Raw genomic sequence first — 124,564 nt, 5'->3', positions numbered from 1 at the left:
ACAGGAGAGAAAGAACAGCATGAGGAGGGGAAAAGAGAGCATTAGACATCTGATATCCCCTTCCCCAATACTTACAGGCGAGATCAGAATCATGATAGCCATTTATGTGGTGCTGCAGCCTCTGAAAGGTTGCATAGCTCTTTGCCTCCCTGATAGGCACGCTAGCTGTCCCCATAGAAGTACGACCATATGCCTTTGATACATGGTGCTTCCTACCTTTCATATCTACAAGTCTCTTCCTCCACATCAATACTTATCTCTTCAGGGAGCAGTGTCCTCCTTTCCTCAGCTCTCGTCCTTGATACGATCAGGAGGCAGCATCACTGCCGTGCTGCCACCTACTGGCCAAATTGCACCTACTACTAGACAATTAACGATCTAAGGCCCCATTCACACGTCCACAATTCTGTTCCGCATCCGGCACTTTCGGGTCCGCATTTCCGTTCCCGAAAAAATAGAACATGTCCTATTCTTGTCCGCAATTGCGGACAAGAATAGCCATATTCTATTAGTGCCGGCGATGTGCGCTCTGCAAAATGCATTGACGGTGTCCGTGTTTTGTGGATCAGCAAAACACTTACGGACGTGTGAATGGACCCTAACTCTGGAATGGTGTTGGATCGGTGTAGCAATTAGAACAAAGTAATAAACTTGTATACCAGAAAATGAAAAAAAAAGAAACTGTGATTGAGCTGAGATTGGGGGAGCTGCTGAATACCATGAAGAGCACATTGTAGAGCGGGCAGTGTATGTGTGGGGGTTATCTTGTTGGAACAGCTTATCTTGTGGGTAAAAAAAAAAGGCAGTAGGACTGGTTCCACAATGTCCTGGACATACTGAAGACTAGTCGATGTTCTCTCCGTGAATACCAGACAGGGACAGCCATGCTATAGGGCGCCCCACACCATGACACTGGGCGTTCGTCCTCATGGCAGTAGGTGCTCGACAGCCCTCCCGCAAACTCGGAAGCTGCCAAGCAAAAGTATTCAGTGATGAAAGCAGGTTCTGCCGTATCATTGTAGAAGGGTATGTGCACATGGTGCGTAATACGCATAGATTTTGTGCATAAAATCCACAGCATAATACATTACCAGCTAAGTAGTGAGATTTTGTAAATCTCATGTGCAGACATTGTCTCCATGGATATTGACCTGCAGCGCTGATTTTGAAATCTGCTGTATGTCAACTGTTGGCATGGATTTTCAATGTAAAGGGTGAGATCTGGGGCAAATCTGCATCAATATTTCTAAGTAAGGCCTGTTTCACATTTGTGGTAAACAGATCTGACAGGCAGCCCAAGCCAGGAACAGCCTGCCGGATCTGTGAATACCAGGCAATACCGTCCGGACCCATTTACAGTAATGGGGACCAGTGGAGATCCGACCACAACCCGGCAAATATGCAGCAGAATCGCTGCTGGTCCCCATTATAGTGAATAGGGCCAAACAGTAGCTAGGCAGCGCACGGTTTTGTTTACTGCAACTGTGAAACACCTAAATCATGTGGAAAAAAAAATGCACAAAAATCTGCATAAACGTCAGTGCTGTGTGCATATACCCTAATGGGCTCATAAGTCAGTATACCATTATAACTCCATTAGCTATTACTAAGAGAAGGCAATGACACACCACATCGACTGATTCCCATATGTCCAAACCCTCTGATTTACACAAGCACATGTAAGGCCTCATGCACACGGCCGTTGTGTTTTGCAGTCCACAAAACACAGACGGTGTCAGTGTGCGTCCCGCAATTTGCAGAACGGCATGTACTGCCTATTCTTTTGCGGCCCCATTGAAGTGAATGGGTCCGCAGCCGAGCCGCCAAAACTGCAGCTCTGATGCAGACCAAAACAACAGCCGCATGCATGAGGCCTAATACCAGTGAATTTCCTTCCTTCACAGAATTTGTGGACAAGCATGGAGTTCCACGCAATGCTTTCTTCCAGTATCTGCAACTCCGCCATGATGATTACAGTCCCCTTCATCCGTTCCTAAACTTCAGGACCCACTGGGAACTTAAGATCTTTCAAAACCAGGAGTTTGTAATGTGTTCTGATCCGAGGGCCATACTGTCCTAATGATACAGTCCAAAGCGCCACAATAAAACTTAAAAGGGTTGTCTCACCTGAAAGTAGTGCTATGCCACAAATGTCAGATAGGTGTGGATCCCACCACTGAGAGCCGCATTTAGCTCTAGAACGAAGCTCCCAAAGAGAACAAGACGTCCACGGCAGCTCGTCATTCATTTCTATGTAAGTGTCGAGAACAGTTGAGCGCTTGCTCGGCTATTTCCAGCAGTTCCATGCAGTGTGCTTTCCATTGATTTCTGAGACGTCTGAAAATAGGAGAGTGTGCCACTCTATTTTCAGTGCGCCTATAGAAATGAATGCAGCGTGGCTGCATATGTGCGGTCTGCTCTCCTGAACTTTGGGGATGGATAACAGTACCTCTGTTGGATATGGAGCACTAAGCTTTCTAGTTAGCTCAGTACTGATGCAACTTTGGCATAAGACAGCCGAGCTCCTGCTCCTCCTTGTACAAAGTCCTGCTCTAACCACTTGTATTGGCAAAAGTGCCAGTCCTGGCAGTTTAATCCCTTAGATGCCACAGTCAATAGCAACCATGGCATCTAAGTGGTTTGGGGGGTGGGCCTCCCTGTGTCAGCACCACCACAAATGAGATTGTGGGGTACCGATACCTTTACAGGGCACCCAGGGGGGTTAAAAAATAAAATAAAAAAACTCTACTAACAGTGATACTTAATGGATAAAGTTATTGATGCCGCAAAATGTAAAAAGACAAGCATTTCTTATATTTTTTTTCTTTTCTCATTGATCCACAGAAAGAGTAAGGCCTCTTTCACACGGGCAAGATTTCCACGCGGGTGCAATGCGTGAGGTGAACGCAACACGCACTGAATCCGGACCCATTCATTTCTATGGGGCTGTTCACATGAGCGGTGATTTTCACACATCACTTGTGCGTTGCGTGAAAATCGCAGCATGCTCCTTCTTTGTGCGTTTTTCACGTAACGCAGGCCCCATAGAAATGAATGGGCTTGCGTGAAAATCGCAAGCATCCGCAAGCAAGTGCGGATGCGGTGCAATTTTCACCCACGGTTGCTAGGCGACGATCGGGATGGGGACCCGATCATTATTATTTTCCATTATAACATGGTTATAAGGGAAAATAATAGCATTCTGAATACAGAATGCATAGTACAATAGGGCTGGAGGGGTTAAAAATAATAATAATTTAACTCACCTTAATCCACTTGTTCGCACAGCCGGCATCTCTTCTGTCTTCTTTTGTGAGGAATAGGACCTTTGATGACGTCACTACGTTTATCACATGGTCCGTCACATGATCCATCATCAAAGGTCCTTTTCCTCACAGATGAAGACAGAAGAGATGCCGGCTGCGCGAACAAGTGGATTAAGGTGAGTTAAATTATTATTTTTTTTAACCCCTCCAGCCCTATTGTACTATGCATTCTGTATTCAGAATGCTATTATTTTCCCTTATAACCATGTTATAAGGGAAAATAATACAATCTACACAACCTTGAACTTCTGTGAAGAAGTTCGGGTCTGGGTACCACAGTCTGTTTTTTATCACGCGCGTGCAAAACACATTGCACCCGCGCGATAAAAACTGAACATTGGAACGCAATCGCAGTCAAAGCTGACTGCAATTGCGTACCTACTTGCGCGGGTTTGCCGCAATGCACCGGGACGCATCCGGACATGCTAGTCTGCAAGGGGCCTAAATGTTAGTCAGTGATTATGTGTAACCCAAAATGGTGCCATTAAAAGCTACAACTTGACCGGCAAAAACAAGCCCTCTTACAGCTACATGGAAAGAGAAATAAAAAGGATATAGCTCTTAGAATGCAACAATGAAAAAGTGAAAAAAAAAAATCTTGGTCACTAAGGCCCAAAACGCGCACAGAGGGAGGGGTTAAAAAAGATTTCTCGTGCTTTTATCCATTGGGGGACACAGACCATGGGTATAGCTTAGAGGTATTAGTAGGAGGGACACTATGCAAATGAAAGAGCTCCTCCTCCTCGGGCTATACCCCCAGACTCCACCAGGAGGAACTCAGTCTTTGCTTAGTGTCTGGTGAAGGAGGTTGACACTCTCTGATTCTACTCCTTTTTGTTATTTTTATTCTAGATGGGGACACAGGTCGGCATGGCGCCTTCCTGGTCCCCCGTGGAGTGCCCGCCGCCGTCTTTGGGACGTTGCCTGGCTGCCTCCATTTCCCCCCAAGAAGATAAGTGGATCCGGGCTCGACCTGTTAGCTCCGGCATCCCACCAGCTGCTGGGACGCCTGCTGCCTACCCTCCTCCAGAGCACTGTTCTCCTGGATTGGAGTCAGAAGTCTGAAGAGGCGCATCCCTGCTGGTCTGGACATCGAGGGAGCATGCTGAGCAGATAAGTGTTGCCCAATCCCTCCCCCTCCCTCTGTGTCTATTTGTCTGTGGCTACCTGGGTGAACTTGAAGAAGGATCCTGATGGGGCACTTTCTTCATTTTGGCACTGGAGTACTGGCATCTCTTCCCCCTTAAACTGTGGGCTTCAGCGCTTCTCTCGTCGGGCCTTGGCTGCTGCGCTCCCTCAGCGCCCGCCGGCAGGCCGCTCCTCCACGTGGTGTTTGTTTAAATCACGCGCGTGCTTATTTCCGCGCGCGTGCGCTTATTTTCGCGCATATTTTCGCGCGTGCGCATATTTTCGCGCATATTTTCGCACGCGCGCATATTTTCGCGCGCGCGCTTATTTTTCGCGCAATAATGACGCGTTCGGGGAGGCGGAGCCTCGGCATGCTGCTCTGACTCTCCTTACACCGGAGACTCTGTTTGCTCATGGCCGTGCAGCTCCTCATCACTCTACTCCGTTTTGTGCCAGGCAAGCTGGTAGCTCAGTGGTACTGCTGCTGCTGCCCCATGTCCAGGCTTTCTGAGTTCAAAGCCCCTTTCAGCCTTCAAAAATTGTTTATATTATTCTAGATGGGGACACAGGTCGGCATGGCGCCTTCCTGGTCCCCCGTGGAATGCCCGCTGCCGTCCTTGGACGCTGCCTGGCTGCCTCCATTGCCCCCCAAAGAAGACAAGTGGATCCGGGCTCGACCTGCAGCTCCGGTATCCCACCAGCTACTGGGTCTCCTGCTGCCACCCTCCACCAGAACACTGCACTCCTGGACAAGGAGTCAGAAGCCTGATGAGGTGCATCCCTGCTGGTCCTGGAGTCGAGGGAGAAGTTCAGGAGAAGTTCTGCAGGAGAAGTTCTGCAGGAGCAGATAAGTATTACCTGCATCCCTGCCTTACCCCCCTCCTCCACGTCCCTGGGGGCCTGCGGTCCCCGCTTGGGCATCTGCCATGTCCAGCGCGGCCGCTAAATTGGTCTTAGTCGCCAAGGCAACCATGTCCTTTAATCCTGTGGCGCTAACGACTCCATCTCTCTCAGTGGTCCCCACAGTGGGTGACTGACTACGAAGAGGCAGCGTGAGCGGCAGCATCACACCTCTGATGTCTCCGTCTCTCCACCCCCCTCACCTCGCCGGTGGCGCTTGCGGACTGCTCTTCCCCCTCCCTAGGGAGAGTAATCCGAAGGAGAATTATCCGGCTCGGACGAGCCAGGTCCTTTTTGGACTATAGGGCATTTTCAAATCCTGTGACGCCAACCACCTCTCTAAGTGGTTTTCCACAGAAGACGCCCGACTACTAACAGGGAGCGTGAGCAGCAGCATCCCTCCTCGGATGGCTCTGGCTCTGGCTCTCCCCCCCCCCCCCCCCTCGTCTAGAGGCGCGTTCGGGCGACTCTCCCCTCCCTTAGGGAGCGCAAGTCTGAAGGAGAATTTCCGGCTCTGATTAGGTCATGGAGCGGGACCCCTCGCCTAAGCTCTCCACCAGGGTGGCTGACTTAGTGGTGACTGTCCGAGACACCTTTATTCTCCAAGGGGATTCTCCTCCTTCCACTGGTCAGGAGTTCCCCCTTTTAGTAGTCGGAGACTACCATGTTCCCGGTCCATGAGGGATTTTTCCGCGGTCATGTCCAGGGCCTGGGGTGGTCTTAATAAGGTTCTCGACCACCCAGCGCATGAATATACTTTCCTTTCCCTGCTGACGGCGAGGAGAGGTGTCTCCTCCCCCTAAGGTGGATCCTCCGGTGGCCGGATTAGCCAATTATGTGGCCCTTCCTGTCTTAGTCAGTTCCTCTTTCCAGGATGCTGTAGACAGACGCATAGACTCTCTTCCAGGTCCTTTTTTCGCTGGCAGCGCGTCCCTGTGACCTACCTTTCACTCAGCAGGGGTAGCCAGTGCTCTCTCGGTGTGGTTACAACACCACCACCAGGAACTGGCGGTACGAGATGCGGCTACTAACACACTGGAGTTGGTTCTCCAGATGTCTCAGGCTTCTAAGATTCTTTGCGAAGCTTCTAGGGACATTGTTTCCCTCTTTGCCCGCAGGTTGGCCATCTCTGTCACTCAGCGCGAAGAGATTTGATTGAAGGTGTGGGATGCTGACGCCTCCACCAAGCGTTCCCTTGCTAATCTCCCCTTTGGGGTTTCCAGACCTTATGGGGATCAGCTGGACGAGTTCATCTCTGCATGCCTTTTGCCGTTTCTCATCTGGTAGGCCGTCGCCTGCTTCCTCCGCCGGGGGTCTCAGGTCGCCCGCAAAGAGCCCTTCCTTTGCACCAGCCTTCCCGGCACTAGAGGGCCCAGTCAGCCCCCCCTGCTGCTCCTAGGCCTATCACATGTCCCGATTGCGGAATCCCACCATCGATTCCTGCGCTTCGCCATTATGGGTCGACACTGTCAGTTTGTCGCCCTTCCTTCGGGTTGGCGACCACCCCGCGGGTCCTTGCCACGGTCCTGGACCGCTCATGGCGCTTCTTCGTACCAGGGGCATTCCTTTGCTGCCCTGTCGGGACGATATCCGGATAGAGGCCCCCCTCTCTACCGCAGACCACGGACAGCGTCCGGATCACTGTTCAGACCCTGGAACGGTTCGGCTGGCTGGTAACTTTCCCAAACTCCTGCCTCTTCCCGTCCCAGAGGCTCTCCTTCCGGAGGGTGATTTTGGACACCTCGGCTGCCTAAGTATTCTACCAGCCTTCAAGTCCTCCCAGGTCCAGGGGGCAGTGTCGCATCTGCTGCGCTCCCCGTGCCTCTCCATTCGGGAATACTTGCAGGTCCTGGGTCTTATGGTAGCCTCTTTCGAGGCCTTCCATATGCCCAGTTTCACACTCGCCTGGCGCAACAGGAGATCCTTTACCTTTCAGCGGGTTCGGGCAGCTCTCCCTTGGTGGCTGTTCCCAAAGAACCTGAGGTCGGGGAGTTCCTTTCTCGCATTCTCCTGGACGATCGCTGCCACCGATGCCAGCATCCTGGGTTGGGGGGGGCGTTTTCCAGTCTCGCACGGTTCAAGGAATTTGGTCGGCGGCAGAGTCTCGCCTTCCAATCAACTTTCTGGAACTGAGGGCGATTTTTTCCGCTCTCTCTCTCCTATTGGACCTCTCTCCTTGCGGGCCTCCCAGTGCGGGTTCAAACGGGCAATGCCGCGGCCGTGGCCTATATCAACCATCAGGGCGGGACCCGCAGCCGGATGGTGATGCAGGAGGTGAAGAGAATTCTGACGTGGGCGGAGACGCACGTTCCGGTGTTGTCAGCAGTTTGCATTCCAGGAGTGGACAACTGGACAGCGGACTTTCTAAGCCACAACACGGTGGATCCAAGCGGGTGGTCTCTGCATCCAGAAGGGTTCGAGGAAATCTGCCACAGATGGGACCGTCCGGATGTGGACTTAATGGCGTCCGGGTTCAACAACAAGATCCCAGTGGTCCTGGCTCGCGCCCGAGATCCGGAGGCGTACGGATGGATGCGCAGGTGTCTCCGTGGCAGGACTTCAGCCTCCTCTGTTTTCCTCTCCTACCAAAGGGTCTACGCCAGTTCGAGGCGGAAGGGACTCCGACCGTTCTCATCACCCCAGAGTGGCCTCGCCGCGCGTGGTTTTTTCGGACGTGGCTCGGTTGCTGGCGGACGCCCCATGGCCTCTTCCCGACGGACAGGACCTACTGTCTCAGGGCCCGTTCTTCCACTGGAATTTGCGGTCTCTTCGTTTACCGGCATGACTGTTGAAACCGCCATCCTGATAAAGATGGGGTTCTCGGATTCAGTGGTTAGGACCATGATCAGTCCGGGGAAGTCTTCTTCCTCCCGGATTTACTATCGTACCTGGATGGCCTTCCTATCCTTTTTTGAGGGTTCGGGGTTCCCTCCCCTTCGGTTTTCCATCTTGATGGTACTGTCTTTTCTTCAGTCTGGGCTTGTGCGGGGACTGTCGCTTAGTTCCCTGTAAGGTCAGGTTTCGGCGCGGGCCGTCAGAGGTCCCTTGCTCTTAAGGGTCCGGTGGTGACCTTTCTTCGGCGGTGGCGCATTCGGTTCCCCGTATGTTCCCCCTTTGTCTCCTTGGGATCTCAATTTGGTTCTGCGCGCTCTGCAGTCGGCCCCCTTCGAGCCTTTGAGGAGGGTCTCTCTGACTGTTCTCATCTGGACTTCCTTGTGACCATAGCTTCTGATACAGCTACATAGCGTAGTGATTAAAGTTCTGGGCTATTATGCAGTGGCTGTGAGTTCACGTCCCATCACGAGCTTTTAAGTCAGACTGGTGTCGGAGCTGGCCGCTCTTTCCTGTCAGGAGCCTTTCTGGTTTTCCACCAGGATTAAGTTGTGCTCCGTCCAGTCCCCTTCTTTTTGCCCAGGGTGGTCTCTCCCTTCCGCCTTGATGAGGATCTTGTCCTGCCTTCCTTTTGTCCTTCTCCGGCTAACCCCAAGGAATGCACTCTGCATTCCCTGGATGTTGTACGGGTCCTGGAGGTGTGTCTCGCGGCTACTGCTTCCGTCCGCCGTTCTTGGCGCTCTGGATCTGCTTGGCTATTTCCGTGGCTTGTCACGCTTGTGGTGGAGTTCCCCCGGCTAGAATTGCCGTTCTCTCCATTGGGGCGGAGGGGGCTTCCTGGGCAAGACGCAGTCGTGCCTCTGCGTCTCAGCTGTGTACGGCGGCCACCTGGTCGTCCTTGCATACCTTTGCAAATTTTGGTCAGTTGCATTCACTGGCTTCGGCTGATGCGGCTTTGGCCGCAGGGTTTTGCAGGCTGTGGTTCCTGTTTGACCGTTGGGGCGTTCCTCCTGGCGGTGCTGGTATTTTTTCCCACCCCATGGACTGCTTTTGGACGTCCCATGGTCTGTGTCCCCCAATGGATAAAAGCACGAGAAAAGGAGATTTTTGTGAAACTCACCTGTAAAATCTTTTTCTCGTCTTTTCCATTGGGGGACACAGCTCCCACCCATTATTCCTGTTGCAGGAGGGGTCTTTAGTTCAGTTTTTCTGTTTCTGGTTGGACCTTATGGCTTGGTCCGATGGTTTCCATGATTTTTTCTTGCTCCTTCTCCTACTGCTTGTGCAACGCCTGAGTTCCTCCTGGTGGAGTCTGGGGGTATAGCCCGAGGAGGAGGAGCTCTTTCATTTGCATAGTGTCCCTCCTACTAATACCTCTAAGCTATACCCATGGTCTGTGTCCCCCAATGGAAAAGACGAGAAAAAGATTTTACAGGTGAGTTTCACAAAAATCTCCTTTTTCGGAGTGTAATATATTCTATGGATGTTGTGCAGAGCAGACCATGACGCCGTTTTCTGTCCTGGAAGAGTGACGTCAAGTTGTCAGGAAGGAGCATTGTTTCATTTAGTTTTTGGAAGAATTCCAGCGGCCGATGCCCTCCTGTTACCTCAGTGTTGCGTGGGTTTCCTCCCACACTCCAAATATATACTGATAGGGACCTTAGATCGTGAGCCCCACTGGGGGACAGGTTAATGCTAATGTCTAAAGTGCTGCAGAATATGGCACCGTTATATAAGTGAGTATAATAATAAATACCCAGTTGGAGAATGCAATAGTTTAAACGTAGAAACGCTTGACCAAGGTAGCTTCCCGCTGAACCACCAGGTTCAAGGTATAGAACTGTGAATGCTGAATATCCATTTACCCCTAGTGAGGGATACGAGACCTACTGTATGGTATGTATTAGTAGGGGCACCGCCTTGTTGCAGTTTCTTGTTCTGGAGTCTTTTGAATCTAGGGCAAAGTGCAAGTAACTTGTTTTTAAGCTTTGCACCGATGCGTTGGTATGTGGTAGCGGAATACTCGCTGCTGCACTGGCGAGTTCATAGAGTAAGAGCAGTGTTAAATACTGAAATATCTGGCAATTTAGTAGAATTGTCTGGAGAGTGGATTAACTGTGTAACACCGAAAATACAAGTATAACAATGAGAAACTGAATTTTTTTTTTTTTTTAACCATATCCTGTTGAAAAAAAAATCATAATCCCACTGCATTCCCGTTCCTGCTACACATAAGATCTCATACACACGACTGTATGCGCTGTGGTCCTCAAACCACAGAATATGGATACCGGCCCAGTAGTTATATATACACACCTATTCTTGTCCGCAAAATGGAAAAGGACAGGGCACGTTCTATAATTTGCATGAGACACATGGATGGCATCCCATAGAAATGAATGGGTCCATGTCCGAACCACAAAAAAATGTGGATTGGATGCAAATAAAAAAATACGGTCGTGTGCATGGGCCCTTAGCATACGGCCATGTGCCAGAAACACTGTAGATTATCTACATGCAATTCCATGGCAGAGAATCTGCAGTATTTTACATTAGCAGCAAGATGGGGGAGAATTACACAAATAAAAAATTGGTTTATGATTGTATTTTACCAATTTTGGGCTAAAAATTATTTTTCAGTAGGTCTTTATTAAGATAAAGATACAGGGTTAAAAACTAAAATTGGTCTATTTGCAGGCTGTCGGTTACCGTTTTCTTTGAATCCAGTCATCTGACGACCTATTGAAAAATAATTTTTTAACCCAAAATGAGTAAAATGCAATCATACAAAAATTGCCCCGAAGATGTCCATATGTCAATTTATGCACTGCAGATTTTGCAATTTGTTAAACTCTGCAGCAGAAATTCTGCTGTGGATTTTTTATTAATTTTTTTTAACTAAAATGCTAAAAAAAAATAAAAACATCAAACCAAACGAGGTTAAAAAAATTTATTCAACTTCTTTTTCAAGATTTGCATTGTACTTTCGATATTCATCCAAGACATTTTTGCAGTTTTTTTTTTAATATTTTTGTCTTGTACCTAAAAATCTTGCCGTGGCACTGCTCGCCACTTGTTCTCTTGCTTATCCGTAAGGGTGCGAATCACAACACATTGCGGAGCAACGAAACTGTGACCGCCCCCCCACCCCTCGTAATAAATGTTAAGATTCGTGATGAGACTAATTATGCGCGGCTCCACTCTCGGCCTTGGCTACTTTTGCTCCGTCAAAAAAAAAAAAAAATAATAAGATATTGGCTACCACACTGAAATAAATGAAAGGCAGAACTGTGCGTGTCCTGCCATCTTAGAAAGCCAGCAGCAGGTTTGTTTTTTCCTTGTACTCAAGAGTTCTTGTTTTAAAGTTTTTTCTTTCCTAATATTTTTGGCATTAGCTTTCAACAGCTTAGTTGGCAGCCATGCAATAGACACCCGTGGAAAAGATGTCAGCCGCTGTTTGCAGGTTTTATTGTACTGAATAAAGCAAGTCCAGGCCTCATCAAATGGCTGTGATGTCTTATGGACCTCGAACTCTATAAAACTAGAGCCCTCGGTACGTACACATAGATATAGAAATTTTAAAATAAAGTCTTCAGTCAGCATTTAAAATTAAACGTTATTTTTTTCTTCTATTCAGTCATTTTTTGGAGAAATCAAAATAAATAAAAATAGAAAAGGCTAAAGTGTTTTGCATATCTATGTGGAAGAACAGAAATCTCTACGCATTAGTATCAGAAAGGTCACTGTACAGACTACACAGCTTATGTACAAGTTAAGAGTGTGCAATTTTACTTGGCTGGGCAGAAAATAGATGTCCATAACCTCTCCTTGCTCCGTCCTGCTGCTGCTCATTCCTGGCCAAAGCCCTCCGTTTCTTCAATGGCAAAAAGCAGCTTCTCTTTTAACTGTTCGTAGCTTTTATACGGTGGTAAATCCAGGCGATTGAAGCTGCAAGGGAGTGCGAGATGGGTCAGGATCTAGGAGTTGCATTCATGTACTCTGAGCGGAAGCGGCAAACTTGCAGAAATGTCCGCTTTTTGGTTACGTTCATACAGGACACAGTACAACGAAAGTGAATGAGATTTTATGACGTCTCATCCATGCACTGCAGAAAAAGAATCCGATTTTAAATCTGTAGAGCTCCGCCGGGAAATGGCCCTTTGCAAAGCAGAAGGTGTAAAGCGATAGCCATTTCCGCAAAAGCCGCATTATTCATGTGGTGTTTGGGGAAAAATCCACAGCGGACTTTTTCCACTGTATTTTACGTTTGGACATACCCTTAGGCTAAATGCACACGATCAGGATTGCATGCAGATTTGTGTGTGGAAAATCCGTACCGCAGGTCATGTACATTGGATTCTATGAGAATTTGAAATTCTCATGCACACGATGCGGATTTTGACCTACGGTGCAGATTTTAAAATCCCCAGCATGTCAATTTTATTTTATTTTTCCTGTCCGGATTTTCTCATTGAAATGAGGACAGTAAAATGATCATCAAATCTGCACCAATTGAGGCAGATTGATTGCACGGATGTCCCTGCGAAGACCTGCAGATTTCAGTACGGATTGTCCGCGCATAAATCCTCCCCACTTGGACTTGTTCACGTTTTATCCAGAACAGCATTTAATGACACTAAATCAAAGGGGTTGTCCGTCCTAATTATATATACGGTATATGTTCTGGCAATGTGGCTCATGGTGATCCTCGCTTGACCGGAAGTGACAAGGGTCTGTTTTTGTTCACAAAACCGCTGCAGACAATCCATGGTTTCAGCAGTGATGTCTTGTTCTTGCATACATACATGACTGCTGAGACCTTTGATTGGCTGCAGCGGTCTCATGACAAAGAATGGGCCCCTTGCCACTTTCTGTCCGGTAGGGACCGGGTCAATAGAGGAGACTGAGTCTGGTGGCTAGACTTCGAAACGGCTGAAACAGTTTTGCCAAAGAGATAGAAGACACTGAATGGTTAGTAGATATATACAAAGCCATATTCACACATCCACATTTAGTTGATAAATTAAAGGTCAGAACACACTTTGCGGCTGAAGTCCAGCCCAAGGGATTGTTAAAGACTGCGCTGTTTTGTAGGTAAAAATCATGATATTAGCAAAATCATGCAGTCAGGGAATAAGCCTAGTTTCGCGGCAATGTGTGTATGGTGTAGGCCAGGATTGCTAAATGTCACTCAATGTTTTCTGTTAAAACAACGGACACCAAGCAGAACACAGTGGACCCCGTTATAAGTCAGTGAGGTCTGTCTGGGGTCGCCAGTGTCCATCGTGCGGCGGATACAGCACTGCGTCAGGGTTTCAGTTTAACGGAGACCATGACACAAGTGAGCACAACCTTACAGAATGAAACAGAGTCGATTGGGGAGTGAGTACATTGTACAGGCACTGTATACACAAAGCTTAGCTGCCAACTGCTCCCTGTCCTGGATAGGGCATCAACGTTTGAATGGTGAGGACTTGCCGGTCGGCAAAGCGCTCCATTGCTTGTAGCAGTTGGGCCTGGTACCGCAGCTCATCCTCAGTGTACCGATGTACAGGTCCTTCTCAAAAAATTAGCATATTGTGATAAAGTTCACTATTTTCTGTAATGTACTGATAAACATTAGACTTTCATATATTTTAGATTCATTACACACCAACTGAAGTAGTTCAAGCCTTTTATTGTTTTAATATTGATGATTTTGGCATACAGCTCATGAAAACCCAAATTTCCCATCTCAAAAAATTAGCATATTTCATCCGACCAATAAAAGAAAAGTGTTTTTAATACAAAAAAAGTCAACCTTCAAATAATGATGTTCAGTTATGCACTCAATACTTGGTCGGGAATCCTTTTGCAGAAATGGCTGCTTCAATGCGGCGTGGCATGGAGGCAATCAGCCTGTGGCACTGCTGAGGTGTTATGGAGGCCCAGGAGGCTTCGATAGCGGCCTTAAGCTCATCCAGAGTGTTGGGTCTTGCGTCTCTCAACTTTCTCTTCCCAATATCCCACAGATTCTCTATGGGGTTCAGGTCAGGAGAGTTGGCAGGCCAATTGAGCCCAGTAATACCATGGTCAGTAAACCATTTACCAGTGGTTTTGGCACTGTGAGCAGGTGCCAGGTTGTGCTGAAAAATGAAATCTTCATCTCCATAAAGCTTTTCAGCAGATGGAAGCATGAAGTGCTCCAAAATCTCCTGATAGCTAGCTGCATTGACCCTGCCCTTGATAAAACACAGTGGACCAACACCAGCAGCTGACATGGCACCCCAGACTGTGGGCACTTGACACTGGACTTCAGGCATTTTGGCATTTCCCTCTCCCCAGTCTTCCTCCCGACTCTGGCACCTTGATTTCCGAATGACATGCAACAGTCCAGTGCTGCTTCTCTGTAGCCCAGGCCAGGCGCTTCTGCCTCTGTTTCTGGTTCAAAAGTGGCTTGACCTGGGGAATGCGGCACCTGTAGCCCATTTCCTGCACACGCCTGTACACGGTGGCTCTGGATGTTTCTACTCCAGACTCAGTCCACTGCTTCCGCAGGTCCCCCAAGGTCTGGAATCGGTCCTTCTCCACAATCTTCCTCAGGGTCCGGTCACCTCTTCTCGTTGTGCAGCGTTTTCTGCCACACTTTTTCCTTCTCACAGACTTCCCACTGAGGTGCCTTGATACAGCACTCTGGGAACAGCCTATTCCTTCAGAAATTTCTTTCTGTGTCTTACCCTCTTGCTTGAGGGTGTCAATGATGACCTTCTGGACAGCAGTCAGGTCGGCAGTCTTACCCATTATTGCAGTTTTGAGTAATGAACCAGGCTGGGAGTTTTTAAAAGCCTCAGGAATCTTTTGCAGGTGTTTAGAGTTAATTAGTTGATTCAGATGATTAGGTTAATATCTCGTTTAGAGAACCTTTTCATGATATGCTAATTTTTTTAGATAGGAATTTTGGGTTTTCATGAGCTGTATGCCAAAATCATCAATATTAAAACAATAAAAGGCTTGAACTACTTCAGTTGGTGTGTAATGAATCTAAAATATATGAAAGTCTAATGTTTATCAGTACATTACAGAAAATAATGAACTTAATCACAATATGCTAATTTTTTGAGAAGGACCTGTAGACAATAAAGGAGACTTGACTCTCACATGAGCACGGTTGCCGCTTTACAGATTGTGGTCCTAGAGGTCAATCACCAGTCCATACATTGATGGTTTATCCTAAGGCTAGGCCATCAGTGTTAAAGGGAACCTGTCACCGGGATTTTGTGTATAGAGCTGAGCACATGGGTTGCTAGATGGCCGCTAGCACATCCGCAATACCCAGTCCCCATAGCTCTGTGTGCTTTTATTGTGTAAAAAAAAACTGATTTGATACATATGCAAATTAACCTGAGATGTGTCCTGTACATGAGATGAGTCAGGGACAGGACTCATCTCAGGTTAATTTGCATATGTATCAAATCGTTTTTTTTTTTACACAATAAAAGCACACAGAGCTATGGGGACTGGATATTGCAGATGTGCTAGTGGCCATCTAGCAACCCATGTCCTCAGCTCTCTACACAAAATCCCGGTGACAGGTTCCCTTTAAAGTCCTGGAGAACCCAGATTAAACCCTTTGTGCAAGATTCAACTTACCATGTATGACTTCTTGGCAGCCATGTTTCCTTCCCGACTTTTTCAATGCAGTATTTCTGAGGACCGTTGCTTCCTGCAGGGATGATGCAATTTTATGTTTTTCTTAGGAGCAATTGTAAAATACTTTACTGTGTTTTCCCCTGCTGATGATGTAATACCTACCCATCAACTCCGCAAATCCACCTAGTGGTAACCTACAGGTGCCTGTGACAAACTGCAGCAACCGCAAGCGGACCTCATTGTCCATCTCCTTCACAAACTGCAGGATAGAGAGAATCTCATTAACAGAACTCTGGTAAACGGACCAGAAACAAATCAAGGCTACAGGCCTTATATATACCGTATGCTAAATGAGTATGTTATACCCGACATTCACGCTGTATATTACCTGCCAGAACCAGATGATCTGCTTGCTGTTTCTTGTGTAATGGCGATAGACTGTGTTCCGCTGCCAGTCTGATAGATCCACTTCTTGCATGCCGCACAGCATTACCTAAGAAACAGATACCCGTCTTAGATTTCATTTATTGGACCAATCAACCTTAGGGCTTATGTACACAACTGTGTGCCAGCCTTGCCCGTGCTGTGGACCACAATTTGCATGGCACCGACCAGGTAGCCACCGTATGCAAACGCGGACCTATTCACTTGAATGGGGGCCGGGATCCGCATCCGACGGTCCGCACTACAAAAAAAGAAGTGCATGCACTACTTTTTAGCGATGCGGAGGCATGGACAGAAAACCCACTGAAACACTCCGTAGTGCTTCCTTGGGCTTCCGATCCGTGCCTCTGTTCTGCACCGCCCGGATTGCAGACCTATTCAAGTGAACGGCTCCATATCAGTGGTACGGTGTGCACACAACCGGTGCCTGTATATTGCAGACCCACAATACAGCTGTGTGCATGAGCCCTTAACAAGTGACTGGCGATTTCTATGAAATGAAATAGCAAAGGAGATTGAGTTCCCTGTAAGTATGAAATACAAAGAAACTATTCCTAGCACAGTGCCTTTATTGTGACATAAATGGGACCTGATAGACTGTGGATTACCATAGAAGAGCATATAAACAGATAGGCACACCAGCACTAATATCTCCCACACAAAGCCCCACATGTACATGAACCCCAAGATCAAAAGCCAAGAAGGGGGAGATTTATCTCAAGAGGGATTTTTAAAGTTAGTTTTGCAGAAGTCTACGTCTCAGTAATTTGTGCCAAACTTATCAACTTCTGCTAATTTTTGTCAAATTTGGTGCATCTTTAAGTGGAATGTGTCACCAAAAATTTACTTAAAAATATCTTTAACAAAAAAAAGTGACTAAGGGCTCATGCAAACGAACATATGTATTTTGTGGTCTGCAAAACACAGATGGCGTCCGAGTGACATCTGAATTGCATCCTTTTTTTTGCGGATCCATTGTAACAATGCCTATCCTTGTCCGCAAAACAGACAAGAATAGGACATGTTCTATCCCTTTTGTGGAACAGCCATGCGGAAACGGAATGCACACAAAGTCAATTCCATTTTTTTTTGCGGACCCGTTGAAGTGAATGGTTCTGCATACTGGCCGCAAAGAAATAACGATGAAAGACAAAAAATACGTTCTTGTGCATGAGCCCTTAGGCTCCATTCACACGTCCGCAAAATGGGTGCGCATCCTTTCCGCAATTTTGCGGAAAGGGTGCGGACCCATTCATTCTCTATGGGGACAGAATGTGCTGTCCGCATCCACATTTGCGGATCCGCACTTCCGCATCCGTGCTTCCGTTTCCGCAAAAAAATAGAACGTCCTATTCTTGTCCGCAATTGCGGACAAGAACAGGCATATTCTATTATGTCGGCAATGTGCGGTCCGCAAAATGCGGAAAGCAGATTGCCGCTTTCCGTGTTTTGCGGATCCGTGTATCCGCAAAACACATTGCGGACGTGTGAATACAGCCTTAGGCTGAGTTTATGCTTCAGTTATTTGGTAAATTATTTTCTCGCTTGTATCATTGGGGGGACACAGTCTTGACCTTGGGTATAGCTGCTGCCACTAGGAGGCGACACTAAGCAAATAAAGTGTTAGCTCCTCCTCAGCTATATCCCCCCTGCAGACACTGAGCGAATCAGTTTTAGCTTAGTGTCTGTAGGAGGCAGACCTCCCTGCTCTGCAAGTCTGCAGATTTTTTCTTTCCTTTAGCTGGGCTGATGTCAGTCTCCAAGCTGCCTGCGTTCCCACCCAAGAGACGGGAGACCAGGGGGTCCGCAGGCCCGCTGCTCGGTCACGGTCTCCAGAAGGCAAGGAGGACCAGAGGTTCCTAAAGCCTCTGTATCCCGCCAGCTTTTGGGTCACCAGGTCCGACCTCCGGAGTTGAGGGGAGACTTCATGTCAGGCCACCTTCTGCTTACTCCCAGAAATGCAGCATAAGTGGGTGAGCCCCTTCTGAGGGCTTGGTCCAACTTACCCCCTTGGTATGGAGAGGCAGGACTACAAAAAAACAATATATTTATATATTATTAACCCTTGGAGCTATCTGGTCCTTCTGAACCTAGTTCCCTCGCCATTCTGTAGGCAAAGTTTCTGGCACTACCGCTGGATACCGCACTCCCTGTAGCTTACCCTCCTTCCAGTGGAGGAGTAATTGCCCTTGCACTGGATACCATACGGCCTGTAACATTACCCTCCTTCCATAGGCGGTGTACTTGTTCTACCACTGGATACTGTATGTACAGCCCGTGCCATTACCCTCCTTCCATAGGAGGAGTAATTGCACCCCCGCTGGGTTCTGTACGGCCTGTAGCATTGCCGCCTTCCTTAGGCGGAGTAATTTCACTTCCACTGGGTACTGTACGGCCCGTAGCATTATCCTCTTTCCATGGGCAGAGTAATCCTCTATCAGCAGAGTGTTTACATCCCATTGGTTCCTATACATGCAGTACCATTGCCCTCTGTCCCTCTGAATATTTATACCACCACTGGATACCATACATCCGGTAGTATTACCCTCCTTCCGTAGTGGGAGTATTTTGCACTTACTCTGGGTACTGTACATTCTGTAGCATTACCCTCCTATAGAGTAATTGCACTACCACTGGATCCTGTACAGACTTTCACATTACCCTTCTTCCTTAGACGGAGTAATTGCACTTACGCCGGATACTATACGTCCTGTTGCATTGCTCCCTACGCAGGCGGAGTGATTTCACTAATGCTGGATGTCATCTGTCCTGTTGGTTTTCCCCCTTATATAGGTGATTTAGTTGCACCGCAGTCGCATACTGTAGATCCTGTAGCATTATCCTGCTTCTGTAGAGTAATCACTGGATCCTGGACAGACTGTCGCATTATCCGGTTGCATTAACCCCTCCGCAGGCGGAGTAATTACTCTCATACTGGATATCTTCTCTCCTGTCGGCTTTCCCCCTTCTATTGGGGGATTAGTTGCACCACAATTGCATGTTAGAGATCCCGTCATGGTCCCGCTGGAGTGTTCTTCTCTTCTGGCAGTCCGGTATGGTGTGTGTGGGGCCTTTGCCTTGGGGCATCCCTATTTCTTCCCCCATGGGGGGCAAGTTTTGTCACATCTGCAGTTCTTTGGCCCTTGATATCCAGGCGCCATTTTCAGTTCATCTTCTTCCTCTGGATCCAGGCTACATATTTCTCTCCTGTATCTTCCACAATCGCTCCGTTGCTTCTGGTGACTGTCTTGTCTTCATTTATTCTGTGTGCTCTCCACTTCTTCTGAAGTCTCCTAAGCCATGACTTATATTCCCTGGGCTGTTCTTTGCCTCTGCGTATTCAGCCGCTCTCTGGCTGGCCTTCCGGGGAATGGGCCTTCCTGTCCCTTTTCAGGGTTCCTGGTGTGTGGCATTTCTGTGCGGGGCCTTATGACCGGCCTTGGATTTGTTCTGTTTTTGTTTCCTCCCCATGGTACTGCTCTTTAACGTCCCATGGTCTTCCGTGTGTGTCTCTCTCCCCCCCCCCCCCAATGATACGAGTGAGAAAATAGGATTTTTTTGTGCTTACCTGTAAAATCCTTTTCTCGCTGAGTTCATTTTGGGACACAGCTCCCACCCTGTATGTACCTAGATGGGTCCTTCTGGTTCTTCAGGGTGACCCATCTCCGGTTTTCTTCCTTTTTATTATTTGCTGTTGGCATCTCCTGGCTGCTCCTACTGCTTTTCTACAAACTGATTAGCTCAGTGTCTGCAGGAGGGGTATAGCTGAGAGGAGGGGCTAACACTTTTTGAGCTTAGTGTCGCCTCCTAGTGGCAGCAGCTATACCCAAGGTCTTCTGTGTCCCCCAATGAACTCAGCGAGAAAAGGATTTTACAGGTAAGCACAAAAGATGCGGATAGCACACCGTGTGCTGTCCGCATCCAGAGTCCCTTTCTGTGGCCCCGCAAATAAGATAGGACATGTCTGTAATTGCAGACAAGAATAGGAATTTCTATCGCAGTACCGGCCATATGCAGACTGCAAAACACTATGGTCGTGTGAATGTGCCCTTATTGTGGGCCAAAACCAGTAGTGAAGCCTACTCAGAGATATAATGGAAAGATTTCTACCTGTGTGAAGCCAGACTTAAACAATAGGTCATTTTCTGATGACACATTACTTTTAAGTCTACTTTAACACTTGCGTTTTGGATTTCCGTTTGCGAGATCCGTTCAGGGTCCAAAACAGATCAGTTTGCATTCTAATGCATTCCGAATGGAAAAGTATCCGCTCAGAATGCATCAGTTTGCATCAGTTCAGTCTCCATTCCGCTTTGGAGACAGACACCAAAACGCTGCCTGCGGTGTCCGTCTGATGAAACTGAGCCAAACAGATCCGTTCTGACACACAATGTAAGTCAATGGGGAGGGATCCGTTTTCAATGACACAACCTGGCACAATAGAAAACGGATCCGTCCTCCATTGACTTTCAACGTCTTGGCTATGTTAAAAACTTAAAAGATAATACAAACGGATCCGTTCTGGAGAAAGACTGCAACCATTTTTACAGCTTTTTAAAAGGTCACAGTTGAGAAATCTTGCTTAAATCAGCCTGACTCGCTACCCACCAGCACATTCCCATCCACTTTTCTAAACTGTGAGTGATGTTAAATATGCAAGATGTCACAATTTTACTTGCAAATGCTAATAAGCTCATAAAGTTGCAAAGCCAAAATTTGTTGACTTCTTGAAGTCAGAAATCTAGAGCGCAGGGCTTTATAAATTCCACCCTAAATGCTTATGACCCCATATTACAGAAGGTGTAACTGTGGTGGTGGGCTTTGTGTCCTGCAGCAGTGACACAGACATATATGGACATTTGTAGAAGCCGAACCTCTAACTCCTTTTCATCAAAATACTGCAGCCACTGTAGTGGGACAACGGCATTAAAGCCATCGAGAAATGCTTTGGTTTGTTCTTCGACGCCTCGCGAAAATCTCCATTCAGCCATCAGACTAGAAAGAAAGAAGGAAACAGGTTCAAAACAGGATCAGAACTCATCAAATGCATATGTAGCAGCAATACACCGGGATATGCAAAGTACCTGCCTGAAGCGTTAGCCAAAAATTACAATGTACAAATATCACTTTGGGCTTAATATGTGCATGTCAATTTGAAGGGGGCAGGGAATTAGCTGTCCGCTGTGTTATCTGTAAGGTAAGCTTAAAGTGCCTGGAAGAAGGGGTTAAAAAATAAAAGAAGCAATGCTCAACATCACAGATTCCCTGGCCACTGCTGTCCCAACACTTGAAATGTCGCTCTTGAGATGAATACATCAAACTGATCTCAGATGCATTGCACTGTACTCGTGAGATCAGCGTAGACATAGTGCCAGGTCCCTGCTGCAACTGCCGGGATTGGAGATAGTGACTGCGGCATCCAAGCGGTTCCTTCCTGTGATCACAGTGAACCACTGGGTGTCATGTGTTGTCATGGCCTAATGAGGACCCCTAGGTCTGCCATCTTAGTACACCTATTAGGGCCTGCCAGAGGTACAGCCTAATACAACGCTTGTCAAATATAAAACGATGGGCAGAAAACATACCCATTGCCTTTTCCCCATCATACTTTGCTTTATTTTCAAAAAAATAAAAAACCTACACATAAATGGTAACAACGCCAAACTGCAAAATTATCACATAATTTAACCAGCCAGTGGATCACCATTAGACCCAAAAAATAATAATTTCCTGCATTATATGTACTACAAAAAGGTGCTGTTAAAAATATAACTGGCTCAAAAAAAAGAAGCCCGTGGCTACATTGATGGAAAACAAATGAGGGCTCTTTGAACGCAAGGATGTAAAACTGGAAACAACTGTACAGTCCTAACAGGACTGGTCGGTAAGCGTTTAAAGGGGTTGTCCGAGTTATATTTATTGATGACATTTCCTCAGGATAGGTTATCAATATCAGATTGGCAGGGGTCCGACACCCCCGCCAATTAGCTGTTTGAAGAGGAGGGCGTGCGCCATGCCAGCGCCGCCGCTTCTACACCGTTTACCTTCTCACCGTTGCATCCGCAGCGGTGACCAGGTGTAATTACATCTATACGTCCCATTCATTTCATCCGTCCCATTGAAATGAATGGGGCGGCTTGGGTGTAATTACACCTACTCACCGCTGCGGATGCTAAGGCGAGAAGGAAAACCGTGAAGAGGAGGCAGCACTGGTATGGCGCGCGCCTCCTCTTCAAACAGCTTATCGGCAGGGGTTCCGGGTGTCGGACCCCCGCTGATCTGATATTGATGACCTATCCTGAGGATAGTTCATCAATAAATATAACTGACAACCCCTTTAAAGGAGCTGGCCCATCTCAGACATCAGTGGCATATCGGTGTCAGCTAGAGGCACTTAGACTGCACCTCTGGGATCTGCGACTTTTTCCAGAAAGGGGCCCTCGAAGTAAAGGAGAGCACACTGCACAAGCTGGCTCGGCTATTTTCGGAAGTCCCATAGCGATGAATGGAGAGGTGGCTGTGCATGCGCTATGTGCTCGCTCTTCATTCACCGCTATACGAGTTCCAAAAATAGCCAAGCACGCTATCCCTAACAGCAGGGACCTTTTCTGAAGATCGGTGCGGGTCCCAGAGGTGGGGCAACCCCATTAACCTCTTAACAATGAGGCAAGATTGGACCAAAAAAAAAACACAGCTATATTGATGGAAAATGATGGCTCTTTGAATGCAAAGATCTAAAACTGAAAACAATTATTGTCAAAACAGGCCTGATCACGAGTAAGGGGTGGGCACATCTCAGGCGGTGGCATATTGCTAGGATATCCCATCGATGTCAGATAGGTGTGGGTCCCAGAGGTGGAACCTGCATCTATCTCTAGAAACGGGCCCCTGAAGAGAAGGACAGCGCGCAGCTATTTGCTATGACTGCAGACAAGTAATTTGATTATTATAGCATTTTTAACCACAGCATTAGCCTACTTTCACAATTCTGCGCTATTGAGATCAGTCATAGGATCTCTATAGAGGGGAAACGCTTCTGAACTGAAGGGAACAGAGTGCACCAGGATGCATTCCATTCCGTTTGGTTGCATCCCCATCGCGGACGGAATAACGCTGCAAGCAGATGTGGTGCGGAGCAAAACAGATCTGTCATGACTCACAATGTAAAACTATTGTTTTATTGATGCATCCGTCATGGCTATTTTAGAGATAATACAACTGGATCTGTTCATAACGGATGCAGCGGTTGTATTATCGTGATGGAAGCATTTTTGCTGATCCATGACAGATCCAACAAAAACGCTGGTGTGAAAGTAGCCTTGCCCGGTGGTCCATCGTCCTAGTATTCCAGATCCGCTTTCCATACAGCTCACTTACCCAATGTATTCTTCCTTGTTCTCCTCTGTAACAAGGATATTAGATCCCCCAGGCTTCAGGTCATGGGACGTGACTTTTCCTAATATCTCCATATCCACAGAAAAGTACATCTCCAGGTTACATTCTTCTATGTTATTGTCTCTGGAAATAAGAAGAACATTTGTACCGGGAGCATCAAAATACTATGGAAATGTGCAGAAACTCTGCAGATTTAGAATCGGAGACGTCTGCGCGGTGAGCGCATTTCAGGGTTTACTTACCTGATCCATATGAGAGAGTTATAGAACTCAGGATCAATGGACTCCAGGTCTTTGATGGTCAGCTTTTTGCTCAACATCCGTTTGTAGAATGGAAGAGAGAATCCTGTATCGATGAACTTGCCGTGGAACAAAGCCTGCAGGGAAATACAGCCGTCACCGGTTACCTTTTATCATTATGTTTTTAGGGTCATTATGCGGATTAGGGTCTTTGGAGTTTTTTTTTTCTTCGGATACAAAGCTCCAAATCGCCTGAATAGACAGATTTAAATGGTCTGTCAGCAGTTTTGACCATGGTAAACTGCTGACAGCACTCTGTAGGGGCTAGGGAGTGCAGGACAAACTCACCTACAGCTTTTATCAGGAGTGGTGTAAATATGAACTTTTATACTGCTCCTTAAGTGCACTGGAGGCGGGGCTTTACTGTAACGTGCTCTCTGCGTTCAGTTGCTTCATAACCGCTTCCCCTCTGAGCGAGGGCTGTAACATCCAACTAGGAGACAACAGCAGCTGTCACTGAGATCAGAGGGGGAGATACATTGAAGCAGCTTATTGCAGACAGCACTTCACAGTGAAGCTCCACCTCTAATGCACTTTCAGAAGCAGTGGCTGGCAGAATAAAACTTCATATTCACACTATTCCTAATAAAAGCTTCACAAAAGGTATGTTTGCCCTGCTCTCCCCAGCCCCCACATAGTGCTGTCAGCAGTTTAGTGTAATAAAAAAAAAAGCTGACAGAATCCCTTTAAAAATGAAATGCTAGCTACCTGCAGGCACCACTAGAGGGAGCTTAGGTGCTTAATGCATACTATTACCAAGTTCAATGTATAGCATGATGCGATAAGCTCCAAATCTCCCCCGCGTTGTGGTTTCAGGCAGCCAGCTGGTTACCTTTAACATCTATATCTATCCAAGAGATGTGCCGCCCTGTATCACATAATTCACGCTGCAAATGCTCAAAAATAATAGGAGAAATGAATCATTGCAGAGCCTAGTTAGAGTAAAATAAACAAAAATGGTATAAAAAGTTATCCAGGATCAGAAAACAATGGCTGCTTTCTCCTTAAAACAGCACATCTATGCACAGGTTGTGTGTGGTGCAGCAACGCCGCCCTGTTCACATCAATGGAAGTGCGATGCCAGACAATACCTAAGGAAGGGAGGGTCACTGTTTCTGGAAGAAATGGTTTCTATTCCTGGGCGACAGGGTGGATAGTCACTTATTTATAAGGCTCCATTCACACTAGAATCATGGCTTCTGTTTTACGGGATCTATAAGAGATGGCATACCAGTTTTGCAATGTATTCCATTTATGTATAATGGGGACGATCAATGTCGTATCACAGCAGATAACACCATTGTGCCAATCCAAAAGCAATAGATTTTTGTGGGACCCAATGCCAATGCGAACGTGGTAGTAACTACGTCACTTAATTACATGTTAGGGTGAATCAGGGACACGGTGCTAGTTTCCTTCCTGGACAAACAAGGTAGCTGTCAGCAACCATCAGCTTGTGAAACTGATGGCGATGAAACTCTCAGCAGTACTATTGTCTTGACAGGTTCCCTTCAATGGGAGGTGCTGATGGGTGAGGTTGCCTCTCCATTAGTGGGCATTCTGAGGACAGGCGAGGAGAAGACCTGGGAGCACAGCTTCACAATGTGATTAAACAAAGCAGAAGGCGCATTTACACGCCCAAACGAGCAGCAGATTGTCCGAAGGAAGCGTTCCTTCCCGACATTTGGCTGCTCGCTCTGCATTTACATCAAGCGATCACCTCCAGTATGAGAAGAACGATCCCTCGTCTCCATACACCTGCATTGTTTCTGGGCAGCAGATCAGTTTAGACCGCACGATCTGCTGCCCAGAAACCATCATTTAGGTTCCTGCATGAATGACAGTTTCTCCAATGATCGGCTGCACCTTTACATGGGCAGAGTGTTGTGAATGAGCATTCGCAGGCGCGCTTCTTCCCGATAATATGCTCGATTATCTACTCGTGCAAATCCACCTTCACAGTAGTGAGTACCAGATCATGTGTAGAGATTATATGTAAAGCAGCAATGTGCGCCTCTAGTACAGCCGCCTATTTCACAGCTTCCAGTTCAGGGAGGGCACAGTATGGACTTACCAGATAAGTGTTTCACACAACCATACACCTTTAATCACTATTACCTGCGGTATTACATGACTAGTACTGCGGTCACTGACTCCGGATTGTTACTTTATATAGGCATACATCTCCCCATCAACCGCTGCTGTAATACATAGCAGGTCTCAGGAGCCACATTCACAGAAAGCAGAGGAGCCCCCGAGCCCAAATCCATGATGTATGGTCATTACTTATATAGCGTGACAGAATAGTGGCGGTCGCTGTCACATCTTCAAGGGCACGCCCACACATGGCGATATTGGAGCAGCTTTACCACACTGCAGATATTTATTTTAGATGTTCAAAATGTTCCCAGAAGTGACTATGGAAATCTACGTTGTGGTATATAATTTTACGTGGGATTTTAAAGGGTTATTCTCATCTCAGACAAAGGGGGCATATCGCTGTCTTATAGGTGCGGGTCCCGCTGGGACCAGCACCTATATTGAGAAGGGTGCCCTGAAAGTGGTGGAGGGCGCAGCCGTCCTCCATTCATTTTCTAAGGGGCCTCTGAAAATAAGAGCGCTGGATCGGCTACTTCCGTCGGGTCCCTAGAAGTGAATGGGAGCGGTGGGCTGTCATGTGCAGTGCGCTCCCGTTCACTTCTACGGGGAGAGCGCTTGGTGGTGGCCGGACCGGAGTCCTCCAGCCACCACTTTGCGGGGCTCCGTTTCCCATAAAGGTGCGGGTCCCAGATGACAATGTGGGCATATCCTAGCCATATGCTCTCATTGTTTGAGATGAGACAACCCCTTTAATGACACAAACTGTGACTAATCGGGAGAGCTGTAAGTCCTGCATGTCCCAGTGTAAAAGGGATTTCATTCAATCTCATGCATTACAGTGTAACATCTGGCCGCAAAACTTGCTTGTGAACATCACCTATAGCAGGGATCAGCAACCTCCGCACTCCTGCTGTTCTGAAAAACTACAACTCCCAGAATCCCCCTTTCACTTCTTTGGGAGTTACAAGTACAGCTCAGCAAGTGTGCATGCTGGGAGATGTCGTGATGTGCCGAAGGTTGCTGAACCCTGGCCCACAGACAGTGTGCCATGTGTGCTCCAGATGTGAAGAAAGAATGAAGCACATTTGTAGTACTATGATCTATTAGTTTTAGATTGATGTGGAAGCGGCTCTTATACAGTCCACACAGCGAGCCCTCCCCTAATAGAATGGAAGAATATCCTGAGGACAGGAGAACTGACCATAGCAATGAAACGTCCAATAAAGCAGAAGTATGACAGGTGGTCGGGATTGATGGTGGAGGCCGGGTTGATCTGCAGACAGTAATTGCTTTTACCGGCATATTCAAACAAGCAGTACATCGGATTGAGCACTTCATGGGAGAGGAGGAAAAACCACTCTCTGCAAGAAAAAACAGTACAGTCAATGTCCGGCTGAATGAGGGCAAAGTGATGTCCACAGAGACGTCATCACTACGGATTCCATCCAGGTCTACTACACTTCTGTAATTTAGGTTAGGCTACGGTCACATCGGCGTTGTGCTGTCCGGTTTTGAGATCTGGTACAGGCTCTCAAAACCGCAGCACAACGCTTCAGTTTTGTCCCCATTCATTGTCAATGGGTACAAAACTGAACAAACCGGAACGGAGTGCGCCAGAATGGATTCCGTTCCCACGCCGGACACAAAACCGCTGCAAACAGCATTTGTGTGTGGCATGGAAAACTGAACAAGCCGAATCTGGCACCAAAAACCATGCAAGTCAATGGTGCCGGATCCGTTTTTCTCAGACACTGTTTCTTTATTTTCGATATAATACAACAGCATCCGTTCTGAACGGATGCAGCCGGTTGTATTATTAGGACAGAGGCGTTTTTCTGTGGTTTTGAGATCCCCTGCCCAAAAAAAAACTGTATAGCAATAACGATGATGTGAAAGTAGCATTAGAGCCTGTTTCACACGAGCGGATCCCGCGAGTATCATTCTCAGCGTGAATGAGAGCCGAGCCGCGCTCCGGACAGCAGAAACACGGAGCAGTAACATGACTGATAATGCTCTTTGCTTCTGTGATCTTTTTACTACAAAATCACAGTGACCACTTTATCTTACTGTGATTTTTTTTGTAAAAAGGTCACAAAGAGGCAAAGAGCACTATCAGTCATGTTACTGCTCCGTGTCTCTGCTGTCCAGAGTGGGGCTTGGCTCTCATTCACACTGAGGATGACACGCGCGGGAACAGCCCTTACACATCAATTTAAACAGCATTCACCTCCCACCTTTGTCCACATAAGCCACCAGAGATACCGGAATCCCTAGCGAAGAGGAAGACACAGTAAGGCCTCTTTCACACGGGCGTTGCGGGAAAAGGTGCGGGTGCGTTGCAGGAACATGCGCAAATTTTCTGCGAAAGTGCAAAACATTGTAATGCATTTTGCACACGCGTGAGAAAAATCTGCATGTTTGGTACCCAAACCCGAACTTCTTCACAGAAGTTCAGGATTGGGATCGGTGTTCTGTAGATTGTATTATCTTTCCTTATAACATGGTTATAAGGGAAAATAATAGCATTCTGAATACAGAATGCATAGTACAATAGCGCTGGAGGGGTTAAAAAAACTTAATCCACTTGCTCGTGCAGCCGGCTTCTCTTCTTTCTTTGCTGTGTGCAGGAACAGGACTTGGATCATGTGATGACCGGAGTGATGTCACCACAGGTCCTGTTCCTGCACACAGCAAAGAAAGAAGACAGAAGAGATGCCGGCTGCACGAGCAAGTGGATTAAGGCGAGTTAAATAATTTTTTATTTTTTTTAACCCCTGAATGCTATTATTTTCCCTTATAACCATGTTATAAGGGAAAATAATAATGATCGGGTCTCCATCCAGATCGTCTCCTAGCAACCGTGCGTGAAAATCGCACCGCATCCGCACTTGCTTGCGGATGTTTGCAATTTTCACGCAGCCCCATTCACTTTTATGGGGCCTGCGTTACGTGAAAAAAGCACAAAATAGAGCTCGCTGCGATTTTCACCCAACGCACAAGTGATGCGTTAAAATCACCGCTCATGTGCACAGCCCCATAGAAATGAATGGGTCCGGATTCAGTGCGGATGCAATGCGTTCACTTCACGCATTGCACCCACGCGGAAATCTTGACCGTGTGAAAAGGGCCTAAAGCTCCCTGGGTTATTGAGAGTCTACTACTGTGGATTAATGATCTCTTTTGATAAAATTCTCCGATTCATTTGGCCATTTCTTATCGTAGACATTTCAGAATCTGACCACTTTTAACATAAAGAACCCTTCCCAGATGATGATGAGCGCCCCTTTCCATATCCCTTACGTACTCTGTATGCGCGATTTTATCGGGCGTTTACATACACGGCTCCGGAAACTAGCAAACGCCTATTGTTGCGCGTTTCCGGAAGTCTATGTGCGGGAACGCGCGACATTACGCCCCAAAGAAGCTCCTGTACTTCTTGGGGTGTAGGGCATTTTACAGCGTGTTCGTACGCGCTGTAAAACGCTCAGGTGAGAACCATGCCCATAGGGAATCATTGGTTCTTGCCTGTTGAGCGTTTTACAGCGCGTAGGAACGCGCTGTAAAACGCTCAGGTGTGAACCCAGCCTTAGTTCGCTATGCAGTTCCCAGAATGAATGGTTTAACCTACCAATGCTCGGCGTTGACCCACTGCATATTCATACATATTAACCCCTCAGTGACCACCAATATGCCTCTTTACAGCAGCCACTAAGGGGTTAATAAGCTCTTAAGACATTGATTTTCCTATGCAGGACATGTCCGGTATGAGAACGAATTCTCACTCCGCAGTCTTGACAGAAGTGGTTTATAGAGATGTAGTACTAGTAGTGTATTGTGGCCTTTTGTCTCTTTTTGAGCACGTCAGACACGTACCTTGCCAGACCTCCATAATCTAGACCTTCTTCACCCCTGAACATAACGTATAATCGTCTTCTCAAGTCGTAAGGCTTCAGCGCCATTATCTAGATGGGAAAGGGGAAAAAAAACAAGCCTTTGCCAAGTTGCTTTCATCACCTTCCACGAGTGCACACGTTTTATACATGGGAACCTGAATTCATGAATATTAAATCTGTCTGAGAGCAATTATCTGAATGTGAACGGCAATAAAGAAACTGGGTCACGGCAGCTTTGTACTCTGATCCGTGCTCACGGTGAAGGGCAATGAACGGCATGTCAGTACACTGCACGGATACAAAGGAGTCGCTTCTAAAATCCAGTCTGCTCTCAAAGATCAAAGCTTTGAGACTACTACCTCTCTGTCATCAGTGGGTCCTGCTTTATCTATGAATGGCAGCCAGTTAGGACCTCTTCTGCCTTTATTACATGGGTTCATGGAGTAAATAAACAAGCACATTTAAAGGGCACCTATCAGCAGACTTGTCCCTATGACACCGGCTGACCGGTTACATGTGCCGTTGGCAGCTGAGGGCATCTGTGTTGGTCCCATTGTCATACGTGCCTGCATTACTGAGAAGAATGAAGTTTTAATAAATGCAAAAGAGCCTCTAGGAGTAACGGGGGCATTGCCGTTACACCCTGAACTCTAGTAGACAGGGTCAAGCGTGATGACATTTTCACTGCCTGGCCCTGTCAATCAAAGTGCATAGGGCGCACAGTTGCAGAGAGAGCGGAGCCTCTAGGGGTAATGGCAATGCCCCCATTGCTCCTAGAGGTTCATTTGCATATATTTAAATATATTTCTCAGCAGTGCAGGCACTTATGAATATGGGACCCACACAGATGCCTTCAGCTGCCGAGTGCACATGTAACAGGTCAGCCGGTGTCATAGGGATAAATCTTCTGACAGATGCCCTTTAATATAAAGGGTGCAGACGTTGCAGTTGCACCTAGGCACTGGAGTCTGAGGGGGGCCCAAAATGCCCTTACATCACATATGTTGGGGATGACAAAATCATGTCAGGGAGAGAAGAGTTGGGCAAACTGAAATTATTCTCCGGATCCTTTTTTTTTTTTTTTTTTTTTCACAGGAGATAAGCAACCGCCACAAGGCATCCGGCAGGGTCCTTGCCCACTGAAAACATATACATGCTCTGCCGAACCATGCGTGCGTGTGTGTGTGTGTGTGTGTGTGTGTGTGTGTGTGTGTGTGTGTGTGTGTGTGTGTGTGTGTGTGTGTGTGTGTGTGTGTGTGTGTGTGTGTGTGTGTGTGTGTGTGTGTGGAGTCCGGAGAGGTAGCGGTCGGAGTTATGTTCGCTTGACAACTACTGAAGGTTTATGGGCACCTTTACTCTTGATCGCGGTTTCAGCTCTGCTACATACAGTATATTACAGGCAGATGTAATCAGTTCTTGTTTTTTACGAAAAGAAAACAGAAGACTGGTGATTCAGACACTGCAGCTGGATCTATAACGGGATGCTGAACATATGCTAAAGGGAGGGGGCCCTTGGTAGTCAGGCTCCCTCTTACCACTGATACGTACCTGTTGAAAGGAGTCTTCAAATAGCGTCTGTCTGGAAACGGTTATCTTCACGTGGCTCGGCAAGGCGTTTGACTGCAAAGAAGTTGGCATTAGTAAGCAATTCATGTCTACAAAGTCTGGGGCACCGAGCAGAACCGTGAGAAGGCCATCTCCCTAATCACAGCCTGCACTGAGACATAGGGGGGGGGGGGCTAGTCTGCCCGCTGGCTTCAGATCATTTGCCATTACAGAACCACCTTTTAAAAAAAAAAAAAAAAAAAAAAAAAAAAAAAGAAGAAGGATTACCTGACACAAATAACGAAAATGGGCAAGCTTCCACCGAAAACTGCGCTCATAAGCAATCTGCGGCCCCTTTGTCCTGGAACCGCAAAACAGAGAAAAATTAGGCTTTTTTTTTAATAGACTGGATAATTTGAAGACTTACAGAAACGTCAGACTATACAGCTGCTTTATTACCACCCTATCCTGCGATACAGTGTAATAGTAATAATGTGAAAGGGAATCTCTAACTTCAAAACCAGTTTTGCTAATTCTTCCAATGCATTTACAGTAGAAAGCAAAGCAACTCCGTGAATCGTCTTGATTAAAAATCTCCAATCGTTTTGCATTGACAGCTTCTATGCGGAGCTATACGTTTCTATGGTAACCCAATATTAACAAACCCTGTGCAATACTGATATTGCCACATATCTGTCTCCCACTTCTTCACATCCTACAGCTTGTACAGTATGTTAGGAAGAGGCGGAAGGAAGGCCGGCCATACACATCAGATAGGAAGCTTTCTCTTTCAACCACTCCGTTCACGTGAATGGGAGAGGGGAGAAAGCTGCTGACAGACACCTCTGAAAAGGATCGGGCAGTTAAAATCCAAAAGCCTGATCCTTATTGAGCCAACATCTCCTGTTGAGGAAGTGTCGGGAAGTCCCCAAACATGAGGTCTGATGTTTTATTATATGCAAATGAGCCTCTAGGAGCAACAGGGGCGTTGCCATTACACCTAGAGGCTCTGCTCTCTCTGCAATTGCCACACCCTCTGCACTTTGATTGACAGGGCCAGGTGTGATTGCATTTACACTGTCTGTCAATTTAAAAAGTGAAAAAGATACAGCAGTTGCAGAGAGAGCAGAGCCTAGGTGTAACGGCAACGCCCCCATTGCTCCTAGAGGCTCATTTGCTTATAGTAAAACGTCATTTTCTCAGCAACGCGGACACATATGTACATGGGACCAACCCTGATGTCTTCAGCTACCAAGTGCACAGGTCACCCAGTTTCATAGGGATAAATTTGCTGACAGATTCCCTTTAAGACCGCAAGATCAAACTACAATGGTTGTAGTCTGTTGCCATGGAAACATATGAGTCTGCATAGGATCTGTAGACACAAAATGATAGAGGATTTTAAATTAAGGCTGTCGGGAAATTAGCTTCATCTGAGATGCGCTGGAACATAAGTAATAAGTTGCACAGGTGGACTGTCCCTTTAAGGTTGGGTTTTATTGGCGGACATCAGTTCTTATCTACCAGTACATACAAAGCTGCTTCAAAGCTTTACTTCTGCACAATATATTAGAGTCACATGCGGAGTTCATGGCAGAGGAGCAGCAACAAAGAACTCAACATCTTGATCCAATTTCTAGTCTGGCTTGGATCACAGATGCCCGCTGAATATTAGCAGACCGCTCAAAGCCACAAGCAATGCCTTATGCCGGAGAGATGAAGGACTTTACCTATGGCAGTCAGGTGAGCGCTCAGGAGCAGGGTGTATTGTAGGACGCGCACCGTGCTGAAGCCACGGGGCATGCACATTTCTTATGGATCCCTTAGGCATACTGTGACCCACACAAGAGTCATTAATAAAGCGGGGTAGAGGATTACGGCATGCATGGACTCGGCCCCATATACAAGAAAGAGCTTTTGTCCCAGCAAAATCCCCCCGTGCAGGGGTCACACTTCATGGTTAGATATGGGAGATCTTCATTCCAGCGCAGCATCAGATAACCACCGAGGTGGACGTAAAGTGGATGATCAGAACTGCAGCAAGCACCTGCGCCACTGCAGTAATATTACAGACCAGCGAGGGGCAATGGAAAGGTAATTCTCCTGTAATCTGGTATTGGATGATTCAGTTCTGCAAGACTGACCCACAATACCAGGAGACGGAAGAGGGACCGGCGTGTCCTTCCTGCTTCAATCAGGTGGAAAATCTGAAGGAATTTAACTGTATGTGTGCCGTGTATATAAAGAGAAAACAAAAGACAGACAGATCAGAGAGAGATAGATCAGAGAGAGAGAGAGAGAGAGAGAGAGAGAGAGAGAGAGATCAGAGAGAGAGAGAGAGAGAGAGAGATCAGAGAGAGAGAGAGAGAGAGAGAGAGAGAGATCAGAGAGAGAGAGAGAGAGAGAGAGAGAGAGAGAGAGAGAGAGAGATCAGAGAGAGAGAGACAGATCAGAGAGAGAGAGAGAGAGACAGATCAGAGAGAGAGAGACAGATCAGAGAGAGAGAGACAGATCAGAGAGAGAGAGACAGATCAGAGAGAGAGAGACAGATCAGAGAGAGAGAGACAGATAGATAGATAAAGAACACATTCAATTTTTGCTGGACTCTGCAGGATGGAAAAGAGTGCTACGTTCTGCCTTCCCCAAAGTATATGTTAAACATAGGACAAAAAAGTGATGTGAACACAGCCTAAGGGTGCATTCACGCGAACGTGGATTGGTTCCGCATCCGAGCCGCATCTTTTGCGGCTCAAATGCGGGACCAATTCACTTCAATGGGGCCGCAAAAGATGCTGACAGATGTGCTGTCCGCATCCCTTGCTCCGTTCCGTGGCCCCGCAAAAATTATAGATCATGTCCTACTCTTGTCCGTTTTGCGGACAAGTACCGGCATTTCTATAATGGGCCGCCAATTCCGTTCCACAAATTCGGAACCCATGTTTTGCGGATCCGCAATTTGCAGACTGCAAAACACAGCACGTTCGTGTGCATGAGCCCTAAGAGGGCAGCCACAGGACCGTGTTTTGCTGTCTGCAAGCCACGGATCCACAAAACACGGTGCGGACTTCAATGGGTCCACATGTTGCAGCAAATCTTTTGTGGCGTGGCCACACCTATGTGGAAGTACACGGAAGCCCTTGCGCGTGCTTCCACATCCATGCCACAAAAGACAGGACATGTTCTATACTTTGCCGCAACTCGTGCACTGCGGAGCACAAAACATGGTTGTCTGAATGCATCCTAAGGCCTCCGCAAAACATGGAGGGCGTCCGTGTGCGTTCCGCAATTTTGCGGAATGGCACGGACAGCCTTTAATATAACTGCATATTCTTGTCTGCAAAGCGCGGACAAGAATAGGACAAGTTATATATATTATTTTTTTTGCGGGGCCACGGAACGGAGCAACGGATGCGGACAGCACACGGAGTGCTGTCAGCATCTTTTGTGGCCCCATTTAAGTGAATGGGTCCACATCTGAGCCACCAAAATCTGCGGCTCGGATGCGGACCAAAACAACGGCCGTGTGCATGAGGCCTAAGGGAGATGAGGAAACACCTAAGCAAGCAGGTTCCATTTCATCCATGTCGGCCATGGATCTGTATGGAGAGCTGTGGGCATACTCAGCCATGGCTCTCATACAATTGTTTTTTTATTTTATTTTTATTTGGAGGGGGGGGGGGGGAGCGGGGGTTCAGGGTCGATCATGGAGGTTCTCCTTTGTAGAGGTGATGGGTTTTCCCACAAATAACATTTACCACCCACCTGTGAATCCCATTGCAGTAATTGCCGGAGGGTTGCAGAACTGGGGGATGTGCATTTAGATTAATGCTCCTTTAATTCATTAATATTCAGACCCCAGTGGTAATTAGTCTTACATTAGTGCAACAGTTTGGGCATTTCCATTTTAGTGCCATTTTTCAAGCTGGTACATGGGTAGATCTGGTGTGCTGTCTCCTCAATATGTATACAGTTGTGTCCGGTGATCCGGGTGGAGGGAAATCACATTGGGGACGTGCACCCACCGAAAGTCCTCGTGTTTACAAGTAAGCTATTGCTAAAGGCATGGCCAACCTGAGGCTCTTCGTCTGTTGCAAAACTACAACTCCCAGCATGCTCAGACTGCCTACAGCTATCAGCCTGCAGCAGGACATGGTGGGAGTTGTAGTTTTACAACAGCTGCAGAGCCGCTGGTTGGCCATGCCTGGCATACTATATATCCCTTCAAATCCGTGTCCCCGAGCAGAGGTATGGGGACCACTGCTGTGTTTGCACATACTCTACATCTCCATGATTCGGCAGCCAATATCGACATGCAACATCAACTGACTAATAACAGACGCACGGTCCTCTGAGGTCTCAGGGCGGCCAGGGCAATGGACGGGGCTTTCTGTAGAACAGCTTTGTTCCTATAATTCTGCAGCTACTGAAAATGGCTGCAGCCCCATATACTGTGTACGGCAGAACCACAGCACGTATGATATGAGGGTGCCAGTGTGAATAAAGCTGCGCATGAGCCAAAAGGGAAATAAAACATGCCATACACACTGCAGATGAAGATCTATACAAGCCGTATGTATATTCTTCACATGATCGCCAGGACGACTCTGGCTGTACAATACGTGTACAGAATAGTGCCGCATGTGCGTTATACAGTCATATTCATATGCAGATGACAAGCGCAAATACTAAGCAGCACGAATGGGTTGTAAGGCGGGGAACACACACGTGACTTTATGGCAGTGAATGAATGAATCACAGTGAATACCAACTAATCAGCAGATTATTATCACGCAGGGTGACAACGTGGCGGGTTTCATTTACAGACAGTCTATCATTAAAAACAAAGCAGGGATGAATGAGCTGCAGCTGCCATAGTCGCTGCTGGGAAGAAACAAAACCATTTGTGTGCTCCTAACCCTGGTGCTCACACTACGTCCCAACGCAGTGCAGCGCAGAGCTGGCGGCTGCGCATGATTCCCGTTTACTTACACGGATGACTTTCCAGTCCGGGGGTCATTGAAAGTAGTGGTCTTTGTGTTGTGATCTACAAAGTACTTTACCCCTTCTCTTGTGTACCGAATTTCCCAGCCCTCGGGCAAAGGGTCCTCATTTTGTAAACTGTGGGGAGGGAGCAACCATTAATAAGAAGCTTTTTCTAAGCACAGCAAATAACACACAAATTATGCACGGCCGCTAGTAACTAAAGAGGATCGGTCAGCATTCTGACGTATCGGCAAATACCTGTATTCCCCACGAGATAGCAATTCCAGAACATCTTTTCTTAGCACTCTGCACTGCTCCTCTATTATTCCCCCGTGAAATGTATTCAAGAGGCTGACCATGCTTACTAGACAAAGGAAACGGTCAGGCCTTGATTTAGTCATATACATTTCCAGGAGGAACAACAGAGGAGTGGTGCAAGAAAACGTGCTCCAGTCAAATTTTATGGGGGGGTACAAGTACTTACTAAATTTACATGTCACAAGAGGTGACGGGTCCTCTTCAACAAGGATTATTTTTATCCAATACTATATAGCAACCTACATTATATGGTTATACTGAGTGTTAGTGGAGTCTGTAATAATGAGAAGCCAAGCAAAGGAAAAAATAAAATATATACTGTATATATTATATATCTGCCGTCAACGTGACAACCCCCTTTACCATGGGCAGCACATTGCAGATTTTGACTGCGGTCTGCCCTAAGGGACGCCATAGAGGAGAGGAGGCTTGCAGCAGGGATGAGACAAGCAGCGGTTCACGAGCCATCAGCATTGTACGTGCGCCCTCTCTCCTGGGGTGGACAAATACTGGGGGACAGCCCTCCATCACAACCGGCTGGTTTGCCCCCGTTTACCAGCCAGACAATAAATGTTTTGCAAAAAATGACCCAAACAGTTGGGAGCCGGCTAGCATTTTTTAAGCACGCAGGTTCATGGCATTTGTCCAGCCCTCACGTACGAGGTTACAGAAATGGAACGTTTCTATAGAGGGTGAACAGCCAGCAGAAAGTCTGCTCTATCCAGGCAAAATCACATGCATATCTAAATGAGAGAAATCACTGGGGGACATTCACTAATCAAAATGCGCCAGAATTCGCCGCAATTTATACAAAAAAAACCTGGAGGATATTGCTTTGTACCACGTTTATTAACGGATTTAACCACTTTTCTAAGCTTCGTACCATGCACATATCAAGGACGCATGACTCAGGCCTCAGGCAAACAACAGTGGCCGTATTGTGGTCGGCAAACCAAGGACGGTCAAAATACGGACACCTTCCGTGTGCAATCCACATTTTTCTATTCATAATACGGACAAGAGTAGGACATGTTCTATAAATCGGCAGAACGGACACACGGATGCAGAAGGCTTATGGATGTCTGTTTTTTTGCAGACCGATAGAAATGAATGGGTCCATGGGCGAACTGCAAAACATGTGGCTCAGATACGGACGCACAATACAGTCGTGTGCAGGAGGCCTTAGCAGGAAAAGGGCACCACACGGTGGAGTAAACTACATAAGCCAAACTGGATTTACCAGTCAGCATCAACCACTGTTTAAAGGGGTTTTCCAGGACTTACATGTTGATGTCCTATCATCAATGTCAGATCAGTGGGATCAATGGGCGCCCCCCATGATGAGATGTTTCGGGCAGCCGCCTGCGATGGAAACTATACAGTGAACGCAAGGCTCCATCCACAGTGTAGTTTCTGGCACCAGTGTACTGCAACTCCGCTCCCATTCACTTTAGGCCTCTTTTACACGAACTTATGGCTTTTTCAGTGTTTTGCGGTCCATTTTTCACGGATCCGTTGTTCCATTTTATTGTTTCCGTTGTGTTTCCGTTTCTGTTCCGTTTTTCAATATGGCATACACAGTATACAGTAATTACATAGAAAAAATTGGTCTGGGCATAACATTTTCAATAGATGGTTCCGCAAAAACGGAACAGATATGGAAGACATACGGCTGCATTTCTGTATGTGTACTGTTTTTTTTTTGCGGACCCATTGACTTGAATTGAGCCACGGAACGTGATTTGCTGCCAATAATAGGACATGCTCTATCTTTTAGCGGTACGAAAAAACTGAAGTATGGAAAAGGAATGCATACGGAATACATTCCGTTTTTTTTTGCGTAACCATTGAAATGAATGGTGCCCTATACGGAATGCAAAAAAAAGGGGGGGGGGGGGACGGTTGCGTGAAAGAGGCTTTAATGGGAGTAGTTTTCACTCCGGGCGCACGGACTGCAGGAGGGGCGCCTAATTTATGACGAGGCCTGCGTATGAAAACAGTCTCTGCTTGCCTTGTAATGAATTCTTACCTCATATGTCCAGAGCAGTTCAGTAAATGAATAGGTTCCTATGGACAACTAGGCCAATCAGCTCCCGAGACTGTTTTAACATGGGCCCCACTGCCTCAAGAATTAGAAAAGTCTCCCTGCTCTACCACAAAATGCTTATTCCTTTGTCCAACATAGAGTTCAAGATCTCTGCTTGCTGTGAATCAATGGGAACCATTCCGGTTTACAACGAGGGGACAAAAATAAAAAATAAAAGAAACTCTGTCCTAATCATATGATGGACACACAAACGGTACAGAAGACATAAGGCTGGGTTCACATACATCAGTTGTGTCCGGCCAGCGGTTTTTGTTTTTTAAGCAGTTTCGGAGCCAACTGGTGACTTGATTGTGCACTAATTGCACCCATCTGTCAAACTCTGTCTTTCTGTCCACAGGAATCATAACTGACGCCAAAGCTGCGCCCATCGGAAAGCATAGCATCAGTTTTAGCACCAGATTCCCTCCCACGTATATGTACCATCCATGTTAAAGGGAAGCAAAACCGGTTTACTGCACGTATGTGAAGCGGACCTCATGGGGCGTGCACCTTGAGACTATTACACAAGCAGGTCAGATGCCCTTGAAGGAAACTATGAAAGAACCAGTGAATAACAGCAAGCAGAGATCTTAAAACAGGGGTGCAAAAAAGTGCATTCAAATAATGTCTAAGCTTTCACTATTTTATGAATGAGCTTTAATGGAAAAAAAAAAAAGTAATGCCCCTTTAACGGTGATAACTAATCATCCCCAGCGTGTGGAGGCCACAGACGCCACCTCACTGAAGAAGACCTCTTCCTCTAATAGAATCCATGCTCATCCTGACCTGAAGACAATCTCATCCAGAAACATTTACAGGGGATGAGGGCAGCAGACTGGGGCCCATTTATAAGGACACGCCTTGTCATAAATTAGGTGCATCCTCCAGCAGTCAGTGCACCAGGAGTGAAAAAACTCCCCCCGACTGAAGTAGTTTTTCGCCAACATTTACGCCCGATAGCCTCAGCATGCCGCTTGCAACAGAATATTGTCCTACAGGTGTAAAAGTAAAAGTAAAAAAAAGGGGGTCTTGCGACTATTTTTTTTATGCCAAACTGGTATTAGTAAATGACCCCCAATGTTTTGTTTCTGTAAGGCGAAATAAATGGAAAAGCGTCTCGTCTTGAACATGAAATGGAGCAATGTGATGGGGCGGTATTATCACACAGCACAATGACAAAAACATAAAGACGACTTGTTCCTACCCTTGAGTTCGAGGGTCTTCCCACTGGGTAGTTTTTGTATTGTGATTCACAAAATACACTCTATCCGTAGAGTCCACTCTTCTTTCTGGAAAGCAAATGGTGCAGAATAAGTCGTTTTACTATGTGGTCAGGTTTGAAAAGAGGCAGTCAGCAGTTTTGACCATGTTAGACTTCTGACAGCACTAGGTAGGATATGGGGAGAGGAGGGCAAACATACGATTAGGAGAAGAGTGAATATTAACTTTTATTCCGCAAGGACCGTCCCTGCAAGTGCCCATGAAGCTCCAAAACCTGGGCACATGCAGGGATAGTCCCTGGCAGAATAACGGTCCATTCACACGTCCGTATTGTATTGTGGATCCGCAATACACCCGGACGGCACCCCCATAGAACTGCCTATTCTTGTCCGCAATTGCGGACAAGTTCATACTCGCACTACTCCTGATAATAAAAGCTCTGCAAAACAGTATGTCTGCATTGTTCTCCCCAGCCCCTACCGAGTGCTGTAAGCAGTTTAGCATGTCAAAGCCGCTGACAGATTCCCTTTAAGAAGAACGTAACAATCTTGTAATGTGCTCCTACCCCAGCCTGGTGGTAAAGGTCCCAAGGGATCGTTTTCTGCTGACAACATTGAAGCCTAGAATTGAACATTTCACATTACTACTAATGGAAATAGAACAATATGTCACTGCACCAGCCCCTCACCCCCGATGTCCAATTCACAACAATCTACCCAAGTACAGATCCATGGGTGGTGTAGACATGTATGGGTCATACACCGGCTATACAGGGACACTGAGGGGTCTGAATTACCGAATAGAGGTATCGCTGGTTGAACTGCTGCATAGCTCCCTGGAGTTGATTGCGTTGCGACTGCCACTGCTCAAAATTGCGGACAGACTCCATTGTAGGCCTCTGCCATGTTGTAGTTCTAGTGTTATGGTCAACATAGTACACCCTGCCACGGTCGTCCACTCTTCTTTCCCATCTGAAAAGCAAAGGGATTTGCTTTATGTTGCATTTAGGATAACAAAGCAGGTACGCACACAGCAGAATTCCTTGCCTGGTTAAGTGAAGGAAGTAACGTTGTGCGGGGCTTGCCAAGTTACTTTATAACACTGCTTCCTCCTCTGAATAATGCAGCACAGAGTGCACGCCCGCTCCAATCTTCTAATCAATTGGAACAGCAGAGCTGGTGCTCATACTGTTCCTACACATCCTGCACAACATTAATTTCTTACATCTGGTACACTCTGCTGCTTTCCATTTAAAATGGACACTAAATGGGCTTTAGAAACAATACCTCTGGTAATTCTTTAAATCGTATTCCCATGATGAATTGCATATTCATTGTGGCACTTAGCACTTAAAGGGGCCTTCCAGTTATACCAGAGGATAGGGGATAACTATTACATTGGTGGGGGTCCTACCACTGGGACTCTCACAGATCACATGAATAGGGGCCATGTACCCTGTGGAACACCTCAAATGAAAGAAGCGGTTGGTCTGTTCCATTCGTTTCTACGGGAGCCCCGGAGATAGCTGACCCATTTACTCGGCTATCTTCAGAACGTCCAGCGCTTGCGCACATCCCCAACTGACTACTCTGCTCATTTCAAGGGGGCTCTGTGGTGTACAAGGACTCCGTTCTTGTGGTCAGTGAGGGTCCCAGTGGTAAGACCCCCACTGATCTAATTAGTTATCCCCTACACTGTGGGCAGGGGAAACCATCATACATTCAGAATACCCCTTTAACTCCTATAGACTCCAATAAAGAGGGCTACCCACAAGCACAAAACCTCTCCTGTGGATTCTATAGGGACAGAAGCTGAGCTCATGTGATCCCCATTCTTCCAACAGGTGTTGGAGTTGGAAATGGGACCCACACCCATAAGCTATTCTTAAAGGCTATGTACACCTTTGGGGCATTTTTTTCCGAAGGCATTGTACTTATTTTGAGCTAAAAATCTTTTTTTTTTCCATTGGTCTTTATTAACAATATGGAGCCTTTTTCTTTACAGAGCTGAGATGCTCTTGTTGCTGCCTGTGGATTTTCTCTTTTCCGTCAGACCAGGAGCAGACGGACTCCTTACCTCTGCTCTCTAACATTATAAACACTCATTGCAGCTCAGTTCTTATGTTACTGATAGAGTGTGGCTTAGATAAGTGTTTATGTCCTCTTACTAGTTTAGAGATCAGGTTTATTAGACGACTGGCACAAAGTGAAAGTACCAGTCACATAGTTAGAAAAACAGTTAACCCTGTTTGTGACATAACAGCTCAATATTTTTAATAAAGGCCAATTTAAAATAAATGCAATCATAAAAAAAAATTGCTCCCAAAGGTGTACATAGCCTTTAACATATCCTGTGGATAGATGATCTTTCCATGATCACATCATTACACATGCATCCTAATGCCAATGTATTCCACCTGAATCCCCAAAACATTAATGCTCAAAGTGCTCACCCAGGAGGTAAAGGTTGCGGTCGCTCCCATGTCGTAGTCCTTGTGTTGTGATCAACGTAGTAGGTTCGACCATGAGGATCCTTTCTCTGCTCCCATCTGCAAAATAAATAATTAATGCAGAATTAACGGAATCATATGATGAGAAGAATAAATCCAACGGCACCACTGAAAATAGTAATGGGTAAGGAAACCCAAAAACGGCCACGATTACTACAGACAGATTCTGATGATGTCACGGCATGTAAAGTGTTGTCATAGGGACCTTATAAAATAATACATTTACTTCACACAAAGCACGGACTGTGCAGCGGTGCTTCTCAGAGCGATCTGCACCTCCAGCATGCATCGGCTGCAGCACGTGGAGAACGGATGCCAGATACTTTCTTCAGGTCCACACTTCGGATGCTGCAAATGCAAAAGGGGCAGATCACCGTGACAAGTGCCGCTGCACCTTCCGCGATTTGTGTGAAGGTTCAGATACCCTTTAAAAGGGAAAATGTCACCCTTGGCAACAACTATTAAGCATAATAATACCTACCCCTAACTCCGGATCAGTAATTTGTACGTCGATACTTGCCCCCATTCACCTGCTATGTGCCCACAAAATGGCCACGGAATGTATACAGAGGGCTTCTCCTGGTGTCCTCTCCATTATGTGCGCATGCACAGGAGTCCTATTAATACAATCCATGGCTGAGTTGAGGGTGCACAGTGAGGGAATGGGGGCGAGTATAGACATACAAATTACTGATCTGGAGTCAGCGGCAGCTCTATACATGTATTGCTGCACTTTAGGGCTTGCCGGAGGTGACAGATCCCCTTTAGCTGTGGCAGCTACATGTGTGTATGTGGGGAGAGTCATGGATTTGGTAACCTGAATTGACATTAGGTGCTCATGACAGGAAGAGTTGTCATGGGAATCTCATCAGTCTTTGAGCATGTACCTTCAAGGAATAATACCAAGAAGAGGTTAGAAGAGCATTTTCATATTTTTAAAGGGGTTGTCCAGCTTTTGTCAAGTGATGGCCTATCCTCGGGATAGCCCATCACCAGCTGATCGGTGGAGGTCCTACACCTCAAACCCCAGCCGGGTGTAGCTCCGTCACCAGATGCTGGAACTACACTGCTGTCATGAGGAGAGGCCATTACTTAGCTTTGAGTGCTGTCAGCAGGGGAACAGGGGGCATTACGAAGATATAAAATAGTAATATGGACTCCTTATCTGCAGTACTACTCAAGTATTACTGTAGATAATGCTACAAAATTGGGGCGACAGATTCCCTTTAACTTTGCATGACACTTGCACCAGAAAAGAGGTCTCAGCTTACCTACAGGCTACAGTAAAGGTCCATAGCCCAACACATCCGGTCCAGACGAGGGGCGAGCATGGCCCACGGAGAGAACATCGGAGGTAAACTGCTGCCTAGAGGCTTTTGTTTAGTAAAAGCGTCAGCATCCAGTGCCCCCATGGATGTGCCATATGGATGGCAATACAATGCTGTTTTTCTAGTACGTGTTGGAAAATAGTTTGATGATTTTCAGTCTATGGACTGCCATAAACTGTGACCGTCAGCAGGGTAACCATTATAAATAACTATGGCTGCCCCAGTTTATTTTTGAATCTTTTCCACTAGCTGAGGACCAGGCTTTCCTCTATATGTTTTCTTCTTCTTTTGGTTGCACGTGTGATTCCAGTCTACATCTCTGGCCCATCCTTCATATAAGGCCATCCTTCATATAAGATAGGGCCGGGGCTATTCATAGGATTCAGATATATTGGGCAGACTAGATGGGCCAAATGGTTCTTATCTGCCGACACATTCTATGTTTCTATGTTTCCAGAGTACAGGGGCACTACAGAATCACATGGCCTCTTCGATTTCGGGATTCCAAACTCACAGACACCCAGAGAAACGTGTTAAGCAGAGTTCCTTTATCAAAAGTGCTCCATATAGGGTTCATGACGCAAACCGAATACCGCCATAGCAGGACTAAATGTCTGATCTCTGGGGTCTCACCACTGGGAATAATAATAATGAGCGTTTCCATGAGCCTCACAACCAAACACAAATGCAACAGCACTCCGCAAACACTGAATATATGAGCCAATACTATATCCACTATGTAAATGAATATGAGATACTTGGCCAATATATTTTGATCAAAATCATTTGTGCCCATCATTTGATCAAAATATATTTGCCAAGTATATTCTCAGCCGTGGGGACGCGTACTTGCACTTTTACTTCATTTTACGGGACGTACTACATTTGTGCTTTGTCCATGAGCCCCATAGGAACTGAACTTGGTGGCCGCACAAATGCTCAACCTCCTCTCCATTCAAACCTTGTCCTCAACTCAGTAGTTCCTCCTCGCAGCGTAACCGCAAGAAGGAAGAACAGAAGCAGCCTTCTAGTCCCAGCAGTCAGACATTTATCAACTAAAGCCCCTTTAAAAATATCCTACCGCTTGGTCTAGGTCCCCCAGACCTATGTGTAGTCTGACTCTGCGGTCCTAGTCGCAGGGGTAAAATGCGGGGGAGGGGGAGATGCCCAGGGGGCTGCCTGAGCCCTCCTCACAGCCGGCCAGGTACATAACGATCTGATGCTCTCAGCATTAATTAATCCTAGGAGCATCAGGTACTTATGCACATGGCCAGCAGTCTCAGGTGCCCTCATGAACTCAACTGTATCACTGTCCTCAGTATGGCGCTGGGGCGGTATTTGGTGCTGCTGGGGCGGTATTTGGTGCTGCTGGGGCGGTATTTGGTGCTGCACTGTGGTATTTGGTTCTGCTGGGGCAGTATATTGTGCTGCACTGTGGTATTTGGTTCTGCTGGGGCGGTATTTTGTGCTGCACTACAGTATTTCTGGCTCAAATGCTGTGTGATATAAAAATCCACACTGCAACCACAAGCATGTGAACAAAACGGATTCAGTGGTTCATGAAGGACACCAGTTTGAGCAAATAAAAATGTCTCCAGAAACACAGATGCAGGCAGCGGACGCCTTTACAACAGTACATCGCTGTGGCCTCCGAAAACAAAACAGGAAAAGGGGTTAATGCACTAGAAACCACCGAATGCTGTAAAACCACTGTGACCACCCAGAAGCATCCTATGACTGGTGACCCGACCCAGGCCTGCGGACGTGGCTGTAATACAAGTGACAGCACGCAGATTACTGACAGCTCCATCCATCAACATACCCAGGTGGCAGAGGCTCCGCAGTGGTGCCAGGCTGCTGTCTCACCGGATCCACAGAGGCAGCAACTGACGATTGCCTGGGTTTCCCAGCTTCAGGGCTCGAGCTGCCAGCAGCAGGGGATGACATGGAGTCCGTAGCCCTTACAGGTTCAGGAGCAGCGCTAGCAGCCGGTGTGCCACATTCAGAAGTGCTACTTTCTGCTACGTCTGACGCGTTCGTCGTAGACTCTGTGCAATCTGATATGTGGGATCCTGCAGGAGCCGCAGCAGATTCATGGCAAGACGTGCTATCGGCTTCTGATGCAGTAGCTGTGCCATTAACTGAAAGGGAACGATATTTAGCATCAGACATGGACAAAATGATTCAGAACTGTTAGCATCGATGCATGAACAGCTGCTGTATGTCACGTGAAAACAGAGGAAAAAAGGAGCATTACTAGTTGGCGGCGGCTTCCTAGGTTCAGGTACGATCAAGGGCTAACTATATGTGATGCACCTTCATCTCTGCTCCTCCAGAAAAGCAGATGGAGGTTATAGAGAGGTCTCCCATATCCCATAATTGTGACTTTGGGAATTGGGATAACCCCGTACATCAGACTGCAGCGACCATCGGTTAAAAAAACAAACCAAAGAAAAAAAAAAAAAAAAAACAACAACAACAACAACAACAACAAGTGTCCACCCTTTGTGTCCAGGCCATGTGTTCAACAGAGGCACTATAGAACCCCTTAAAGGGGTTCTGCAGTTCGTTTAAACTGATGATCTATCCTCTGGATAGATCAGCATCTGATCGGTGGGGGTCCGCGGCCTTCTCACTGTTTACTGCAGGCCCAGTGACGTCACGACTTGTATCAACTGGCCTGTGCGGGGCAAAGCTCCATTCAAGTGAACAGGGCCCCGCCCACTCCGGTTGATACTAGTCGTGACGTCACTGGGCCTGCAGTAAACAGTGAGAAGGCCCCAGCGCTCCTGGAGCGCCGCTGCCTTCTCAAACAGCTCGGCGGGGGTCCCGGGTGTCGGACCCCCGCCAATCAGATGCTGATGATCTATCCAGAGGATAGATCATGAGTTTAAACAAACTGCTGAACCCCTTTAAGTCATATTCACACAGCAGTTCTTTCCATCGAATAAAAAATCTGCTGCAGAATACTCAGATATGAAGCTTACCTTTGCATTTCTGCCACCTTTGGGACCCGCACGTATCTCCAGAACGAGCCCCTGGAGTGGAGAGCGCACTGGGCACACACAATCACTGCTAGGCTATTTCCAGCAGTGAATGGACAGCGCCAACACATGCACGGTGCACTTCACTGTAGGGGGCCTGTTCTGAGGAGAGGTGCAGGTCCCCACAACTATCTGACTTTGCGATATGCCATCAATGTCTGAGATGGACCAACCCCCTTGAAACGTGACAAAGGCTCATGCACCTGTATTAGGACGCCATACAATCGCCGAGTAGCACAGCGCCATAATATGGCACCTATACATGTGTACGACTCCTTACTAGCCTTCCGCATGTCTCGGATTTCAATCTGCCTCCATAGGAAAAGTGTGGTATGCTCCATGCACTGCCATACTGGCTCCGTGAACAGGTATCTGCTGTGTGCACGAGCCCGTCGTATTACAGCGACATCCACAGCTCTCATCAACCGCCCCAGAACTGTTAATCCCTAATGCTGTGATCACATGGGAATGTTAAAGAACAACAATTTTAAGCTGCTGGAGGAGATATTTTCCTACTAGGCGACACTAGCACAGGAAAGCAGCTCCCGATGTGTTTTGACTGGAGTCTCCACATTATTCTCTCGTCATGTATTTCACCGCGGAGAACCCGGAACTGACAAACAAAAAGAGATGAAAAGAGACTTTCCTGTTTGGCCTCGGGATCAGTCGGCTGCTGTGAGACACGACTACATAGATATAAGGCAGAAAATAATCATCATCATATACCCCGCAAGACCTACAGAGCCCCCCCCCCACTCACACGTCCGCAAGTGTGGTCCGCATCCGTTTCGCAATTGTGCGGACCCATTCATTCTCTACGGGGACGGAATGGATGCGGAGAGCACACCATGTGCTCTCCGCATTTGCATTTCCGGAGTGCGGCCCCGATCTTCCGGGCCGCAGCTCCACAAGAAAATAGAGCATGTCCTATTCTTGTCTTGTGGACAAGAATAGGCATTTCTATGGAGGTACTGGCCGGGTGTATGGCGGATCCGCAATGCACTACGGATGTCTGAATGGAGCCTTATTCAGAAAGGACCTTTAGGCAAGTATTCGGGATTGGCTGGATGTCAGCATGCGATTACTAACATTTCTCCATCGTGTGGATGTTATAAAACATAAAATAATCCCATTTATTTCATTTGCCTCTTGTTAACATTCAGGCCAAGCAAAGTCTCTCTGGGTCTGAATGGGTTAACCGAGGCCTGGCGTACAAAGTCGCCATCCAGAAGCTTACGCTGTAAGCCGAGCCTTTCAAGTTCACGGTCTTGTGACAGAGACTTGTACCAAGGCCAAGATGAGTTTATTGCATAACTCCTGGTGGAAGTGCTCCGCATTCATTCACTAGGTGCACTTGCTCGGCGTAGGGCTCATCAGCGAGCGAGCTATAAAACAAGAAATCCGCGCCTACCGGTTCTAGTGCCAGACGATGCAGTAAGTGCTGGTGTATTTTTGGGTATGGCTGCAACATGAGAAGGGGAGCGAATGCCATCTCCATTTGCTATTTGTGCATTAAGGGCATTCTGCTCGGCGTAACTGGATGTTGTTTCATTAGCTGTCCCATTGGGAACGTCACTAGCAGATCTGCAGAGGGGATATAAAAGAACATTATTAATTTACATCCAGCGAAGTGTAAACAGATTGGAAACGGAGTTCCCGATGCATGCGGCTCTGAAGGCGGCCATATACATTCAATAGCTGTCAGTCTGATGATCATTTCACTGACAGGTGCCGCTCTCTCCTGGCTCCCCATACACACAAACGTTCAGCTCGGCCGACCACGTATGTGTATTCTAAGGGGAGAATGGAGAAAGCTGCTGCCAGACACTTCTGGTGACAACTTATCTCCCAGGAAAACAAAAGGATCGGGTAAAAATATTCATTTCGCCCAGTCCTTAACTTCCCCCTTCGGGAGCTGCGGGTACATATTAAACTGTTGGCCGAATGCGCAGTTCTTGGTGCGTTCGGTTGACCATATACTAATGTGTATGGGGGCCTTTAAAGGAGCAGCTGTCAGCAGTATACATGCCTCGCAGCTGAGGGCATCTGGTTTGGTCTTAAGTTCAAAATGAAGTTTTAATATATGCAAATGAGCCTCTAGGAGCAACGGGGGGCGTTCTCGTTACTCCTAGAGGCCCTGCTCCCTCTGCCTGACCCTGTCAAAGTGCCTTCACGTACCTGCATTTTCATATATGCTCCATCAGATGCCTTATTATGGAGGCATTCTTCCCTATAACCACTGTTTTTAGAGGGAGAGATCTCCGACGTATGGCAGCACACAGTCGGACTTGCTGTTACAGGCTTCCGCACGAGGCCTAGCCCTACTCCCCGATAACATAACCAAAAACACCAGACTCAGAAATCTGGTCCCTGGCCTTACACTGAAGGACATTCTTCAATCCAGCAGTAAACCAGTGTAACCAGGGGCAGATCGATCTGGGCTTTACCCCCTTTACTCGTTTCTATACATTTTTAACAAGATTCTGGAACGTTCACCCAGCCCGATACATGGCACTGTGCGGTGTGCAATCACCAAAACTGACATGCCTAATGTAATGCAACCCACCTGGTGCTCAATACTATGATCAATAGATGGAACTGTCCAGTGACAGTACAGGCACATACCCTGCTGTGATGTCTGACGAACACTCTCCTCCATTTTCACGGATTGCATCGCCATTTTGCTGGATTTCTACTAAAAAAAGACAAAGAAACGGGGAAAGGTTTAAAGGGGCACTCGTATCCGGTCATGTATTCATGCACACATTACTTACTGGGTGCTGGAGTTGTGGAATTACAAGTTGCAAGGGACTCTGGTTCAACGCTTAACCCATCTAAAATGACCGTCAGCTCGCCAGTTTGGACTGTGCCATGCTTGCCATCCAGTGACAGCTTCAATTGCTCTTTTACTCTCTCCACTAAAGGGAAACATTTTGGGGGGAAAGTTATAGCAATCCATGAAAGAAGTTTCCAGCACTTCCATCAGCCCCAAATGTGTGGCTTGTATTTTTGAATAGCAGATGGATCCAGATTATTGTGTTGGTGCCAGTAGTAATATCTAGATTACATATGCACAGCCCGGGGCCAAATGGGACCTGTGAGGCCATTCTGAGGCTAGTTTCACACCTGTGGTGTACCGACTGAGAACATCCCGCCGGATGCAGACGGCCCCATTAAGTATAACGGGGTCCAGAGGAGATCCGGCTGCCTGGCTGACTCCTGGCATTGTCTGCCGGAACAGCCGGACGGAATTTCACCGGAGGTGTGAAACTAGCCCGAGTGGTCCACAGCCAGCAGGCCATGGTGCCCATCCACTTTTAAGCATTAAGGGGTACCATATGTACAGCTAAATATTTTTTCAACTGAAAATATCAACTCATTCTACTTCTGCTGATCTTCTAACTATTGTAATTATGTAAGCGTGACTGCCGTGGTAAACACTACACCACCTCCACCCATAAACCTGTGCGCTCGGCTGGTCTCGTGCACTTTAGGTCATCAGACAATCGAGACCAAATCATCAGGTTTGGGCAATCTGTGTCTATTGTGTTTGGACGGCTTAGAGGGATCCTCCCCCTGACACTTCACCAAACTACAAGATAGATTACAAAAGTGCCATCGCTGAGATTCCGACTCCTGGGACCCCGATGACCACAAGAAAGAGGTGCCAGATGTCGCAGACCTGCGGCCATGCATGTGTGCTGCTGCTCCATTTAGCGTCATGGGACTGTTGAAGAGGAGAGTCCAGTGACCGGCCATCTCTGGCAGTCCCATAGAGTTCAACGATGCATGCAGCAGCAGTGGTGGTGGTGGTGCTTCTGCATGTGAACGGCTATTTCTGGAGCGGGAACTCTGCAGTTTGGATAGGAAAAAGCTCTTCTGGTGGGACAACCCCTTCAATACACTTTGCAGTGGCACCACTGAATCATGAGAGGCAGAGAGGAGCAAACCGTTTCAACTGTTTCCCCAGATTTATTTCTCTCTCTAGTCCACAGGATTTAATAGGAAAGTGGTCAATTAGAAGTTAATGCCCCATTCAGCGGTCGCCCCCTTCCGTATCTGCGGCAACTTACATTTTCTATTATGTGTCTCCAGCGCTTGCCTCAGGTCGACAACGGTTTTGCCAAGCAAAGCATCAGCCTTCAAAGTGTGGTGACTCCATACTTTAAATTCAAGTGTAGTTTGAGGGGTTACCTTCCTGGAAACACAATGAAAAATTATATTATAATATAATTTTTTTTTTTTTATGAGACATTAATAAGCGGGCGAGGGTTATTGGCTGGTTTCAGCCTGTGATTCCTTATATTACTGATCGGAGGTCGGAAAACCCTTAGGGTCCATTGCGGATCCGCAAAACACAGACACCGGCAATGTGCGTTCTGCATTTTGCGGACCGCACATCGCCGGCACTCTCATAGAAAATGCCTTTACTTGTCTGCAATTGTGGACAAGAATAGGACATGTTCTATTTTTTTGCGGAACGGAAGTGCGGATTGAAAATTAATGGGTCCGCACCTGTTCCACAAAATTGCGGAACGGATGCGGACGTGTGAATGGACCCTTAGAAACGTAGTAACAGGCTGACAAGGCCATTAGTAAATACTTGTGTTCTGGAGCATCTTTACTCATTACTCTGCATTCTGATGTCCCCGTTATTCCTCCTGAATATTTAAGGGGAAAAAAATGACAACTAGGCGTTACCATTCCTCCTCGTCAAGGAGGTGTGACCCTACACAGTCTGACACTATAATCCAGTTGTCAAACTACAATTCCCAGCATGCTCTATTCATTTCTATGAGAGTTCTGAGAAGAGCAGAGCAAGTATTCATGTTGGGAGTTGTAGTTTGTACACCACCATTATGTATGCGGATTGTCTGTATAGGTCAGGATAAGGACACCACAGCCCAAAATATCCTGAATATAAGCCAATGATATGCTGGGACAGCGAGAATCCTTTCCATGACACATCGCTCAAACGCAAAGGGACACATCAGACAGACACAATCACGTCAGATGTGTCCCTTTGCGTTTGAGCGATGTGTCATGGAAAGGATACACTCGCTCTCGCTGTCCCAGCATATCATTGGCTTATATTCAGGATATTTTGGGCTGTGGTGTCCTTATCCTGACCTATACAGACAATCCGCATAGATAATGGTGTTGAAATTATGAAGATCTAGGTATAGCTCCGAGAAGCAGTCTGAGATATGAATTTCCCTTAGTCAATATGGCTGCCGTGGCTGTGTAATAGCAAAGCGCATGCGCTGACTGCCGCCGGTCTCAGAGAAGAGGATGGTACGCAACACTTCCTGGACATGCGCACTCAGCTGCACGGCTTGTACTGTCCTCCATGTGATTAGTCCTCTTCGCCCCACTAATAATTATTAGCACTTATCACTTTACAATTAATACCAGCACACAGGTGTAAGATATATAGTGATAATTATACGTTTTGTGTACTTATTGTATATGAAATAAGGGATACATTATGATGTATTATTGATTATTTTATCATATACATTTAATATTGTATTTTGATCACTGACTTTGATTGATTGTTTAAATTTGTAAATTGCACATTGATTGTAGCCGTTATATATATTTACTCAGCTTTTGTCCAGTCACTTTGCTTGAGAAAGGCTCTAGTGTTGAGCCGAAACGTCGCTTTTCTTCCACAATGGGTGAATAAAGTTTTTTTTAACTTTTTCATCTCTGGAGTGCTGCCCATTTTTAATTTTTTTTTATTTTGGGACTGTGCTGGTCTCATTTGGGCATTGCACCCACATTTATTTTGGACGGTGCTGCCGCTGGAAATATAAATATATATGGGGGGGGGGGGGCGTCTACTGGCAGCCCTACTCAGAAGGGTGCACTCACACTATTTGGGGATTGCACCTGGACCCATAGAAATAACTATGGGGTCGCAAAAAAATGTGGACAATGCAGGGATGTCATCCGTGTACTGTCCACATCCTTGTAGCTAAACTGAAAATTATAGAACACGTTTTACGGGCAAGAATAGGCATTTTCTTTTTTTCAATGGGGGTTGAAAAAGTGAGGTTTGCACACAAACTACATCAGTATTTTATGGATTCACAAATTACGGACTGCAAAGACTGAAGATGTAGCACATCCCCTTCATTATTTAGTAGGCACAGCGCCACACATTTTCTAGTGGCTGTGTCTGGTACTGCAGCCCAGTACCACTGAAGTACAACAGTGTTTCCTCCCTTCAGCCAGCGGATTTGTGCAGGTGCTGGGAGTCAGACCTCATTGATCCAATACTGATGGCCTATACCAGCTATGGTAAAACTATGACTCCCAGCATACTCCATTCTTTTTTATGGAGTTCTGAGAACAACCAAGCAAGTGTACATCTTGGGAGTTGTAGTTTTACCACAACTGGAGTGCCGGAGGTTAGCCATCACAGGCCTATACTAAGGCTGCGTTCACACCTCTGACAAGCTGATTTGGCTGCCTGATCTGGCACAAATGCCGGCTGGACCAAAAACAGTTGCATTAAACAATTTTTGTCCGGCCGAAACTCGTTATTTATGCCGGAAAATGGACGGATCACCACCGGACTTCATTATAGTCAATAGGGCTGGCTGAACGGCCTTGCCAGAGATGTGAACGTGGACTAAGGGATATAGAATATACAGAGTTAATACAAGGCACTTAGTAATGCATTGTGATTGTCCATATTGCCTCCTTTGCTGGCTGGATTCATTTTTCCATCACATTATACACTGCTCATTTCCATCCGGTAGCGGTGGCCGTGCTTACACACCATAGGAAAAAGTGCCGGACTTTGTGAGCTCCCATGGTCCCAGCCACCAGAGAGGTGCTTTTTCCTATAGTGTGCAAGCACGACCACCACTGCTGGATTGCAGAGTGGTCGTAACCATGGAAGCTAGCAATGTGTAATATGATGGGAAAATTGGTCAAGCTAGCAAACTAAGCAATATGGATAACAACAATACATTAGTAAGTGCCTTGTATTAATTTTCTCTACATAGGGCAGTACCCTCTGGACTAAATTATGCAATTCTGGACTAAAATATGTTTCAAAGAAAGCCAACTAATAGGTGGTATAGAGTCAGTGGAAAGTGTCTGTCCCTGCACCACATTCATCACCCAGCCTGCGCCCCTGAGCGCAGCCGGTCTAAGGCCTCATGCACACGACAGTGAAAGAAAACGTCCATTAAAAACGGACACACTGTCAGTTTTTCATGGCCATTTTGCATCAGTGTGTGCATCCATTTTTTGGCCGTGTGTCCGTTTTTAATGTCCGTTTTGCATCAGTTTTTCATGTCCGTTAAAAACTGACATGAAAAATGGATGAATTTGATTGGCAGTTATTTCTAGACCCACCCTTCTGAGAACACCCACAGGATGGTAGGCCCCCAGCTAAATAAATGTTCCCCACACTGTATATCATTTTTGTAACCGCCCCTAGCTTTAATAACGCCCCCAATGTAGGGCCCCATTTCAAATTATTTCCCCCATAGTGTGTTTCTTTTTATAAGTTTTTTTTTTTAAGGGCCCCCAGCTTTATAATGTCCCCCATAGTTTATATAATGCCCCCATAGTGTCCTGCAACAAAAAAACGAAAAAAAACACAAACCCTTACCTTATCCACTTGCTCGCGCTGCAGCAGTCTCTTCTCTCATCACAGAACGGGACCTGACGAAGGTGCGCGATGACATCACTGCGCGCTCCCATGTCGTTACGTCACCAGGCAAATCGCAAGTCCTTCGCCAGGTCCTGCTCAATGAAGAGAGAAGAGACTGCCGCAACGCGAGCAAGTGGACGAGGTGAGTTTTTTTTTTTTTTTTTTTTAACCCCTAAATGGCCTGTGTACCCATTTTTAACGGCAGTTATGGTGCACTCCTGTCAATCGGCCGTTAAAAACGGTCCTATTGATTTCAATGGGGTCCCTCCAGCCGTATTTTTGGACGGACGCTATTCACTGACCGTTAAAAGAACGGCCATGTGGATAGCCCCATAGACTTTCACTGGTGCTACCAATGGCCGTGTGACGACCGTTACTTAGACGGCCGTCACACGGCCATTTTTTACGGTCATGTGCATGTAGCCTAACAGTACACCTTCCTTATGATCAGTAAATCTGGGTCAAAGTCTCAGAAAACGTCTGCTTCAAGTATTCTAGAAGGACGCTCCACTGATGATTCAATGCATCTGCATTTCCATGTCAATCTGTTCGGGTTAAAGGTGGGAGAACTATGTGCGGCTCCATAAAACGGGGACGTACACAGTCAGCTGCTCCTCCCATCTCGGATTGCTGGAACTGCTCGCTTTTGTGGTCTTCTTTGTTTCTCCATCAGCAGCTAATTCTGTGTAGACGGTTCCAAACCAATTCTTCTTCCTTTTCAGTTTGGCACAAGACACTAAAAAGGAAAAAAAAACACAAGTGCAAGCGATTCAGTAATGTGTCACATGTGCCCCTCCAGCCGCCATATTGGAATGAAACAGACATTTCCACACCTATGTCTATAGCAGATAGTATAAGGAGAATATTAACAGACACCTGATTATTTTATTGCAGGGGAATATATACGCCGAGTAGTTTCTGACACGCACTACTAGCTACAGGCTGTTGCAAAAGCAGTCTATCTTCTGAAGTATTCACGAGGCAAAGAATCACTTAGTAGTCTCAAAGCATGGCAACTTAGAGTTTCTAGCATAAAATACCTTTTCATCATTTTTGAATGCCAACTGTGTCCCAGGGGAGGGTACTAGACAGAATCAGTCTCCTTCCCCTTCTGGCAGCTGAGAATACAATACCTTCTTAGGACGCCTTCACACGCAGATTGTGTTGCAGAATTTTCCGTGACTGAAAACCAGTTCCATTTATTTGAATGGGGTGGCAAGCACATGGATTTCTACAAGCCCCATTCAGGCGAATGGAACGCGTGTGAAGGCGCCCTCACTATCCCTGCAGAAGGAGTCTTCTCAGTTGTACTGCCAGGTTGTGGTCCTTCCCCGACAAGCAGGGCAGAAAGCTATTTCTATAGGCTTCTCTGCCGTAAACAGGGGACCACTGTGAACAGACCTGGCTGTGGGAGGGTGAATGAGCATGTGCGTCCACCGGCAGTGCGCTCCGTAAGTGGACCTGCATGTTGCTATACACTTTATACACCAGATGGCACCATATTAAGTAAGTAAATGTCATAACCAGTCACTGGATCTGTGACTTATATGATAAATATCTGATTTAAAGGTGTTGTCTCAAGATTAAATTAAATTGAACTTGGGCCATCCCCTTTAATGATGGGACAACCCCTTTAACAGAATGTTCCTTGCGCTGAAGAAACATAAAACTGTGTTGAGGAATTGCTCATTAAGAAACTTTCTAATGTTCACAAGGGGAACCGGTCACAAAATCTCAGGTATTTTGGGGCTTTGCAGTCAAGGAGGGGGTCCTATCAGTTTTTTAAGTCAAGGAGGCGGTCCTATCAGTGACTGACCACCTTCCCTCTATGACTGTGTATACAGAGATAGCTGTTAGTCACTGATAGGAATGCCTCCTTTACCGCAAAGCCACAAAATGGCAGAGATTTAAAGGGATTGTGTCACATTTTTAAAGGGAACTTTAAACGTTTAACTTTATGCTAACCTCACTGAGGGCAGCATAAATTAGTGACAGAAATGCTGATCCCAGCAGTGTGTCACTTATGAGCTAAAAGTAAGTGGTTGCTGAGAACCAGCATCATAACCATTGCAGCCCAGGCCTAGAAAAGAGTCAAATCTACCTGAGAAGAGTCCTGGTTATACATAATCTCCTGCTCTCGCCCACCTGCTGATGATTGGCAGTTCTCTCCTAGAGAGAAAGGGAGAAAACTAGGTAGAAGACAGTCAGCCATCAGCAGGTGGGAGAGCAGGAATTCATGAATAACCAGGACTCTTCTCAGGTGGCCGGACTCTTTTCCAGGTCTAGTCTGCAATGATTGTGATGTTGGTTCTCGGAAACCACTTACTTTTAACTTATAAATGACAGACCGCTGAAATCAACTCACCTGTCTCTTCTTTATACTGCTGTTCGTATGGGCAGCATAAAGGTGATGACAGGTTCTCGTTAAAGTGTAACTGCCATTTTACTACAAAAAATGAAATTCCTAACATATGTGATGCTGAAGGGAAGATATTCATGAAGCTTTATTTTGCTGTTAATTTTACCTCTCTGCTGTATTCAGCCCTTAGCAACAATATTTCTCTGTGCCTCTATTTCAGCATCTTCCTAAGATGGCCTCTGCTGCACTTCCTGTTGTGATCTTTGTCCTGTCCTTGAGGCCATCCTGTATTTCCCTCACGTCCCATAAGCCCTTGCTCTCCTCACATGAACTAGCAGGACCAATCAGAATGCAGAAAACGTCCCCCACTACCCCAGAGCAGTGTGTATCCTCTCACATACAGCTAACCATAGACAGACAAGACCAATCAGAATGCAGATAACGTCCCCCACTACCCCAGAGCAGCAGTGAGTATCCTCTCACATACAGCAAACCAGAGACAAACCTTGCATTACATGAAATCAGGAAGCATTTGTTTTAGCCTCTTAATAGTCACATTAAAAGGTTTTTTAGAACCATTTTGGGGTATACTGTACATAGAGCATTACAGTACAGTAAATAACTTATTTTATATTTAGGGGGAAGGGGGACAGCAATTTTTACATTATTTTGTGGAATTTATTTACGGCGTTCACTGTGTGGTAAAAATAATATAATTTTATTATGTGGGTCACTACAATGACGATAATACCACATTTCTACATATTTTTACAGTTTTTTTTCTCTTATGCAGCCTGTCACCACTGCAGCTGCTCCCTCATCCTACTCGGCAATGAAAGGGAGAGGTGGGCTGCTTCAGCTGCTCTGGTTTGGTACCAGCTAGAGATATGGGCTTTGTATTTCAAGCTTTCAGACAATACCAGAATGACTGCAATCTGTTCAGTACAGGGGAAGATATCGCTGATAGAAATCAGGATGCAGTGAATGCAGCTGAAAGTGAAAGTAAAAGTAAAAGCATGTTTTACCCGCAATTATTTGCGACTCGATTTCTAACATTGATTTCTCCTATGTTTGGACTTTAGCTGTCATTCTGGTCCGGTGAAAGCCTGGAATGTCAGCTTTCGAACAAGACCAGTTGCATGTTTCTAGCTGCTACCATTCAGGAGATAGCAGCGCTACGCTCATCACATGGTCCGTCACATGATCCATTACTATGGGGTTTGAGACGGGTATCTGATCTGAGGTCTCATGTGGGGGTCAGTATGCCTGTGCGAGATTTCCTGCAGCGTCATGATGACATTGTCAAGGCTGGGAGGTAGCGAGGAGGGGAGGAGCGGGACTCCGTTCCGATGGACGTGGCTGGCCTCCAGCACCGATAAGTACAGCCTTGATTAACCTAATTAGCATAATTATATGTTTTCTTTTTTGGGGGGACTAGAAAAGATTGATTAGAACATAAAGGTATATTCGTAAAGGACACTGCCATCCTTATGGTTACAAAATGGCCCTGGCTGCTGACAGACTCCCTCTAATAGCTGGAGCGATGCCACCTCCTGCTGAGAAAGTAATGACGTAAATGTAAGGGCAGAATGAACTATGCTGTAACAAGCCTCCAGTGAATCAGTGTATCAGCCGGTAGCAGTATACAGGCGGCTGCCAAATCAAACAGGGGTGGAGATGGGATCAGAAGTCTCGGAGATAAGCGGCTGCTGACGATCTGGTTGTCTCCAGTGCAGTTCAAAAGATGTTCTTGAATATTTCTAGAGAAATGTGGTCTGCCATTTGGAATAAATAAAACATTAAAAAAAATTTAACTGAGCAGAATCTGCTTTAATTGAGGGCAGCAGTCGAGGCTTTTAAAGCTACTAAGGTTTTACTATAATATGGCGACCTTTACAGCTCTGAACCTCTAATGTGGATGTACACAAGCTAAAAATCATGGGAATGTTCTCTCTGCAGACCCAGTTAGACCAGATTTACACATTCAGGATCTGCACCTAAATCCAAAAAGTCCTTCCTTCAAAAAAAAATATTTTTTACCCATTCACCCGCTATACAGTAGATTCTGTGAATATAGCCTTAAAGGGGTTGTCTGGGAATAGGTAATTTCTAGCAGGCGATGGCAGCTTGCCTCCCATACTGAAATGATCAAACTTACCTGTTCTCCGTCGCTCCAGTCCTCCGTACTGGCTCCCACGTCTCCATCTTCTGGTCCAGGTTTGTTTTCTTCCTCCCCAGCATGGACATGGTCATCTGATCTGACGCGGGAGCCAGACCAGAGAATGGAAACATTGTGGAATAGGTGTCCTCATTGAATATGCAACATTTTGTCTCTATTCCAAGGAACCTCTCTTAGGGGGGCGCTGTGCAGTCCCTGTCCCATGTGCCTCACAATCGAATTTACCCATCTCAAACACACCCCACAGGATGCAAGTGCGAAAGCAAACTGGAGTGCAGGAGGAAATTCGCGGAAACACATGAAGAACATGCAAACTCCAAGCAGGTGTTATCCTTTGTCAGATGTGAAGCCAGGACGCCATCGCCACAAGGCAACAGTGCCAACCAGTGAGCCACCGTGCTGCCCACATATGACCATGACCGCTTTTTAGTGAATGCTCCAGTCGCAAGGACAACAAAAAACAGTGGGAGTCGCTAGTGAGCAGCGGTGAGGGAGTAGCAATCTGTGAGGTATACAAAAGCCGTGTAGCAGTGGTTGTCCCCTTGTAAGCAGGATGACCAAGAAAAGTATTAATCATGCCTAGTTTAACCAAAAAGTTACCAAAAATGCTAAATCGTACACATTTATATAATTTTTTTATATGGAACAGTATCGAAAAGCCATGGTGTTGTCTGCAGTCTTCGACAGACCCCAAATAGCTTATAAATGGCCACTGTACCAAAGAGACAAACCCCCCTCTCTCTTTATTGATCTACTCAGGGTCAAGTCCAACTGTGTATGGAATCGGGGAGCAGTCTCTACAAGGCGACAATCGCACGAACCACTGTTCATACCCCGGGTAACAGTAAGGACAAACAGGAAGGATTTCAAAGCATTAAAAGGTTATGAACAACTTTGGCTGCACATTCTTTCACTCATTTCGGCTAAAAAAAAAAAAAAAGCTTAAAACTTTAAATAAAAAGTTTTTAAAATTGGTCTTTAGTAAACATTTTTGGCAGTTTTTGTTCTACAGGGTTAAGTTTCGGTCTATAAGTGTTTCGCCTTCAGTTTAACACTGAAGTTGCTGCTCTGACTGCGCCACGTATAGTCCTCATCTCTGAGCTCCTGACAGTTCATATACACTCGTGTAAAGGCGTATTCCCCTCTGGAACATAGATGGCATATCACTAGGATAGACTGAAGCTTAACCCTGTAGAACACAGACTGATGAATTTTTTTTTTTTAATAAAGACCAATGGGAAAAAAAAGATTTTTAGCCCAAAAGGAGTAAAATGCAATCAGAAAAAAAGACCCCCAAAAGGTGTTTATATGTCAGCCTTACCCTAAATATATCTAGAAATCAAATGAAAAGTCGCTCGTGTAAAGGGGTAGAGTTGCCAACAATACTGAAAACTGTATGGAATGATCAATCACGATCGTGTGTCCAAAAACCGTCAAGAAGATGGCAACATTTAAAGCGTCTCTAACTTTTCATATATCATAGACGTATCAAAAGTTGTGATCGGTGGGGGTCTGAGTGCTGAGACCCCCACTGTTCTCTAGAATGAGGGGAGAGAAGCACACATATCACGCTTTCTCTCGAAGTCTATAAGCCTCTAAGACAGGCATCCTCAAACTGCGGCCCTCCAGCTGTTGTAAAACTACAACTCCCACCATGCCCTGCTGTAGGCCGATACCTGTAGGCTGTTCGGGCATGCTGGGAGTTGTAGTTTTGCAACAGCTGGAGGGCCGCAGTTTGAGGATGCCTGCTCTAAGAAGTCTATGGGTCCATCTAGATTCTGCCCTCAACAGCCAGGAGAAAGTGCAATATGCGTGCACTTCTCACCCCAACGGGTAGGAGTCTCAGCAATCAGACGCCCAGCAATCACAACTTTTGACACATCTCTATGGCATATAAAAAGTTTTGTGAAAAGTTAGTGAGGCTTTAAATCTTCGCAAATGAGTGCCGATTAACATGCTGTATTGTTAGTTGCTGCTAGTGTAAGAAAACAATGTTCTTCTATGGTAAATCAGGTCATAAGGGGCGGGGTCTTCTGATCAAGACCCCCCCCCCATCCCTGTATGAATCAAAATCAGAGTGCAGATGCAAACAATGACTATCCTGGTTTCTGATGAGGTGCAGTACCAAACACAGCCTATCCACAAGTGTGGGGCTGTTTCTAGGGCAGATGATCGGTCATGCAAACGCACCTTTCTCCCAATCACTGCCCCCTGTAAGCAAGGCAGCGATCAGGCGACTATCTACTGTGCTCATTCACTGGCCGATCAGATCTTTTATGGGAGCAGAAGAATGCAAATGGGATGTGCTGCTGGCCTAATGTAAACCGCACGGGGGAGTAATGATCACAGGAAGGATGTAAAGGCTAGTTAAATGAGCGCCAAATTGTTTTATTGTCTACTGCCACACGCTATGGCCATGCACTGGGCCGTCTAAGAGGATCCTTACACAGTCTGCTTAGAGTGCATTCACACTGCGCTTGCCAGGAAAGTTCCCGGCGCATGCGTTAAACATCTTTGTACGCCCACACCTCCAAGAATCAAAAAGTATACCGCGCCTTTTGAAAAATCAACAATTTGGTGAAGGGGAGCTGATCTGACTTTGACCCCATATAGTAGTGGACGGATCAGCAACCTCCCGCTCTACAGCTGTTGTGAGACTACACCCCCCAACATTTGCTCTGCTGTTCTTGGAACTCCCACAGAATTAAATGGAGCATGCTGGGAGTTTCGCTTCACAGCTGGAGGTCGCGACTGCCTGCAGTAATGTATGTCAGGGATCGCCGTACACAATGCTTTCATATTCACTGTTTGCTGCTTTACGCTAAAGGGCATTTCGGGGAGTAAAATACCGATGACCTATCGTCAGCATAAGATCTGTAGGGGTTCGACTGCCTGCACCCCCGCCGATCAGCTGTTTGAAGAGGCCATGGTGCTCCGCTGATCGCTGCAGCCTCTTCCTAAGCCGGTGACATCACATGGCCCATGTGCAGCTTAGGCTACTTTCACACTAGAGTTTTGGCTTCCCGTTTAGGAGATCCGTTCAGGGCTCTCGCAGGCGGTCCAAAACAGATCAGTTTTGTCCTTAATGCATTCTGACTGAAAAAGGATCCGCTCAGAATGCATCAGTTCAGTCTCCATTCCGCTTTGGAGATGGACAACAAAACGCTGCCTGCGGCGTTTTGGTGTCCGCCTGACAAAGCCGAGCCAAACAGATCCGTCCTGACACACAATGCAAGTCAATGGGGACGGATCCGTTTTCTCTGATACAATATGGCACAATAGAAAACGGATCCGTCCCTCATTGACTTTCAATGGTGTTCAAGACGGATCAGTCATGGCTATAGAAGACTTAATAAAACCGGATCTGTTCATGACAGATGCACGCGGTTGCATTATTGTAACGGTAGCGTTTTTTTTGCAGATCCATGACGGATCCGCAAAAAACGCTAGTGTGAAAGTAGCCTTAGTCTCATTCAAGTGAATGGGCCTGAGCTGCAATACCAAGCACGGCCACTATACAATGCACGGCGCTGTCCCTTCAAACTGCTGACTGGCGGGGGGCGCCGTCTCTTAGATCCTCTCTGATCTGATATGGATGACCTATCCCGAGGATAGGCCATCAAGTAATTAACTCCTGGAAAACCCCTTTAAGGGTTAAGTTGCTACAAGAACAAGAAATCTTGACAAACCTAAAGAAAAATGAATATGGCATCATAGCTTCCACTAGGAAGGAAAGCCATGACACCAGTCTAAATGTAGCCCCCGGGACCGCACATTATCAGGCCTCAGCTACCTATAGGTGGGCAGGAACGTCGTTCTTCTCATAAAGAATTAGGAAGCCGACATGGGGTGAGGAGCGCTGCGGCTAATGGGCGAGAGGTGATGTTATATGCAGGATGTGAGGCAGCAAAAAATGTACTGAGGAAATTATGTCACAAACATATGATTTCCTGAGCGAGAGCTAAATCGTACATTAATCCACCAGATTATTTTTCTAGCAGAAGGATGTCACAGCGGAATCTGCTGAAAAAGTTCCCCCGTTTCCCTTAGAAATAACAGTTCGTCCGATGCCGGGGAGAGGGGCAGACCGGCTTTCAGGGACTTTTTATTCTATTATTCTTTGAACTTTTACTTTTTAAAGCAAAACTTTCGGTGACTGAAGAAAAATGCCCTGTTTTATTAGGCTATGTTCACACAGCAGAAATATGCAAAGAGGTATCTCCCAAGCAAGAGAACCATCTCACCGGCGCCACCTATTGGAAGTGGCTTCCTACGAGTCAAGATCCAACTTGCCTTGGAATATGCCAGATATCCACCCGTAGACAGCTGTTTCGGGGTGCTTGCCCCTCATCAGTAAAGATTAGGATTCTGGCTGGTTTAGTGCGATGCCTTGGAAGCGGCTTCTTCTTGCCGAATGCACTGAGCCACCCAGAATCCTACTCTATACTGACGAAGGGCAAGCACCCCTAAACAGCTGTCTACGGATGGATATCTGGCCTTGCTATATTCCCTCATCAAACCCCAAGGCTTGTTGGAAAGTCAGATCTTGACTCATTGGGAGCCACTTCCAATAGGTGGCGCCGGTGAGATTGTTCTCTTCCTCGGGAGATACTTCTTAGATATCCGTTTCCCATGGAGCATTGCCAATAAGTCTCCATACCATAGAGTGCTTCCAGTAAGTCTCCATACAGGACTGGTCTCTTTAAAGGGGTATTCTGGTTACATTACGTTATCCCCTATCCATGGGAGAACTATTAGTTTGGTGGGGGTCCTACCACAATACGGCCTGTAGCCCCCTGAAATTAATGGAGCAGACAGTTGAGCATGCGCGGGGCCGCTCTATTTATTTTATGGGAATTCTGGAGATAGCCGAGTACTTGGTTATCTCCGGAATACCCATAGAAATGAATGGAGCAGCAGTATGCATTACCAACCGGCCACTTTGTCCATTTCAGGGGGCCTCTCGTGTGGCTAGGGGATAACTTAGAGGTTGTCCGGGCTTTGAATATTGATGACCTATCCTCAGGAGAGGTCATCAATATCAGATCGGCGGGGGTCCGACACCCGGTCGATAAGCTGTATGAGGAGACGACCCCGGCCGTTCCGATACCGATGACCAATCCTGAGGATAGGTCATCAACAGAAAAGGCCCGGACAACCCCTTAATGTAACCAGAATATCCCTTTAAGGACATTCCGCACCCTGCCTAAGCCAGTTCACACACCAGAATGATCAGTGGCAGGCCAGTAGTGTAATTTGCAGCTGAAACCAGGTAGTTTTTCGTGGCATAAATGCTGCCAAATAATCCTACTCAATGCATTTTACTCCTTTCCTATTGAAAGTAGCCGAAAAATATCCTTCAAAGTAGGAACATGCCACTTCTGAAGCGTAAAAATACATACCCACATACTCTAGGGCGTGTATTTCCCACTGAAATCAATGGGAAGCTGTTTGGTAGCACTTTGAACGCGTGTAAGAGCCAATTAGGAGTTTATTTATTTAGCCTCAAGGATCTGTGACCTGCAGAATCTTCCCTACGGCCCTCCTAGTACCTTTCATACAGTCATGTGAAAGATTCTGTTCATTGGCTCTGGGTTGTCACAACCAGAAGTAAACTTACCCTGTGATGGTCAAAGAAAAAGGGGGGAAAGCAACAAGGTCCTGCACAGAGGACTGAGAGACCAAGGACCTCCCACTCCCCTTCCCAGGGCCGGCCCTTCCATTATTGGCAAGGGGATCAATTGCCCCCAGGCCCCCCCAAATATATTTTCGTGGGCCCCGTCCCCCGTGGGGGAGGCGGCAGGGCACAGGGAGATGAGCGCTTCCATTGTGGAAGCGCTCATCTCCATAGTCATCTGTATCGCCATCCTCAGGACAGCAATACAGATGGCTGTGCAGCAGGGGAGGGAGAGGTGTGTCCCTCCCCTGTTCCTATGATAGGCTGCCGGCACTAGGCCGGCAGCCTATCAGAGGCCGGCGGCGTGATGACGTCATCGCGCCGCCTGAGCCGTAATACTGGCGGCTACTGATATGAGGGGGGCCCCTGGCTGCTGGCACATTATGGGGGGGGGGGGGGCCCTGGCTGCTGGCACATTATATGGGGGGGGGGGGGGCTCTGGCTACTGGCACATTATATGGGGGGGGGGGCTCTGGCTACTGGCACATTATATGGGGGGGGGGCTCTGGCTACTGGCACATTATATGGGGGGGGGCGCTCTGGCTACTGGCACATTATATGGGGGGGGGGCTCTGGCTACTGGCACATTATATGGGGGGGGGGCTCTGGCTACTGGCACATTATATGGGGGGGGGCTCTGGCTACTGGCACATTATATGGGGGGGGGCTCTGGCTACTGGCACATTATATGGGGGGGCTCTGGCTACTGGCACATTATATGGGGGGGCTCTGGCTACTGGCACATTATATGGGGGGGCTCTGGCTACTGGCACATTATATGGGGGGGCTCTGGCTACTGGCACATTATATGGGGGGGCTCTGGCTACTGGCACATTATATGGGGGGGGCTCTGGCTACTGGCACATTATATGGGGGGGCTCTGGCTACTGGCACATTATATGGGGGGGCTCTGGCTACTGGCACATTATATGGGGGGGCTCTGGCTACTGGCACATTATATGGGGGGGCCCGGCTACTGGCACATTATATGGGGGGGCCCGGCTACTGGCACATTATATGGGGGGCCCCGGCTACTGGCACATTATATGGGGGGCCCCGGCTACTGGCACATTATATGGGGGGCCCCGGCTACTGGCACATTATATGGGGGGCCCCGGCTACTGGCACATTATATGGGGGGCCCCGGCTACTGGCACATTATATGGGGGGCCCCGGCTACTGGCACATTATATGGGGGGGGCTCTGGCTACTGGCACATTATATAGGGGGGCTCTGGCTACTGGCACATTATATTGGGGGGCTCTGGCTACTGGCACATTATATTGGGGGGCTCTGGCTACTGGCACATTATATTGGGGGGCTCTGGCTACTGGCACATTATATTGGGGGGCTCTGGCTACTGGCACATTATATTGGGGGGGGTCTGGCTACTGGCACATTATATTGGGGGGGTCTGGCTACTGGCACATTATATTGGGGGGGTCTGGCTACTGGCACATTATATTGGGGGGGTCTGGCTACTGGCACATTATATTGGGGGGGCTCTGGCTACTGGCACATTATATTGGGGGGGCTCTGGCTACTGGCACATTATATTGGGGGGCTCTGGCTACTGGCACATTATATTGGGGGGCATCTATGGGGGCACTTCTTACTGGCACATTATTGGTGGGCACTGAAGGGGTATTTTATGCTGCTGGCACATTATATTGGGGGGGCTCTGGCTACTGGCACATTATATGGGGGGGCTCTGGCTACTGGCACATTATATGGGGGGCTCTGGCTACTGGCACATTATATGGGGGGGCTCTGGCTACTGGCACATTATATGGGGGGGCTCTGGCTACTGGCACATTATATGGGGGGGCTCTGGCTACTGGCACATTATATGGGGGGGCTCTGGCTACTGGCACATTATATGGGGGGGCTCTGGCTACTGGCACATTATATGGGGGGGCTCTGGCTACTGGCACATTATATGGGGGGGCTCTGGCTACTGGCACATTATATGGGGGGGCTCTGGCTACTGGCACATTATATGGGGGGGCTCTGGCTACTGGCACATTATATGGGGGGGCTCTGGCTACTGGCACATTATATGGGGGGGCTCTGGCTACTGGCACATTATATGGGGGGGCTCTGGCTACTGGCACATTATATGGGGGGGCTCTGGCTACTGGCACATTATATGGGGGGGCTCTGGCTACTGGCACATTATATGGGGGGGCTCTGGCTACTGGCACATTATATGGGGGGGCTCTGGCTACTGGCACATTATATGGGGGGGCTCTGGCTACTGGCACATTATATGGGGGGGCTCTGGCTACTGGCACATTATATGGGGGGGCTCTGGCTACTGGCACATTATATGGGGGGGCTCTGGCTACTGGCACATTATATGGGGGGGCTCTGGCTACTGGCACTTATATGGGGGGGCTCTGGCTACTGGCACATTATATGGGGGGGCTCTGGCTACTGGCACATTATATGGGGGGCTCTGGCTACTGGCACATTATATGGGGGGCTCTGGCTACTGGCACATTATATGGGGGGCTCTGGCTACTGGCACATTATATGGGGGGCTCTGGCTACTGGCACATTATATGGGGGGCATCTATGGGGGCACTTTTTACTGGCACATTATTGGTGGGCACTATAGGGGCATCTACTAAGGCCACAAAGAAGGGGTATTTTATATGGGGGGCTCTGTACAGTAGCATTTTATATGGTTACACATTATGGTGGGTACTATGGGGAAGGGGGAGAGAAGTACTATAGGGGTCATCTACGGGGGCACTAAGAAGGGGTATTTTATACTTGCCAATTATGGGGGACACTGAGGGCATCTACTGGGGCACTATATATAGGGCATTTTATACTGGTACATTATGGGGGGCACTAGGAGGGAGGGGGAGAGGAGCACTATTGGTGCATTTACTGGGGGCACTATATAGGGGTATTTTATACTGGCACATTATGGGGGCACTATGGGGACATTAGCTCAACTGGGTGCATTACAAGGGGGTATTTTTTGCACTGTCACATTATAAGGAGAATGAATGCTACTGGGGGGCATTATGGTGGGCTTTATTACTCCCCTATGGTATGAGCCCCCTAGTAGCAGCACCAGCCTCTCCCTGCTCCGCTATCCCTCTGCCCCTTCTCCAAATCCTTATTATGAAATCTCTCTCATTAGGATAAAACTCATCAGCTCCGCCGAGCCTCCGGCCAAAGTGTTGAAGTGGTGTCCGAGATCCCCAAGGGCCAAGCCAAGTAACTAAGTTTTCATGAGAAATATGTTAGTTATACACACATAGCCTACACTGTGCCCCACAATATACAGTTTCTTCTGTATGAACGTCCACAAATTAAATCTCCAAAGTCAATACGGGACGTTAAAGTCAGCAAGTGTCGGGGGGGGGGCTCTATTGTTTTTCGCCCCAGGGCCCCATTTCACCTAGAACCGGCCCTGCCCCTTCCCCATCAAGGTCCAGGGATATATCTGATTGTCAGTAAGGGGTCAGGAAGGAAATGGTCCATTTCAGATTTTCTTTCCTCTGGATCAACTGGGGTTTGTAAGTAGAACAAGGTTGAACTTGATGAACTTGTGTCTCTTCTCAACCACCGATGACGTCGCCATGACAAAAGCTTTCTGCTTCTGAATAATGCGGCCACAGAGTCTGTGTAGCAAGAGGCGCCTGCACAGCTACTTCACGTGACAAAGGGTCTTTGATATGCTGACTCTTCGGGAACACCACTGACTTTGACACTATCACCCTGGACAATCTGCTTGGGAAGTTACAGGCATGGACAAAACATTGGAGATTTGAGAAAATATTCGCCAACTCCAGGAAGCAATCAGCATTGCTTCTAAAATAAGCCTAAAAGCCGACCTTCGCAAATTGACGGGCATATGAAATAACAAACGGTCTATAGTGTCTAGAGTATGGTCATCATCTGACCACCGATGACTGTACGGCTGTTCTATAAATGCCGCATAACTCCCCTGGTGTAACAATGATTAATCTGAAGATTAACCGCTCTCAATAGGGGCCATTGTTCTGGGAACATACAGCTCCGTACAGAGGGTCACAAGCGCGCGCCATTTCTGAATGTTTAAGTCTGGCTTTACATTTACCAGAGCTCACGTGGAGGGCTGGACGTGACCTCTGCTGGCAAACAAGTTGCCCTCCGAGCGATGCACACAGTGTTCCCACTTGATGCAAGAACACGAGCTTAAGTGGGCAGTGGTCGAGCATGAGCCTTGCTGACGGAAACCACAGAGCGCCATAGAATGTGAACGGAACGGTATGCTTGACTGCCGCTCCAGTCAAACCCCCTTAGCTATGTCCTGTGGCATACTGGGCAGTGTCACTGGGTCCTAGCAGTCCGACTACCATTGAGCTAGTATTTATCACTTATCTAGCCGTCTATTCAGAATACCCCTTTAACTTGCATTTCCCTTATGCTCATCTTCACCTCTCCGGCCTCCCTGATATGAGCATGCAGGGCTCCAAAATGGTCGCCAATGCAACTTAGAATTTACAAATGGCGACAAGACTTTTTAGTCTTGTCGCCATTTGCAACTAGACCCGCCGTCGCAGCTCTGAATACAGCGGCGGGCACAGGAGCTGATAGTTCTCTGCCCCACCGCCGATGTTCTTCTCAGCAGCGCAGTGGAAAAGTCTCTCCCTCCTCCCTGTGCTGCTGCCGCCAATAGGAAGAGACAGAGGAGGAGGAGGAGTAGGGGCTGTAGCCACTGCGCCACCAATGAAGATAACTGACCTGTTAAATACAAATACAGGAGGCGGGTGCCGGAATCAAATAGCCGGCACCCGACCTCTATGACAGGGAGCTGCGATCAGCCGCAGTTTACCCTTCAGATGCGCTACCTGAGGGGTTAACTGCAGCGGACCGCAGCTCCCTGTCAGAGGTCGGGTGCCGGCTATTTGATTCCGGCACCCGCCTCCTGTATTTGTATTTAACAGGTCAGTTATCTTCATTGCGTTTCTGTAAATGGACCGCGCTGCTCCAGGACAAAGCTGAACAATCCACCCTTCCAGGTCTCACAGAACTTCCATGGACATGGGTAAGCGGTCAGTTCACTCAGATTCACCTTTTCTTTGGGAACCTTATGAGAAATCAAGGTTGAGACAGATAGTGAAGTACAATCACAAACGTTCCAACTGCAAGGTTTTATTGTACTTACAAGATGGATATGGTAACAGGCAGTATGTACAAATCATTTACCCGACCCGGGTTTCGCTATAGAAAGCTTCGTCAGGAGATACCCCTGACGAGGCTTGTACTTCACTATCTGTGGCAACCTTGATTTCTCATAAGGTTCCTAAAGGAAAGGTGAATCTGAGTGAACTGACCGCTTACCCATGTCCATGGAAGTTCTGCGAGACCTGGAAGGGTGGATTGTTCAGCTTTGTCCTGGAGCAGCGCAGTCCATTTACAGAAACGCTTTTATAGATGTGAACATTACCCACTTCACTATTGGAATTTGCGACGCACCAAAAGAGAGGCAACGTACTAAAGGCTGTTTTATATATTTTACTTTTGCAGTTATCTTCATTGGTGGCGCAGTGCACCCCCCCCCCCCCCCCAACACCCCAGTATAATAAACATTGGTGGCGCAGTGCCAATGAGGGTTAAAAAAAATAAAATAAAATTAACTCACCTCCTCCAATTGATCGCACAGCTGCCAGTCTCCTGTTCTTTCTTCAGGACCTGTGGTGACGACACTGAGCTCATCACATGGTCCATTACCATGGTGATGGATCATGTGATGAGTACAGTGATGTCACCACAGGTCCTTTGACAGGTCCTGAAAAAAGAACAGGAGACCGGCAGCTACACGATCAACTGGAGGAGGTGAGTTAATTATTATTTTTTTTTTTAACCCTCAATTGACCTTCTACTAAGCATTCTGTATTAAAGAATGCTATTATTTTCCCTTATAACCATAAGGGAAAATACAGTGAATAGACTTTCATCCTAGCAACCATGCGTGAAAATCGCACCGCATCCGCATTAACTTCTATGGGGCCTGCGTTACGTGAAAAACACTGCTCATGTGCACAGCCCCATAGAAGTGAATGGGTCCGGATTCAGTGCGGGTGCAGTGGGTTCACCTCACGCATTGCACCAGCGCAGAAATCTTGCCCATGTAAAAGGGGCCTAAGGGTGAATAGGACAAGGGTTCCAGCCCCTAAGGGGGCTAATAGTAAGTAAAAAAAAAGTCTTGTCATGCGGACAGACGGATCCGTCTTGTATCTTTTTACACATTTTTACCGGTCTGCTCATGCGCAGACCAGAAGGACAGATCCGGCATTCCGGTATTTTGAATGCCGGATCTGGCACTAATACATTCCTATTCAGGCAAGTCTTCCGTTTTTTCGCCGGAGATAAAACCGTAGCATGCTGCAGTTTTAGCTTTTGCCTGATCAGTCAAAATGACTGAACTGAAGACATCCTGATGCATCCTGAACGGATTACTCTCCATTCAGAATGTATGGGGATATGCCTGATCAGTTCTTTTCCGGTATAGAGCCCCTGTGACGGAACTCTATGCCGGAAAAGAAAAACGCTAGCGTGAAAGTACCCTAAAATATTTAGTTTAAATCCCCCCTTTCCCAGTTTTACATATAAAATATATAAACAAATAAATAAACATATTACATAGTGCTGCGTCCAAAAAGTCCAAACTATTAAATTATTAAAAAAAAGTTAGTCACCTTGTCATCCCAAAAAATAGGATAGGACTGTTCTATTGAGGGCCGAACGTTTCATAAAATGTGAAATGCACGCGGCTTTTTTTTGTGACGCACGCGAATCAAAATTTGGGTATTGAAACCACCCTAGCGTTGTCACGATACCAAAATTTAGATTTGGTTTCGATTTGGTGACTAAAAATTGTATTTGGCTCCTAAATTTTTCAGTTCAGGAGCCAATGGCTACTAGGTATTTTTTTTTTTATAGTCTGGAGCACTGGCATGGGAGCACTTCATGCTCCGATGCTCTTGTTTGCCGAATCGTGCAGGGCAAAGGCTTCTTTTTGGAGATACGGTGACTGCTAGGTGGAGTGATGTCCCCGGCACTAATGAGCGGGCTTTAGCGCTACCCTAGCCTCTGCAAAATGGCTAGGGCAGCGCTAAAGCCAACCCATCAGACCCAGTGACGTCACCGGAAAAACTGCTGGGCGGAAGCAATATGCCAATGTAAACAAAAAAGCCCTTGCTCCGATGATCATATCAGAGGGGCTGGAGGGGTAAAGATGGGGGTATGTCCGGGTTCAGCTCTGAACCTGGACAACCCCTTTAGCGAGTCTGTTGCTAGGGAAATGTATAAATATATGGCCTGGCTCCTCCCAATAATAATAGCGGATCACAGGAAAAGGGGGAGAGGGGATTAGCTATATAAATATTGTTTAGCCCATGAAATGGAAAATGATTAAAGGGATTGTTCAAGTTTAGAAAAAAACAGGGCTGCCGTCTTCCAGAAACAGTATCACACCAGTCCATGGGTTGTGTTTGGCACTGCAACTGACTGGGGCTGCACTGCAATACCACACATAACCTGTGGACACGTGTGGCATTATTCTCGCAAGACAGCAACCATGTTTTTCTAAAATGGGAAAACTCATTTACCATATTTTTTTGCTTTATAAAAAGCACTTTGCATCCGATGCTCCATTCCGTGGTCCGCCAAAAAAACATAACCCGTCCTATTTTTCTCTGCGCTTGGCGCACAAGAATAGGCAGTTATATTAAAGGCTGTCCGTGCCGTTCAGCAAATTGCGGAACGCAAAACACACAACGGTCTTGTGCATGTGGCCTAACATTGAGGATCTGAGGTCTGATGAAAAAAATGTTTTCTTATTTTCCTCCTCTAAACCGTAGGTGCATCTTATGGTCTGTTGCATCTTAAAAAGCGAAATATACAGTAATTACAATGAACAGGATTGTCAGAGTTATACAAATAAAGATCCTGCCAGGCAAATAATGAAAGAACACCTATTTCACCCCTCGCTGCTTCCAGTGCTTGTGCTCCAATCCTCCTGGCCGGCTTTGTTTGCCTGCAGTGATGACATGATTGCTGCAATGTTCGGCATCCAAACATTCACAAACAGAACCATCCCATGGACAGAGAAACAACTATTTCAATAGCTGAGGCAGGATATGGGGCATAAGCAAAAAGTGATTTATTACTGGAATACCCCTTTAAAACCTATGCATTTTACTCATTTTGGGCAAAAAAATATTTTTTCATGCAGGAAACCAGCCGAATCCCTGGAACAGCCTGACAGATTTAAAAAACGCAGATGTGAAAGTAGCGTGCCACTGCTCAGTCATGGCCACCAGCACATGAGCGCCTGCAGTTGTTGGAGACAAATAAACGCCACTTTTTATTTTTAAAGGCAGACGACTAAGCCAGCAAATGCTACAAATCCCAGGAGAACTGGTAAAAGAAAATCAATGCGTCTTACCTGTCACGTGCAGCTGTAAACCTTCATGACTACTTCTATTAGCCGGCCCTGGTGAGGCTGTGGCCATGTCAGGTTACAGGTCAGGCCTACAAAACATGAAGCAAAGGCATGATGTGAGGAGGGAGCAGCAATACGGACAGTGCGAAGCTCTGCACACCGGCTAACCGGGGCAAAAACAGTCACGAGTGACAATCTCAAAGTACAGAGCTGATAGCAAAGTACAGCGGCATGGAGGAATGCTGAAGCACTGACAGAGGCCTCCTACCACAGGACAAGGCCAACAACAAGGAAAAGTCAGCGAGAAGCAATTTTTAACCTAAAAATAAGATACAGAAATTAGGCATTAGCAGAGACAAGCAGTTACAGACGGAAAGGGCAGGCACCTTGAATTCTGAAAGTTTACACTCCCCTCATAATGTATACAAAATAGCAAAGATTACTGCCCACGTGGCACACATCAATGTGCCAAGATCGACTTTGATTCCGCAATTTATCAGCTTAAAGGGCCACTAAACCCAGAATCCAAAAAGAAAGAAAAAAAACAACCAACAAAATGTAGCATTATATGTCTTTGCTCTTGATCTCTCAGGCTGCAGCCATGTCTTTTACCCCTCTGATGCTAGTGCACGCGAGTCAGGAAGTTTAGAAGCCTGGGTTTAGTCCAGATTATTTTGGTCTACACCATGAGCCTGGCCACTTTGTTAGAAGGAATCTCTTAGTTACTAATAGCACAAAATAGATTTGGTAAAAGTGGCAGCCATATGGCCAATGGTACCATCTGTAGTACATGCATAGTACCAGCCATAGTACATAGAGCTGAATAGCTAATCTGCCTAAGGCCTCTTTCACACTACAGTATGTTGCATTCAGTGTTTTGCGTTCCGTTTTTCACGGATCCGTTGTTCCGTTTTTTGCTTCCGTTGTGGTTCCGTTTCCGTTCCGTTGTTCCGTTCCGTTTTTCCGTATGGCAAATACAGTATACAGTAATTTCATATTAAAAATTGGGCTGGGCATAACATTTTCAATTGATGGTTCCGCAAAAAACGGAACGGATACGGAAGACATACGGATGCATTTCCGTATGTGTTCCGTTTTTTTTGCGGCCCCATTGACTTGAATGGAGCCACGGACTGTGATTCTCGGCCAAATATAGGACATGTTCTATCTTTTCAACGGAACGGAAAAACGGAAACGGAATGCATACGGAACACATTCCGTTTTTTTGCGGAACCATTGAAATGAATGGTTCCGTATACGGACCGTATACGGAACGCAAAAAACGGACCGTATACGGAACGCAAAATACTGTAGTGTGAAAGAGGCCTAATTGTGCAGATTTGCCTTTCAGAGGCTTTAAAAGCTGGGTAGCATGTGGAGGTACGCTGGAGATCACCTCCAAGCTTTCCCAGACTGCAGTATGACAGATCAACATGTTTATGAACTGGTAAATCCCCAGTACTGTAGAATAACTAGCTGTATTTATTAGCCAGGAGCCTGGAAAAGCTGAATAAGAATCCTCCATGCTGTAGCATAGCTAGACAGAAATTTCATTTAGGGTCCTGGGAAAGCTGGATAAAAATTTATGACGATAATGTCTATAAAGCACTATGGAATATGTTGCAGCTATATAAGCGAGTAAAATAAATAAATATGTACCTGTAGTAGGGACTGCTACCTAAATAAATCCCCCTCATCACTCCTAAATAGTGCCATAGCTAGATAGCTTTGCCGTTCAAATTTATAGAAAAGCTGGGTTACTGTCATGTGCATCTACAGCAGGGGTTGGCAACCCCTGTCACGTGTGCCAGAGATGGCACGCAGGCCATATTTGACTGGCACGCAGTCACACTGCATCTTTAATTTTTTAAATATCAGACTCGCTACACAGGGTCTGCTAGGCCAGCCCCGCATGCTTCCTGCAGTGCCAACCAGCTACGAGACTCCACTGCCTCACGTTGGCTGGCTGAGTACTGATGCGCTACACAGAACCCATCACCAAGGCCCGCCCCTCACACTTCCCGCCGTGTCAGCCATCTTCAGACTCGGCTACCTCAAGGGCTGGCTGCTGTACCGCTAATGTTCCTCGATTGCTGTTCTGCTTGCGCAGCTGACAGCATAGAGATGGGATTAATGACACAGGTGACAGAGATGGGAGTAATAGTGACACAAGTGACCATTAAGGAGATGGGAGTAGTAGTGGCACAGGTAACAGCAGAGGGTAAGGAGTAGTAGTGGGATAGATGACAGCAGGGGATGGTGTCCTGGGGAAGTCAGATGGAAGGTTGATAGTGAGCTTGGAGAATGGGGGACACTTTGTGACCAGGGGCGTTGCTAGGGTCTGAAAACATCCGGGGCACAAGCCCACTGTGTTGAAATTGCACATTAAAAGGCATGCTTAATGGGGTGTCCTTGTTTTACGCAAATGAAGTGCAGTACTGCAGACTGCAGTCATATAATACAACATTCAGTAACTTTCCAATATCTGTTATGTTTCATTTCCTCATCACTGCAGAAATCTTTGCTTGGGCACTTTAATATTTGATGGGAGTGGACCCTGGGCAACCCCACAGATCATCCCCCCACCCCCCTTGTGCTTGTTCCGCTGATCCACTACTTGCGGGCTGCGCGGGCATGAGTTCAGTCAGTGCGGCACGTGATCCCGCGAGACCAGTGACCTCCCGCGGCGGGTCTCGCAGGATCACGGGATTGTGCACCAAAGTGACTGAACTCATGCCCACGCAGCCCGCAAGTAGCGGATGAGCGGAACAAGTACAAGGGGGGTGGGGGATGGGATGATCTGTGGTGGGTTGCCCATGTTCAAATCAATATTAAAAAGGGCCCTGGAATAGCCAAATAAAATAAAATAAAAAAAGCTACCAGGCCAGCACCGGGGCACTGGACAAAACATCCAGGGCTCAAGCCCCAAATGTTTTGACCTAACGACGGCCCTGTTTGTGACTAAATTGTGGATGGGTTTAGGATGGTGAGCCTGCATGTGACTGCTGGGGGTTATGGGGGGACAATGTGGGGCAAGCTGACAACTTTGGGGGTGTTAGAAGATAGCGAGCCTGCATATGATTGCTGGAGGGATGGGGGAGCAAGCTTCTGACAACTTTTGGGGGTTGGGAGGATGTTGAGCCTGTATGCGACTGCTGGGAGTAATGGGGGGTCAATGTGGCCAAGCTTCTGACAACTTTGGGGGGTGGGAGAATGGTGAGACTGCTTGTAACTACTGGGGGAAATGAGGGAACAATGTGGAACAAGCTTCTAACAACTTTAGGGAGTGTGGAGGATAGTGAGCATACATGTGATTGCTAGGGGGGTATGGGGAGCAAGCTTCTGACAACTTTAGGGGGTGGAGGATAGTGAGCCTATATGTGACTGCCAGAGGGACCTAAAAGTCTCCTCATATGAACTAAAGCTGGATCATCTTTGCAAAGCAAGTCAGGAACAAGGGTCGCATTGAGAGGTAAGTTAAACTGATTATTTTTTTTGTCTCATAGTTTGTGTTATATGACTTTCCTGTATTGCCCGGCACACTGAGCGCTTTAACTTTGAAATATTTTTTTTTCTTAAATTGGCACTCCATCCGAAAAAGGTTGCCGACCCTGGTCTACAGAATGCTAACTTTACTGAGATAAATCCCCCTCCTCACTGCCAAATATTTCCATGGCTCGGACGATTTGCCTTTCATGGTCCTGGATAAACTGGGATACTTGCACTATGTAAAATTAACATTACATGGACACTGTCTACAACTCCACAAAACTTGTAATCCAGATCTTAACACTGATGAATGTCAAAGTTTGCTCAGACAGACGGAGAAATTCCTTCTGGCACCTGGGAAAGCTGGGTAGCACTTTCTATAGTGTCAGTGGTCTGGTACTGTCTGCTATCCCTGCACACATACAGCGGGAGGTTTGGTAAGAAGATGCGTTCAGTGTCTATTGAAGCGAATGCAGTGTTAAGCTTCGCCCCTTCCCAAATATGAGCTCATGCAGTTGTACAAAGCCGATCTCTAGCCAAAGATGGACATACAGGGAGAATTCAGACCTTCTCTACATGCAGGATATGTGTCTAAATGCTTTCTGCAGCAGATGTCAATGAAGAAAGGACTAAGTACAAAAAGGAGGAGATTTATTAAAACTGGTGCAAAGAAATTTAGAGCTTGTGGAAAATGATCGGTTGCTATAGGGAAACTACGTCAGTTTTCATTTGCACCAGTTTTCATAAATCTCCCCCAATGTTTCCTGAGCAGGTTATGCTTCTTTTTGCTTGTTTTTCAGGGTTTATGTGAAAAAAAATATGGGGCAGTAATGTGTTAAAACCTAGAGTTTATTAGGACAATTAAGATCCCATAATAGGGAGGAATTAGCCCCTACCAGACAAACAACGATTAGTGACCTACGTAAATAGGTCACCTACAGGTCACGTCCACTACCACACTATGAAGGAGGCGGGGGTGGAAATGACCAATAAACAGACACTGCATTAAATCTACGACGGTGTGCCATAGATCTATTAATATGCCAGTAGGCGAGAAAAGGGTAGATCTTACCGGTGGTACGTATCATGACCTGTAGTCCAGTACACAGGAGGAGATTCTTGTGCTTGAATGCGTCCTCTAGTCGGTTGTACCTTGGTGCCAAAGGGCTGCAGGGAAAGTCTGTCCCTGTTGATGCCCTACTTGGCCTATGAATCCCAAAGGTAACCTCCTAACACGGGGTCCTCGCCCCGCAAGGGGTGGCCCTGTCCGGAACCTGACCCTAATAAATGAACCCTAGGTAGCCCTGTGGGGACAGGGGAAGTTGCCCTATTAGAGATGAGAGCTACCAGGGTGTGGGGAACTAGTGATGGTGGATATATTCAAAGTTTTATTAGGGTCAGGTTCTGGACGGGGCCACCCCTTGCGGGGCGAGGACCCCGTGTTAGGAGGTTACCTTAGGGATTCATAGGCCAAGTAGGGCATCAACAGGGACAGACTTTCCCTGCAGCCCTTTGGCACCAAGGTACAACCGACTAGAGGACGCATTCAAGCACAAGAATCTCCTCCTGTGTACTGGACTACAGGTCCTGATACGTACCACCGGTAAGATCTACCCTTTTCTCGCCTACTGGCATATTAATAGATCTATGGCACACCGTGGTAGACTTAATGCAGTGTCTGTTTATTGGTCATTTCCACCCCCGCCTCCTTCATAGTGTGGTAGTGGACGTGACCTGTAGGTGACCTATTTACGTAGGTCACTAATCGTTGTTTGTCAGGTAGGGGCTAATTCCTCCCTATTATGGGATCTTAATTGTCCTAATAAACTCTAGGTTTTAACACGTTACTGACCCTTATTTTTTTCACATTTCTCTTGTTACAGAGCAGTACACCCCGGGAGGGTGCTTTTGCACCTTCTCCCTTCAGGGATTATCTATTTTTTGGGGGGTTTATCCCTTCAAAAAGATGCTTTAGGAGAGGAGAGCATACTGCAGCCTGCTATGTACCGTGATAAATTGAAGCTGCAGAAACCAAACAGAGAAACGTTTTCAATAAAACCAATTGTAAAAATGCTTTTAAGCTAAAACGGAAGAAAAATAAGATGTCCCCATGCTGCTCCTTGCCTTTAATCTGCGCACTATGACCGTTTTTTTGGCGTAAAAGACTATCAAGATCTACGCTAGCTAGGGGCACGCACTGACTGCCGGAGATGTGCCTAATTTATGACGAGGCTTCTGATAGAGCAGGGGAGATGATAAACTTGCCGGAAAACAGCAGTCTATGATAAATCTCCCCCTCTTTTTGGAACTTCCATTCGCACACATCAACATCATGAAGCGCCTGCTCACATTCAGCTCCACGAAAGGGTTGTCCAGGTTTTTGTTTTTTTCTCAACTCCCCCTTCATTCCAGGTCCATGTCTTCTGGTTGTCCACCACTGCAGCCAAAGGCCTCACCAATGACGTGTCCTCAAGCAGCATGTCACCACTGGATCATGTGCCACCTGGAAATATGTCTCCACTAAGGCTAGTCAACGGCTTCAGCGGCTCACGTGACCGCACCCATGCAGAAGTCTGGTGAAGCTAGCCTGGGATTGGAGGAGCCGGGACAGAGCAGCAGGGAACAGGTAAGAATAGATCTCTTCACAGGTACTGCTGGGTGAAGGGGGAATTAAGAAAAGCCCCGGTCAACACTTTGAGATCTATTGAGTAGCAGTAAAAGAAGGGAAGACTCCAGATAAAAACAAGCAAGACGTACAAGATGGCATTGATTTAATAGACTATAGTCAGAAGCCCACTTTAAGCGACAATGCTGCATCCACACTTCTGTAGGTCACAGTCAATGCGAGAACTGTAAATGGTGCTGGATCTCATCTAAGATCTCACCTGTTTTTAACCAGGGTTCCCAGCTCTAAAGGACAATGAAAGGTTCCCCAACACACTTGGTCACTTTTAGGTGGTAAACCTAGCCAAGCCAAATTATAGCACTGAACAAGAAGTACCCGACCTTACGACAAGCTTCAGGAAGGCGGCAATGGCATTTGGGGCTCCCTAGGAGAAGAAAAAATTTTCAGGGGTTCAGATGCGCCAATAAAGTTGGGAACCATCAAAGGGATTGATTTAGAGGTAAAACAGCAGATGGCCTTTAAATACCACAATGATGTCTCTGTCTAAAACTGGACACACACAAAAAGCCTCCCCTCCGACATTTTCACAAGTGACAGATTTTATTGCGGCTTGTGACAAAAAAAAAAAAAAAAAAAAAATCACATGAGGGTGGTTTCTGCAGCACAGATTTTTTACAGCCTCATTAACGTGAATGGGATAGTTGCATAAAAGTTTGTGCAAAATCTGCAGTGTGAATATACCCTAAAAAGCGTGGATAGCGCTGGTGATCTACCGCTGTCAGTGGCACTTACACTGGGCACCGCGTCAGGTTATAAGTCCAGCAATTAACTGAACTGCGCCCCCTACTGCTAATACAAGGGTAATAGCACTATAAAAAAAAGAGTATGTACACACTCAAAGAGGTTAGCCCATCTGGGACACTAATGGCATCTTGCTAGGATATGCCAGGACGGGTCCCACCTCTGGGACTCATTCCTATCTCCAGAACGGAGCCCCTAAAGTGCACAGAGAGCGCTCTCCCCCACCCTCTGTTCACCTCTATGGGAGTTCTGAAAAAAGGCAAGCACCGGCTCTGCTATTTCCGACAGTCCCACAGCAGTCAATGGAGAAGTTTCCGCGGACACGCTCTCCTTTTCACCAATATGGGGCTATAAAGGAATATGGATTATTATTTACTGTCAGCCATGTTCTCACACCCACCATTTGCTGAAAGGTAGCAGAGGTAGTGAGCGCCACAGGGGGGGCCCCGCTTCAAAGCCAGCAGATGGCAGAGGACCTCTAGCAGTCCACCAGTGTTTACAACTTTTCACACTTCCATTTAGCCAGCCAGGAACCCAGCTAATGGAACAGGAAAGAACTCTCTGCAGGAGGTCTAGTCCATTCCCCAGTTCAATGGAAATTATCAGACTTTCTGGGGCCGGCAGTTCATAAGGAATTATGAATCGCCCGGCCATCACAGGCACAAACTGGATACATATTTGTGTCCCTGTGGCCACGATAAACAGGTCCGTGGTCATGGTTTGGTGGTGGGATGCCAGGGAAGGGAGATATACATATCCCCCCACAGAAACTAAATAACGGTACCATGCTTGGACTCTACTTGTAGCCGGAACCCAGGCAGGTCTGTTGGTCCCAGAACCATCTCCCTGTGACCTTCTGGTCTGGAGCTATGAACCCTAAAGGGTTTTGTGGGTCATTGAGCTGCCAGGATCAACAGGGAGGGGGGACCCTTCCCAGAGACGGGAAGAGGAGGGTCCGGCTACAGTTTAAAAGGCTTATGCCAGCAAGCGGGTGCATCTTTTCTCTGAAGGAGGGTCACATCGTGCCATGTGTTTAGCGGGACCTGCAACCTGCTGACATCACTGCCCTCCATGTGAATACAGCTCATTACAACCCAAAAAGACTCATCCATCTGGTAAACTGACTTTTGTTCTGCTTAACCCTGTTTGTACCATACCATCTGTATTTGTAACCTCAGACCACTGTATATATTCCTCGTGTGTATAGTGTATTGTCTAATGAGTCCTTACGGCGATTAAATATATAATTTAATCTTGTATCTCGATCACGAAGCCCCACGTCCGTGTTTCGGCCTACTAATACGCCACCGCGGGTTGGTTTCTTACCCTATATTATCCCGGGCTTATATCAAACAAGAAACTGGTGGCAGTCTTCCCGTGTTGAGAACGGACTCTTTCACTGTGGCAGTGAAAAGGCTCTCACAAGCTTGTTGCCTCTCTGTGCCCTTGTGGACAGGAGGAGTCTGTTAAAATTGTACCAAGACTGACGTTACCCGCTCCTCCAGGAGGGCGTAACATCACGCCTTGGTAACCAGTGACCATACCATATCTCGTGAGCTCAACGTAGTTGACGTCTGACGTAAAGTGGGCACGAGGTGCGGTATTCGTCACAGGGACTTTCAAAAACAGCTGAACGTGATCACTCAGAACTTCCATAGCAATGAATGAAGAGCACGTTGCACATGTTTGTTGCGCTCTTCTTCACTTCGGGTACCCAGTTCTGGAGATAGGAGCGGGTCCCAGAGGTGACACTGATGGCAAACCCTTGTCAGTATCCAAGATAGGAATATTTCTTTTAAATTTAGGCACAGAATCCACATCAAAATGCCACATGTTTTCTGCGCTTTTTTGATGCAGTTTTCCATTTGACATGTTTTTTTTAGACAGATTTTGATTGAATTTCCACACAGAACGCGCATGCTGATCTTTTTTCCACAACACGTATTATCAATCAACGCGCAGGTGAATAAAAATGTTCTGCATAAACTCCTGTCCAGATTTCATATTGAAAACAATGGGAGGCGGACAGACAGCGGACTGACATGTGATATCTGCTGAGTAATCATGCCCTTAAGCAGGGTAGTTTCCCATAAGGGCTCATTCACACAAGTGTAATGGCTCGATGTCCGTGCTGTAGACCGCATATAGCGGTCAGCAATGCACAGGCACCAGCCGTGGGCACTCCGTGCTGCGGACCCATTGACTTGAATAGGTTTGCAAGTTACAGTCATAGATATAACATGTTCTATCTTTTTGCGGTGCAGAGGCATGGACCCGAAAGCCCACGGAAGCGCTTCGTAGTGCTTCTGATCTGTGCCTCCACACAGCAAAAGATAGGTGATGTTCTATCTTCAGTCGTACCTTGCGGATTGCGGACCCATTCAAGTCAGAGTGCATACGGCCAGTTCTCGGATGTTGCGGACCTGACATGAGCGAGCCAACCATACTAGCACGTCCCGCTGGCCCTCCGAGTACGATGGGTGATGTCATCGCATGTGTATATCAGAACGAATAGGAACACATTGCATAACCAGCAAGTGAGAGGGGTCCTGCTGCCTGCTCCACAGTAACAAACACGCAGTTGTTCTGAAGCCTCACAACCTATTTATAACCGCTGGCACTCATACGGCGGTCATATTTATATCCTGCCGGGCGGCATCTAATCCATTAATAAATGATTTAGCCTTAAAGGACAAGCAGATTCTAGAGACAGGAATGGATCCTTACGGTCACAGCATTGGTTCTCCAGCATCGCCTGTATTACCAGTGTACACTGGGACCACCAAGGATCTTCCCTCCCCAAGAGTCTGATAGTACAGCAGGCAATGAATGTGAATATATGGCAGTGCCAGTGTATGTGCCCCCTGACTGCAAGAGAAAGTGCCCAAGTAGAGCTAACAGGGGGCATGCTGCTTTAAAGGAAAAGAGGAGGTTTTGGGACGTCCTGACAGAGCGGACAGCAGCTGCCAATGGTACTGCCCCTCTCCTGCACTATGACTGGCACTACTGAAGGGAATGACAATTCTGACAGATGTTAGTACATGCATGTAGGTTTACCAAGGGTGAATACACTCTACTAAACGGGGTCTGGACAATAAGTGATGAGATAAATCGGGGGGGTTTTGAGAACAAAGGAACCTTTTGGTTTTTACCGGCTGTCCATGCTCAGTGCCTGGTATCACAGCTGAGGCCGGTGCTGCGTCTGATAAAAGGGCTCCTTGTGATCATGGTCAGCAGGGGTCCCGGTGGTCAGACCACACCAGACAAAAGCTTATATTAAAGGGGTTGTCATGAATCAGTAAATCATAGCTGCTTTCTTCCATTAAGTAGTGCCACGCCTGTCCTCAGGTTGCGTATGGTATTGCAGCTCAGCCCAGTCACGTCAGTGGAGCAGAGGTGAAATACCAGGTGGCACAACCAGTAGACCGGTATGGTACAGTTTCTGGAAGAAAGAAGCTGGGTTTTTCTATTCTTGCACAACCTTTATATGTATAAGTTTTATATGCTATGTACACCTTTGGAGTCATTTTTTGACATTTTAAGCTAAAAATTATTTTTTCAATAGGTCTTTATTAAAAATTCAGAACCCTTGTCTTTGTGCAGCCTTGAGTTTCTCCAGTAGCAGGATCTGAGGTTTCATGGCCCCTTATCTCTGACCCTTTAAACACTCAGTATAGCTCAGTTCTTATCTTACTGGTAAGAACGAGGCTTAAATAAGTGTTTATGGCCTTTTAGTAGTTTAGAGATAAGGTTTATTAGATGACCGGTGTGCCGTTAGATTTCCCTACCTCCTGAGCATTCCCTACCCTCGTCACTTCCGGCTGCACCGGACATGACATGGGAAGGTGTGCCACACCACGCAGGCGCACAATGACTGGGTAGGGAAATGTCACAGCAGAGTTAGCTGGACACTGGCCGACACTGCCCATGCGCTGGGAGCCTCACCAGCGGTTAGGGAAGGGAAAAATGAAGGGCCAGTGCTTTTACCCTAACCGCAGGTGAGGCTCCCAGCGCATGCGCAGTGTCGGCCGGTGTCAAGCTGAGAACATTCATCTGATCACCGTGCCTGCACACTGGCCCGTAATTTTTCCCTACTCTAACCACTGGTAAGGGTCACGCGCATGCGCAGTGTCGGCCGGTGTCCAGCTAACTCTGCTGTGAAATTTCCCTACCCCGTCGTTAGGCGACTGCGCGGCGCGGCACACCTCCTCACGTCATGTCCGGTGCCCGTCGGAAGGGACGAGGGTAGGGAAATCTAACGGAACATCGTCACAAAGTGAAAGTTAAAGTACCAGTCACACAATGGCTCAATATTTTTAATAAAGACCAATTGAAAAAAATATATTTTTAGCCCCAAATGAGTAAAATGCAACCATAAAAAAAAAAAAAAAAAAAAAAAATCCACCCAAAAGCTGTCCATAGCCTTTATCAGTTATTACTGTGAACAAGCCCATTAGAGGGGGAAATCCAGACTTCCGGACATAGTAAGTCCTGCAATGTCACAGAGACAGGTCAGCTATGACTGGGAGTATGTGCGTGTACAGCTGGCTGGCAGTATACACTGTAGCCTGAAGGTGACACGTGTGGTGGCAATTCATGGGCAATATGGCTGGCATAATCATATGGTAAAAGGGATATATGGCGCACGGCTGACATTATATTTTTATAAGGCAAAGTATGGAGCCTTTGATACAGATAGGATTTGGGTAAATACACATAGGACAAATTTGATTTCAAGTGCCAGATACTTTAGTTTCTCCCAGAGATAAGCGGCATTAGAAGTGTCCCACAGATTATCATCCCAATTTGCTCTAATTAAAGTTCTAGAGGTTGGTGCAATGTTAAAGGGGTTTTCCAGGATTTTAATATTGATGATCTGTCCTCAGGATAGGTCATCATTATCAGATCAGCTGTTAGAAGAGACCTTGAGAGCCGCAGCCTATTCCTGTGCTGGTGACATCCCTGTATATTGGTCACATGGTGTAGTTGTAGCTCAGCCCTATTGAAGTCAGTGGGGCTGAGCTGCAATACAAAGTACAGCCACTATACGATGTATGGCGCTGTGCTTAGAAAGCTGCTGGGAGTCTGCATCACCCACCAAAGCTCTGGTAAGCGTAATGGCTCCCTTAAACAGCTCATTGGTGGGGCTGCCAGGACCTGGACCCCTACCTATGCGATAATGATGACTTATCCTGAGGATAAGTCATAGTTACCTTTTCCAGGATAACCCCTTTAAGAAATCTGCGCAAAACGGATACATTTGTAAGCGGGGGACACTCATCTTAAAACACACCCAGGCTAACATTACACATGAAGTCGTCAGCCGCTTGAAGGAGGACTTTTAAAGGGGTTGTCCCATAACTGGTGGCGCATCATTAGGATATGCCATCAAAGTCAGATAGGTGCGAGGCTCCAGAATAGGAGAGCGCTCCACACACGCTTTGCATTCATTTCTACAGGAGATCCAAAATAGCTGAGCGAGTGCGCTTGGCAATTTTGGAAGTCCAATACAAATGAATGGACAGCACGCCACGCAAGCGTGGCCACCACCCCTTTCACTTCTATGGGGCTGCCAGAGATAGCTGAGCCAGGAGGCTGCTATCCGCTCATTTCGGGGATCCTGTTCTGGAGATAGTGATCCGCCACCAAGTCTGCCAAATTTAGCAAGTGGGTGATCGCGTCCAGTCTTTCCTGTCAATGGCAGAAAATGCCAACATGTCCAGTCGTGTTCTCACAAGAGATAATCCACCACCAGAGGTGTCCTTGCTGGGCCAGGTGTGCATGCGTTTGTGGTCAGGTAAGACCGCCATGTACGGTGTGCGACCAGCTTTAGGGCTGAAGCTGAATAAATCGTAAAGATCCTGGTTTATAACCACATGCTGCCATCTTCCCACCGATAACCGGGCCAGGAATGGAACATATGGGGACGTCTTCTCACAGAAGACATAAGAACGGAATTCAACTTTACCGACGTATCTTCAGATAACGAAGTTCCAACAATCCAGCACAAAACTGCAAGATAAAATGGAGTCTCACAACAGCAGATGCAAAAATCTATATTTCTCAGAGGCAAAAACAGATAGAAAAATGTTTTATCGTCTGTCATGTTTCCTATGAAAGTCAAATAACCAAAAATATTGGAGAAAGCGGTATGTGTCAGGTCCTGCTGCACTAAAGGGCGGTATAACAAACCTTCGAGGACTGCCTAGTTTCCAGACGTTCCCTTACGGGGCGCTCACATACGTCCGGCACGTCCCCTTGGAATCTCCATAGGCTCAATGCAGCACGGTGGGAGCGGGACCTTGGCATGGCGCACAGCGATGGCGGTAGATTTCTGCTCTACCGCACGGACAGCAGAAGATGCCAGAAATGTATTAAGAGGCGTGCGTCTCTTAATAAATTGGTTGGATCTTCCTTCGGCAGGGTTTTTACTAAGACTTGTCTGGTCTTTAGTAAATGACCTCCATGGTGTTTTAATCCAGCACCATTATCAAGATCGCTGCTTGATGTCAGTGAATGGAAACATCCTTGTTTAAATCCATAGAAAGAAAAGCCCAAGAGCTTTCAATGGGGTTTTCCCATCTTATGAAGTGAGGACATGTTGTATCTCTAGGATACGCCATCACTGTGTGACTGGTGGGGGGCCCAATTTCTGGGACCTCAGACCGAGGTTGGCTGCAGTCCCCTGTACAGCCAGGAGGTGGAGGTGCCGCTGTGCAGGGAAGTCAGAGGACCCCCCGATCCATCACGGCTGTGGCACAGTAATCCCCCCCTCACCAACACAGCAATTTTCTATTCTAGCAATACGGCCATTACTTTACATGAGTAGGACTTCTCACGGATGATAGTTTGTCACAGTGGCATCCAGTCTAGGCGATCCTGCATAAGCTAAATAGATCTGAAGCACAATGTATCAGTCTCTTGGCGTAAACACTGTCCTTATTCACTGACAGCAATCAAAGGTTTCCGCAATGTTTAGGAACTGAACTAGAAAAGTATATTATAACGGTCAGACTGTACTAGGTTATGTGTACAGCGCGGTCGGAGCGGTCGCCCTGTCATGTCACCGGTGGGTCGGGGCAGCGTGACCTTTCTGATCAGTTCCCTTTAAAAGGTATAGCAGGCTAGCTTAATCGCATCACCCACCGCCTACAGGAAGGCATTCAATACGAGCGGGCGGCCATCACAGAAAGGTAAAGTGCCGCTGGTCTAATCTAATACACACTACACTGCGAAAACATGCGAATTTTCATGTGAATTTCTGCATCCAAACTGCACCAAAAAGAAAAAAAGAAGCTATTTCTAACAGCAGCTTTTGGCGCAGATTTGATGTAGTTTTGCCGCAGAATAGAATTCTAAATCCGCACGGAAGAAATGCTCTGCAAAGTGTAGATGAGGTTTGTTTAATGGTACTGTGCTACAGAGGTTATCTGGGGAAATGTGCGTGTCCCGCTGCACGTGCAGGCACCCAAATATCTCCACTGCTTCCATGACCTGCGTAGCCTGTCAGCAGTTCTGAGAGTCCAAGCTGCTGACAGCCTCCCTTTAAAAGGTCGGTATAACAGAGCACTGAAAGGGACCGTGGTTGTCTACTACGTGCCATGTGTCCCCCTGGCTTCTGATGGTTTCCCCTGGGATCAGAAACCTCCAGCATTCCAGCTGATGTGAAACTACAACTCCCCGCATGCTCCATTCACGTTCTGAGAACAGGCAAGCAAGCGTGCATGCTGGGAGTCGGAGTTTCACCACAGCTGGAATGCCGAAGGTTGTCCTAATTAAAAGGACAGTGACCCTTCAAACGTTACGGCCTACCCTAGCACCCCCATTACAATGTGGCTATCCTCACAGAGCAATCTCAGTTTTATGGATTTGAACCCATCTGCCGTACTGCCCCCCCCCCCCCCCCTGCAAGATTACATTTCCCTTATATAACCAAAGGCTGAAAACAATGTGCAGCCTCCTGTGCACTGGCAATTCTGAATCGTACCAGGACCCTGGGAACGGTGTGGTGAGAGCAGCTGCAGGGCGCAGTAATGCCTCCAGCATCATCTAGATGAATGGAGGGAGAAGAGGATGCACTCACAGTGTCTGTGCGGTCCATGGCAGCTGTATCATGTGCACCTCCTCCCTGTGACTCCGGACACTGCCAGCCATGTGACTCTGATGTCACCAGATACAGGCGGGAGGATGGGACAAACCTAATCATCAAGTCTCAGTGCTACTGCAGGGATCAGCCATAAACCTGCCCATGGAATCTACTATGTATGTAGATAAGCATGTAGTAGACAGACAGCGAAGTGAATAGAACTTCCAAGCCAGCAGTTTATAATGACACTAATCACCAAACTGTACGAGCTACACCATAAAACATACACGACGACTCAATGCAAATCAGAACGATGCAGAAGAAAAGGACAGAGTAAGCGCTCGTTCACATTTGACATTAAAAGGATCTGTTCGTCGCCTTTATCACAGGTTCTGTCAAAAAGACTGGACAGAAAAGTCCTACATTTAGGACCCCGAACAGAAAGTGAAGGGACTCCACCGTAGCCGAGCAGAACAAGGAAATACCGTATATAGCGGTGGTGTGAACCTGCCACCAGGATTTTGTGTATAGAGCTGAGGACATGGGTTGCTAGATGGCCGCTAGCACATCCGCAATACCCAGTCCCCATAGCTCTGTGTGCTTTTATTACGCAAAAAAAAAAAAAAAAAAAAAAAAAAAAAAAAAAGATTTTATAGATCTGTAACTTAGGCCCCATGCACACGGCCGTGTGCGGGCCGTGGAACCGCGGCCTGGATCCCTTCTGAGAGCAGGAGCGCACGGCGTCACTGGTTGCTATGACGCCGTGCGCTCCCTGCTGCCGGCACAGTACAGTAATACACTGGTATAGATCATACCAGTGTATTACTGTATTGCGGCGGCAGCAGGGAGCGCACGGCGTCATAGCAACCAGTGACGCCGTGCGCTCCTGCTCTCAGGAGGGATCCAGGCCGCGGTTCCACGGCCCGCACACGGCCGTGTGCATGGGGCCTTAACCTTAGATGAGGCCTGTATCCTCCATGCTTCAGAGATGAGTCCAGCACCTACCCACATCCTCCGAATCTCCTCCTTGCACCCCACTGTCACAAAGCTAGAACGCCGTAATCTCGCGATGCGCGAGCTAGCACATGCGCAGTTCGTTCCCTGAGGCTGATGTCAGCACAGGGAAGGAACACTATGCCGACACTACGCATGCACTAGCTCGCGCATTGTGAGATTACGGCGCTCTAGCTTTGTGACAGCAGGGAGCAAGGAGGAAATTCGGACGATGCGGGGCGGTGCTGGGCTCTGCAAATGTTAGTAACAGCTCCTTGGGCTTCTTACTTGCCTCATTTAGACTACTTTCACACTCGTGTTTGGTGCGGATCCGTCATGGATCAACACAGACAGATCCCTTCAGATAATACAACCGTCTGCATCTGTTCAGAACGGATCCGTTTGTATTATCTTTAACATTGCCAAGACGGATCCATCTTGAACACCATTGAAAGACAATGGAGGACGGATCCATTTTCTATTGTGCCAGAAAACGGATCCGTCCCCATCGACTTACATTGTGTGTCAGAACGGATCCGTTTGACTCAGTTTTGTCAGACGGACACCAAAACGGAATAGAGATGGAACAAAGGCAAACTGATGCATTCTGAGCGGATCCTTTTCCATTCAGAATGCATTAGGGCAAAACTGATCCGTTTTGGACCGCTTGCGAGATCCCTGAACGGATCTCACAAACGGAAACCAAAACACCAGTGTGAAAGTAGCCTTACATATCTATAAAATCATTTTTTTTTTTACACAATAAAAGCACACAGAGCTATGGGGACTGGGTATTGCGGATGTGCTAGAGGCAATCTAGCAGCCCATGTCCTCAGCTCTATACCCAAAATCCAGATGACAGGTTCCCTTTAAGCCATAATTACAGAGCTCAAAACTTGAATATAATACAAAATCAGTGTATACTGACAACTGAAAAAGGATATGTGCTAGACACTGTAAGTGTGGAGGAAACACTGCAGAGGTAGCACATGGTGAAATATCAGAGACGACGGGTCTCACTCAGGCAAGTACAGGTCTGAGTGGTGCTGTTCAGACCCGGGGTGGACTGGGAATTTAAAGGGGTTGTCTCATCATAGACAATGGGGGCATATCGCTAGGATATGCCTCCATTGTCTTATAGGTGTGGGTCCCACCTCTTGGACCTGTACCTATATCGAGAATGGAGCCCCAAAAGTTGTGGAGGGCGCACTGCACATGCGTAGCCGCCCTCCATTCATTTTCTATGGGGCCTCCGAAAATAGCCGAGCACTGGCTCGGCTATTTCCATCAGATCCATACAAGTGAATGGGAGCGGTGGCCGGTCACATGCGGTACGCTCCCATTCATTTCTATGGGGAGAGCGCTTGGTGGTGGTGGCCAGACAGGAGTCCTCCAGCTACTACTTTGAGTGTCTCCGTTCCCGATATAGGTGCGGGTCCCAGAGGTGGGACCCACACCTATAAGACAATGGAGGCATATCCTAGCGATATGCCCCCATTGTCTGAGATGAGACAACCCCTTTAAAGTGGCCCCGAAAAAGAAATAAATAAATGTGGCCCCAAGTTATAGACGAGTCCAAATTGACAAAAAGGAGAGACAACACAAGCCACAGGGTCAGAAATACCGTAATGCCGCACAAAATAACGCCGCCGCAGAACCAAATACCACAGCGCAGCACAAAAATACCACCCCCGCAGAATCAAATACCACAGCGCAGCATAAAATACCACCCCCGATGATCCCACAAACGAGCATGGGGTAAAATGATCTTTCGTGTAGATATCTCAATCTTCGTGTCTGGGCCGTAGAACGTGTGAACCGGAAACATGTATGACAACGATGATTTCAGCAGTCATCGCTTGTCCCCATACAGTGGTGGAGATCACTGCAAATAAATGCAACCCTTTCCTCCACTGATGAGAAGCAATTATTGGGAAGGAACAGTCCCTTTTGGATAATTGCCTGCTTGGTCGGGCAGTGTAAATGTGGCTCAAAAGGGGTTGGCCACCCTAAGTATCAAAAATCCAAAGTGCCCCAGACAATAGCCAAAACGATGAAGTATTAATATCTAAAGCTAAATGTACTGGCTATAGATAATTATTCACCGTGACACTTCCCTGGAGGAGCTTCCTCAGGCCGGCTGTGTGGGAGGAGCAGCTGTAAAGTGAAAGTAAAAATCCCAGAATGCACTGCAGCAAGCATCTCCAGAGGAGCAGTCACATGACATCCCCGCCCACCTGGGTTTTCACATAGAGATAAGAGCCCCTAAGACATTATCCAAAACTGCTGTACAGACATAGTAATAGAAGGAACACCCCAGTCCCAGCAGTAAGCTGTACAGACATAGTAATAGAAGGAACACCCCAGTCCCAGCAGTAAGCTGTACAGACATAGTAATAGAAGGAACGCCCCAGTCACAGCAGTAAGCTGTACAGACCTAGTAATAGAAGGAACGCCCCAGTCCCAGCAGTAAGCTGTACAGACATAGCAATAGAAGGAACACCCCAGTCCCAGCAGTAAGCTGTACAGACATAGCAATAGAAGGAACGCCCCAGTCCCAGCAGTAAGCTGTACAGACATAGTAATAGAAGGAACGCCCCAGTCACAGCAGTAAGCTGTACAGACATAGCAATAGAAGGAACGCCCCAGTCCCAGCAGTAAGCTGTACAGACATAGCAATAGAAGGAACACCCCAGTCCCAGCAGTAAGCTGTACAGACATAGCAATAGAAGGAACGCCCCAGTCCCAGCAGTAAGCTGTACAGACCTAGTAATAGAAGGAACGCCCCAGTCCCAGCAGTAAGCTGTACAGACCTAGTAATAGAAGGAACGCCCCAGTCCCAGCAGTAAGCTGTACAGACCTAGTAATAGAAGGAACGCCCCAGTCCCAGCAGTAAGCTGTACAGACCTAGTAATAGAAGGAACGCCCCAGTCCCAGCAGTAAGCTGTACAGACCTAGTAATAGAAGGAACGCCCCAGTCCCAGCAGTAAGCTGTAAAGACATAGCAATAGAAGGAACGCCCCAGTCCCAGCAGTAAGCTGTACAGACATAGCAATAGAAGGAACGCCCCAGTCCCAGCAGTAAGCTGTACAGACATAGCAATAGAAGGAACGCCCCAGTCCCAGCAGTAAGCTGTACAGACATAGTAACAGAAGGAACGCCCCAGTCCCAGCAGTAAGCTGTACAGACATAGCAATAGAAGGAACGCCCCAGTCCCAGCAGTAAGCTGTACAGACATAGTAATAGAAGGAACGCCCCAGTCCCAGCAGTAAGCTGTACAGACATAGTAATAGAAGGAACGCCCCAGTCCCAGCAGTAAGCTGTACAGACATAGTAATAGAAGGAACGCCCCAGTCCCAGCAGTAAGCTGTACAGACCTAGTAATAGAAGGAACGCCCCAGTCCCAGCAGTAAGCTGTACAGACATAGCAATAGAAGGAACGCCCCAGTCCCAGCAGTAAGCTGTACAGACATAGCAATAGAAGGAACGCCCCAGTCCCAGCAGTAAGCTGTACAGACATAGTAACAGAAGGAGAGTGGAGGGGGGGGGGGGGGGGCAGCCCTTTGTTGCACAAGAGCTCTGATGAATACATTTGTACAAATCGATCTGCTGACAGGAGCCTCCGGTCTATCCTCACACGACTTACTCTTAGCTGACGGCCTAGAAATCATCTATGAAAATATGACTGCCCGTCACCTGGGGAAAAAGGGGGAACGAGTGCAGTCAGACATCTCTATATACAGTGTACAGGGGGGGTCACACAGAATCTGTATATACAGTGTACAGGGAGTGATGGATCTCTGTATACAGTGGTAGGGGTCACACATCAGTATATACAATGTAGTAGTGGGGGGTCACATCACTGTATGGGGGGTGTCACATATCACTGACCTCAGCCATACTGGCAGCACAGAAGGGGTTAAAGCTCCTGAACTGTTGGTCTGGCTGTAATAAACGTGTGTGATAAGGACACGAGGGGGCGTGGCTGCCAACAGCAGGACACGAGGGGGCGTGGCTGCCAACAGCAGGACACGAGGGGGCGTGGCTGCCAACAGCAGGACACGAGGGGGCGTGGCTGCCAACAGCAGGACACGAGGGGGCGTGGCTGCCAACAGCAGGACACGAGGGGGCGTGGCTGCCAACAGCAGGACACGAGGGGGCGTGGCTGCCAACAGCAGGACACGAGGGGGCGTGGCTGCCAACAGCAGGACACGAGGGGGCGTGGCTGCCAACAGCAGGACACGAGGGGGCGTGGCTGCCAACAGCAGGAAAACCAGGCAGATCTGCTGAAGAAGATATATTAGAAAGTGTAATATCGCCCTAATTTCTTTCCAGAGTGGCCAGCCCCTTTAAGGTATAATAATTATACAGATCTGTCTAATATGTAACCCTCCTAATAAGGCCTCATGCACATGACTGCCTGTAAACTGCACCGATAAGGGCCATGTACATCATGCATTTTCCCTTTTCTCACCATGTTACAAAACCCTATTGTCCGCAAAACGGATGTTGTATTTACTTTGCATGGCTTACGGATGCGGACAGCACGCGGTGTGGCCCCACTAAAATGCATTTTTTGCAGATCGGATGCGCACTGAAAATACGGTCAAGTGCATGGGGTCTATATGAGATAACATGTTCTTCACAGCAGATCCCCCTCACGACGCATACTATGTAGACCCAGGAGTGTTGCAGTTCGCAGGTGACCTACTAACACAATACAGCGGTACTGTGCCCGGCACCGAGACCCACCCACCCTGCTGAAATGCACGGGGGGATAAAATTGTCTGAATCTCTGGGTCATATAACCATTAGACCATGTGGAATACCTCAATCCAGCGCACCCTTGCTGTGTTCCCTCCCCCTGCAGGACCTGGACATAGCACACAGGCGGCGCGCACACACAGCGCTCCGGACCAGGACAGTCTCATGCGTAGAAATACTTGTGAGTAGTGTTGAGTGAACTTGTGTTTCGAGTTCGGCGTACAAGTTCGCTCAACACTAGTCATGAGACTCTGTCCGGGCAGCTACGTCGCACGTACAGGCGTTATTGCGCCCTCTGAGGCTACTTTCACACTTGCGTTCAGAGCGGATTCGTCTGCATTATATTGTAAAATAAATTCTAAGTGTGAAAGTAGCCGCAGACGGATCCGTCCAGACTTTACATTAAAAGTCAATGGGAGACAGATCCGTTTGAAAATTGCACCATATTGTGTCTCCTTCGAACGGATCCGCCCCCATTGACTTCCATTGTTAGTCTGGACGGATCCGTTTGCCTCCGCATGGCCAGGCGGACACCCGAACGCTGCAAGCAGCGTTAGGGTGTCCGCCTGCTGAGCAGAGCGGAGGCTGAACACTGCCAGACTGATGCATTCTGAGCGGATCCGTATCCACTCAGAATGCATTGGGGCTGTACGGATGCGCTCGGTGCCGCTTGTGAGAGCCTTTAAACGGAACTCACAAGCGGAGCAAGTGTGAAAGTAGCCTGACAGAGGGATTTCATTTTTGCATTATTTTCGTCTTTACATGGCAGTAATCTGCCAAATGGTCGGTCAGCAATCAGAGCATCTTAGAACCGGAGGAAAACGCATCTGCGTGAATTAATACAACCGGCTGCATCTCTTCAGAACAGATCTGGTTGTACTACATCGAAAATGAGCATGCCGCTTTTTTCCGTGTCCGGACCCGGCACCATTGACTTACGTGGTTTTTGATGCCAGATCCGGCATGTTCACTTTCCAATGCCGCACACAAAAACGCTGCTTGCAGTGGTTATGTGAAAGGTGTGGAAACGCAACGAAACAGAACGGAATGCATTCTGGCGCGCTGCGTTTTGTTCACTTTTGTCCCCGTTGACGATGAATGGGGACAAAACTGAAGAATTTTCCTCCGGTTTTGAGATCCTCTGACAGATCTCAAAACCGGAAAGGAAAATGCAGATGTGAAAGTAGCCCAACAGCAAAATCTCAGATTGCACCCTCCGTCTTCCGGATACTATTCAGGTCCTGGTGCCTAAGGGGACTCAACGGGTAAAATGCACATGTTCAGGATTTATGTGCAGAAAAGCAGCACTGAAATGCGCAGGGAAATCCAGAAATTGTGTGCGGAATTGGTGCGGATTTTACTCCCCCTTATTGAAGTGAATGGAGAAAATACGGTCAGGAAAAATAAAATAAAATGACATGCTGCAGATTTTAAAATCCGCACAGAAAAAATCTGCATCGTGTGCATGGGAATTTCAAATTCTCATAGAACACAATATACATGACCAGCGGTGCGGATTTTCTGCACGCAATCTTGATAGTGTGCATTTAGCCAAAGGCTCCTGTGTCACAAAAGGGGACACTAGCGCCATCAAAGGTAGGTTATAGATAGCGGGCCATGTTGAGTTGGTGCCCACGGTCTTCGAGTTAGGGCTCGTTCACATGACCGTTGGTGTCCCGTTCCCGTATCACGGACCACATTTGAGGATCCGCAATACGCGGGCACTGTTCAGTTGTCATTCCGCATCACGGATGTGGACCCTTTCATTTCAACGGGTCCGCAAATCCAGAGATGCGGAATGGAAGCACGGAACGGAACACTACGGAGTGCTTTCTGGGGTCCACAGCACGGGCTTCGCACGTTCATGTGAACGAGCCCTAAGGCCTCCCGACTACAACGTAGTAACAGCCTTATATTATATGCTTCCATCTACTCGCGGTCGGAATGATATCGAACGTTTGAAGTGTATATTTGGCCATGTTCACACACCGAGGATCCGGCTCAGGAAAATCCGGCATGCTTTCCAAAGAATCTGCTGGAGAACTCCGATTTCTGCCATGGATGAGGCAGAGGACGTCCACGTGGATTAGCCCGCCCGCCATTCATTGGGGCAATGTTGTGAATTATTTTATTTTTTTATCCGCTGTGTATTTATCATTATTCACGTGGAGCAGACCCTGGGCCTACATTCTGAATGTGTGAACACGGCCTTAAAAGGAAAAAAGGGTGACCAAAAATGTTATCTGCCAGTTAAAACCAGATAGCAGCACACCTTTTTTTCTAATCTGTTTTTATTTTCTGATTGTAGATTTTTTAAAATTTTATTTCCTGAACATTACTATGGGGACGGCCATCTTACTCGAGCCAAAAATATGGTAAACATAAAAAAGTGATTTAAACAGCAGTCATTCTCTGACGGCACATTCCCTTTAACTGATCATCACCGGCAGAAATAAACAGACGATGATGTAAAATCACCTTCCGAGACTAGTATTCCCCAGCCTTATCTAGACTGTGCAGGCGCTGGGCGACTGTGCTCTCCCTGTGCAGGCACGGTCCTCCACGCTGCATTGAGCAGAGCTTCTCACCGCAGTGCTGGGCCGGGCTGCAGCTCCAGTACCCCCCCCCCCCCCCGTCTCCCCGTCTCCCCGTCCTTCCACACCATCAGCCTGGACAGAAGTCACCCGACCAATAAGTCCCAGGGGCAAGAAACCGATTATAAATAAGCCATTTCTTTTCTGAACACCTCAAAATCTGCCCGAATACTGAAAGTTCCCTTAAAGGGCTACTCCCATCTTAGGGTACTTTCACACTTGCGGCAGAGGATTCCGGCAGGCAGCTCTGTCGCTGGAACTGCCTGCCGAATCCGGCAAAATGGATGCATCTGCGAAACGGATCCAGATGCAATGCATTTGTAAGATGGATCCGCAATACCGGATCAGTCTTTCTCGTTGTCATCCAGAAAAACTGATTCGGCATTTTTTTTCCCCCACAGATTTAATGGTCTACGCATGCGCGGACAGAAAGAACAGATCCGTTTTGCGGGAACACTTGGGTCCGGACCTGGCACTAATACATTTCAAATGGAAAATAATGCCAGATCCGTCATTCCGGCAAGTGTTCAGGATTTTTTGACGGAAAGAAAACTGCAGCATGCTACAGTATTTTCTCAGTCAAAAAAACGTACAGTGACTGAACTGATGCATCCTGAACGGATTGCTCTCCATTCAGAAGGCATTAGGATAAAACTGATCAGTTCTTTTCCGGTATAGAGACCCTAGGACAGAACTCAATACCGGAAAAGAAAAACGCTAGCGCGAAAGTACGCTTAGACATCCATGCCAGGAGGTGGCCGCGGAGAGTGATGGCGAGACCAGGTGGGTATCCAGGACGAGGTAAGCATGAACCCCACTGATACATAGTTACATAGAGGATACGGTTGAAAAAAAAGACACGAGTCCATCAAGTTCAACCAAGGGATAGGTGGGGGCGCGAAGAAGGAAGCGAGACTCAGATTTCTACACATTTTCATAAGAATTAATGTCATTTACTTTTAAGAATTCATCTAAGGGCTCCATTACACAAGCGGATGCCATGCGGTTAATCCGCTGCGTGAAAGTGCCGAGCCCCGTTCCGGACAGCAGAGACACGGAGCAGTAACATGACTGATGATGCTCTGTGCCTCTGATCTTTTTACTACAAAATCACAGTTTATTTTGTAGTAAAAAGGTCACAGAGAGGCAAAGAGCGTTATCAATCATGTTACTGCTCCGTGTCTCTGCTGTCCGGAACGGGGCTCGGCACTTTCACGCAGCGGATTAGGCTACTTTCACAGTCGTGTTTTGGGCGGATCCGTCATGGATCTGCAAAAACTGATCTATTACAATAATACAACCACATGCATCCATCATGAACTGATCTGTTTGTATTATCTGTAACATAGCCAAGACGGATTCGTCATGAACTCCATTAAAAGTCAATGGGAGACGGATCCGTTTTCTATTGTACCAGAGAAAACGGATCCGTCCCCATTGACTTACATTGTGTGCCAGGACGGATCCGTTTGGCTCAGTTTCGTCAAGCAGAGTTTTGGTGTCCGCCTCCAAAGCAGAACGGAGGCAAACTAATGCATTCTGAGCGGATCCTTTTCCATTCAGAATGCATTAGGGCAAAACTGATCCGTCTTGGACCGCTTGTGAGAGCCCTGAACGGATCTTACAAACGGAAAGCCAAAACGCCAGTGTGAAAGAGCCCTAAACCCACTGTTCCTTCTGTGACCTGAGGAAGTCTATTCCACAGATTCACAGTTCTTACAGTAAAGAAGCTTTGATGCTTCCGGAGACTGAACTTTTTCCTCTCCAGTCGGAGGCAGTGCCCCCTTGTCTTTTGAGCACATTTTACATGGAACAGCTTTTCACCGTATTTTTTGTATGGCCCATTTATATATTTGTATAGGTTAATCATGTCCCCCCCTTAGACGTGTCTTCTCAAGACTGAATAAATTTAATTATTTTAATCTTTCTTCATAACTAAGACCCTCCATGCCCCTTATCAGTTTAGTCGCTCTCCTCTGTACTTTTTCCAGCTGCAGTGCATCCTTTTTATGGACTGGTGCCCAGAACTGAACTGCATATTCCAGATGAGGCCGCACCAACGCTTTGTAAAGTGGCAATATCACATCCCTGCCCCGCGAGTCCATGCCTCGTTAATGCATGACGATATCCTGGTGGCCTTAGAAGCAGCTGATTGACATTGTATGCTATAATTTAATCTTCCATCCACAAGGACACCCAACCAAATCCTTCTCTATAAGTTACTTTCCCAGTTTTACCTCCCCTAGTACATATGAAGGACCCTGGGTCTGGCGACTCTAAATGGGTCAGATAAAAACGTTTAAAGTTGGATAACCCCTTAGATGAGCGGTCATGGATATCCAATTGGTAGGGGGGGGGGGTCAAACTCCGGGCACCCCCACCTATTTGAAGGAGCCACAGTGCTCACACCAGTGCAGAGCACTCCACACATCCACTCTGAAGGTCCAATAAAAAAAAAAGAAGAAAAAAAAAAGAAAAGAAAGTTTAAAGTCGGATAACCTCTTTAACTCCTAGAAACCTCCTTTAAGTTTCCAAGTTGCCCACATGGTGACTAACCATGTACTACCATCATTCGTATCAGCAGACTGCTAGGAACCCACAGATGAGACCATGTCTTTAGCTGGAGACCCCTTCAAGCTCTACACTAAAAATGCCTATAGATGGGAACTCTGCCAAAGGCCCACTTGCAAATAAGAGTTTCCCATCAGCCCCGTACATCAGAAAGACAGGACTGCGGATCCGCTGCCGCCCGCACCAGGACGAATGGGGACTGCTGTTCGGAGCCAGTCATCTGCGATTAAGTGGTTTTCAGGAGGATCACATAATAGATTTTGGAGTGAATTCAATCTTCATTTTAGAATAGTGGCACAAAGGCTCATCTCTACCACCATACGTGTAACCTACAAAACCGGCGTAAGTCACTACTGTACCACCAGGTGCAACAATCGTGACTACCCATACCACAATGGCACATAATAGAGTCATTTATTCCATAGAAACTTCAGAAAAGTCTCAGAAGTTCCTCAGGGATACAGCTGCGGATTCTATATAATCATCTCTGACCGCAGCGACAAGTCATGAGTATGGAACAACTGGAAAACGGCACCCTGAAGGAAAAACAAAAACGTCACAGCGCTCATATTATGTGCTGCTCCTTTGTGAAGCCTATTCCAGATCAGCCCCTATGAAGTGAGTGGTGCTGAGCTGCAATACCAAGCACAGCCACTATACAATGTATGGCGCTGTGCCTTGTGAGCTGACGTGAGCCCGCCGCACTCACTAGAGTTCTGGTGAGCACAGCGGCTCCTGAAACAGTTGATCGGCGGGGGAGCGGCCACTCTGTTTCCTACAGATGTGAGAATGGCAACCTATCCTGAGGATAGGTCATCATTATCTTTTCCAGGATAACCCCTTTAAACGCAGACTTATTTGCTATAGACTTTTATAGCAAGTTACCATTACAGATACAGTGGAGCTGTAGCCCGGTCACAGTCACCATTTCTACAAGCCTGCCAGCTAACAATACACGTACCACTTCTTTCCCTGAAGTAATTCAACTTTTTTTTTTATTGTGTTCTATAAAATCCATAATCAAATCTGCTGCAAAGAAATAACGTCACTTCTCAAACATTTTTTCAACCAGCCACTGAAACAAGATCGACCATTTTACACTGTGTGCACGCGGTGGCGTTTTTAACATTAAAGTCAATGGAGAAAAAAGCTGGCGAGCTTTGAATGTGTATTTAGCAGCAGAAAACTGCAGATTTTAGCCGTGTGAAGATACCCTAAAGGTGGCCATACATGTCAGATAGAAGTTGGTTGATGGTTAAACAGCAGCTGAAGAGAGATCTGGTGAACACTCGTTTGGCAGACACGGCCAGAAACCTATTAGCTCATATCGGCCACAGAGGTTGCTCAGACTGGCCATATATGTTCTCGGCTATCTCCGGCACTCCCATTGAAATTAATGGGAGAGTCGGCGTGCTTTTCGGACCAGCTGCTCCATCCATTACAGGGGGCTCTACAAGGTATGAGACGCCCATTCTTATCTTTGTGGGGGTCCCCCATCAATTTTATAGTTTTCACCTATCCTAGGGATAGAGGCTAATTTGTGATAACGAGAATACCCCTTTAAACTTTAGGCTTAATATATAGTACAGCCCATAAGTTTGGACACACCTTCGCATTCAAAGAGTTTTCCTTATTTTCAGGACTATGAAAATTGTAGATTCACACTGAAGGCATCAAAACTATGAATTAACACATGTGGAATTATATACATAACAAAAAAGTGTGAAACAACTGAAAATATGTCATATTCTAGGTTTTTCAAAGTAGCCACCTTTTGCTTTGATTACTGCTTTGCACACTCTTGGCATTCTCTTGATGAGCTTCAAGAGGTAGTCACCTGAAATGGTTTTCACTTCACAGGTGTGCCCTGTCAGGTTTAATAAGTGGGATTTCTTGCCTTATAAATGGGGTTGGGACCATCAGTTGCTTTGTGGAGAAGTCAGGTGGATACACAGCTGATAGTCCTACTGAATAGACTGTTAGAATTTGTATTATGGCAAGAAAAAAGCAGCTAAGTACAGAAAAACGAGTGGTCATCATTGCTTTAAGAAATGAAGGTCAGTCAGTCTGAAAAATTGGGAAAACTTTTAAAGTGTCCCCAAGTGCAGTCACAAAAACCATCAAGCGCTACAAAGAAACTGGCTCACATGCGGACCGCCCCAGGAAAGGAAGACCAAGAGTCACCTCTGCTACGGAGGATAAGTTCATCCGAGTCACCAGCCTCAGAAATCGCAGGTTAACAGCAGCTCAGATTAGAGACCAGGTCAATGCCACACAGAGTTCTAGCAGCAGACACATCTCTAGAACAACTGTTAAGAGGAGACCACTGCTAAGGACAGGCAACAAGCAGAAGAGACTTGTTTGGGCTAAAGAACACAAGGAATGGACATTAGACCAGTGGAAATCTGTGCTTTGGTCTGATGAGTCCAAATTTGAGATCTTTGGTTCCAACCACTGTGTCTTTGTGCGACACAGAAAAGGGGAACGGATGGACTCTACATGCCTGTTTCCCACCGTGAAGCATGGAGGAGGAGGTGTGATGGTGCTTTGCTGGTGACACTGTTGGGGATTTATTAAAAATCGAATGCATACTGAATCAGCATGGCTACCACAGCATCTTGCAGCAGCATGCTATTCCATCCGGTTTGCGTTTAGTTGGACTATCATTTATTTTTCAACAGGACAATGACCCCAAACACACCTCCAGGCTGTGTAAGGGCTATTTGACCATGAAGGAGAGTGATGGGGTGCTGCGCCAGATGACCTGGCCTCCACAGTCACCGGACCTGAACCCAATCGAGATGGTTTGGGGTGAGCTGGACCGCAGAGTGAAGGCAAAAGGGCCAACAAGTGCTAAGCATCTCTGGGAACTCCTTCAAGACTGTTGGAAGACCATTTCAGGTGACTACCTCTAGAAGCTCATCGAGAGAATGCCAAGAGTGTGCAAAGCAGTAATCAAAGCAAAAAAGGTGGCTACTTTGAAGAACCTAGAATATGACATTTTCAGGGGTTTTTTTTTTACACTCTTTTGTTATGTATATAATTCCACATGTGTTAATTCATAGTTTTGATGCCTTCAGTGTGAATCTACAATTTTCATAGTCATGAAAATAAAGAAAACTCTTTGAATGAGGTGTGTCCAAACTTTTGGTCTGTACTGTATATGGCCACCTTAACAGGGACCACCTTGTTGTGAGTTGCTACGTTGAAGGTGACCTACATTATCTGGACCCATGGCCCAAAGGTTCTCAGAAACCTATTTGGGCAGGTCACCAATGACGCAAGTTGTAGGTGGTCAGCAGTCCCAGTTTCCATACGAGATTAATCTGTCTGCTAATCAAGTGTGAAACCGTAGACAACAAATGACCAGCTTCTTTGTTTATGAGGGTATAGCTTTTTCAGCATTTTTCCTGGCACTCAACACAGGGCGCCCACCCTGAATTCAGCTGCGAGGAGCCTACAACATATGGAGCTTCTCTGGGAATACAATAACTGGGAACCCGGCCCAGTCAAGTCTTACTGACAAAGCAAACAACATAAAAAGTAAAAACACACGTCCTACTGGGCCTGGGCTGGAGAAAAACAACCTAAACTGTGCGTTCAATGAAAAAGGGCAGGGTTACACTGACAAAATCTACAGCAGGGGAGATCAAAGAGCCTCCAGCAGCTGCTCTTGGCCGTGGTAAGTGTCCACTGCCACTCCTATGGCTTCCTCTACCTCCTGAAGGATGATTGACCGGCCGTGTAGGACATGAACTAGGTCCTCCACAGGCATATATTAATATACTATGAATTATCAGCCCTCCACTACGGTTCATTAAGTTACAAGCCCAAGTGCAGGACCCCATCTATGTCGTCCACCTGCACAATGAGGGCATATGGAAAGGGATTGTCTTCATGAGATCAATGATCAAGAATGGTCACCATTGATTCTAGATGACAGACAACCTTCCACGGGAAGAAATGATGATAAAACAAAATAGCCAAATACTAAACCAAATACATCAGGCTCTATTCACACTAGCATCAAGGCTGAAGTTCATCAGAGCCATGATAGGTCTGGTTTCAAATGGAGCCAAACTAATCACGAAGGATCCCTTGACTGTAGGGATTCCTGCATTTCATGGCAAGAATAATACTGTTGACTATGAGATTCTTCATAAAAAATACTGATAAAAGGGAAAGCTATAATGTGAACAATGCTTAAGTCGCTGGACTTTGAAGGTATACAACCCTACAACAATTTATATTATTTACAGGATCCCAAAACACAAAGAGGAACCTGTAATACCAGAGACACTTGGGGTCCATTCACACGTCCGTCTTTGTTTTACGGATCCGTGAAACACGAACATCGGCGATGTGCATTCCGCATTTTGGGGACCACACATAGCCGGCACTTAATAGAAAATGCCGCAATTGCCGACAAGAATAGGACATGTTCTATTTTTTTTTCGGGATCCGAATTGCAGACCCGGAAGCGTGGATCCGCAATTCCCCATAGAAATGAATGGGTCGGCAATTCCGTTCCGCAAAATGCGGAATGAAATTGCGGACATGTGAATGAACCCTTAGCACTACAAAATAGCCAGAATTCACATTAAAGGGGCTTTCTGGGACACAGATCGGCCCCCGGTACCCAAGCTGATCTGATAATCAATATCTAAGTCCAGGAAAACCTCTTGGGGTATGTTCACACAAAGTATTTTCTGTGCTGAGAAAAATCTGATGCAGAATCCGCACCACATTTGTTAGGGTACTTTCACACTTGCGTTGTGAGGATCCGGCAGGCAGTTCAGTAGCCAGAACTGCCTGCCCGATCCGGAAATCCGTATGCAAACGGATATCATTTTTAGATGGATCCGGATGCGGTTCCGTCTGACAAATGCATTGAAATTAGTCTCTCCGGTGTCATCCGGAAAAACAGATCCGATATTTATTAATTATCACATTTTTTAAAGGTCTGCACATGCGTAGACGGTAGACCTGAAGACCGGATCCGTCAATGTGGCAATTTTAAATGCTGGATCTGGCACTAATACATTTCAATGGAAATTAATGCCAGATCCAGCATCCGTTTCGGAATTTGGGACGGAGAAAATACTGCAGCATGCAGTATTTTCTCCGGCCAAATACCGTAAGAGGAACTGAACTGATGTTCTCCATTCAAAATGCATTAGGATAAAACTGATCAGTTTTGTTCTGGTATTGAGCCCCGAGGACGGAGCTCAATACCGGAAAAGAACAACGCTAGTGTGAAAGTACCATTACGCATTTTTTGATGCAGTTCAGGCGTGGATTTTCATCCCTGCCAATTTCAATGGACATTCCGAACGCAGAATCTGCCAAATTCGGAACAGACAGGTCACTACTTTTTTTCTTAGAGGGTATGGTCGCACAGAGCTTTTTGGCACAAATTCTGCGTCAAAAGACAATGTAAAAAAACGCATGCAAATTCAATAGCAAACACGCATGCAAATTCATACTGCGTTTTTTTTCCAGCTTGCAGTTTTGAAAAAAATAAAATAAAAATTGTGACCTTTCCATTCCTGACTCCCTTCCTGAATTCCTATTAAAAAGGGCAGGAATGAAATTCCACGCCCAAACCACATTTAAAAAAATTAAGGGAAAATGCAAAAGGGAAAAAAAAATAAAAAAAAAAATAGAACAAAAATGGTTTCCAAAAAACCCGATGAGGATTCCGCATCAGGTTTTTTTAAACACAGAAACTACTGTGTGAACATACCCCAAGAGGTTTTTCCATAAAGAACATTTACCACTTAGATACAGGACAGGTGATAAAAGTAGCACTAGTATGACCTGACTTCAGCTCACTTCTATGGGGCTGAGCTGTGCCCAAGCCATGTGACCGATGAACGTGACGTCAACTGGCCTAGTGAAAGCTGAGGGAAGGCTGCGGTGCTTTTGCGAGTGCAGAGCATTCTCAAACAGCTAAACGGTAGGGGTCCCAAGTGCTTGACCCCACCGATCAGATACTGATAACCTGTCCAGAGTATAGATCATCAGTTTATAAATCTCAGAAAACCCCTTTAATGCACCTTTCCCTGTGTGCCTGAGCAATGGGTTCCTGGTCTGCTAGTATCCTGCATTCATTTGTCTGGCCATGTACCGACTTCTGCCCCGTTTTCTAAATATTACCATTCTGCTGCCTGACCTGACCTGAGCCTGCACTCCTGTGCTGCCATCCCTGACTTTGGATTGCTTACTGTGTAGCTCAGTCTGCCTGCCCTAACGTCAGCCTGTTCCAGACTACAGTTTTTCCTATGTCTATGGTGCTTTGCACTGGTCTCCTGACCTGTGGGTTAGCTGTCAGTTCTACACAGACCACTCCGGGAGGTACTGATCTGGTGGGTCCCCTGCAGGACAGGCAGCATAATGCCCATAGGGGTAACCCAAAGTCAAATTTATTCGACACAGTGGTTCCACACCCACTGCCGTAACAAATCCTGAGGACACCAGAACAAATAAACTAAAGTCCAAAATTTCAGCAGCACCTAAGGGCACAAAAAGTTACAGGTTCAGTCATAGATAGCTTTTAATGACTATGAAGTTTCTTCATCAGACAATATGAGTCACATATTTATATACAGAAGGACACAGGAACAGGGAAAAAGAGAACTATCAATATGAGGAGAGGCGTAGACCGCTGTAGCATTCATAGATAAGTAGTGTGGATATTGTTCTCTGATAGAGATCTGAGGACCTAATAGAAGAACATTTCAAGATATTTTGAAGGTCAGGACAACCTTGCCAACATGCATCCAGCAGTAGGGAGCGTGCAGGGAACAGTACAATAGGCTTGAAACACAGGACTGGAAACACATTGTAGACTTTAGAGACAGGAAATAAAGACTTTCATAGAAAACAACCCAAAAGTTTGGATCCAGTAGGACATTAGTAGGTTCCCTGGCTCCTGCATTTGTCCAGCCATGGTTTATCATACAAATACCGTATAGGCACGGCCACGTACAAGGTAATCACTCCGGATCCTGTGCAGAAAATCTGCAGGATTTACACGAGCAGCAAAGCGGATGAGATTTTAACAAATTTCATTCACACACTTCATTGAAATGTGGGGCTCGTAGTTGATGTTGACCTCACTTTCTAGTGCACAGAGGGCTAACGATGCACCAAAATTATTAAAAAGCCTACAGTTAAGCCAACTAGATAAAGAATGTCTTGATAAATCCCCATCTTTCACTCGCCACCAATCAGTCTCCCTACCAATCTAGCAGCTGAAACTATAGTCCCAAGTCAGTCTCCCCTTGAAATATAGTCCCCATTAAAAGGGGTCTGTATGTTAGGACAGGGCATAGGGGTCTGACCAAGGGGGCCCCTTGCCGATCACAAGAACAGGAGGCCTAATCACCCCTGCTTAAATAGAGCGGCGGCTACACATGCACGCTGCTGCTCCATCCAGCTCTAAGGGCCTGCTGGAGACAGCCAAGGGCTTGTACTCCGCCATCTCCAGCACGCATTCGGTCGGACACTTCATAGGGTATGGGATAAGTTGTCTTCAAGAGACGACCTCTTAAAAAGGGTTATCCAAGACTGGAGGGGGGGAGGGCAGAGAATAGCAGGCTGCAACAGTGATCTGCCCCCTTCTATCATGTGCATCAGTCAGTCTCCAACCCCCTCTGGCAGCCAAAAATACAGTCCATGGTAAGGTATGCTGAATACAGTCAGATCATTTCAACATGTAGGCTGTTGCAGTGACTAGACATAGTAATTGCTTGCTCAAAGGCAATCCTTAGAAGCAGTCCTTTCTGTATAATGCCATGCTACTGCCCAGGTAATAACCCTTCTCTGACAAGCAGAAGTGACTGGTATAGGCTGCCATTCAGAGAACAGGAGGTCACTAAATGGAAAACGGGAAAGAGGATCAGGTAGTGAGAATGGCTAAGCTTGCATGTCTACCAGCACCAAGTTCAGTGGGAAATCCCGTAGGAAATCAAAGAGGTAATGCGAGGCAGACGACCGATACCTTGGTGTCTGTGCACATGATGCAGGCGGCGCTGGAGGTTGCCCATAAAGTTTAAAGGGATTCTGTCACCTCTCATAACCCAAATTCTGATTTTAAAATCAGTCATGCTCCACACATTACCTTGAATCGGCTGTGCTGTTCTATATTGTTTATAATTATGCAAATTAACCCTGAAGGTGCCCAGAGGGGCGTTATGTTCCCCTTAGTGTGCCCAGTAACACCCCTTTTACAGTGCCCAAAACGCCTTCCTCCAGAATCCCTAACCGCCCACAGCGTCTCATCCCTCTCCTCCCCCTCCCTGATGGCCAAGAGCGAAGTCTCGCGCAGACACAGTACCCACTGAGGGCTGCGCCAGTGCGATTCGCTGGAGACTGAGGGTAGGAGCTTCATCGTCATCACTGGGCATGCGCCGAGCCCAGTGACGTCCGATGCTCGCTCTTCCCTCAGTCTACAGCAAATTGCACTGGCGCAGCCCTCAGTGGGTACTGTGTCTGCGCGAGACTTCGCTCGGCCGTCAGGGAGGGGGAGGAGAGGGATGAGACGCTGTGGGCGGTTAGGGATTCTGGAGGAAAGCGTTTTGGGCACTGCAGGGGGGTGTTACTGGGCACAGTAAGGGGAACAAAACGCCCCTCTGGGCACCTTCAGGGTTAATTTGCATAATTATAAAAGTAGTTTTTCTGCAAAACTACTGGACGGATTACAATATAGAACAGCACAGCCGATTCAAGGTAATGTGTGGAGCATGACTGATTTAAAATCAGAATTTGGGTTATGAGAGGTGACAGAATCCCTTTAAGTCTCCTACATAAGCAGCAGAATAAGGTCCTCATGTAAGAGTCATCCCCACGTCTGCAGGTTCTTGCATGACGAGTTCTCACAGCAGAGTAACCCGGACGGTTAAGACATCTGCAGTGAAATGATTTGCATATAGTTTACAGTCATTTAACAAGTGCACAGTCTCCAAAGAATTAATGACACCATTACATGTTTTGGCCACCTTCCCAGTCTTGGTCATTGATAATGAGCAAATCAACATCAAGAGAACGAGCTTGGTCAGGAGATTCCTTGCTTCAAACATTTGTCTGTCACCAGGACTTCTCAGGGGCCAAAACACCAGGTAATCATGGGCTGAGCAGATGGGGACTGCTCCAGGCATCTCCACTCCAACTCTGAATAATCCCTGGAGAGACCTTGGTTTAAAGCCGATAGCACTTTATAGCTAATCAAAGTGCGTTAACGATGCAGTTATGCATCTTACTGATATCACTGGAAGTTCTGTGACGTTTCTTGATTTCTGGGGCAGCTACACTGCATTCAGAAAGTCTTCAGACCCTTTCACATTTTGCTGTGGCCTTGCGCTAAAATAAAAAAAATAAGAAAAAATACGTTCCCTGCGTCAATCTGCCCTCAATACCCCATTTGCATGTGCAAATGTAGTAAAAAGGAATGCATAAACATAAGTATTCAGACCCTTTGCTATGACACATGAAATTTAGCTCTGGGTGCCTCCAATTTCTCTTGATTATCTTTGAGATGTTTCTACACCTTGAATGGAGTCACCCGTGGTAAATTCAGTTGATTAGGCATGATTTGGAAAGACCCTTTCTATATAATGCCTCACAGCTGACTATATACAGGTCCTTCTAAAAAAATTAGCATATTGTGATAAAGTTCATTATTTTCTGTAATGTACTGATAAACATTAGACTTTCATATATTTTAGATTCATTACACACAACTGAAGTAGTTCAAGCCGTTTATTGTTTTAATATTGATGATTTTGGCATACAGCTCATGAAAACCCAAATTTCCTATCTCAAAAAATTAGCATATTTCATCCGACCAATAAAAGAAAAGTGTTTTTAATACAAAAAAAGTCAACCTTCAAATAATTATGTTCAGTTATGCACTAATACTTGGTCGGGAATCCTTTTGCAGAAATGACTGCTTCAATGCGGCGTGGCATGGAGGCAATCAGCCTGTGGCACTGCTGAGGTGTGATGGAGGCCCAGGATGCTTCGATAGCGGCCTTAAGCTCATCCAGAGTGTTGGGTCTTGCGTCTCTCAACTTTCTCTTCCCAATATCCCACAGATTCTCTATGGGGTTCAGGTCAGGAGAGTTGGCAGGCCAATTGAGCACAGTAATACCATGGTCAGTAAACCATTTACCAGTGGTTTTGGCACTGTGAGCAGGTGCCAGGTCGTGCTGAAAAATGACATCTTCATCTCCATAAAGCTTTTCAGCAGATGGAAGCATGAAGTGCTCCAAAATCTCCTGATAGCTAGCTGCATTGACCCTGCCCTTGATAAAACACAGTGGACCAACACCAGCAGCTGACATGGCACCCCAGACCATCACTGACTGTGGGTACTTGACACTGGACTTCAGGCATTTTGGCATTTCCCTCTTCCCAGTCTTCCTCCAGACTCTGGCACCTTGATTTCCGAATGACATGCAAAATTTGCTTTCATCCGAAAAAAGTACTTTGGACCACTGAGCAACAGTCCAGTGCTGCTTCTCTGTAGCCCAGGTCAGGCGCTTCTGCCGCTGTTTCTGGTTCAAAAGTGGCTTGACCTGGGGAATGCGGCACCTGTAGCCCATGTCCTGCACACGCCTGTACACAGTGGCTCTGGATGTTTCTACTCCAGACTCAGTCCACTGCTTCCGCAGGTCCCCCAAGGTCTGGAATCGGTCCTTCTCCACAATCTTCCTCAGGGTCCGGTCACCTCTTCTCGTTGTGCAGCGTTTTCTGCCACACTTTTTCCTTCCCACAGACTTCCCACTGAGGTGCCTTGATACAGCACTCTGGGAACAGCCTATTCGTTCAGAAATTTCTTTCTGTGTCTTACCCTCTTGCTTGAGGGTGTCAATGATGGCCTTCTGGACAGCAGTCAGGTCGGCAGTCTTACCCATGATTGCGGTTTTGAGTAATGAACCAGGCTGGGAGTTTTTAAAAGCCTCAGGAATCTTTTGCAGGTGTTTAGAGTTAATTAGTTGATTCAGATGATTAGGTTAATAGCTCGTTTAGAGAACCTTTTCATGATATGCTAATTTTTTGAGATAGGAATTTTGGGTTTTCATGAGCTGTATGCCAAAATCATCAATATTAAAACAATAAAAGGCTTGAACTACTTCAGTTGGTGTGTAATGAATCTAAAATATATGAAAGTCTAATGTTTATCAGTACATTACAGAAAATAATGAACTTTATCACAATATGCTAATTTTTTGAGAAGGACCTGTACAACTTGGAAATCAGCTTGCCATCTTTGCTTTATTGTAAATCCCAGCAGTAACCTGTCAAAACATGGCTGCACACCCAAATCCTTATGTGAAGCCCAGGATGGAGGGTCATCAAGCCGCAAGATACTGGAGTAATATATCTGCTAGGGATTCATGAAGACCATACCGTTCTCCGTCGTTTCCCCTCCCTCCCCCAAAGCTTCACCATACTTTGCTTCACATCTCGTGGACTGTCCTCTCCTTTCCAGATGCCAAATCATTTGTGTTGAAGGCTTGACACATGTTTTCCACTCACAAGTAAACCATATGTTCACAACTGCAGCTGTTTTGTCCAAAAAGCTGACGAGACGCTCGCCCAGCCAATAACTCTTCCTCCTGATCCCCTCATGCACATGCATGCCCATCTAGGCTTAGTGTGCATGTTTTCTGAGCAGACAGAAAGCCTCTGCCAGGTACTTCCCATTGTGGCTCATCTCTGACAACCAAACCAGCTTGGGGTACTTTCACACTACATGTACAGCTGTGGGTGCCTGCTTTTTCATACAGCAGGCACCCCAGGCTAATGTACGTGAGCGGCGGTAATGCCGGACTCTTAACCCTTTAGACATCGTGGTCAAAACGTGCCCACAGCATCTGGACGCACTAAAACCCAGAAGCATGCAATTCCAGGTGTGCTCCGGCTCAGCGAGGATCGCGGGAGCCAGATGCATTGTGCGGCAGCTTAGTACTAATGGAGCCGCTGCCCGTCGCAGGGCTCTATAGGAATGCAGTGTATTTCTCATACACTCCAATGCTAACGATAGCTGTTATATTCCCTATGGGAACTGTAAGAAGAAGAAAAAAAAATGTTTAAAAATAAAAAAAATTCTAATCCCTTCCCCCAAACGAAAATAAAAATGTGTAAACCAAAAAAAATAATTAAAATACAAAAACGCCCGTACTATCAAAATAGAAAAATATTTTTCCCATATGACAAACTGCAAAACACGTTGGGGGGGGGGGGGGGGGTCAGAATGGCCAATTTGCTGTTTTTCGGTTGCTTCACCTCCCACAAAAAATGAAATAAAAAAAAAAAAGTGAGCAAAAAGTTGTGCACATCTCAAAATTGTAAAAATGAAAAAGTAAAGATCACCATGCAAAAAAAATGAGCCCTTGTACAGCTCCATATACATAACTACAAAAAAGTTATAGGGGTCAGAAGATGGCGATGAACAGAAAAAAATAAATAAATTCACATTTCACCCAATTTGGAATTTTTTTCAGCGCCCCACTACGTTGTATGCAATATTAAATGGTGAAATCAGAAACTGCAACTTGTCCTGCAAATAAAAAGCCCTCATACGACTATGTGAACGGAAAAAATAAAAAAAGTTATGGCCCAGAAAGGCAGGGAGTAAAAAAATAAAATAAAAAAAAACCCCTACGGGGCTGAAAGGGTTAGGCCTCTTGCACACGAACGTCTTTTCTTTGTGTCCGTTCCGTTTTTTTTTATTTTGGTGGACCGTATGCGAAACCATTAATTTCAATGGGTCATCAAAAAAACTGAAGTTACTCCGTGTGCATTCCGTATATCCGTATTTCCATTCTGCAAAAAAAAAAAAAAAAAAGGATCATGTCCTATTATTGTCCGCATCACGGACAAGGATAGGACTGTTCTATGAGCTGCTTCGTTCCACAAAATACATAATGCACACAGATGTCATCCGTATTCTTTGCGGATCGCAAAATACATACAGTCGTGTGTATGAGGCCTTAATCTAAGGTATATGGCCAGTTGTAGGATTTTTGCATGCCTGGAGGCCCACCACCGGAGTACGCAGCTCCATTGCAGATACTTCAGTCAGCTGACATCTTGGACTTTGCCATGTTCGGAGGTGCAGATTCCCCGGGCAGGGGCGCCGCTGTTCTCCAGCGCTGCTGAGATGTGCACTGCTTTCTAAGAACCGCCAATCACACATCTCCAGGACAACGGCTTATGACGGAGGCAAAGCGTTTACCTTTATGTGGGGGTCACACATTCCAGTCAGCATTTAATTAACTTTTCTCCATTTCTCTCAGGAATGATTTCCTAGAAATCCATGGCAGAAAATTATTGAATACGCCCGAGGAACGAAAAACTCTTGACTGCATTACGGAAAGACGCCTGCAGGCAGCAGACAGATTACAATGTGCCAAACAGGTCCAAGACTGACATTAGGGAATGAAAAGAGGCGCTGCAGAGAGACTACAACTCCCAGCATGCCCTGGAAGCACTGACAACAGCTTTGTTTAGAAATGTGTGCTGCACTGTATTGTGCCCCAGACCTGAGTAATCTGAGGAGGACTGGTTGCTAAGGACATGCTGTCGGACAGACTGGTTGCTAGGGATACACTGCCTTTGTCTAGAGACAGCCGCCCTGTTCGCCAAAAACGGGGCTGAAAGCAGAAAAAGATCCCTTTTGGATTAATTCCTAGTCTTGGAATAAAACATTTATGTGAACTGGGCCTAATGAATAGAAACAGCAGACAGTGTAGTGCAGCCTAAAAAAGGGCCACATGGTATAAGATAAAGGGAGTCGTTTATTAATAACCCCTATAGCTGGCGGTGGATCTGCTGTTATGTAGAGGCGCTGGCGGATCCACCGCCGATTCTACACGTAAGACTGCTTCCCAGCTGGTTTATATTTAGACCATTTTCTACGCCTAAACAAGGCGTAGAAAGTGATGAATGAGACGGGCCTCCCGGTCCATCCGCTTCCCCACCCACTTTATTTTTCTTTATTTTTTTAAGACCTGGCGTAAGCGGGGGAAGTTGGAGAATTAGGCGCAAATAATCTTTGCGCCTCAATCTGCGCGATAGTAAATGACCCCCAAAAAGTTATAATTCTTCCTAAACTTACTTTCTAAAAAGGGTTCTGACCCCGCGGCTCCAGCCTAAGGCCCCACGCACACAACGCTCTCACCCCGCGTTTTCCCTTCCGCAGTATGTTTCAAATGCCTATTCTTGGCCGCAAAATGGACAAGGACAGAACATGTTCTGCTTTTTTTCATACGGATGCGGACAGTACATGATGTGCCATCAGCATTATTTGCCACCCCATTGAAATGAATGGGTCCGCATCCAATCCGCAAAAAATGCAGATCGGATGCGGACCGAAACTACGGTTGTGTGCATGAGGTCTAAAGCGGATTAGAGGTCTGTGGAGCCTCTCCATTTAGTCTCTGCTGGCTACATCAGCTTCTTCTAAAGCCCCATTCACACAACTGTATTTTTGGTCCGCATCCAATCCGCAGTTTTTGTGGTTCAGATGCGGACTTATTCATTTCACCTGTCCGCATCCACATGTCCGTTTCGCAGAACCGCAAAAAAGATGGAACATGTCCCATTCTTGTTCGCTTTGTGGACAAGGATAGGCAATGTTACACTGGATAAAAAAATTAAAATAAAAATAATAAAATGCAACATGGCATCACACGGACGACATCCGTATTTTTTTGTGAACCGCAAAATACATACGGGTGTGTGAATGCATCCTGCCACAATTTATAAAACCTGTCCTATTCTTGTCCATTTTGTGGACAAGAATAGCCTTTTTACAGTGGGTCCTGGGAAAAAAATGGTGGTATGCACACGGACCGCATCCATATTTTGCGGATCTGCTATTTGCGGATTGCACAACAGAAAGGGTCGTGTGCGGGAGGCATAAGATAGGAGGAGCCTTGAATTAGCTTCCCACGATTATATGCGTGTACAAGTGTCAGTGGGGGATATTAGATTGTGAGCCTCTGTGATAAAGTAACGCCATGTTGACGTTTCCAGGAAGGGGCGATGCCCCGCTGCCGCTCCTTGTTAGGCCGTCTCCCGAGGAATGACCTGTTTTACAAATGAAAAAGGAGTCAAATTTATCGGATTAGAACTGCCAGTAACCTGACAGTGATTGACGGTCCGCAGCACGCCAGGACATTCCCTCTAATACATCATAATGTAAGGGTGTCAGATCACAACGGCATAAGTAAATGAAGGACGGGGACGACGACAAGGGACGTGACCATTAAAAGGAACACTCTGAGCAAAACAGACAGTACATTAGGCTTCATGTCTGAAGCGTGGACTTTTCTATTATTCTGTTCAATCAAAAGATTTTTTGTTTTAGGCCAAAAATAACGGATACATGATAGAAAGGAGCTTTCCATTTTTTTCCCCAACATTAAAATCAATGGACGATGGTCGGAAACAGGAGGCGTCCTCCTTGTATCCCCCATTCAGTCCATTTTTGGCCCCTTGCAGACGAGCGTGTCCGAATGTGTTGCGAATGCATTCAGTGAAAAATGCTCGATTTCGCAAACAAAGTCATTCAGTTTTGTCTGTGATCTCGTTCAGTTGTTATCTCGCGGGTGCAATGCGATTTAATGCGTTTTGCACGCGCATGATAAAAAACAGAATGTTTACTAACAATATCTCTTAGCAACCATCAGTGAAAATCACATCGCAGCCGCATTGCTTGCTTGCGGATGCGATTCTCAGGCAGCCCCATTCACTTCTATGGGGTCAGCGTTGCATGAAAAGCACAGAAAATAGAACATCCTGTGATTTTCACGCAATGCACAAGTGATGCGTGAGAACCAACGCACATGTGCACAGCCCCATTGAAATGAATGGGTCCGGATTCAGTGCGGATGCAATGCGTTTGCATCACGCATTGCACCCGCGCGGAATACACGCTAGTGTGAAAGGGGCCTAACAGGCATTTTTTCCCCTCATTTTCAGAACTTGGTATTCAGGGTTCTGCACTAGTGTCTGATCAGCAGGGGTCAGACACCCCCCACCCCCGCCGATCAGCTGTTTGACGAGGAGGAGCGATCCATGTGATCGCTGCTTCCTCTTCATTACACCGCCTGTCGTCTCGGAAGTGCAGAGTGATTACAAGTACTCCATTCACTTGACTGCAGCGAGTACTGGTAAGTACACTACTACGACGCTGTTCCACAGGAGACGACAGGCAGTGTAATGGAGCGCCACCTCCTCTTCCAATAGCTGGTCGGTGGGGTTGCCTGGTGTCGGAGCCCCACCTAGCAGATTATCGAGGACCTATCCTGAGGATAAGTCAATGTAAACAGGCCGCACGACCCCTTTAATGGTTCATCTCGTGTGATGCCCGAAGCAGGACCTGAGGGGCTGACGCTCAACAGACATTCTCTGGTGGTCTTTATATCTCCGCGGTCCTTGTATCCGGTCTGCCCGGAGCGTTCCTATACAGGCACATTACTGTCATTACGCAGAGATTTATTAGGCGTTATTCCTGCAGGTAGTGACAGACACGGCTTTATATCCACCATTGTCTATACTAGACAGCTCGTCCTGGACAAGCCCTTCAAGTGCCAGGAGGTTATACAAGACTAATTAGGACGTCCCTGGAGTGGGCGACCTGCGGTGGTGATCACAGTGTGCTGTCCACATTCACATTTCAGAAGCGCGACCCCGATCATCCGGTCCGCAGCTCCGGAAAAAAAATAGAACATGTCCTATTCTTGTCCGCAATTGCAAACAAGAATAGGCAGTTCTATGGGGGTGCCGGCCGGGTGTATTGCGGATCCACAATACACTACGGACGTGTGAATGGACCCTTAAGGACACACCCCGAGATAGGATACGCCCCTGAGCTGCCAACTTGACATAAAAGTAAACAAAGAGCAATGAATGTGGAGATCTCCGGACCCATGTGGAGTACAGGGCTGGTTCTAGGTTTGTTAGAAGGAGACTGTCATGTACCGTACTATATGATGTCTGGTTATTTATTTTTACCGGGCTAGGCCATGAAAAGTAAAATCCTGAACAACCCTTTTAAAAAGGAACGCGCCATCACAAAATGACCTATTGTTTAAATCGTGTTTAATATATTTTTAAAGAATGCTGGGGAGATTACAGTGACAGACATAACCTACAGTATATATGGGTCACACAAGATCCACCACTCACAACAGGTGATATCACAGCTTATCTACTCCCTCCTGATCTCTGCGCAGAGCAGACTCTCCTATAGAAGTCACTGAGGTCCCCTCCTGTCCATCGTGTCTATGGACCATGGTGGCGGCCAATAAAGCATCTCTCTAAGGCCTCTTGCACACGGCCGTTGTGCATCCAGGACCGCAATTTGCGCCCCCCAATGCACAGGCAATGTCAGTCCACACCGCAAACAAAATAGAACTAGTTCTATTCTTTTGCGGTGCAGAGGCACAGACAGAAACACCACGGAAGCACTCCGTAGTGTTTCCACGGGGTTCCGATCCATGCTTCCGTTCCGCATCTCCGTGATTGCGGACCCATTCAAGTAAATGGGTCCATATCCGTGATGCAGAGTGCACATGGGCCGATGCCCGTGTATTACGGACCCGTCGTATGCGGGCCACAATATGGCCACACAACACTGGTGTGCAAGAGGCCTAAATGCTGCTAAGAACAGTTCAAGCAAGATGGCAGCCGCCATAATCATGCTCAGGAAACAGAATTAAAAATAAAATAAAAAAATAATAATAAATACAGATATCGCTAACTGGTTTTAACTGGCACAAAAACTATTTTGGTGACGAATTCCCTTTAAGCCCTGACCGTCAGTGGATACAGCTATAAACATACATATAGCGAGACGTCAGTGAGGACGTATAGGACAAGGCTGCTGGCAGAGCTCGGGGAGGCGGTTAATACCCAGATGCAATGATGTAACGGTGTCATTAGCAACATGGACTACAAGGAATTCACTGCGCAAATATCTGTCATCACATCGATGATCTGTGATCCACAGTCCACTGCACTAGTGCGGATCACAGCGGGCATACAATCTGAGCGGGCACTGAACGTCCACACGTAGATCCTGACGCGCACCCACAGCCAGGCACATGCATCACCTGCAGATTCACTGTGGATTTCACTTTATACTTCGAGGAGCACAGACCCCCGACTTCTACTGAACCGACTTCACAGCAGCACTGGAAGTTTGGGTCAGTTTCTCTTTGTTCCTCACCAAATACACAATTTTCTTTAAGAATACACAGGCCATGTCCTAACTCTAGCCAGCTTGCCGGTCAGTACTGTTTGCCTATTTCCTCCCTAGTCATCTTTCTATCAGAACCTCACTAAACCAGCCCACAAGGTGAAGGACCAGGTTTACCTAGAATTACTCTCAGACCCCTTTCACATGAGCGAGTTTTCCGTGTGGGTGCAATGCGTGACGTGAACGCATAGCACCCGCACCGAATCCTGACCTATTCGTTTCAATGGGTCTGTGTACATAAGCGGGGTTTTTTTTGTTTGTTTTTTACACACATCACTTCTGCGTTGCGTGAAAAACGCAGCATGTTCTATATTCTGCGTTTGTCACGCAGCCCTGGCCCCATAGAAGTGAATGGGGCCAAGGCTGTGGAGTCGGTAGATAAATGCTCCGACTCAGACTCCTCTGTATTTAATATGCGAATGTATTTTATACATTCCTTGAAGGAAAGAAAGGCAACATACATGTCATTACCACAGAACTACTGGCTGGGAAGCTGCTGCCTTCTCCTTTGTGTGCTGATCTTCTGCTGAAGATAGTGCAGTGGGAGTCCCAGGCTATGAGCTGTGTGCTGCGATTGGCCAGCGCTGCAGCAAGGGACACGCCTAATACAAAAACTCCGCCCAGTACAACAGAGGGAGCTGCAGACACCGGAGCGGCGCCCAGACACACTAGTAAGTGCAGGGGGACCCCTGGGCGCCGCTCTGCCCACTGATATAGTTAGTTTTTAGTTTGTAAACTAGTAAAAGGTCCTCTTTAACGGTGCGTTGCGTGCCATATAGTGAAGCATATGAAAAGCATGCTTCTTCATGGTCACTTAACGTGTTCGTTTTGCGGTAATGTGACGCACTGCATGCATTGGCCTTTATTCTTACAGTAGAGAAGTACCGTATTTTTTGCAAAAGTGGGGGAAAAATAGCAGTGTGTCTTATGGGGCGAATGCTGCGACCGTCCGGTGAATAGGCTGAGCGGGAGGAGGGGCTGGGGGCCGCATCTGTTTCTGTAATGGCAGTGGGGCCCGGTGCAGTCACTGTATTCTACTACACCGGGCCCCGCTCACTGTAGTATACGGTAATCATATCTAACTTGTGGGTATTGTTAAAGTATTCCAATCATCTTAAATCTAGCGCTGTACTACTTACCACTAACTTCTTGGGAGTCAGGAGGCCGGGTGGGCGCTCATAGCGTAGCTCACTACGTCACGCGCCTGCGCCACCCACTATGAATAAAGCAGGCACCGGGCCCCGCTGCCATTACAGAAACAGATGCCGGCCCCTATTCACTACACAGGGACACTGTTATGGGGGGGGGAGGGGGAATCTGTGGATGACACATAAGATAAGATGCTGTATATGTGTAATCCGCAGATGCCCCCATAACAGTGCCACCCACAGACCACCATTAGTTCAAAACCCACCAAAAGCACACCTTTTGGTTCAAATTTTTTTTTTCTTATTTTCCTCCTCAAAAAACCTAGGTGCGTCTTATAGGGTGAAAAATACGGTAATTAATTATAAACTTTGTGAATTGGGACATTTAAACTTTTTAAAAAAAAAAATTTATTCCAATTTAAATCTAGTAGGAGTCAGAGTCAGAGTCGGCTCATTTTTTGCCGACTCCAGGTACCTAAAATTGACTCCAACTCCTCAACTCCGACTCCACAGCCCTGAATGGCGCGTCAGTGAAAAACACATTGCATCCGGTAGCAAGTGCGGGTACAGTGCGGTTTTCCCTGATGGTTGCTAGGAGATGTTGTTTGTAAACCTTCAGTTTTTTTATCACGCGTGTAAAAAACAAAACAAAAAAACACATTGAAACGCATTGCACCGGCGCGGAAAAAACGGTACGCAATCTCAGACAAAACTGACTGAACTTGCTTGCAAAATGGTGCGAGTTTCACTGAGCGCATCCGCAACGCACCTGGACATAATCCGTCACTCGTGTGAAAGAGGCCTTAACCCTTCAGACCTTCCATTCCCTAAATCAGACCACGTCCTCTCAATACTTTCCCTGCGTCTGCCCTCTACGTTACCGTAGGCCTAATAAACACAACTATGTCCGTTTTGCACTGACATACAGATAAGGAAAGCATGGGCAAGTAGCTGAATCAACCTGTGGCGCAGGAGCTGTATACACAAAAACGACAGATTTTTTTGGATCAAAGCCATTTTCAAATTATATTTCTACACACTGGAAACATGACAAAAAAAAAAAAAAAAAAAAAGAAGGTGGACATTTCCTTTAAGGGAGCCTACAAACCATAGCGATGTCACCCTGCAGCACTGTTTACAGGACACTCACATCGTCCCCGCAGAAGACAGGACTTGTTAGATGCGGCTCATATGCAATTTGGAGGCAAAGAAATAGTAACAAGAAACATTTTGTACAGATCGATGTGAAAGTTATTACTAGTGCGACAAGAACATTACACAGCAATAGCCAACCCCAAAAAACTCATCGCACAGAACGTAAAACTAAATAAAAAAGAAGACATAAAAGGAAGCAACGTGTACTGAACCAAACAAGAGACGAGCCAGGAAATGCATCGGCGAGCCCCGGCACAGACGTATACGCGGCGAGCCCCGGCACAGACGTATACGCGGCGAGCCCCGGCACAGACGTATACGCGGCGAGCCCCGGCACAGACGTATACGCGGCGAGCCCCGGCACAGACGTATACGCGGCGAGCCCCGGCACAGACGTATACGCGGCGAGCCCCGGCACAGACGTATACGCGGCGAGACCCGGCACAGACGTATACGCGCCGAGACCCGGCACAGACGTATACGCGCCGAGACCCGGCACAGACGTATACGCGCCGAGACCCGGCACAGACGTATACGCGCCGAGACCCGGCACAGACGTATACGCGCCGAGACCCGGCACAGACGTATACGCGCCGAGACCCGGCACAGACGTATACGCGCCGAGACCCGGCACAGACGTATACGCGCCGAGACCCGGCACAGACGTATACGCGCCGAGACCCGGCACAGACGTATACGCGGCGAGCCCCGGCACAGACGTATACGCGGCGAGACCCGAGACCCGGCACAGACGTATACGCGGCGAGACCCGGCACAGACGTATACGCGGCGAGACCCGAGACCCGGCACAGACGTATACGCGGCATGTGACATGTTCAGGCTTCACATCACAGGCAGCAGAGCTCAACTTCTCACAGACCAGGGACGGAGGCTCTTCAGATTTCAGCTGCTTTACAGACATTACCCACAGAAGTGCCAGGCTGGCGGGCATCTAATGCTGGACCCTGCCATTCAGTAGGTCTGGTTACGGTAAGTTCCCACATCTCACAGACGAGTGCGGTGGATTTACAGCAGATATCACAGACTTCGCCAGCAGATCCGCTTTTCCATGTGGAATCCATGAGAATAATGGGCATGCTTACTACACTACCGGGCACACTTTTACATGGCACAGACAGAAGTCTGCACAGAATTTTTCAAGGCATGTAAACCGAGTATAAAATAACTTGGATGTGCCTGGCAGCAACACAGGCTGCGGGCACGGGTCACCACAACAGGGGCAGAAGTCAGGTAGCGAAAAACAGTGGGTGAAAGGCTGGCAGCTAAACAGGAGGCATGTACGGGTCACGTGGTAGACAGACAGCAGGCATGGGTCAGACAGCACCACAGACAGTGGGCACCAATCACACTGCAAACTGACAGAAGGGTCAGGCAACAACACAGGCTGTGGACACGAGTCAGACAGAGGCTCAGGATGTGGGCAAAGGTCAAGAAGAGCCAGGGGGCACAAATCAGGTGGCACATAACAGGCACGGGTCAGGTGGCACTACTGGTTGCAGGCACACATCAGGTGGCAGATAGCAGGCACAGGTCAGGCAGCACCACTGGCTGCGGGCACACATCAGGTGGCAACAGATAACGGGATAACGGTCACAAGGTCAGGCAGCATCACCACAGGCGGCAGGCGGCACCACAGGTGGCAGGCGGGCAGCACCACAGGCGGCGGGTACGGGTCAGGCGGCACCACAGGCGGCAGGCACGGGTCAGGCGGCACCACAGGCGGCAGGCACGGGTCAGGCGGCGGGCACGGGTCAGGCGGCGGGCACGGGTCAGGCGGCGGGCACGGGTCAGGCGGCACCACCGGCGGCGGGCACGGGTCAGGCGGCACCACCGGCGGCGGGCACGGGTCAGGCGGCACCACCGGCGGCGGGCACGGGTCAGGCGGCACCACCGGCGGCGGGCACGGGTCAGGCGGCACCACCGGCGGCGGGCACGGGTCAGGCGGCACCACCGGCGGCGGGCACGGGTCAGGCGGCACCACCGGCGGCGGGCACGGGTCAGGCGGCACCACCGGCGGCGGGCACGGGTCAGGCGGCACCACCGGCGGCGGGCACGGGTCAGGCGGCACCACCGGCGGCGGGCACGGGTCAGGCGGCACCACAGGCGGCGGGCACGGGTCAGGCGGCACCACAGGCGGCGGGCACGGGTCAGGCGGCACCACAGGCGGCGGGCACGGGTCAGGCGGCACCACAGGCGGCGGGCACGGGTCAGGCGGCACCACAGGCGGCGGGCACGGGTCAGGCGGTACCACAGGCAGCGGGCACGGGTCAGGCGGTACCACAGGCGGCGGGCACGGGTCAGGCATTGAGAAGACACTGTACATAAACCACAATGAAGCCTGCCTGTTACTGGGAGACATATGCAGTGTGAGGAGAAAACCCAAAAAGCCAGCTCTCTACAAAGGGTGTGTAGACTCCCTGAGGGGGGAGACAGCTCCGCACAGACGGATGAGGCAGAGACCCGCTGTGCAGACCGCACTGATGAAATCATGTGACACATACCGGGAAGATGTCCCGTCCGCGGCCTCCCCTAACCCGGCCGTCCTGGTCTTCAGCCCCGCTGCCGTCCTCTCACACTCTCCCCTCTCCCAGCACCTCTGCGGCCATCACAGAGCTCCGCCCCCGACACTGCTCACCAGGAACCGCCCACCAATCGTCACATTCCCGCTGTCCTATGAGAAGCACAGCCACCTGAGGGGCGGGGCCTGAGTGTGTGTCGTCAGCGGCTGTGCTCCCAGCAGACGGACGGAGAGCTCGGTGGCCGTCAGTGGTCAGACGGGAGGTCACGGTGTCGTCACTTCTCTGAGGAGGCAGCTGGCACAGCTTCACCACATCGCCTCAGTATACATTACTTGTAAAAACTCTACACCTACAGTGATCCGTGTGTTCTACTTTAAGGGGGTCCTAACAATATCTTCTCAATGTTAAAAATATAACTATATCACTTTTGGTTGCAGTACGATGACGTGTTTGCACCGGATACTGCCATTGGTCTATGTGGTCATGTGATGTGATAGAATGTGGAGGTAGGTGACGGACAAGTTTAAAAGTTCATTCAGGGCTCATGTACACGACCATATCCGTTTTGCGGTCCGCAGACTGGATTTGCATAATACGGATACCATCCATGTGCGCAATTTCATTTGTGAAATTCCCATTCTTGTATACAAAACAAACTGGAATAGAACCTGTTCTATGATTTGCGGAGCGGCCATGTTTTTGGGGACTCCTAGAAATGACTGGGTCTGCGTGTGATCTGCACCCAAAATGCAGTCGTGTGCGTGAGACCTAAGAAGGTCGTGTCCACTCGTAAGTGTGGAGTACGGCCAGCCCCAGAGGAGCGCGTTCACTCCATGTGGAAGAGTCTCAACTCTGCTCCTGTGACAGGACCTCACAGCACCATGTCAGTACAATGCAATACAGCAGAGGTCAGGCAGGGGCACACAGCACCATGTCAGTACAATGCAATACAGCAGAGGTCAGGCAGGGGCACACAGCACCATGTCAGTACAATGCAATACAGCAGAGGTCAGGCAGGGACACACAGCATTATGTCAGTACAATGCAATACAGCAGAGGTCAGGCAGGGGCACACAGCACCATGTCAGTACAATGCAATACAGCAGAGGTCAGGCAGGGGCACACAGCAACATGTCAGTACAATGCAATACAGCAGAGGTCAGGCAGGGGCACACAGCACCATGTCAGTACAATGCAATACAGCAGAGGTCAGGCAGGGGCACACAGCACAGCACCATGTCAGTACAATGCAATACAGCAGAGGTCAGGCAGGGGCACACAGCACCATGTCAGTACAATGCAATACAGCAGAGGTCAGGCAGGGACACACAGCACCATGTCAGTACAATGCAATACAGCAGAGGTCAGGCAGGGACACACAGCATTATGTCAGTACAATGCAATACAGCAGAGGTCAGGCAGGGGCACACAGCACCATGTCAGTACAATGCAATACAGCAGAGGTCAGGCAGGGGCACACAGCAACATGTCAGTACAATGCAATACAGCAGAGGTCAGGCAGGGGCACACAGCACCATGTCAGTACAATGCAATACAGCAGAGGTCAGGCAGGGACACACAGCACCATGTCAGTACAATGCAATACAGCAGAGGTCAGGCAGGGGCACACAGCACCATGTCAGTACAATGCAGTACAGCAGAGGTCAGGCAGGGGCACACAGCACCATGTCAGTACAATGCAATACAGCAGAGGTCAGGCAGGGACACACAGCACCATGTCAGTACAATGCAATACAGCAGAGGTCAGGCAGGGACACACAACATCATGTCAGTGTAATTCATTTCAGCAGAGGTTGGTCGGGGACACACAGCATCATGTCAGTACAATTCATTACAGCGGAGGTTGGGCAGAGACACACAGCAATATGTCAGTACAATTCATTACAGCAGAGGTTGGTCGGGGACACACAGCATCATGTCAGTACAATTCATTACAGCGGAGGTTGGGCAGAGACACACAGCATTATGTCAGTACAATTCATTACAGTGGAGGTCAGGCAGGGAAATACAGCATTGTGTTAGTACAATTCAATACAGCAGAGGTCGGGAAGGAACACAAAGCATTATGCCAGTACAATGCAATAAAGCAGAGGTTTGGCAGGGATACACAGCATTATGTCAGTACAATTCATTACAGCGGAGGGACACACAGCATTATAAGTCATCCTGTCCATCAG

At 47.2% G+C, this 124,564-nt stretch overlaps 1 protein-coding gene across 3 annotated transcripts; it reads right to left on the bottom strand.

Moving 5' to 3' along the window:
• Positions 1 to 11,121: 11,121 nt before the first annotated feature.
• Positions 11,122 to 122,480, bottom strand: WWP1 (WW domain containing E3 ubiquitin protein ligase 1). Of its 3 annotated transcripts, none has more exons than XM_044292848.1 (24): positions 122,349 to 122,480; positions 73,326 to 73,411; positions 55,256 to 55,391; positions 51,054 to 51,178; positions 49,755 to 49,898; positions 49,606 to 49,675; positions 48,392 to 48,564; positions 45,759 to 46,077; positions 42,552 to 42,647; positions 40,896 to 41,070; positions 40,665 to 40,719; positions 40,083 to 40,167; positions 36,481 to 36,609; positions 31,780 to 31,852; positions 31,495 to 31,566; positions 29,927 to 30,015; positions 27,255 to 27,414; positions 23,897 to 24,030; positions 23,637 to 23,777; positions 21,134 to 21,254; positions 16,204 to 16,308; positions 15,978 to 16,074; positions 15,816 to 15,888; positions 11,122 to 12,134 (listed from the first exon to the last, which is right to left on the bottom strand). In XM_044292848.1, the coding sequence occupies exons 2-24, from the start codon at positions 73,390 to 73,392 to the stop codon at positions 12,035 to 12,037; spliced, it is 2,739 nt and encodes a 912-aa protein (XP_044148783.1). In that variant the 5' UTR covers positions 73,393 to 73,411; positions 122,349 to 122,480; the 3' UTR covers positions 11,122 to 12,034. The 3 variants fall into 3 exon arrangements, with proteins under 3 accessions (XP_044148783.1, XP_044148785.1, XP_044148784.1); XM_044292850.1 differs by having other exon boundaries at positions 49,606 to 49,672; XM_044292849.1 differs by lacking the exon at positions 122,349 to 122,480 and adding an exon at positions 88,322 to 88,377.
• Positions 122,481 to 124,564: the final 2,084 nt, after the last annotated feature.

Source organism: Bufo gargarizans, chromosome 5, assembly GCF_014858855.1.
Source record: "Bufo gargarizans isolate SCDJY-AF-19 chromosome 5, ASM1485885v1, whole genome shotgun sequence".
Taxonomy (NCBI): domain Eukaryota; kingdom Metazoa; phylum Chordata; class Amphibia; order Anura; family Bufonidae; genus Bufo; species Bufo gargarizans.
This window is presented reverse-complemented; position numbering and strand designations above follow the sequence as displayed.

Bases quoted from the DNA above. Each gene is read 5' to 3' on its own strand.
- WWP1 (XM_044292848.1), bottom strand. From the start codon at position 73,392: ATGGCCACAGCCTCACCAGGGCCGGCTAATAGAAGTAGTCATGAAGGT. The intron at 16,309-21,133 runs GTTCGGCTTCTA...TCTGTTTCTTAG, and splicing joins TTGATGAAAAGGAGTTAGAG to GTAATGCTGTGCGGCATGCA. The intron at 16,075-16,203 runs GTAATATACAGC...TCTATCCTGCAG, and splicing joins AGATCATCTGGTTCTGGCAG to TTTGTGAAGGAGATGGACAA.